The 121,896-nt window shown below is 35.4% G+C and overlaps 2 protein-coding genes across 26 annotated transcripts; both read right to left on the minus strand.

Annotated features, from left to right (window-relative positions):
• Positions 1-29,660: 29,660 nt before the first annotated feature.
• Positions 29,661-36,743, minus strand: LOC128174062 (uncharacterized). The gene is made up of 2 exons (XM_052839699.1): positions 36,447-36,743; positions 29,661-29,903 (listed from the first exon to the last, which is right to left on the minus strand). The coding sequence occupies exons 1-2, from the start codon at positions 36,741-36,743 to the stop codon at positions 29,661-29,663; spliced, it is 540 nt and encodes a 179-aa protein (XP_052695659.1).
• A 10,509-nt stretch (positions 36,744-47,252) lies between these two features.
• On the minus strand, positions 47,253-120,388 carry LOC128172558 (uncharacterized). Of its 25 annotated transcripts, none has more exons than XM_052838321.1 (12): positions 119,401-120,388; positions 67,716-67,793; positions 65,107-65,160; positions 63,445-63,507; positions 62,834-62,972; positions 61,700-61,821; positions 59,839-59,865; positions 59,189-59,209; positions 56,290-56,558; positions 53,370-53,439; positions 52,874-52,984; positions 47,253-51,327 (listed from the first exon to the last, which is right to left on the minus strand). In XM_052838321.1, exons 1-12 carry the CDS (start codon positions 119,497-119,499, stop codon positions 51,268-51,270), a joined length of 1,113 nt encoding a protein of 370 aa, XP_052694281.1. In that variant the 5' UTR covers positions 119,500-120,388; the 3' UTR covers positions 47,253-51,267. The 25 variants fall into 25 exon arrangements, 24 of the variants coding, with proteins under 24 accessions (XP_052694281.1, XP_052694282.1, XP_052694274.1 ...); XM_052838322.1 differs by having other exon boundaries at positions 61,706-61,821; positions 119,401-120,379; XM_052838314.1 differs by having other exon boundaries at positions 61,700-61,848; positions 119,401-120,279.
• Positions 120,389-121,896: the final 1,508 nt, after the last annotated feature.

Raw genomic sequence — 121,896 nt, forward strand, 5'->3', positions numbered from 1 at the left:
ACATGTGCATGCAGTTATATCATGACATGACATGCAACACATGTTAGATACCGTCGACGCTTGGTGCAGAAAATGGCGATTACGAATTAATTTGCAAAAATCCAAGGTTGTTCACTTTCGGAAGAAGAGATCAAAACGAAGCAAGTTTAACTTTCATCTAGGGGAAATGATCTGGACTACAAGGCATCTTACAAATATCTAGGGATGATTTTCAACGAAAATACGTAATTTTAAAGTGAATGATGAAAACCGAGCCAAGTCCGGAGGACGTGCCCTGGGATCGGTCTTCTAAAAAATCAACGCAATAAAATCGGTTGGATTCCGAACCTTCGAAAAATTATTTAATAATTTTGTCGCCCCCGTCCTTGATTATAGCAGTGGGAATGAGGACACAAGAAGCATCATTGTATTGAAATTGTACAAAATCGAGCCCTCCGGTATTTTCTCGGTGTTCATCGGTTTACTCTGTTAATAGGGAAAGCGGGTGATAAAGTTTAAAAGCCGCCACGAAATGAACATGTTGCATCTTTTGAATCGACTAGTAAACATGGAAAATGAACGCAATACCAAGTTGGCACCGTGCGCAAAACAATTGTTCTCACTGGAGCTCTGAAGTTAAAAATATCGTGGAATCTCTAAACATGGGAAGTACTTATACCAATTTTTTACCTTGTAATTTAAACTACGCAGAGGAAAATTAACGTACTAACTTCGAAACAGAATGTTTCAAAAATATTCAAGATGTACCAAAACTTCGAACATATATCCTATTTAAATCCAGCTATTCCGTCGAAGAATACGTCACGCTAGATCTCGCAAAACCCATCAGATCAAAATTGGCAATGTTTAGATGTGGTGCACTTCCTCTAAGGATTGAAACATGTCGCTATACAGAAGAGAACACGTAGAGGACAGAATATGTAACTTGTGTGACTTGAATGCAATTGAAACTGAAAAGTTTTCTTTGTTACATTGTCCATTCAAAATATTACCAATTACATTACTATGTTTACTGATCTAATATGTAACTATCCCTGAATTGCTTATTTTATTTATTAATTATACAACAGAAACATTTGACAAAACCAACTAACTCCTAAAACATGCAAATTTTATTCACTGTGTAACAGTTTTAAAGTGACTTATAGGTCCATTGTGCCGGGTGTATTGACATTATATCGGTAAAATGCATTTTGTAATTAATTATATACATTTACACATGTCACTATAATAAACTGTTTACTTACTTACTATATATTCTGCTTCGTAACGACTCACAGGATGCTTTGTTTCTTGGGTTGTATATGTTTTATACCCTATGGAAGGGAATTACCGCCAAAATTCTATGTATCTTGCTTTTATTCTTATTATGCTTACTTCTTTATTCTTCAGTACATTTACACTTGCATGTCACTTTATTGTTTTCATATTCATGCTAATCTTATTTCACTTTGATTCTCTTTGATTCTTTATTGTTTTCTTATTTCTATGTTGCAATATTCTCTTCTTATTCGTGTAAATTCTTTCTTCTATCTCTGTTACAAACGTGAATTCAAACGCGCAAACCATAAGGCACTTTCAATAAAGACGAATACAAGTTGCATGAATTTAATGCTGCATTATGACGCCAGGCGGCAGTGTGTGCGCTACAATTGCTGCTCCCGAAGATTTATTAAAACGAAACTAACAAATGGCATAAATTTAATAAATTCGTGAAAACATCTTACAAAGTTCACAGCATTTTTTAAAATCTACTATATAACATCAAGTTATTTTATAATTCAGTTGTGAATTTTGACATGATTATGCCCTTGCAATATTGAATTTTTTAAATGACCCCAAACCCACAAATACATCCGCTTGTACCATGCGACTGCCATAGCACGTGACCACTATGAACATAAGATATTGTACTATTATATATATATTTCAGAAATATATTGCATTTGAGCGACTGTTATTGATTTTAAAAAGGACATGTCCGATGCACTAAAGTATACGTGTTTTCATTACAAAAATTCGCCGATATTTTTATTGGCCGCCTTAACTGTACTGCGTATTATAGGAGGACATATATCTTTTAAAGTAGAAGTTATATCAACACGATATTTTGTGCAGTGTTAGACCACTTGCTGATGACCCTATTAATTTTAGATCCGGGGTGGAGTGTTTCGATATTTCCAAGCCCCATTTTGTAATTGAGTTTTGATATTATTGAGAAATTACAGTAAGGACTGGTTCTTTTAAAGTTGAGATTGTATCTTCGCTGTATTTTAATGTTTCAGTGCTAACAACTACAGGATGACCCTGAATAGTTCAGTTCTTAAAATAGGGGCTTTCCATGTTTCCGATTCTGATGTTTTAAAATCCCATCATTTTATGGAGGTAAGTTACAAAAGGGCCTCGATCTTTTGAACTAGACATGTAACCTTAACCATAGTTTTTACAATGGATTCTATCTGCCACTAGTAGGTGCCACGATAACATGTGCCAGGGGGTAAGAGTCTCCGATGTTTTCGAGTCAGAAGTTCATTTACTCTATTTAACATACATAAAAACAACACAGTAAAAAGTCGACACCGCTTGATAAACACAGCACTAATGTCGACACGAAAGATATATACGTCGGTTTATTTCATTTTTAATTTCATTGGTGTACAGTAGGGTCTGATTCTGTTAAAATAGATAGGGTACATGTACTTTCAGCTTAACTTAACAGTGGTAGTGCTAGACTGTTGGTTACTTACACTAAAAAATTCAGTCCCCACAGAACAGAATTTAGTGTTTCCGAGTCCGATGTTTATAATTATATTTATGTTAAATAGATGTATTAAAGGAGGACCTATTTCTTTTTAAAAAGAAGTTGTATTAACACAATATTTTGACAATGTCAGACCACTTGAAGGTGTACTTAACAATATCTTACCTCCTGCTAAAATCTAGCAAAATTATTGGCTAACAGGAGTCACGTGAAGACCATGTATATTCCATACATAGTCAGTAGAAAATATTACTCCCTTTGAGCATTATGACGTCATTCTTAGAGTATTATGACGTCATGCTTTTTATACCCAAATTAAAATTTATAAAACCTAACTTTTTATTGTTATTATTTATTTTTTGTCATTTATACAAAGGCAGTCGGTAAGATATAATCGTTAAATGTTTTGTAGTTGACCTAATATGGTTTATACGTGGTCAGTAAATTCCATATGGGGCTCGAGCTCCGCTCTCGGCCCATATGGAATTTACTGACCACGTATTAATCATATTCGATCAACTACAAACCATGTAACTAATAATGTCATCTCCAGTGTAGGGTGTTTCGATGTTTCGGAACCGTGATGTTTTTATTCCTTTTCCCTTAATTATAATTTTTACAATGGTAGCTGTCCACCACTAGTAGGTGCCATAACAATTTTCAGCTCACGGGGTAACAGCCTGCATTGTTTTCGAGTACAATGTTTTTTTTTTACGTTTTTTTTAATTACATAAAAATAACACTGTAAAACGTCGACACCACTTGATAAACACAGCACTAATGTCGACACAGAAGATGTATACGTCGGTTTATTTCATTTTTAATTCAATTGTTGTACAGTAGGGTCTGATTCTGCTAAACTAGATTGGGTACATGTACATTCAGCGTAACCTAACAGTGAATGTGCTAGACTATTGAATATTAACACTGAAAATTTCAGTCCCTACAGAACAAAATTCAATTTTTCCCAGCCTGATGTTCATAATTGTATTTATGTTAAATAGATGTATTACAGGAAGGCCTATATCTTTTAAAAAATAAGTTGTATCAACACAATATGTTGACAGTGTCAGATCACTTGCGGGTGAACCTAACAATCTAAGCTCCGGGGAAGGGTGTTTCGATGTTTCGGAGCCCGATGTTTTTATCGTTTTTTCCATAATCCATAATATTTACATCGGTAGCTGTCAACTACTAGTAGGTGCTATGAAAACTTCAGACCAAGGGGTAATTAAGCGCCTCTGTTGTTTTCGAGTACAATAATATTTTACCTTTTTTAACATACATAAAAATAACACTGTTAAAGGTCGAAACCTCTTGATAAACACAGCACTAATTTCGACACGAAAGATATATATACGTCGGTTTACTTCATTTTTTATTCCCTTGGTTTACCGTAGGGTCTGATTCTCTTAAACTAGATAGGGTAAATGTACTTTCAGCTAAACTTAAAAGTGATAGTGCTAGACTATAGGTAAGTTCAGTCCCCAAAGAACGGTTATTTAATTGTTTATAATTCGAGTTATGTTAAATAGATGTATTATATGATGACCTATATCTTTTAAAAAAGAACTTGTATTAACACAAGATGTTGACAGTGTCAGACCACTTTCGGGTAAACTTAAGAGAATCATCTCCGGGATAGGGTGTTTCGATGTTATGGAGCCCGATGTTTTTATTGTTATTTTTCCTAACTATAATTTTTACAATGGTAGCTGTCCACCACTACTAGGTAAGATGAAAACTTCAGCCCAAGGGGTAAAAGTCTCTGATGTTTTCGAGTTTAATGATCTCTTTCCCTTTTTTTAACGTGTTTTAAAACAACACTGTAAAAGGTCGACAACGTTTGACCTTTACACAGCACTAATGTCGACACGAAAGATATATACGTCGGTTTATTTCATTTTTAATTTCCTGGGTGTACAGTAGGGGCTGTTTCTGTTAAACCTGATAAGGTACATGTACTTTTAGGTAAACCTAACAATGATAGTGTTAGACTATTGGTTACTATCGCTGAAAATGTTAGTACCCACAGAACGGACATTCAATATTTCCGAGCCCAATGCTCATAATTGTATTTTTGTTAAATAAATGTATTACATGGGGGCCTATATTCTATAAAAAGAAGTTGTATCAACACAATTTGTTGACAGAGCCAGACCACTTGCGGGTGAACATAAGAGTATCATCTCCGGGGTATGGGGTTTCAATGTTTCGGACCCCACGTTTTTATTGTTTTTCTCCCAAACCATAATATTTTCACCGGTAGGTGTCCACCACTAAAAGGTTCAATGAAAACTTTAGCCCACGGGGTAAGAGCATCCGTTGTTTTTCGAGTTCTTTTACCTTTTTTAACATTTATAAAAATAACATTGTAAAAAGTCGACACCGCTTGATAAACACAGCACTAATGACGACACGAAAGATATATACGTCGGTTTATTTCATTTTTAATTTCATTGGTGTACAGTAGGGTCTGATTCTGCTAAACTAGATAGGGTACATGCACGTTTAGGTTTACCTAACAGTGATAGTGTTAGATTATTGGTTACTAACACTGACAATTTCAGTCCCTGCAGAACGGATATTCAATGTTTCTGAGCCCGATGTTCATAATTGTATTTATGTTAAATAGATGTATTACAGGAGGGCCTATATCTTTTATAAAATAAGTTGTATCAACACAATATCTTCACAGTGTCAGACCACTTGCGGGTGAACCTAACAATCTCAGCTCCGGGGTAGGGTGTTTCGATGTTTCGGAGCCCTATGTTTTTATTGTTTTTTTCCCAAACCATAATATTTACATCGGTAGAAGGCCACCACTAGTAGTTGCCATAAAAACTTCAGCCCAAGGGTAAAAGCCTCTGTTGTTTTCGAGTACAATTTTCTATGACCTTTTCTTACATATATAAAAATAACACTGTTAAAGGTCGACACATCTTAATAAACACAGCACTGATGTCGACATAAAAGATATATACGTCGGTTTATTTCATTTTTTATTCCCTATGTTTACATTAGGGTCTGATTCTCTTACACTAGATATGGTACATGTACTTTCAGCTTAACCTAACAGTGATAGTGCTAGACTATAGGTAAGTAACCCTTAATTTTCAGTCCCCGCAGAACGGTTATTCAATGTTTCTGATCCTGATGTTAATAATTCGATTTAGGTTAAATTGATGTATTATATGATGACCTATATCTTTTAAAAAAGAAGTTGCATTAACACAGTATGTTGACAGTCTCAGACCACTTGCGGTTTAATCTAAGAGTATCATCTCCGGGGTATGGTGTGTCGATATTTTGGAGACCCATGTTTTAATCGTTTTTTTCCCCTTACTATAATCTTTACAATGGTAGCTGTCCACCACTCGTAGGTGCTATGAGAACTTCAGCCCACGGGGTAAGAGCCTCTATTGTTTTCAACTACAATGTTCTCTTACCCTTTTTTAACGTATATAAAAAAAGCACTTTAAAAGGTCAACACTGCATGATGAACACAGCACTAATGTTGACGGGAAAGATATATACGTCGGTGTATTTCATTTTTAATTCCTTTGGTGTATAGTAGGGTCTGATTCTGTTAATCTAGGTAGGGTAAATGTAATTGTAGGTTAACATAACAGTGATAGTGTTAGACTATTGGTTAGTCACACTGAAAATTGCAGTCCTCACAGAACGGACATTCAATGTTTCCGAGCCCAATGTTTATAATTCAATTTATATTAAGAAGATGCATTACAGAAGGGCTTATATCTTTAAAAAAAGAAGTTGAATCAACATAATATGTTGACAGTTTCAGACCACTTGCGGGTGAATCTAACAATATTATCTCCGGGTATAGTGTTTCGATCCTTTTGAGACTGATGATCTTATTCTTTTTTTTACTGAACCATAATTTTTACAATGGAAGATGTCCACCACTAGTCGGTGCCATGAAAACTTCAGCCCACGGGGTAAGAGCCTCTGTTGTTTTCGACTACAACGTTCTTTTACCTTTTTTAACATATATAAAAACACAGTAAAACACTGTAAAAAGTCGATACCACTTGATAAACACAGCTCTAATGTCGACACGAAAGATATATACGTCGGTGTACTTCATTTTTAATTGCCTTTGTACAGTAGGGTCTAATTCTGTTAAACTACATAGAGTACTGGTACTTTCAGCTTAACTTAACAGTAATAGTGCTAGACTATCGATTAATACACTGAAAATTTCAGTCCCCACAGAACGGTTATTCAATGTTTCTAAGCCCGATGTTTAAAATTCGATTGATGTTAAAAAGATGAATTACAGGAGGGCCTGTTTCTTTTAAAAAAGAAGTTGCATCAACATAATATGATGACAGTTTCACACCACTTGCGGGAGAACCTAGCAATATTACCTCCGGGGATAGAGTTTCGATGTTTTGGAGCCCGATCTTTTTATTGATTTTTTCCCGAACTATAATTTTTACAATGGTAGCTGTCCACCACTAGTAGGTGGCATGAAAAAATCAGCCCAAGGGGTAAGAGCCTCCGTTCTTTTCGAGTACAATGTTCTTTTGCCTTTTTTAGACATATATAAAAATAACACTGTAAAAGGTCGACACCGCTTGATAAACACAGCACTAATGTCGACACGTAAGAACTTAATAAGTCGGTGTATTTCATTTTTAATTCCCTAATGGTACTGTAGAGTCTGATTCTCTTAAACTAGATAGGGTATATGTACTTCAGCTTAACTTAACAGTAATAGTGCTAGACTATAGGTAATTAACACTGAAAATTTCAGTCCCCACAGAATGGTTATTCACTGTTTCCGATTTCGATGTTTATGATTCGATTTATATTAAATAGATGTGTTACAGGAGGGACTATATCTTTGAAAGTAGAAGTTGTATCAACAAAATATGTTGACAGTGTCAGACCATTTGCTGGTGAACCTAATAATATCAGCTCCGTGGTAGGGTGTTTCGATGTTTCGGACCCTAATGTTTTTATTGTTTTTTTTCCCGAACCATAAGATTTACAATGGTAGCTGTCAACCACTAGTAGGTGCGATGAAAACTTCAGCCCACAGGGTAAGAGCCTCCGTTGTTTTCGAGTACAATGTTCCTTTACCTTTTTTGAACATATATAAAACATATATAAAAATAACACTGTAAAACGTCGACACCGCTTGATAAACACAGCACTAATGTCAACACAAAAGATATATACGTCGGTTTATTCCCTTGGTTTACAGTAGAGTCTGATTCTGCTCAACTAGATAGGGTATATGTACTTTCAGCTTAAATTAACAGTGATAGTGCTAGACTATAGGTAAGTAACTCTGAAAATTTCAGACCCACAGAACGGCTATTCAATGTTTCCGAGCCCGATGTTTATAGGTCGACTTATGTTAAATAGATGTATTATAGGATAACCTATATCTTTTAAAAAAGAAGTATCAACACAATATGTTGACATTGTCAGATCACTTGCGGATGAACCTAAGAGTACCATCTTCCGGGTGTGGTGTTTCGATGTTTCAGAGCCCCATGTTTCTATTGTTTTTTTCCCAAACCATAATATTTACAATGGTAGCTGTCCAGTTCTAGTATGTACCATGAAAACTTCAGCCCAAAGGGTAAGAGCATCCGTTGTTTTCGAGTACATTGTTCTTTTATCTTTTTTTTAACATATATAAAAATAAAACTATAAAATGTCAACACCGCTTGATAAACAGCACTAATGTCAACACAAAAGATAATTATACGTTGGTTTATTTCAGTTTTAATTGCCTTTGGTGTACAGTAGGGTCTGATTTTCTTAAACTACATTGGGTACAGACACTTTAAGGTAAACCTAACAGTGATTTCAGTTACTAACACTGACAATTTCAGTCCCCACAGAACGGACATTCAATGTTTCTTAGCCCGATGTTCATAATTGTATTTATGTTAAATAGATGTATTACAGGAGGGCCTATATTTTTAAAAAAAGAAGTTGTATCAACATAATATGTTGACAGTGTCAGACCACTTGTGGGTGTAAGGGGTAAGAGCCTCTGTTGTTTTCGAGTTCAATGTTCTTTTGCCTGTTTTAGACATATATAAAAATAACACTGTAAAAGGTCGACACCGCTTGATAAACACAGCACTAATGTCGACACGTAAGAACTAAGTCGATTTCGATGTTTATAATTCGATTTATATTAAATAGATGTGTTACAGGAGGGACTATATCTTTGAAAGTAGAAGTTGTATCAACACAACATGTTGATAGTGTCAGACCATTTGCTGGTGAACCTAATAATATCAGCTCCGGGGTAGGGTGTTTCAATGTTTCGGACCCTATTGTTTTTATTGTTTTCTTTCCCGAACCATAAGATTTACAATGGTAGCTGTCAACCACTAGTAGGTGCGATGAAAACTTCAGCCCACAGGGTAAGAGCCTCCGTTGTTTTCGAGTATAATGTTCCTTTACCTTTTTTCAACATATATAAAACATATATAAAAATAACACTGTAAAACGTCGACACCGCTTGATAAACACAGCACTAATGTCAACACAAAAGATATATACGTCGGTTTATTCCCTTGGTTTACGGTAGGGTCTGATTCTGCTCAATTAGATAGGGAATATGTACTTTCAGCTTAAATTAACAGTGATAGTGCTAGACTATAAGTAAGTAACTCTGAAAATTTGAGACCCACAGAACGGCTATTCAATGTTTCCGAGCCCGATGTTTATAATTCGACTTATGTTAAATAGATGTATTATAGGATAACCTATATCTTTTAAAAAAGAAGTATCAACACAATATGTTGACATTGTCAGATCACTTGCGGATGAACCTAAGAGTACCATCTTCTGGGTATGGTGTTTCGATGTTTCAGAGCCCCATGTTTCTATTGTTTTTTTCCCAAACCATAATATTTACAATGGTAGCTGTCCAGTTCTAGTATGTACCATGAAAACTTCAGCACAAAGGGTAAGAGCATCCGTTGTTTTCGAGTACATTGTTCTTTTATCTTTTTTTTAACATATATAAAAATAAAACTATGAAATGTCAAAACCGCTTGATAAACAGCACTAATGTCAACACGAAAGATAATTATACGTTGGTTTATTTCAGTTTTAATTGCCTTTGGTGTACAGTAGGGTCTGATTTTCTTAAACTACATTGGGTACAGACACTTTAAGGTAAACCTAACAGTGATAGTGTTAGACTACTGGTTACTAACACTGACAATTTCAGTCCCCACAGAACGGACATTCAATGTTTCTTAGCCCGATGTTCATAATTGTATTTATGTTAAATAGATGTATTACAGGAGGGCCTATATTTTTAAAAAAAGAAGTTGTATCAACATAATATGTTGACAGTGTCAGACCACTTGTGGGTGTAAGGGGTAAGAGCCTCTGTTGTTTTCGAGTACAATATTTTCTTACCTTTCTTTAATATAAATAAAAAACAACACTGTAAAAGGTCGACAACGCTTGATAAACACAGCACTAATGTCGACACGAAAGATATATATGTCGGTGTATTTCATTTTTAATTCCCCGGGTGTACAGTAGGGTCTTATTCTGTTAAAGTAGATGTACATGGGTAGAGGTACATGTATTATTAGGTTAATTTAACAGTGGTAGTGTTAGACTATAGGTAATTAACACTGAAAACTGCAGTCCCTACAGAACGGACATTCAATGTTTATAATTCGATTTATGTTAAATAGATGTAGTAGTATTATAGGAGGGTCTATATCTTTTCAAAAAGAAGTTATATCAACACAATATGTTGACAATGTCAGACCACTTGCGGGTGAACCTAAGAGTATCATCTCCGGGATATGGTGTTTCGATTTTTTTGAGCCCGATGTTTTTATTGTTATTTTCCCTAACTATAATTTTTAAAATGGTAGCTGTCCACCACTAGTAGGTGCCATGAAATTTTAGCCCACATAGTATGCGCCTGAGATGTTTTCGAGTATGATGTTCCTTTACCTTTTTTTAACCTATATAAAACAACACTGTAAAAGGTCGACACCACTTGATAAACAAAGCACTAATGTCGACACGAATTATATTTACACGTCGGTTTATTTCATTTGTAATTCCCTTGGTGTACAGTCGGGTCTCTATCTGTTAAACTTGATTGGGTACGTGAACTTTTAGGTTTACTTAACAGTGATATTGCTAATGAAAATTTCAGTCCCCATAGAACGGACATTCAATGTTTCCGGGCCAAATGTTTATAATTCTATTTATGTTAAATAGATGTATTATAGGAAGGCATTTATCTTTTAAAGTAGAAGTTGTATCAACACGATATTTTGTGCAGTGTTAGACCACTTGCGGGTGACCCTATTAATTTTAGATCCGGGGTGGAGTGTTTCGATATTTCCGAGCCCCATTTTTAATTGATTTTTGATATTATTGAGAAATTACAGTAAGGACTGGTTCTTTTAAAGTTGAGATTGTATCTTCGCTGTATTTTAATGTTTCAGTGCTAACAACAACAGGATGACCCTAAATAGTTCAGTCCTTAAGGTAGGGCCTTTCCATGTTTCCGATTCTGATGTTTTAAAATCCCATCATTTTATGGAGGTAAGTTACAAAAGGGCCCCTATCTTTTGAACTAGACATGTAACCTTAACCATAGTTTTTACAATGGTATCTATCTGCCACTAGTAGGTGCCACGATAACATGTGCCAGGGGGTAAGAGTCTCCGATGTTTTCGAGTCAGATGTTCATTTACTCTATTTATTATACATAAAAACAACACTGTAAAAAGTCGACACCACTTGATAAACACAGCACTTAGGTCGACACGAAAGATATATACGTCGGTTTATTTCATTTTTAATTTCATTGGTGTACAGTAGGGTCTGATTCTGTTAAACTAGATAGGGTACTTTCAGCTTAACTTAACAGTGATAGTGCTAGACTGTTGGTAACTTACACTGAAAAATTCAGTCCCCACAGAACAGAATTTAGTGTTTCCGAGTCCGATGTTTATTATTATATTTATGTTAAATAGATGTATTATAGGAGGACCTATATCTTTTTAAAAAAAAAGTTGTATCAACACAATATTTTGACAATGTCAGACCACTTGAAGGTGTACTTAACAATAACTTACCTCCTGCTAAAATCTAGCAAAATTATTGGCTAACAGGAGTCACGTGAAGACAATGTATATTCCATACATAGTCAGTAGAAAATATTACTCCCTTTGAGCATTATGACGTCATTCTTAGAGTATTATGACGTCATGTTTTTTATACCCAAATTAAAACTTATAAAACCTAACTTTTTATTGTTATTATTTATTTTTTGCCATGTATACAAAGGCAGTCGGTAAGATATAATCGTTAAATGGTTTGTAGTTGACCTAATATGGTTTAAACGTGGTCAGTAAATTCAATATGGGGCTCGAGTTCATAATTGTATTTATTTTAAATAGATGTATTACAGGAAGGCCTATATCTTGTAAAATAAAATAAGTTGTATCAACACAATATGTTGACAGTGTCAGATCACTTGATAGTAAACCTAACAATCTCAGCTCCGGGGAAGGGTGTTTCGATGTTTCGGAGCCCGATGTTTTTATTGTTTTTCCCCGAACCATAATATTTACAACAGAAGTTGTCCACCACTCTTAGGTGCCATGAAAACTTCAGCCCAAGGGGTAAGAGCCTCCGTTGTTTTCGAGTACAATGTTCTTTGACCTTTTTTTAACATATATAAAAATAACACAGTTAAAGGTCAACGCCTCTTTATAAACAGAGCACTAATGTCGACATAAAAGATATATACGTCTGTTTATTTCATTTTTTATTCCCTGGTTTTACAGTAGGGTCTGATTCTCTTAATAAAGATAGGGTACATGTACTTTCAGCTTAACTGAACAGTAATAGTGCTAGACTATAGGTAAGTAACCCTGAAAATTTCGGTCCCCACAGAACGGTTATTCAATGTTTTTGATCCCGATGTTAATAATTCGATTAAGGTTAAATAGATGTATTATATGATGACCTATATCTTTAAAAAAAGTTGTATTAACACAATATGTTGACAGTGTCAAACCACTTGCGGTTCAATCTAAGAGTATCATCTGCGGGGTATGGTGTATCGATGTTTTGAAGACCCATGTTTTAATCGGGTTTTTTTCCTAACTATAATTTTTTCAATGGTAGCTGTCTACCACTCGTAGGTGCCATGAAAACTTCAGCCCACGGGGTAGGAGCCTCTATTGTTTTCGACTACAATGTTCTCTTACCTTTTTTTAACGTACAATAGGGTCTGATTCTGTTAAACTAGATAGGGTACATGTACTTTTAGGTTAACTTAACAGTGATAGTGTTAGACTATTGGTTACTAACACTGACAATTTCAGTCCCCACACAACGTACATTCAATGTTTTCGAGCCCGATGTACATAATTGTATTTATATTAAATAGAATAGAAGGTTGTATCGACACAATATGTTGACAGTGTCAGACCACTTGCGGGTGAACCTAATACTTTCAGCTCCGGGCTATGGTGTTTTGATGTTTTTCGGAGCCCGATGTTTTTATTGTTTTTTCCCGAACCATAATATTTACAATGGTAGCTGTCCAGTACTAGTAGGTGCCATGAAAATTTCAGTCCACGGGGTAAGAGCCTCTGTTGTTTTCGAGTACAATGTTCTTTTACTTTTTTTTAACCTATATAAAAACAAGATTTTTTTTATTTTTAATTCCCTTGGAGTACAGTAGGGTCTGGTTCTGTTAAACTAGATAGGGTACATGTACTTTTAGCTTAACTTAACAGTGAAAGTGCTTGGCTATAGGTAAGTAACACTGAAAATTTCAGTCCCCACAAAAAGGTTATTCAATGTTTCCGAGTCCGATGTTTATAATTCGATTTATGTTAAATAGATATGTAACAGGAGGGCACATATCTTTTAAAAAAAAGTTGTATCAACACAATATGTTGACAGTGTCAGACCACTTGCAGGTGAACCTAAGAGTATCATCTCCGGGGTATGATGTTTCGATGTTTTGGAGCCCGGGTTTTTTTTTCTAACTATAATTTTTACAATGGTAGCTGTGCACCACTAGTACGTGCACTGAAAACTTCAGCCCACAGGGTAAGAGCCTCCGATGTTTTCGAGTACAATGTTCTCTTGCCTCTTTTTAACATATATGAAATATATATAAAAATAACACTGTAAAACGGTCGCCACCGCTTGATAAACACAGCAGTAATGTCGACACGAAAGATATATACGTCGGTGTTTTTCTTTTTTAATTCCCTTGGTGAGCAGTAGGGGCTGATTCTGTTAAACTAGATAGGATACATGTACTTTTAGTTTAACCTAACAGTGATAGTGTTAGACTATTGGTTACTAACACTGACAATTTCAGTCCCCACAGAACGGACATTCAATGCTTCTTAGCCCGATGTCTAAGGCCTATATCTTTTCAAAAGTAAGTTGTATCAACACAGTATGTTGACAGTGTCAACATACTGGGTGAATCTAATAATTTCAGCTCCGGGGTAGGGTGTTTCGATGTTTCGGAGCCGTATGTTTTCTTTGTTTTTTTCGCGAATCTTAATATTTACAATGGTAGCTGTTCATCACTAAGTAGGTGCCTTTAAAACGTCATCCAACGGGTTAAGAGCCTCTGTTGTTTTCGAGTACAATGTTCTCTTACCTTTTTTTAACATATATAAAAACAACAATGTAAAAGGTCGACATCGCTTGATAAACACAGCACTAATGTCGAAACGAAAAATATTAATACCTCGGTGTATATCATTTTTAATTCCCTTGGTGTACAGAAGGGTCTGATTCTGTTAAAGTAGAGAAGGAACCTATAGTTTATTAACAGTGATAGTGTTATACTATTGGTTAATAACACTGAAAATTTCATTCCCCACAGAACGGAATTCAATGTTTATAATTCGATTTATGTTAAATAGATGTATTATAGGATGACCTATATCTTTTAAAAAAGAAGTTGTGAACCTAACAATATCATATCAAGGGTATGGTGTTTCGATGTTTTGGAGCCCGATGTTTTTTATTGTTTTCTCCCTAACTATAATTTTTACAATGGTAGCTGTAGAGAGGTTTCGATGTTTCAGTGCCTGATGTTTAAATTGTCTTTTAGCATTATTTATAAATTGAAAAATTACAGTACGGATTTGTTCTTTTAAAGTTGAGATTGTATCATTATGTAATTTAAATGTGGTAGTGTTTACAACCAGTAGATGACCCTGATTATTTCAGGCCTTAAGGTAGGGGCTTTCCATGTTTCCGATTCTGATGTTTCAAAATCCCATCATTTTATGTAGATAAATTACAAAAGGGCCTGGATCTTTTGAACTAGACATGTGACCCTTATCATAATTTTTACAATGGTAACTATCCACCATTAGTAGGTGCCACGAGAACTTCAGCACCAGTGAAAGAGACTCTGATGTTTTCGAGTCAGATGTTAATTAACTCTATTTAACATATATAAAAACAACACTGTAAAAGGTCGACATCGCTTAATATATACCTCGGTTTATTTTATTTTTAATTCTCCTAGTGTACAGTATACAAATAAAGTATACCATTGAGGAAGTCAGCAAGATTCCAGGTCCCCGAGAGAAGGTCTATATTCCGAGGCGAAGCCGAGGGAAAAAGGCTTGCTTGAAGGGAACTGGAATCTTACCGACTCCCTAAATGGTATAATTTAGCTGTTTTATTATACCGATACAAACAATCATTCAGAAAAGGTTCAAATTATTATAATTTTCCGTGCATCCGACAAGTTATAACGTCAAAAAATAAATAAAATAAAATTGCACGCGCGTCGAATTGTGAGGTAGGCAAGCTGTGTTATACGATAAATATGAATACGTATAGCCGATCAAAAAGGACGTTTTTAAACTATAAATATCATATGGTTATGAATATTCATAATTATATTCGGAATATTTCGAAACTTTTCCTTTGGTGAACAGAATTAACTAAGTGTTCCGAATAGTGTATCAGTTCATCGTACTGCAGGGAATCAGTTTGTTTTGCAGGAAATCATCTGCTTACGGCGATTTTCAGGGAATCGGCGAAATATATCGAATTACTTTTATGTAGTGAGAAATAAGGAAAGGTATATTAATAGGGTCTAATTCAGCCTATCTGTTAAACTAGATAGGGTACGTGTACTTTCAGCTTAACTTGACTTTTGAAGTGCTAGACTATTGGTTAGTAACACTGAAAATTTCAATCCCAATAGACAAGACATTCAGTGTTTCCGAGTCCGATGTTTAAATAGATATATTATAGGAGGGCATATATCTTTTAAACAAGAGGTTGTATCAACACAATATTTTGACAGTGTCAGACCACTTGCGGGTAACCCTAACAATTTCAGCTGTGGTATAGAGTGTTTCAATGTTTCGGGGCTCGATGTTTTTATTGTCTTTTTCCCTAACCTTACATTTACAATGGTAGCTGTCAACCACTAGTAGTTGCCATGAAAACTTTAGCTCATGTGGTAACAGCCTCCGATGTTTTCGAGTCAAATGATCTTTTACTATTTTCAACTTACCTAAATATAACACTGCTTGATTAAAACAATACTAATGACGACACTAAAAATATATATACGTCGGTTTATTTCATTTTTAATTTCCTTGTTGTAAGGTAGGGTCTGGTTCTGTTAGACTAGATAGGGTACATTTGCTTTCAGCTTAATTTAACAGTGGTAGTGCTTGACTATTAGTTAGTAACATTGAAAATGTCAGTCCCCATAGATAAGACATTCAGAGTTTCCGAGCCCGATGTTTACAATTCTATTTATGTCAAATATATGTATTACAGGAGGTCCTATATCTTTTAAACAAGAGGTTGTATCAGCACAATATGTTGACAGTGTCAGACCACTTGCAGGTGACCCTACCAATTTCAGCTCCGGGGTTAGGTGTTTCGGAGCCCGATGTTTTATTTCTTTTTCCCTAACCATAGTTTTTACAATGGCAGCTATCCACAATTAGTAGGTGCCACGAGAACTTCAGTCCACGGGGTAAAAGCCTCCGATGTTTTCAAGTCAAATGTTCTTTTACTTTTTTTAACATACTAGATAATACACCGCGCAAGCGCGGGAATTTACACTTTAAACATTTTTAAAAAATGATACAATGCTTCATGTATATGGCATCTATTGTTTTTATTGCAGTTACTGGAAACAAAACTGTAAACTTTTTCATTTTATTTCCAACAAGGGCTTTACAGTGCGTCGTTTCTCTTTTCTAAATTTTTATGTTTATCTCTTTAAGCCAAGTTTCACTATAACTATTATCAATGTCCCAAAAATAAATTTCAGCTTAAAGACTGTAACCTTACCCGACCCTATTCAAATTCCTCGTTTTATGCTTACATCGTCTATTCATATAGACGTAGAGTTGTTTACACGATTAGTTTTTGGGAGTTGATTTTAATCAACTCTCCTATGCAATTACTCAGGCAAACCGAAAGTGAAACAGTGTTTGGACCTAAGCACAAATTAACACCGCTGACAACATTTAGTTCTTGAAAATAATCGATAAATTTGATATAAGGTATTCTAAAGCATAGTTTTTCAAGGACATTTATTTATAGATACCTTGTAAATAGTCAGATTTTAATGGTATGAACAATATAGATATTTTTTTTCTATTCGTACATTGTATGTATTCCTACGCTAGAGTTCAATATAGTTTCGTTCAACCAGACGCTCGGCTGTCTCCGTTAATCTCCGCTTGTCGGAGATTAACGGAGACAGACGAGCGTCTGGTTGAACGAGACTAGAGTTCTATAGTGCTTGGATCCATACAATTTCTCAGAAATATTTCGATTACTGATACGTAGTTTGATGGAATTAATTATTTGAATATTACATATGATTCATATTGGGTTTTCACGAAATTCCTGTCGAAGAATTCATATTATAAAAAATGTGTATAATTCAAATACATATAGGAAACGGGGTCTATAAAACTACTTGCCATGCAAAAAAACCTTACATATCGTTGATTTAAAAATAAATAATAGTCGATAAAATCAACTCCCGTCAGTACTTCAGTACTTTGATTAATGTATATGGTTTACTACCTATCTGCAGTGGTATAAAAATGTTTGTAATTTAAAAACGCTAGATAAGTATAAACATTTTTATGCATCTTAAAGTAAAGTTGCCAGATCCAAGGTAACTGTCCGATGATTAACTCGCCCTACACTTTCCGTCTTGACGTTGATTAGTCAACCTGCGTTCTTGGTTACCCCGTTCTGGAAAGTTCTATCCATCAAAACTAAAATCGCGCATTCAAGAAACGAATTGGCTCAATTTATTTATGCAACACTTGTCGTGTCTTAATTTCTATGTTTACCCTAAATATGTTCCCAGTAAAAATACCCACTCTGTACGTAATCATTCAATTTTATTTATCTTGATGCAAATTTCCATTGACTTGGATTCGCCAAAGCGTATCCACCACCTTACTCTCATTTTCGCTATTTCGGGCTGGTTTATTGAAAATGAAAGTATGTTATGAATTCATTTCTCAATAATTACTAATTCGGTAAAATTCAATTATAGCTTACGGACTTCAACTCACATGTAATGAAATACTAAAGCTGTAAGCAATTACTCTGGTGCAGACATTTCGTAGTTTATTAGCAAAATTTTTTAGTGGGCGATATTAGTTTTGATACTCAGTCGCTTGCGAAGCACGGCCTCTGGTGAGAGAATGGGATAGAACTTTCCAGAAAGGGGTAACCAAGAACGCGGATTGACTAATTAATGAAAAGTGTAGGACGAGTTCATCAGGCACCGCAGGCAGATACCTTGGATCGAAGTTAAATAAATAAATTGGAACAATTATTGCGACTATAGTATTAATGGAAAGAACTTTCTAGAGCGGGGTGCCCAGAAACGGGTTGACTAATTGATATCATGGCGGAAAGTGTAGGATGAGTTCACCATAGGGCAGATACTTTGAATCTGACAACTTTGGTTTAAAATATGCATGCAAATTGATAATATTGCATAAACTAGGGTGTTTAAATTTCATACATGTTCATACCACGACAGATTGGTTGTAAACCTTAATTAGACATTAATTTGTAAACATTAATAAACATATTACATGTATTGTATTATTCGTCTATATGGATAAATGATGTATGCATAAAACGGGGAAGTTTTATGCCCCCCTCCAGATTGTTTTTAATCTGAATTTTTTTATTTGGGACAGTAAAAGAAATTATATTGAAAATTGACCTAAAGAACAAAATTTAGAGAGAGATACACTAATACCTATTATTATACTTTCATGTTAAATACTGAAATCTGATTGGTTTAGACGCAGTTGACAATCCGTTCCCATACCCTCAGCGTTAGCAACACACTTAGCAACGGGCCGATAGAACAAACTGTTACATGCGCGTTAATTATGCGCGTACGGTTCGCCGTAGAACTCACGTCTTTTCTATATAAAAACAGTAAAATTTGCTATAAAATTAAGACATTCAGTATAATAAAATAAATAGTGCCTGTTTGGTTGGGTACCAGTTGAAATTGACACCCCTCGAAAACCATTGTCAACCTCCGCGAAGCGGAGGTTGACAATGGTTTTCGAGGGGTGTCAATTTCAACTGGTACCAATTTCAACTGGTACCCTCCCAAGCAGGCACTATTTATATATTATTCACTGGTTTGAAATAAATACAATAAAAAACAGTGTTTTTAATTTTAATTTTAAAACATAAGATAAAAAATCGGACAAAGTATATACAAAAATGAACAAAAAAATATGGTTCAACATATTTAGCATTATATCATAATTAATGTGTAAAGGGTTAAAACCCACGCTTGCGCGGGTTATCATCTAGTTGTATATATATGCATCAATTATTTTGTGAATACCAATGAATTTATCTTAAATTAGATTTATTATGTTTATCTAATGAAGTTTTTAAACTGAAAAAAAGAATTTATGCTCATTTTTAAGTTAGTGAAATTTTAAGCAGAATTTAACTTTTTAGGTAGTTTTTGTACATTCTGTGCAAATGGCATTCGAAGCCTTTTTTCACAGCTTTTGCAGATCAATATTTTTCTTGGGGGGGGGGGGGGTGGGTGGGTGATTGGTTCCGAGGGATAATTGTATTTGTTGGGGTGGATAATGATATTAAAAATTCCAGAGTGGGTGGGTCCGGACCTCCTCTCCCTTTTACTGCGTGGTATTATAATATTGAATTTTCCGAGGGGGAGAGGGGGTCCGGACACCCCTCCCCTTTATATCGGTGCATGAGAAAGGAATGTTGCATATTGAAATTAAAATGTTACTGTATTTGAACCACAGTATTGATTTAAGGTTAACAGACAGCTGGTGAGTGACAGGAATCTGGAAGTGCATGTGTACACATTTTGGCGGACATTACATTTTATATTGAGTGTATATAAATGATAAGGAATATATATCCACCTCTGGTAAACATATATGTAACATAACACAGTAAAAGTTTAATAAAAATTCATAGTAAGTACGATGGCCCAGCACATGCGTATAAACAATACCTAAGATAAATCGGTAAACTTTATGCGAGTAGGTTGCCTGCATCAAATTATATGTACTCGACCGAGACTTGCTCAATGCAATCAAAAAGGCGAAGGCGAAATTGCAAAGTGGCGAGGGCAAGAGTGCAAGGCGTTACAGCGATAGTAGTATCGTTCCTTCGCCTTCGCACCTTCACACTCTCGCTTTCGCAACTTTGTGCATCGCCGTCACATCTTCGCACTTTCGCCACTTCGCTTCGCAACTTCGCACTCTCGCATCTTCGTGCAAAGTCGAAGTTGCCCAATCGGAACACCATACAGAGGTTTAGAAATAGTGAATTTCTTCGTAAGTTTTAACATATTATGGCTTATATAGTCAGTTCCAATAGCTTTTTTAACCGACATCATAGAAATTGGGATAACTCTTGAACAAGTTTCACTAGTGTTCGAGTTGAAATACAGAGATAGTACAAACAACTGACAAATATATATACTTACCATGAAATAGAAATCTGGCTACGACGGTATATACTGAATTTTGACGTCAATGCGGTGCAGTGAATAGATAATCTCAAAAGATTAACTTTTAAGGCCAATCAAAAATTGCTTAAACAAAAATCGAAAGGGGTCAAGAGCTTCAGTCTATCATTTTAGCTCACCTGAGCTTTTCTGATCACATTTTGTCTGTCGTCCGTCCGTCTGTCTGTTTGTCTGTAAACTTTGATATTTAACTTACAATTTCCACTTCTTCTCCAGAACCATTGGAATAATTTCAATCAAACTTGGTACAAAGCATTTTTGGGTAAAGGGGACTCAAATTTGTTAAAATAAAGGGCCACAGCCTCTTTCAATGTAATTAAATATTATTGAACAGGAACACTTGAATATAACAAAAAGACTTGACCTATAGGTCAAGTAAATGTATTATTATACTTTCATGTTAAATACTGAAATCTGATTGGTTTAGACGCAGTTGACAATCTGTTCTCTTACCCTCAGCGTTAGCAACACGCTTAGCAACGGGCCGACAGAACGAATTGTTACATGCGCGTAAACTATGCGCGTACGGTTCGCCGTTAAATTCACGTCATATCTATATAAATGCAGTAGATGTTTTTATAAAATTAAGGCATTCAGTATAATAAAATAAATTTATTTTATTATACTGAATGTCTTAATTTTATAATTAAGTTGACAATGGTTTTCTCGGGGTGTCAATTTCAACTCTTACCCTCCCAAACAGGCACTATTTATATATTGGTTTCTGTCTTTACAAAAAGCATATCGATTTCCGTTCCACTTCTTGAATTTAGGCTATACACATTAAACTCTTTGGTTCTAGTTCTCATATAAATGTATAGTGATTGAAAAAAAAATTCACAGTCGTTGTCCGAGCATTATGAGTTATGGAGGCTTTTCTTACTTTATTATCTTTAAATTTTATTTTCAGTTTACTTTTTATAATACGATACGTGTACTTCATATGCTTTTATTCACAACCAGGGACATATTAGCAATTATCGAAAGTCTCGTTTGACGCGATTTCAAAGGTCGTTTTATGCATCAATTTCTTTTATTCTATTGAAAACATTAAAACAATATCTTTTAAAAAATATTAAGGAATGTGTTATTTTACTTCATTCCCGTATAGGATCACAATTATAATGATTAAATTTTCACATATGCCGTGTTCACATCGGGTATTTATTTTCCTTTTATCTCATTCAGTTTTGAACATGATAATTCAAAATTTATGAAACAGATCCGCATCAACAGCTTTAATCAGATGCAATGTCTTTACAGCTTCATCCTTTGTATAAGGGGACGTACCTGATGCCGGGATGGCAAGAGGACGGAAAACTCTAACTGACCCAAGGAAGTTTCACAGTCGTTGTCCGAGCAGAATGAGTTATGAACCTTTTTTTAAATTTGTTTTCAGTTTACATTCTATAATACAATACATGTTCTTTATTTACAACCAGGGACATATCAGCAACTATCAAAAGACTCGCGTGACGCGATTTAAAAGCTAGCAAACCCTTTGACTCTTTGTGACAAATAATGACATCGCCTTTCTTTTTTCCAACAGAAATAACAGGAAGAGTGATGTTTGTAGATGCAGTAGGATTTTTACGAGACGTTTGAACACTATCATCATCCACTGTACATTCAACTGAACTCTTTTCCATATTTACAGCTGCATCCTTTGTATAAGGGGACGTATCTGATGCCGGAAGGGCAAGGGGGCGGAAAACTCTAACTGACCCCTCCTCCCTTTTTTTTAAATCTATAAACCTTCCTCCTGTATTTTTGGTTTAAAATGTCACCAATGCACACTTTCTTTGCAAAGAATGAACTGCATCTACCGGCGTCCTGATGGCGACGGAGGCGTTTTTACGGAACCCACACGGCGTGTAGAGTTCTACTCGGCGATTGACTGCGCTCTTGCTGAGTATCCGCCTAGCGCTCATGGCGTGCTAAAAGATTTTACCGCGCGTCAACGGCGTGCTCTGCGCGCTGACTGTGTGTAAAAGACGTTTTAAAAACCCCTGTCAAACCGGAACTGCGTCCTCACGGCGATCCCGCTGCGTCCTTAATTAATATAAAACGCCATGGTAAACGCAGTAGAGTCTCCTTCATTCGTCGCGGAGTGATTGCCTAGAACACTTTAGAACGCCTTGCGACGGCGCGCACTTTGAACATGCACAAAATACGCGCCGTTGCTCTGCGTTCTGATAAACACGCCGTAGAAGCGGAGGGAGGTCGCCGTGACAGCGCCGTACGATCTCCAACAGCGCCATGAGAGCTTCGTTGGCGCGCTCAAGAAATGCAGCTTATTGCAGTGTAGACGCATTGATAAGTCAATTGCGCTTGCAAGGAGACCTCTTGGAGTCCTTTGGAATCTCACTGCGTCTTAATCGCGCTCTCACTGCGCACCCACAGCGTTTGAACGAGTGTTTTTCATTTGGCTGCGTTCACACAGCGACCCCAGAGAGCTGTTGCTGCGATCATCGCGCTCTCTTGGCGTTTCTTCTGCGTTTGTTAGCGTTTGAACCGCGCTCCCACGTCGTTTCTAGTGCGTTGTCAGCCAGTCAGGTGTGACAGGGGTTTAACACAACACAGCGACGTCAGTATATGTATCGGACATAAAGGATATAAATGTACATTAAACCGTGTTGAACAATTTCAAGTTCCAGTTAAAAGACAGTTCAAAACTCAGTTATTGGAGTTAATTTTGAACAAGGTCAATTTTTGATGCGTTGAAGTCATCAGAGTTTAGAAAACTATTTTCAAGCTGTTGAAAAATGACCCCGGGTTTAAATATCACGACTTTTGGTCTCAATTTTCAACTTTGAAAAAGTACCTCCGGATCAATAAATGATGAGGGTAACATTTTCACACAAAGACTTTTCGGACATAGGCCCCATTTAATTAAATAATTAAAGATCAATCAAAATAACTGATAGGAAAAGTCGAATAATATAAAATATTGATATATAACGTAATAGTTTTTAGATTATATTGACAATACAAAAGATGCCAATGTTACTATGAATTTATAACGTTACATTAATTTTGTCAAAATTGAAAATCAAAAGTGTTATATATTCAACATGTAATGTGTATATATGTCATTAATGTTAAAAAAAGAGTCATACACTGATTTGGGCACAAACTTATAAATTGGAGAGAATAAGGGGAATGGGTATAAAACATATACAACCCAAGAAACAAAGCATCCTGTGAGTCGTTACGAAGCAGAATATATAGTAAATAAGTAAACAGTTTATTATAGTGACATGTGTACATGTATATAATTAATTACAAAATTCATTTTACCGATATAATGTCAATACACCCGGCACAATGGACCTATAAGTCACTTTAAAACTGTTACAAAGTGAATAAAATCTGCATGTTTTAGGAGTTAGTTGGTTTTGTCAAATGTTTTTGTTGTATAATTAATAAATAAAATAAGCAATTCGGGGATAGTTACATATTAGATCAGTGAACATAGTAATGTAATTGGTAATATTTTGAATGGACAATGTAACAAAGAAAACTTTTCAGTTTCAATTTCATTCAAGTCACACAAGTTACATATTCTGTCCTCTACGTGTTCTCTTCTGTATAGCGACATGTTTCAATCCTTAGAGGAAGTGCACCACATCTAAACATTGCCAATTTTGATCTGATGGGTTTTACGAGATCTAGCGTAACGTATTCTTCGACGGAATAGCTGGATTTAAATAGGATATAAGTTTTGGTACATCTTGAATATTTTTGAAACATTCTGTTTCGAAGTTAGTACGTTAATTTTCCTCTGCGTAGTTTAAATTACAAGGTAAAAAATTGGTATAAGTACTTCCCATGTTTAGAGATTCCACGATATTTTTAACTTCAGAGCTCCAGTGAGAACAATTGTTTTGCGCACGGTGCCAACTTGGTATTGCGTTCATTTTCCATGTTTACTAGTCGATTCAAAAGATGCAACATGTTCATTTCGTGGCGGCTTTTAAACTTTATCACCCGCTTTCCCTATTAACGGAGTAAACCGATGAACACCGAGAAAATATCGGAGGGCTCGATTTTGTACAATTTCAATACAATGATGGTTCTTGTGTCCTCATACCCCACTGCTATAATCAAGGACGGGGGCGACAAAATTATTAAATAATTTTTCGAAGGTTCGGAATCCAACCGATTTTATTGCGCTGATTTTTTAGAAGACGGATCCCAGGGCACGTCCTCCGGACTTGGCTCGGTTTTCATCATTCACTTTAAAATTACGTATTTTCGTTGAAAATCATCCCTAGATATTTGTAAGATGCCTTGTAGTCCAGATCATTTCCCCTAGATGAAAGTTAAACTTGCTTCGTTTTGATCTCTTCTTCCGAAAGTGAACAACCTTGGATTTTTGCAAATTAATTCGTAATCGTTATTTTCTACACCAAGCGTCGACAGTATCTAACATGTGTTGCATGTCATGTCATGATATAACTGCATGCACATGTATTTAAATTCAAGACATAACAAAAAATGTTAATATATGATGACGCTCTCAAAAAGAAAAAGAAAAAAAAGACGCGACCAGATAAATACTCTTACCGGAAGAGGGGGGGGGGGGGGGCACGCTGTTTATTCCAACAATCATATTCTCAACAAAGGGAAGAATTCCCGGGAAAAGAGTTTTCTTTGGGGTAGAATATATTTAAAATGGGGCTTAGAATATTTTAGGTGTGGTAAATTAAAGAATTTATTATTAACATTGTGTGAGATTTAATGAATAAGAACATTAGGTTGGTACTTTTTCGCACAGGTGCGAATAACAGGTGAAAATACCCTGTTACAATAAGTTTCGAAATAATATATACATGTATTTCAAGTGACAATATATTATTATGAATATTTGGCTTGTACTTATTCTCTCCGGAGCGAGTAGCAAGAGTATATAAATAAAAACAGACGTTGTTTATTTTTACAATCTTATTTTCTCCATAAAGGGAAACATTTCCGGGAAAACGGGGGTTTTTTTTTTTGGGGGGGGGGGGGGGGAGATTATATATATAAATTGTCGACACTCGATATACATAGCATTAATGTCGACACGTAGGAAAATTTAATTTAAAAGCTTTTTTCCAATTACAATTCCCAATTTTTTACAATAATAAAACTATGTATTTGTTTCTTTCAAAAGAAAATGACAATCTAGAAACAAGAAATGCCGCAATGAATAAAGAATTCATAATGTAAATATACGCGAGTAAGTTGAAAAACGAAAGTAGACGGGACTTTCCGCATCACTGTCATGCGGGACAACTCTCTGTCTATTTTTAGAAAATCTGAGATGATACATCGATTTATGACAAAATTTGCAAATTCCGTTCGAAAACTAACTGCAGTTTACGACAAAAAAAGAAGAAACTGAATATTTGTAGCGTTATGATAAATAAAATCTCCATTTATGTAAAAACTATTTTTCTTTTCAAAACACTAAATAAGACGTGAACAGTAACTCCCCTTTCAAACACATATACATTTTTGCATGTCGACATTCTGCAGAAAAACAAAATGTCGACACGTATATATTGCGAAAGTCGACACGATTCTTAGATCTCTTGTTTTCTTAAATTTTTTTTTATAAAACGATAAGATATGTATTAATTACGGCAAACAAATCTCATCAAAGTCATTCCTTGTCAAATTACAACGATAAAACGCTTATAAACTCAATTTTCCTACGTGTCGACATTAATGCTATGTATATCGAGGGTCGACATTGACCCTGATTTTCGAGTATATATATATATATATATATATATATATATATATATATATATATATATATATATATATATATATATATATATATATATATATATTTTCTTTTTCTTTTTACTAACATTAACTCCTTAAGATCTTTTATAATATCTTATTGTATTTAGAAAAATTCATTCATTTATATATATATATATATATATATATATATATATATATATATATATATATATATATATATATATATATATATATATATAAACACACACAATTTACTGATATTTCGTAAACTACTATCAGTATAACAAGATCAAAATATTATAGTGTGGGTACTCATAACCTGTATAAAGGGAAATATTTGCCCCCGTTTTATTTTCGGCCCTATCGCCCTCGTTCTCGCCCTCTGTTAACACAACTGTGTCATTGCGAATTCAAGACGGGGGGCTGATTGCAAGTGTAAAAGGGCGAAAAATAACCCTCTGCACAGTTTCATTATAGCTCTACAATTCACAAATAGTATACTCATGTTAGTATTCAAATACATGTTTATAGTCTGATATGTATACAATACTATATATTTTATAGAATTTATGTTACTTGACCTATTACACCAGGAGATGATATTCATAGGTTATGCCTGTTGAATTTATTCAATGAAATATGTTTTAATTCATGGTATTTTGAAGAAAAAAAAATATGTTTTTCAAACCAATCAAACTTCCATTATATTTTAAACGCAAATGCCGATTAAATTATTTTTTCTATATATCTTTTGTAATTTGCCTTATTACTTTTTTTATGTTGAAGGTAGCTGCAGGACTGTAGCTCCCGGTCTGAAAAAATTCGGATGGACGACCTGGGAGCTACAGTGCCTCCCATAGTAAAAAACTGCAATTTACGGCGCACAAAAAATTGCGCTAGTTTTGGACCTATTAACCTTATTTTCACACAAATTCTGTAAAAATAATTAGTACCATTCAATTCTTCAGCAAATTTACTACTGACATCGTCACTTAACTTGTCTCAGATTTTCTCTTAACATGATAACCGACCTCGGAAAATGAAGTATGTTAATTTACGTCGAGATCGAGAGTCGCCATTTTTAAATGTAAACAAACTTGCACCACTTCAATTCACAGGGCTGGTGATGGTGTTCAAAAGACTATCAGAAGTAAGTGAAGTGACGATATCTGTAGTAAAATGTCCGAGGAATTTTTTGGGATCAAATATGTGTACAGAATGTGTTTGCAAATGAGATTAATCAGTCCAAAACTAGCGCAATTTTTTGTGCGCCGCAAATTGCAGTTTTTTACTATGGGAGGCACTGTAGCTCCCAGGTCGTCCATCCGAATTTTTTCAGACCGGGAGCTACAGTCCTGCAGCTATGTTGAAGGTTGATTAATTTTAGTTTGAAAAAAAAATTGATTTTAATTGAATAAATGATTGATACAATGTCATTAAGAAATTAAATATCCGATTCTTCTTTCGAGCGTTCAAGACATTTTTAAATTATTTTTTGTTACTTTATATGGGATCATAAGAACCAATTTCTATTGAAAAAAAAGCAATGACATTAGAAAACTTTTTCTGTATTTCTATATATGAATAATATAATCTTGTTTAAAAATTGTGTTTGTTTCAAACTTTGGCAGGAAAACCTTTTATGCGATTAATTAAATACAATTTGGGAAAACTACATAGAAAATTGGTTAAGTGGGTTTAAGCGTTTTATTGAATTAAACGTTTTATCTGGTTCCAGTGTAATAGTGAATAATTTACATGGAAAGCATACACTGGGCATAAATATAGTCGTAACCGACCATTCAAACAAACAATATTGTTTTTGTTGCCATTTTCAGAACTGTTGTGTTCTTAGTAATAGTATTTGTCTTATGATAGGTGTGTACAAGTTGGTTTGTATCTATTGTATCGATGTAATTTATCTAATAGAGATAAATGGAGATCTTGGCCATATTTGGACCATATGAATATCCGAAAGAAGACGAGAGATCTCTATACAGACATAGATAATTACATTTTTAGCTAACAATAACAAAGCGTTTTTATCAAATATTAGTATTTGTCTAAACAAATCATTCCTGAAAATTGAAGGAAGATCTGATTTCCTTACTTAATTATTTCCCACAGGTAAAAAATATTTCTGGTTGTTTTACTAAGAAAAACATTTTAATAAAGGAATGATTAATCCACGGGTATTTTTTCATTCTTTTTCCGAATAGATAGATAGATAGATAATATATATATATATATATATATATATATATATATATATATATATATATATATATATATATATATATATATATAAAAGATCCGGCACATATAAAAAATGACATTGATAATTTAATATTTTTTTCAAACTCACACATTTTTCTAGGGCAATGAAGATTATTAAGTATTTTTTTTTTAGATGGAACGGATTAATATTGTTTTAAAAGCTGTAAGGTTTTTTGCTATTTGCATTGGATGTAGCTTTATAACCATCAACAGTGCTCACTAGGTATTCAAAGTGACTTCTTTTGGCTATTTTATTTTTATATTTTACTGACCAAATCGATTAAATTGAGCAAGTTATGTTTAGGCACCACATTAACCTTTGCTGTTGTATAAAAACTACAGAGCAAGTCGTTAATCAGTTATAATGTCTAACTGAGTTTTGCATTACATATTATGCATGATATGACCATTTAAAAAGCTCGACGATCAAAGGAATAAATAGTATTGCCATCACTAGGTCACCGTGCTCTAATGATGTGTAACAGTTCATTTATCTGTTTGATAACTGTTGAAACATCCTAAATATAATTATCAATTGATATTGGATACACGTAAATACAATCTTATTTGCATGCATTTTTATTATGGTAAATGCAAACGGACATTTTTATGTTTACATGTTTCAAAGACATATCTTTACCAAAAATGCACATACATTTGATGAAAAATCACAACAAAGAAAAACGAATCATGTCTATGCAAAATAGTAATATATTTTCCGAAACATTTGGCATGGTCCACCCGTCCAAAAGGGCACAACAATCAGTTTCATTGTCTCGAATCACTCGAATTAATGTTATAAGAAGCAAAAAAACTGTTCCTCTCACTCTCCAGTTTCTTAAGTTTTTCTGCATTCCAGAAGAACAGGAGCTTCTTCAACTGATATCTGGATTCAGTGAACCTCCAGACGTACAGAACAGGATTAATAGCACTGTTCAGAAACATCACACCGGCCGTTACAGCCATCAATAATCTCATGGCTTTACTGGTGTAGTCGACGTTGGGAATCGCCTTCAACAGGAAGTACGGCGTGCAACATACAAGAAAGAACCCGGTGATGACGGCTAATTTCTTCACGACTTGTATTTGATGCTTCGCCGACTGACCGTACTTTGTAGAATGTACTTTGCTTTTTTGATTTGTCAAAGGTACATTCAAGGATATGCTTTTGATTGGAGTTTTTTCTTTGTTATCACGTGGTTTGTACGATACAGAATTGGATTTTTCGAATAAAATCAATGACATGTATATGTACATGAATAAATTGGATAAGATGGTTAGAAGTTGAAAAACTCGAGTTGGCAAGCTCCAGTTGTTGTTTGGTGCCATATACATAATCCCACAAAATATACCATAAGTATTGGACGGATCGTAAAACATTAGATAAGATATCAATAAGCCTGTCACCCATGATCCAATGCATGCAATTTTTAAAAACTTTGGGGTGACAAATTCGTAATATCGTAGAGCAAATTTGAGTGAAAAGCATCGGTCCATGTTGAACATTGTTACAGTAATAAGAGATACGTTGATAAAAGGTGCAGTGAAGTACTTCTTCAAAAGACAGCCTCCGAAAACATCATCCGGGATACTCAGGATCAGTCCGCTAAGGCAATCCGTTATAGCGAGGTTAATGGAAAGGATTCGGACTTGATAGATAAGGCGAGAACTTTTTAAGAGCACCACAATTGCGAGAAAATTCTCCAGACAGATAGGTATTCCAAAAGGAATGACTAAATTGTTGGTCAAAATTTTCTTTGATTCTTCGGTTGCATTCAAATTTCTGAACACATCTGTCCATACAAAGGTTTCATTTTCCATCATTCTGATCCTTGATTAAAACAGCAATATATAGATCTTTGAAAAAAGAAAAAAAATGTTTCTGTAAGGTGTGCCTCCAAAGGATGTGACGGATATGTTTTAAATCAAAACATCAGGAATGCTTTTATACACTCATCATTATTGACGTCATCACTCTCCTTTTCTTATCAATAGCAACCCTTGACAAAAGTATTTGTCGTTTTAGCTAACCTCTTTCGCCTAGATGTTTCCTAATTACATGTGTGGTGTGAAGTAAAGGTCAATGTTTTCATTGTATTTCCTACGCATTATTGCTCATTACAACTGACGATGGCTGAAGAAAATAATTAAATGCAAGTACATCTATACAATGAATATATATTCAGGTCGTCATACTTGATAATGATGACGAATTTCGTAACATATTTCGCTCAATACACCATCAACGGCTAGAGAATGGTCCAAAATCAGCTAATATTCTAGTTTGTTATAAATATTCATAAAATATAATAAATATAATAAAAAATAAAAATTTTCGAAAACATATACTTTGTCCACTTAACTTTAAAAAAAAAACATTGATTATTTTATGGGTGAAATCAAATCAGCGTACTCTGATTTTTTTAAAGTGAAGTACAAAATATATAATAGCATATTCCTTTACATATTAACCGGTCAATAGTTTTTGGCTTTGATTGTTGCATGGTTTACAATGTATTTTATACTAGTCTTACAAAAACACGTGTTTGATTTGTAAAATCTGTTTACATATAACTTGAAATTTCCTGTGTGTTTTTTGATTCTGTAATTTATTTTATAATATCCGGGCTTTTTTTTAATGCAAAAACTTGACACGAATGTTGATTTTTAAGCTGTGATTTTGAAATGGTGTAAAACAATAAGAACGAATTTGCCCGGATAATACTGGATATTTTATCATATGTACTCATATACCAATGCATTAATTGCCTTTCGTAAAACAAAAATATACGGCAATTCCCATGATCAATTGTTGCTCCTGATCAATATATAAGGATTTCTATAACAGCAAACATAGCACTACTTTTACAAAGTTCATACTCTTCTTGTTCAAATTCAAATCCATGCAATTTTGTCCAAAGAGATGAAATGCAGTGGTTATTGGATACATGTGATCAAGCAGATCTTTTTGCAATGTGTTAAATAAGATCAATTATGGAAAGGAAAGGAATAGATTAACGATTTTTATTACCATTGTTACATTTATGTACTTGAGATTTAATCAAAGTTAATCTTAATGCACCATCTTAAAAAATAGTTCCTTAAGCACATAAAGAGTTAAATTCTGTAAAAATATTAAGGGGAATTCAATTATAAACGTTTTAAAACAAAACAATAACCGTTTAAGGTGGAAGGCTACATCGTCACAACATGTCTGACATCCGTTCGAAACGCCATTTTGTTCCGGATTGATAATTTTTTGTCGTGGTTTTAATAGCTAATTTAATAGCTATACACCGTTAAATTGAACTCTTCTAACGGGGGAGATGATATAGGAATAAAGTCACCAAAACGCTTATAAGTATGTCAATTTTCTTCCTGTATAAAGCTTTCCACTAACATTGATTATTAGCTGTTTTGTACGAAAAACGTGGAATTTAAATAATTTACTGTTTCACCACTATTGGCAATGCATTTTAGTCATATCATCTGCAACAGACGATCTGTAAATCATGTAAAAGGCAATTTCACCACTAGTATTCTGTTTTGAATAGTTGAATATATATAATGCGTTCATCAAAAATATAACTTTTCATCTTCAAATATTATCATAAGCACTACAAATCTTATATATACATATTTAGCATAGACTTGTTCCTTTTTTCAATTTTCTTCGTGAATTTTATTAATTAAAAAATGGTCCCAAGATATTTGAAACCATGTAAAATAAAGAAAGACAACTCTTAAACATGATCTTTCATACCAAGATTTTTGCAATAATTCAGCATTTTCTTTAATTTTTCAATTTCATTCAATTTCTTTTTTTCATCCTATTAACCAACAAATATTGTTTATATTTTCAGATTTTTGTGGGATTTTGTCCAGCAGTTTGCCTTAAAAGAATTTTTTTATATTTAAGTTTCATATTTACGTGGATTCCAATAAAGATCATACAAATTTCATTCATGATGATTTTGTCTTTTATTTCTAAGGTTAATGACATTTCACTTTCATAAGAATTTTAAAACAGAAATGTTTAAAAACTTGACAAATAAGGGGTTATCTGGAACCAGACTGATATTTTAAAAATTCTCTAAAAAATAGAGTACTGTATTTTGAGGTCTATTATTGTTGAATATTGTGCCGAGTATTAGTAACAAATGCATGCAACAAAAATCTCCTACACTTATTTGGTGTAGAGATCCACCTTGAGAGAATCTATGATGCCTCTATTTCTCCAAAAGTGTAGGCACTTGTGAATAAATAACAGTGCAGTTTTACATATGAAATAACTGCATATTGTTAGAACAAAAGTATAATAACAACATTTCATGTCAACATATTTAACACAAACAAACTCTTTTTTAAACCATAGGACAATTAATTACATAATATTGAATAAAAACCTTATAATGAACAATATTCCAACTTAAATGTCACTAGTCTACAGCAACGTGACAATAAATATAACCGATCTGGAGACCGTGAGGTTTGGCCAAATTTTCACGGACAAATTGTCGTCGCATATAATGATATATAGGTATAGGTTTTAGGAACTGCACATTTACATGTAATCACAACACCTTCTCAATTTCTGTTTCCCATGTGTATTTACCTAAATAACTAGTCGCAGGAACCTACATCCAAGCAAACACGGTCCTCTATAATAATTAGGGGTAGGATCAAGTGCCATGGGGGAGTGAACATTCTCTGCTGACCAATCACACCCGCCGTGTGCTCTATGTCGTTATCGGGAAAACGGGAAAATCAGATGACAATGCAATGGAAAATAATGGCCTAACAATAAGAATAAAAACCGCCAGTCAGCATTTGACTTAGCAAAAGATGTATTTGCTGACAAGGTCGTTGCTTAGGTCATAGAACTTGCGAAATTTGTATAAATAGCAAGAGTAATAGAGGCTTGTTTAATAATTTTGTTTAGAACTTTGGCGGGTTTCTTTTTGTTTTGGCGATATGATAGATAGGATTTAACTATTATTTTGCAAAAGTAAGAAAAAAATTAGGGAAGTCTGAACGTTTATTCAAATAAATATACGCTGTTATCAGGTAGGAAGTGTGATACTGAATATTAGACATAACAGATGTCCAATGCAAACATAAAGGGGGGAGGGGGATATGCATTGAATATAGATGGTGAAGTCACACTTCATTCAAACAAGAAACACTTTGTTAATGGTCTTCTTCAGAACTATTGTGTCTATAGTATAAATATTGTTAATCCTACATGAATTCCAACTCCTTATATGCTGCAACAACATGCTTCATATTTATTATGAACTTATATCAAATACCTAGTATACGTGTATAATTAAAATGTAATTGAAATATCAGTAGTAATTTTGATCCTTGGGGAGAGGAATAAATTAGGCACAGCCTGATGTCCAATTCTATTATGTACTTATTGGCAAAATAAAATATTTGTTTGATTAAATATAGTTATAAATATTTTTTCTGCAGTCGGGTAAGTATAAGAGATAAGTTTTTGTCCATTGTACCGATCTAACTAATTTAATCAAATGCTTCCTACATGAATATCGCACCTCCGATGTTTTCATTAAAGAAGATCGTTTTACTATGGAATGATGACGAGACATTTTTAGTTTTCAGCAAAATTGTTGTGGTCATAGTACCTTTTAAGCCGATCATGTGTAGTTATTTAATACTCAAGACTTGATTCGTCTTATCTTAATCTCCGGGTATTGATTCATACATGTTTCGTAAAACTTAAAAACGACAAATTTACAAACAAAAAATACATCTATAAAATGACTGCATGATTATTTTTAATTTCTTTTTAAAAATGTCCACGGTTTCTAAAGCCAAAAAGTTTACTTTTGAGAAATACTGGTTGAATATTGTTTTTAAAATTTGATTCAACGTTGTTTTGTGTTTTTGCTGTTTGCTTTCAGTGCTGCTTTAGCACAATCGGTTTTGCATAATAGTTTTTTTATACTCGTCTGACTTATTTTGTTAGGTAAAGTTTTAGCAATATTTTTCCCTTGTTGTTAAGTTATTTAGAAAATTATCACTAAAATTGAATGGAACATTAATTAACAAAACTTTCCAGAAATTTAAAATTGAGAAATAGTCACCTAATTAGACGTACAGAAGGATAATTGTAACGCTATAATTAGTGCATTTTCCGGTGATGTTCTTTAAACTGAGCAATATATACCAATTTTTTAGTAGTCTTTGAATAGAAAACTGTGTCCACAGCCATCGTTTACGATTAAACTCGTTGTTACTTTGTCATGTGATGTCACATAAAATGCTTAAGTCGTTATTTTTTATTCATTATTTGTACAGGATAGAAGTGTATAACTTTGGTATTTCATAAACACATGTGATAAGAATATTATATATGTGTATTTTGAAAAGCACTGTACCTTCTTCTTAAATGTTGATAATAACAAATTAGACAAATTGAGCACATTATGTTTAGTCTTCATAGAAACTTTGTTTTTTTTGCATACAAAAAACTACTATGCAAATCGTTATTTAGTTCAACTTAATCACGTGAATGTCTGAGTTTCGCATACGATGTTATGCATGATATGAAGATTCATAAAGTTAGACAATCAAATGTACTAGGTTTATTGTATTCTCCAAATCATCGTACCCTGAAGATAACAACAGTTCATTCATACTGTTTGACGCCCTTAATAAAATTATAATGAAGCAAGTAAATGACATCACACAAAGAAAACGAAGGGGTTCCAGATTAATACAGAATATTTCCTGTGTGGAAAAAATGTTTTTAACGGTAATTCAATATCATTGTCTCGAATCTCTAGAGTTGATCTTATAAGAGGCAAAAAAACTGTTCCTCTCATTTTCCAGTTTCTTGAGTTTTTCTGCATTCCAGAAGAACAGGAACTTCTTCAACTGATATCTGGATTCTGTAAATCTCCAGACATACAATACAGGATTAATGGCACTATTCAGAAACATCACACCGGCCGTAACAGCCATCAATATTCTCATGGCCTTATTGGTATAATCAATGTTAGGAATCGCATTCAACAGGAGGTAGGGCGTGCAACACAAAAGAAAGAACCCGGTGATGACGGCTAATTTCTGAACGACCCGGATTTGATATTTCGCCGACCGACCGTATTTTGTAGAGCAGGGTTGGCTATTTTGATTGCCCGAGGAAACATTCAGAGACATGTTTTGGACCGGAGCTTTATTTTTGCTATCTTGTGGATTGAACGATACGGCATTGGATCTTTTGACTAAAATCATTGACATGTATATGTACATGAATAAGTTAGATAAGATGGTTAGCAGTTGAAAAATTCGAGTTGCCATGCTCCAGTTGTTGTTTGGCGCCATATGCATAATCCCACAAAATATACCGTAAGTATTGGACGGGTCGTAAAACATCAGATAGGATATCACTAAGCCTGCCACCCATGATCCTATACATGCAATTTTTAATAAATTCGGGGTGACAAATTCGTAATATCTTAGAGCAAATTTGAGCGAAAAGCAACGGTCCATGTTAAACATTGTTACAGTGATTAAAGATACGTTGATGAAAGGTGCAGTGAAGTACTTCTTCAGAAGACAACCTCCGAAAACATCATCCGGAATACTCAGTAACAATCCGCTGAGGCAATCCGTTATAGCGAGGTTAATGGAGAGAATTCGGACTTGGTCGATCAGACGGGAACTCTTTAGGAGCACCACAATGGCGAGAAAATTCTCCAGACATATGGGTATTCCGAACGAAATGAGAATAGTGTTGGTCAAAATCTTTTTTGATTCTTTGGATCCATTCACAGCTTTGTAAGCATCCGTCCATAAAAAGGTTACATTTTGCTCCATACTGATTCTTCATAACAATAACATGAAATGTTTTCACAAAGAGTTCTTCTGTAAGATGAGTCTTGTTTAACAGGGGTGGGAGAATTTATAACGTCAGAGAAGTCGAGGTGTTAAAATTCACGACGTTCGTTTTTACACCCATGTAATGTTATGCTTGTCACCTTTCTCATAACATATTTTGAACAGTGACATACATTGGCATTGGGAAATTGATCATTCGTGCTAAGGTGTGTGTCACACTTAATGTAATACTTCCTAATCAAAACTCCTTAATATTGTTTTGGATTATATTGTAATCTGTACATTGCTTTTTTTTACTTTATTGCAGTTTACTAAAGGATGAAAAATAGACGAATGTACATTTGATATACATGTCATTTCAGGTTGTTAATGTTGGTATTGACATATTCTCCGAAAGGTTTTCTTAAACTCATCGGCTGTTTTCGATTAATTTCATTCATTCATTCATACTTTATTTCCCTCATATGAGGATTATTTCAGAACATATGCAATTATACATACATGCAACACATATAATTATAAGACAAAGCATAAGTATTTACATTGATACACCCGAAACCCCCCCCCCCCCCCAAAAATATCCAAAAAACAAACAAAACCAAAAAAGGGGAGGTCCTACACGGGGGAGGGGGCACGCACATACACAGGTTATGCTGCTAACATTCGGTTAGGTTGAGCTTTGAGGGTCCGATTGTAGTGTGCAGCAGTGTCTCGGATGTAACTTAAGTTAAATATACGAACTGCACCAAGGTCTTTTTCTGACAACCATGTGAAATATTTCCCACCTAGAAGGAAGAAAAAGATATCATCATCAGTCATGGCACACAGGTCCGCGGAGAGGTGAATATCGGAAGAGTTTGTGATCTGATCCCACCAGTATGTAAGTAAGTCATTAGTAGAGGGACAGGAATAAGCGATATGTTGAAAAATGTCTACAAACACGGTGTCGCATAGTCTGTAGATAAAGAAGGTCTGTTCCGGAGGGCAAGCTATAAACTTGCAGATAAATTTACAAAAAGAGATTTCATATGAGTTGGACGGAATAGACCAGATGAAGCTTGGGTTTTGGTTTTGGATAATGGATTTGAAACGGTAAAAATCATTGTAATTTCTCATTCTTATGTTACGATTCGATACAGCAGTTCTCACTATCTTTTTCAAGTCTGTTTCGGTGGAAATGAGCAATCAAGGAGCCACGTTTGTAGGCATTCAGTAAGACTGTAAGTGGACAAAATATTGATGACATCCGGAATAAATCCTCGCTGTTTATTGGAAATGTTCTCCAGGAATGAAAATAAGCGTGTTGAGAATATTTTCTTTGAAAGAGACTTGTGATCCACGAGACAGAATCTCTAGACAAATCTCAGACCTTCAAGATGGAAATGCGCAGTGAAAATAAAAACCACGGCTCTTGATACGTCTTCATTGGTGACGCATCGCAATTTATAATGTACAAACTTCTCTTTCTCGTTATCTATCTATCTATCTATCTATCTATCTATCTATCTATCCATTCATCTATTTATATCTATAGATCTATCTATCTACTAGTATATATCTATCTATCTATCTATCTATCTATCTATCTATCTATCTATCTATCTATCTATTCATCAAACCCTATATATCTATCATTTCATCCATCAATCTATCAATTCTTCATCAATGAAAAATGACAATAACAAATTGTCAACCATCTCAAAAATTTATAAAACGAATTAGAAATTCAAAGCAGAGCAAAACGAACCCCTAAAAAGATAGAGGTAGGATCAGTTGTCTTAGAGGAGTGGGCATCCTCTGCTAACCGGACGCACCCGCCGTGCTCTTCTTGTCACAAGCATGTTATGATCGAAGTAAAGGCCAAAATTGGGAAAATGTCGTAGTAGGGAAAAAAGAAACATTGATGATTAAGTTTCTTTGTGATGGTCAAAATACAAACCTTGAGCCAACACGGACCTCCATTACATTGCAGGAAGGAACAGGTGCCTAGGAGGAGTGAGCATCCTCTGCTGACCGGTCACACCCGCCGTGTGTTCTTTGTCGTAATCGGGAAAAACGGAAATGTCCGTAGACAAATAGGTAATTAATCAAATTTAATTAGTTTAATATGTTATCAATCAATTCATCCATCATTTGATCAATTCATTCATCAATCTACCACATAGCATGATCTTATCATTATCATGCTTCAACAGCATTTTTATTAACGCTTACATCAATCGAATATTTGTGGATTTTGTGACGGGCATAAGTAACATTTATAAGAGTCCTTTAATTAATTACAGTTTGGAGTAAATAAACCAATTAAGGTATCCGACCTATAGTGCGAAATTTGGGAAACCTTCTACATCCATTGGTGTCACGTGGTCTTTGTATTTAAAACATATAAAAAGATATTTCAAATTAGTGTATTTCAAGGGTCTTGAGCATATAGTTATCGAGTCGAAACTATAATTGTATGCAAGAGAATAGAAAATAAAATCTTAGGCTGAGGCAGTTGTCGACATATGCCCATTTAATAAATTTATGTCAGCGATAAAAAACATAAAAGTTGACATAGTTTGACACATAAAATCCCACATGTTTAAAATAAAAGAAAAAGCTGTCAATGTACCAGCTTTTAATCTTCTTTTGTATGAACAGTATTGTAACAATTGCCACTTTACCTGGAAAGAAGAGTGAAGATAGAAATAGATTCGTTTATTTGGTTGGGTACCAGATACTGACTTCTAATGTAAACAGTACTTACATAAGAGTAACTACGGTAATTCACAACTCAACATTTAAGTATCCTGTGGCTTATAAGGGTAAATACGGTAATTTCCCAAAAATCATTTCTACAGCATTTTAGGTATGTAACAATCTCATGAACATGAATGAATATATAAAGAATGTTATTATCTATTTGACAGATAAGTAATAAGTCTAAATTCCAGTTGAAAATGATAAAAACACCAAAAATACCAATGGCGGGAACATGCGCCGCACATGTGCTTGGCCAAACCCAATAACATCCCAATTAAACAATATTATTGTGTGATACCACAAAAGATGAATATAAACATTATACGCTGGATCTTAGATATACTTCTGCAACATTACAAATACATTACAAGTCTCAAAATATGTAATAATTACCTGGAAAGAAGAGTGAAGATAGAAATAGATTCGTTTATTTGGTTGGGTACCAGATACTGACTTCTAATGTAAAAGAGTTCCAATAACAGAGGACCAGTCAAAGCGTAACCATAAATTGGAGTTACCTCTCTTTGCTTGTACATAAAAAATGGTACCCCCCTTATCCTATACTAACACTCTCCCCCTGAACGACAAATGTCGACCCGACATTTTACAAAAACAAAAAAAATACAACTTGACTAGATAAGAAAAACCAGGATGTCAATACCAATGTATGACATTAAAGTAAGTATACATGATTAAACCTATTGGTTTCGAACAACATTGATAACCACTTGACCGTACTCGACTATATGTTTGTCTATACTTTAAGTATAGTTATGATCCAAAAACCTACATATATTTCAAAATGAAGCAACAATTTTCACACACAGCTGGCCAAGCATTAGTGTTCCTTAACAAAATGTTAAGTAGTAGATACTAGGATTTTCATACAGTGGTTCCAACGTTAAAAAAAAATGACTAGCATTTGACTACAGTCATACCACACATTTATCCAACTTGTCAAACAACCATACATTTACATATAAACTACTGGTGCACATGATACCTTACTGTAACCATGACTGAACTTAGTGGCATAACTGGCTATATATATACATGTGTTGTAACTTTACATGTGTAAGAACATGAACACCATCACAAGTGTCTGTAAGGAGAGTACATTGGCAACACATGTATTATAAACATCAATGCATTCTAAAGAAAAGTCCTTGGTCACAATTTACACAAACACTGGGTCAAACGACACTAGGCGTAGATATGCATTGACACTGTTCTGTACTGCACGGAATGTTGGTTGACCTGGCTTGTCGTAGGTTAGCAGTCTTGGAGGCCGGATGGTACGAGTAGGGCGAGCTGTAGGGGTGTCCTCATCATCTTCTGAATCATCATCCTCTGAAATGGAGACGAACTCTTCACTGGAAGGTCCTTGTAAATTTCCAGTCAATACGGACGTCTGTGAGGAATCCTCTGTAACATCTGCGGGTGCCTCCTGCTGTGTGTTTGGTACAAACTCTTTGGCTCTAGGATCAAGCCTTGGGTCACTGCTTGTGGTTTCAGATTGATACCCCCAGCACACTTCTTCTGTATCTGAGGAGTCACTGGAAAACTCTTTCTTAAACTGTTGTGTTGCCCTCCGTTTAGGTTTAGACTTTGGTTTTGGTTGTTGCTTTGCAGGTAAAGGTAGGTCATTACACGGTAGTAGCAGGTTACGGTGAAGTCGACGTAGCCGTCCTCCGTTTCCCTCCGTTTTGACTTCATAGACTGGCGAATCTCCTAGTCGTCGCACAACTATGTGAACTTCAGGTTCCCAATATGATCTCAGCTTCCCTGGACCACCACGTTCCAGCAGATTCCTCACGAGGACACGGTCCCCCTTAACTAAGGCAGCACTTTGGAGCTTCCGGTCATATCGGTCCTTTGCACGATTTCCAGCCTTTCCTGCTGATTTAGCTGCTATTCGATAAGCTTCCTCTAAACCCTTTTTCCACTCAGTAACATAGTCGCACTTCTTTCCTGACATCTGATTGTCAAGTCCGAAGATAAGGTCTATTGGTAATCTTGGATGACGACCAAAGATGAGGTAGAAAGGTGAGTATCCTGTGCTAGTGTTTCTTGTACAGTTGTAAGCATGAGTCATCTTGCTGAGATGTTTCTTCCAATTCCGCTTGTGATCTTTGGGTAGGGTTCTCAACATCCCAAGAAGTGTACGGTTCATCCTCTCCGTTTGGCCATTCCCCTGTGGATGGTATGGGGTGGTTCGAGAATGTTTAACACCTGTTAGTGCCTGCAGTCTCGAGAAGAAGCTATTCTCGAATTCCCGCCCTTGATCATGATGCAATTTATCAGGAAATCCGAACCACATAAAGAAATCGTTGAACATTTTCTCTGCGGCAGTGCGCCCAGATTTATTTTTGGTGGGGTAGGCAGCGGCAAACCGTGTGAAATGGTCAACCACGACCAGGATATACTCGTAACCACCACTGCACGGTTCTAAATGCAAAAAGTCAATCGACACCATCTCAAAAGGGTAAGTTGTTACTATGGGGTAAAGGGGTGCAACAGGCTTAATGTTTGGCCGTCTATCCTTGATACATGGACACTTCTTCTGAATAAATTCCCCGATGTCCCATGCCATCCTCGGCCAATAAAATCTCTCTTGAGCCAGTGCCAGAACTCGGTCAGACCCTAAATGTCCCATCTTGGCATGCAGTTCATTATAAACATAATCTCTGAGTTCAGGTGGTAGAACAATTTGATATCTGGTCTCACCGGTCGACAGCTTCACAAGGCGTTTAAGTATCCCCTGCTCGTCTACCAAAAGCTTTTTCCAGCTACGTAAAAGTTGTCTAACTTGCAGAGGGTAAAGTTTCTTTTTCTTGGCACTGGGTTGGTTCCCCTTCTTCACCAGCTTGATTACCAATGATATAGTTTCATCCTCCTCCTGCGCTGTCCGCAGAGCTTCACGGCTGACCTTGTCCCCCTCCGGTACATTCGTAACACTTTCAACAGAATCTGGTGTGGGACAAACTGGTGAAACAAATCCTTGCAGTTTATTACCGGTGCGAGCCTCCACCATTCTGACGGTAGCCTCTACCTCGTCTTTCGTTGATTCCATAGTGCACTCTGTCTGGAGAGTTGCAAAATCTAATGACATACGGCTCAGACCATCAGCATCTCTATTCTTAGGTCCTGGCTTATACTTTACAGAAAAATTGAAGTCGGCCAATTCACTTATCCACCGAAGTCGAGTGGCATCTAGTCTAGGCGTAGTAAGAACATAACATAAAGGGTTGTTGTCGCTGTATACCGTAAAGTGTGGTGCATAATACAAGTAGTCTCGGAAACGATCGGCTATCGCCCACTTCATGGCTAGAAACTCCAACTTCCCTGAGTGCATGTGGTAGTTCTTCTCTGCCGGTGAAAGCGTTCTGGATGCATATGCAACCACCCGTGGTACCCCTAAATCATCCCTCTGGTAAAGTATGGCTCCCAGTCCTTCCCCGGATGCATCCACATGCAGATCATATGGTTTATCAAAAAGTGGATAAGCCATGACTGGTGGATTCGTGAGGGCATCTACAAGGTCACTTAACACATCCTGGTGGGCCTTAGTCCAATTTATCCTTACTTGAGAAGATATTTGCCCATTCTTCTTAACTTTAGCCTGTGTCTTGTTCTTTGGATGCTTAACCAAGTCATACAAAATTCGTGCACGGCGTGCAAAATCTGGGATATACTTTCTGTAGAACCCTAAGAATCCAAGCAGTTTTCTTATTTCTCCAATTGAGGCAGGTCTCCTCTCCTTTAGTTCCAAGACTGCTCTTTTGTCTTCAGGATCCATCGTATACCCATTGCCCGTGGCCAAATGTCCCAAGTATCTCACTTCCTGTTTAAACAGGTGACATTTCGACGGCTTCAGTTTAACCCCCTTCTCCCGGAAACGTTGGAAAACCTGTTGTAAATGGGACAAATGATCCGTGACAGTTGCCGAGTAAACCAAGGTGTCGTCCAGATAAGGCAAGCAGAACCGATCCCTTATGCCTTCCAAACAGTCGTTCATAAAGGTTTGAAAAGCTGCTGGAGCTCCCGACAGACCGAACGGAATTCGCTCCCATTCATACAGCCCCCAAGGAGTTATGAAAGCTGTAAACTTCTTGCTGTCTTCCGACATCACCCCCTGATGGTAAGCCTTCCCTTGGTCAAGTAGAGAGAACCATTTGCTGCCCCCAAGGCTGTCAAGTGCATCCTGGATTTTTGGGAGGGGCCGACTATCAGCTACTGACTTTTGGTTTATCTTCCTGTAGTCCACACAGAGACGTAGACTACCGTCCTTCTTCCTCACACATACCAACGGACTGGCAAAGGCGGACTTCGACTTCCGGATGAATCCTTTTGACAATAGATTATGAATATAGTCTTTCACCTCACTATACAAAGCATTCGGAATAGATCGGTAGGTTTGTCGCACTGGGGTAGGGTCTTGCATACTTATGTCCATCCTCAAATCTGGTGCAAATCCGATGTCAGCCTCATCACGTGAAAATATATCGGAATACTCAAAAAGCAGCTGCTTCACTTTTTGCTGATCTTCAGTATTTAACTTGTCTGTGGGTAAAGGTACAGGTGGATCCCACTTCCCATTGTTTGTACTTTGTGTGTCCATGGTCTCCGCACTCAACATATTGACAGAATTTACGTTCACAGATGAAGACACCGCTTCTAGAGTGCCCAAGTAAGTATTTTTCTTTAAAATCACAACAGAGTTTGTCTGGTTCTTTACTGGGACGCTAACAAAAATCATTGACCGATTATGATTGCCATTCACAGTAAGTAATGTTTCACTCATCACCAATCCACTGTCCTCTGAAACTGAAGGGGTGAACAATCCCTTCCACTGACCTCCGTGGTTCCTCTTGATTCTCACATAGGCACGTATAATCTGGGAACTTTTTGGCGGTATTTCCTGTGCTGATGACTTGCTGTATACATCATGTTCTGTCTTCGTCTCTCGTAGCATCTGTGTTATTAGGTTGACTGTCCTAGGACTCACCTCCAGCAGTGCCTCTGTCAGGGCCTGGTTTACACCTTCATTTGAACTGACGTAATGACAGATAACATTATAGCCAATGATTGGTCGGACTAAAGCTGTAGAGCTGGACACAAGGAATGGAACTCTTAGGGAAGTAGAACTTTGACCTAATTGGAACTCCAGGTCCGTCCATCCTTCAAAGGGAATCTCATTGTTGCTAGCCGAGGTGAGTATCAAGTCACTGGACACTAAATCACTAACAGGGCGCACATCGGAGTCTGGACACCGAGTCCGGAGGAATTGACTAGACACAATGGAAACTTGTGCCCCGGTGTCCCACAAGGCTTGTACAGGTACTTTGTCTAAGTAACAAGTCACAATACATTTACTACCGATCAGATTAATTAGTTTTGATTTCACATGAGGATAAATAGTTTCTATTGCACTTTCTGGTCTCGCAAAGTCAGAGTGAGAAATACTCGAAACACACTGGGAGCTTTCTAACTTCGGAGTCACTGTCTGCTCCCTCGGCGTGACCCCCTCCCGTTTCCCGACCTCCTCCTTTGCTTGCAGCCTGCTTTGTAGTGGTCTTCACTCCCACAGACCCAGCAATGGGTGCAGGAGAACCCAGTGTTGGACTGACGACATGCCTCACAACCCATCTGAAATCTGTCATCTGATTCTGAGGAACTCTTGGATGCTCTCGGACTCTGCCTCTTGATCTCTGCAATCTCCGCACGTAGCTCCTGAAGTTCTGCCCAAAGAATGCCCTCTTTCACATCTGACTTCTGCTTTGATTCTTTCTTGGGTGAATTTGGGACTGCCTCTGTAACTGCGTTCACCTTGGCTTTAACTAATCGCCCCTTCCTCTCTTTCTCCCTGGCCACAATGGTACTGAACTGTTGGATTAATTCGTCGTCTTCAACCTTGGAGTCTAGGATGGGTTTTACTTCCCGCCGAAGTGTTTCGTCATGCAGCCCCAAATACAAGGTATGCTGGAACACAGGTACCACTAATTTTTCATCATACTGCGCATCTGCACCCTCCTCCTTGGAAATGAACAGTACTTTCTGCTTCAGGCTTAACAGCTTCAGTAGGAAGTCTTGCGGTTCATCCCTGCCCTGTGTTGAGTTAGTCAACTGCGTATAAAGTTCTGTGGCGGACTTCTCCTCATAGTGGGACCTAAGGATCTTTCTTAATGATGAAAGCGACAGGTTCTCACGCCCTTCGAGGTAGCTTCTTAAAGGTAAACTTGGAGAAATTGCTCTGGTGACCCCATCAATAATGTCTGCTTCACTGTAGGACTTGCGGAGCCCTGCTTCGATCTGTCTCACTAAACTTACAAACGAAAGTCTGGTTGGCCTGTCTGATATTTCACCACTAATCTTAAAGTCCTTGGTACATAACGGTGGGTGCTTGTGTTTGGGCTCTACTGTTGGTGAGGCTCCTGATTTGGTACCGGCAGTCTGTGTCTTTTCTGGAATATTCTCCGCCTTGATCTTCCTAGGTGTCAAAGAGTCATTTAACAACAGCAACACGGTGAAATTTCCATCGGTGGTCTGTTCGGCCTCATCTAACCACGCCAGTATGGCCTTGACTGCCCCCATTTTGTCTAGCTTCTCTGGTTCGCGAACAACTTTGTTGTCTTTCAGAATTCCTTGCAGGGTTTCTGTAGATGCCTGGTACAACTTGGCCAGGACCTCAAACTCCATCTCCTGCTTCTCTCCCATGGCTATGGATATATTATCCCGGACGAGCCCCCAAATGTAACAATTGCCACTTTACCTGGAAAGAAGAGTGAAGATAGAAATAGATTCGTTTATTTGGTTGGGTACCAGATACTGACTTCTAATGTAAACAGTACTTACATAAGAGTAACTACGGTAATTCACAACTCAACATTTAAGTATCCTGTGGCTTATAAGGGTAAATACGGTAATTTCCCAAAAATCATTTCTACAGCATTTTAGGTATGTAACAATCTCATGAACATGAATGAATATATAAAGAATGTTATTATCTATTTGACAGATAAGTAATAAGTCTAAATTCCAGTTGAAAATGATAAAAACACCAAAAATACCAATGGCGGGAACATGCGCCGCACATGTGCTTGGCCAAACCCAATAACATCCCAATTAAACAATATTATTGTGTGATACCACAAAAGATGAATATAAACATTATACGCTGGATCTTAGATATACTTCTGCAACATTACAAATACATTACAAGTCTCAAAATATGTAATAATTACCTGGAAAGAAGAGTGAAGATAGAAATAGATTCGTTTATTTGGTTGGGTACCAGATACTGACTTCTAATGTAAAAGAGTTCCAATAACAGAGGACCAGTCAAAGCGTAACCATAAATTGGAGTTACCTCTCTTTGCTTGTACATAAAAAATGGTACCCCCCTTATCCTATACTAACACTATATTCACAATCCATCCGTCAATCCTGAATCAATGAACACTACATAAACAGAAAAATGTGGTACATGCACAATTTTTTGCGAAAATGACTAAGCTCAACAGCTGGTATTTTTTTTCATAGTTATCAGAAATCTAGATCCTAGCGATATGCACACCTCTGATATATGTAAAACAGCATCTTTCTATCTTGAAAACTGTAGGAGAGTTTTATCCGTACAATAAGAGTATCTTTTTGGCAGCCGCCCGCCTGCCTGGCAGCCATTTTCATCATTTCAATAACCGGATATTTTTCCTTTGGAAAACCCGGTTAAAAAGACAAGACTTTATTGACGTTGGTCATTTATTCCATGTAAAGACATGTATGATATAATTTACATAACGGGGCCACAGGTGACCCAAAAAAACTACAATGTACATAAATGGCAAAACACTAATACTTCGAAAAAACTTCCGGTTCATTGCAATGTGGGAAGTCAATGCATGACGGGAAAATAGAACATGACTATTTCGATGTCAAGTTGGCATTTTAATGCCCTTTTTTCGTGTTTCTACCAGTTAGAGAGTAAACAGTTCATACTACAATGAATCCCACATATCAATGCTAAGTCGCTAACATAAAGTACTGAATAAAAAGAACAGATTTGAGCAAAAATTAGACATTGCACGGCGCACTGTGGCTAAAATAGAGAAAAAATACCTTATTTTACTCCTTCCAAAAACCAAAAATTAAAAAGAAACAAAATTGTTCCATGATTGACCAAATGCGGTGGATACGAATCCTAAAGAGTTTTCTAATGAAAAAAACCAGTCAGTATTTAATCTGACATTTTAGAGTCCATAAGACAAGAAATATAACTCGCACAAAAGATAAGTAGCCCTCTACCACGTGACAAAAACAACCAATCGATGATCAATACTGACCACAATGACAGAATACTACAACAGATTTTTTTTAAAAAGAGTAAACAAGTACGAAAAACAAAGCTAGTGAAAAAACAGTTTGCATAATTTATATATATTTTAAAATACATAAACATACTTATCTATGAGACGCATTTCTCTTACGAAAAGGACGTGTAGAAAAAGGTGATTTAAAACCAAGCTATTTTTACTTTCAGAAATCTTTCACTCGATTTCCAAATGTAAACAATAACAAAGTGTCACTTGATTGACAAATTGCATGAGTGATCTGTAAGCAGTCCCTAGTTAATATACTATATCCTCTGAGCGTTTTATTTTACAGAGATTGTCAACTAACAAGAAAGAACAAATAGAGAGCTACCCTGTTAACGATTAAAATCAACAATGTTAAACCTAATATTCCATAGTACCGCTACACACGACCAAAATTTATTAACAAAGAACTTTCAAAATGCAATTGTATCTTTAGAAGAGGCCTAGACGGCCATGCCCAAGTTTAAACTATATCAATTTCCTTCAGAAGATTAGCTTTGTAAAACGTTAAGGAAACATTTCTAAAAGTAAAATACTAGTAATTGGATATTCATCGACCCAAAAATAATTTATAGTTTTAAAATCATAGGTACATTTTTAGCTAGATCTGATGGGTAATCTGTTGAATATTGAGCCTTCCTACGGGAAAGTACAAATTTCTATCTCTAAAGGTTCGATGAAAACTGAAAAACCATTAACCATTGCAGCAGAAGGTTGAGTATCGATTTACAGACAAAAGCAATCACTACTAGTAGATATTTGATCTCTGAAGCTAAGTTTGATCCTCCTATGTTTTGTTTTGTTATTTTTCGTGATGATATTTCATACCCTGTGTCATCGTAATTTTGTTCTATACGCTACATTATGATTATGCTACAAGTATTTCTAGCCCTGTTTGTAAAGTTTAATTCGATTGGTCAACCAAACGCGTCGCATTTCACACGAATCATTTGATTGACCGCTCAACTCGTATGTTCAATTTGATTGGTCAATCACAATATCCTCAATGATTATTCACTGGATTTCGTAGTAACACAATAATATGAGACAGACAATCAAGATGTAAGCAAATATATAAAATCAATAATAAGCATAAGTTTGTAACAAGTGATCGTATTGGTCTATACATCCATTGATACACACATGTAGTACAGTAAATACACTTTCACGCCACATTCACCAGCAAACCTACAGCACTAATACCAAATCAACAATAGTTATATAAACAGTTGCATATTTGTTGACATTTTGCGAACGATGAATATCATTTTGATAAAAACCTATCCTACTTGAGACTATTTTACAATAAATAAATAAAAACATAAATAATTGATCAATTTCTACTCTCCAGATTTAAATTCAATAACGTGTACTAAATGATATTCGTGTTCTGTGAATGCAAAACTTTTCGGATGACGCAAGAATCGCATAACGTCAGTATAAAAGTGACCAATCATCTGGAAGGGATTTTTTAGTGTCATGGAGTATGTAGGAACATTTTCATAGAGGAAAAAATGGAATGTTTTATTATCTGTACAACATCGTTGGAGAGTGAAACCTTTGAATGAGGTGAATTAGAAAGAAAATGAACCATTCAAAATAAGAAGGGAAAAAAGACATTTCTAGTGCAAAAGTGCTTATCGAATTTTTGTTGCATATTAGCCTAAGGTGTGACAAGTGAATCTAATGACCGACTCTTTAACTCATCTAAAAACACAACCTTGTTTTATCATCTAACAAGTGCGATGGTGCATTTTAGCAGTGTTTTTATATTGCTTTAAAAAAAGGGTAACGGTGCCTTCGCATTACTTTTCAGAGTAGACAAAATCACTACTGGTTTACATGTGTATTACCCCTGAAAAAGTTTACCGAAGCCTTCTTTATACGATTTTAAAAACTCCAAATAAACAAAACATTACAAAGAGATCTGCCGTTTTGAACACTTCATTAAATCCCATAAAAAAGTGCAGAAAATTTCGAACTGGAGTGATTAAAAAATAACACTATTACGTTTTAGCAAAGAATCATCATCATTCCTATTTCTTTTTAAAATTGAAGTAAGTAAAATGAAAAAAAAACTGTGAATCTCAAAAACTGAAAATTCTACATGTCCTGTTTGTTTAATATCTGTGAGTTTGTGCTTCTATAAATCCATCTTGTCATCCGATATGTTAGAACAGTGGACGGATAACCTTGGGAAATCTATTCCGATATAGCGCACTATCGATATAGCGCCGTATCGATATTTCGCTTCATGCTTCCTGTTGCCGAAAGCTGTCTGCTTACACACCCTAATACCAGATTACTTCCCCATCACAGTAAATAATTATTTCATTTTTTTTAATCTTTTTTTTCAAAACTGACCTTTTTGATAAATATTTAAATGCTAATGTTCATGCATCTCTTGCTCTTCCTTTAAAATTAGTGTTTCCTACAAAATTGCAAGGCTATTTTAATTAAATACAAATGTTAATGTAAATTTCGCTCAAGACATACATTATTTTTGAACAGTTGTAAAACCAGTTGCTTCTTTCAAAATATTTAAACAGCAAAATACAAAAGAAACAAATTGCTTATTCAGGATAGCAAATCTAGGAATCGTACATTCATGATTTGTCAACAAACGTCTCGAATTATCTTGGACAAAAAATAAATAAATCTTAAAAGTCCCTGGGAAACATTTGTCATACCTATCAAATAACACACGCTTTTCATCACAGCAAAAATGAAGAACAAAAAAAATCGTATATACCAAATCACAATGATTTTGTAGGCATCAAAAGTCGATGACGTCACAATGGAGTGCACTATTTCATTTCCTTTGCAAAATAATTGATATTCATATTAGATTCTCAACAATTATTCGAACGTGATAAAAATTCACACAGTTTCTGAGATCTTCTAGGTCTCTTTGCTTGAACTCTAAAGACCTTCTTATTTGCATATCACTTAGTGACGACAATGTCAGGTGACTTCATCAACCAATCAAAATCTTTCATATACATGTAATGTATGCATGACTTATATAATATCAAATACACGATAAACATTAAGTAACATGGATTATCTACAATGAGAATCAATCAACATATTGTATACAGATATATATGTATAATATCTTATAGAATAACAATGTCTTCACCACAAAAACCAAAAAAGTCCTCCTTATTCAAATATATAATATATCATATAAATAAATTTAAAAGTAACACTCGCTAGCGATATGAGACCATAAGTTTTATTAATAGCAATCACTCAAAAGGATGAAACAAAAAAGCTTCACTGATGATTATTTTTATCCAATCACAGCGAGCCTCCTCGACAGATGCAGACAACAGGAAGGGGGAAAAGCCGTTCCTATGGAAACACAACCTTTTGAATATTTATGAGAAAATCGTTGTGGTGCTTACTGGGGATAGACCAGAGGTTTCTTCCTTCTTTCCCTGCAAAATAAAAATAATTCAAAAGATTAATTTCAATTAAATACGTATAAATCATAAATGACTTTTGGGAAACCGTTATAAATAATGTAAAATAGTTCTAAGTTGTAAAAGTCAACAACAAAACTTTTAATTTGTGGGTTTTTTTTAATTTTTTTATTTAACTTTTATTTTAACTATTTGTAAATAATAAGTAAAAGTGCTTCAAATAAATGATTTATTGCCTAAGATAACAATGTTCAATATTTGTTGAGCAAATTCTTTCATTTAATCATTTTTTTTTTTATTAAATATCGCATTAAAGAAGGAAATTCTCCATAAAGAAATATTTGAACATTTCTGATGATCCAGTGCTTGCAGTGAAGTGAGTATATAAGCTTAGATAAGAAACTGAACATCTACATGCGTCCTTAACTGTCAATAGTCAGGGGGCATGTTTTAAGTTCAAACAATGAAAATTTCGCACTTAAAATTATATTTTTTAAAAGGTAAAAAGGTTAAAGTTTTTAAAAATTCTGAAAAGCAACTTTTATTCGTGTGCGAGAAATTTGTACGGGGTTTGTAAAAGCCTCATTGTCGTAAATATTTCTCGCAGCGTACCAGCATTTGCCATATAGTTGTAAAAAAATAAAAACAGGTGTGGATAAGGCTTGAAAATTAATCACCCCGAAGCAGTTTATCTCAGGTAAATCTTGAAATAAAGTTGTCGTGAAAAATAACATAGTATTATCCAAATGTACGTTTTGAAAAGCAAAACTGCTGGAAACAATAGAGAAACTAAGAGATTAAACGTAGCTACGTAAACGTTTCTTTCTTAAAAATGAACATAGTCTTTGTCCTTTGTTGTTGATTCAGGAAATCAATTTTAAAAATATACTCTATTGTTAAATTTAATTTCAAATTGATTGTTCGATTCAAGAACACAAAAAGATACCACGAAAATGTCTGATGATGGCTTTCAAGGCCATATGTTAGGTCAACAAACGTGCCCTTTATTTGAGCCTTACGCACGTTTGAGTATTACTCACCGTAAAGTCATGCAGATTATATCACTCCTACAAATCACCACACAAGAGAAGGAAGTTTCCATTATTTAATTGATGTTAATTTCAAAACATCCAATAACTACTACCCCTCCCTAAATCTGATTCTGTTTGTTTCATTTGTTCCTTTTTTGTAATTTGATTTCTTTTAATTTTTACATTTTTAAATCTTGGAACGAGTAACAATCATATCCTACTGAAATCTCACAGGCATAAAACATAATTCTTTTTATTAGAAGGATAATTTCCTGTCTTAAAATATTAACGTTATATTATAATATTACAGGAAATAATCTATATATTACTATTATAAAAAGATATTTTTTTAACCTCGGATCCCTTTGGTAAAAATCGAAATGCATTAAAAACACGAGTTCCTTCCCTTGTCTGGCAGATGGTGCAACAAGCGGTGAAAATATGCTATGGCTGAATACAGGAAAATACGTAATGAACCTTACTTGCATAAAGTTGGTTGGTTGTAGCGGGTAACATTAAATTCCACTCACCACCTCTCCCATCTTATTTTTAGCATACTCGATGCGGATTCCGCCTCGATCTGAGGAAAGAAGGACGAAGCCCTGAAGTCGCCCCATGGCCTCCGACGCTTGTCTCACATCCTGTCAATCAATCCCATCATGCAACGTTAGATGAAGCTTTTTTCAAACAGTTATTGACGAGATATTAAATTTTCCTTTTCAAAAAATTACTTACACAAATTGTAGATTTGACATAAAATTTTGTTTCCCATAAGTGTTTTTAAAAATTCTACACAGTTTTAGGAAAACCAAAAATTCAATTTGAATATTCTTATAAAAATTAAATTTGTAAAGCCTCCGGCTGATTTCAAAGACAACATAAATATAGTTGACGCTTATCGAATTGCGCAAGATTGTGATAAGAATCAAACACATTGGGTTTTTGGTCTAATTTCGAGAGACAGTTTGTTCATCCATAGATGGGCGTGTCCCATGTACATGTGTCATATTGACACGAAGCACTCACCTGAAACTCTACAAATGCTACGGGTGATCCTCCTTTGTTATGCATTCTTAGCCGGCTGAAACCCTGGAAACTAAAAACAGAAAGCAGACATGTTGTTTAACAAAATTGCTGATAAGTTGAACATTCATTGACAAGTGCTTTTAACACTCAAAAGTTGAAGCAATGTTCAAATTTACTCTTTTGTCATTGAATCACAGAAAACTATATTTGCAGAAAATTGACACCGGAAGTAAATGTTGTATGATTTGTCATATAGAAAGTCTTCCTTCAAGTAGTACGAGTTTTAGAAAAATGAATAAGCATATTTTCATTGCTAACATTGTTCTGATTTTTTTAATGTATGTCAAATTTGACACAGAAAAAATTAATACGCCAAAAGTAGTTCAGAAGATATAGGTGAATGGATCGCCAACCCTGGGACAGTGTCATAAGATAGAACTGCAAGGGGGCGTGTCGTGATCACAACGAGGCTGCATGCAAACTAGAAAATGGCGGCGATCGAAAAAAGCAAATTTAAACTGGGGTTTAATGTAACAGTTTGTGTTTTTCTTTGGTTTTTGTGTTGACACGATTGTGAGATATCCTACATTGTAAGTGTTGAAATACATGTTTACATTCATACACAACGATAACTGACCAAAATACTTATTTTAACAATTTAAATGCTGTACAACTGTTGACTGATAAGTGCAAGTGTATTTTGAAAATAATAAAGATAACAAATCAAGCTTTTTGCACAGATATTTTCAGTGGACAGCGTGAAAGTTCAAAATCTAATAAAACATTTTACTTTATAGTAAACTTTCGTGTTTCACCCCTTCCTTAAAGGAGTTGTTCTCTCCTCACTATCTATACGTGGCTTGACATCTACTGACACATAGTCTATGTCGTGTGGTATATAGTGTTGTGTTGCTCAATTCTGCATTGGCTTTGTGATGAAAGCGAAGAACACTATATGACAATAGTATTCCGTACAATTGCAAACTACCCCTTGCTGTATTTGCTAAACCTTTTAGGGTGTGATCATATTAGTGCCTAAACAGCTTGACCAAGGAAACAAAAATAGATTATATATTGCACGTGACACCAACACTTGATGGATATAATAAAGTAGTGACCAAAAATTGGTATAGTACGTTGCAAAGCTCTATACATTGTATGAATATATACGTAAACAAGAGGAGAACAGACAAGTTGGTTAAAAAACTGAACATGTTAAAAAAGTATATCATGAAAATAACCTCATTCCATTCACGATGCATGGGGAATAACTCATTGTGGTCTAAATAGAACAAGGGAGGTAATTTGTGATTCTTTCAGAGGAGAGTAATAAAAAATGGTATTAACCTTGCAACTCTGTTCTGAAATATGGACTTCAGTTGATATTATCAGCAAGGATAACAAAGGAAAAGCACCAAGGCTCTCTGTTGTTTTGTTTTCCATCTTGATAACGCAACTGAAAGGGTTTGTCTCTTGGTGAATTTTCAATATTAAATACCCAAGAGACATTTCAATCTAATACAGCAGCATCCATCTTTTACGAGGTCAGTTCTTCAAAAGACGATTGGCTTTCATGTTTAGTGTTAACCCCTTTGAGTCATCGTATGTGCATATGTTCTGCATGTATATTTGACCTCGGTAAAGAGTTCTGCTGCTTCAGAATGTCAAGGTCATTTGCAAGTTCCGGTGAGCTGATCTCAATCGATGAATTTAAAGAAAGAGACAAATTCCAAAATAAATTAAATTTTACAAGAATAAATATTATATAATAGATTGTTCATGTTCCATTAAGTGAACAAATATTTCTAATACTTATTTTTTCCAACCAAAAAAAAAAAAAAATCTTTATCGCCATTCTGAAAATTGAGATTAGCAAGAGGATTCATTGCAGATTTTGCAAAAAAAAAAGTAAACCAGCCAGAAATCAATAATAATATTATTATTATATAATAGCCTTGGTGGTTTTTTGACAGACAAAAGAGTGAATGGTCTCTGTATTCCTTCCAAGCGCTGAGTGCGTCAAATATAGCTACGGTGTAATCAGTGTCTACCAAACTCTTGTTGTGAACTATAAATGATGGTAAAGATGTCAAACGTTCGTGTGATCTATAAAATGGAGATTAAACTGGTCCGCTTACCTTCATGACTTAACGTTATATCTACAATAACATTTTAACGTTTCACTTTCACTGACATGATACATATCAATGACATCAAATTAAGAGAAAATACTGAGTATTTTTTGTATCAAGTTAGCATGGTAATAGACGGGGTGGGGTGTTCTATAAAAGAAATATATGTAGTCCAAGACAGGGTAACATTTTATTATTAAGAGGACAAGACCATAAGTAGATTTATGTTTCCGTTTGTCGTTTTACACGAACACGGAACTAAAGTGTTATAGTAGAATTATAATCATACAAAATCCTATATCAATCCATGCAATCGAAAACGAATCATCCAAACATTTTGCAGATGCAATCACGTCTTGTGGTGCATTATGGAAAATTTGTTTTAATTCTGAAAAGGTGACCGACAGATTTAAAAATAATAAGACTTAGTTTCCATTCAATCACTTTTTTTTATGTTTTCCATACACATAACTCCTTTTTTATGAATACGTGTATTATGAGTCCTCACCTACCTTCTCCGAAAAAGTCAAGTAATGCATCAAAAATGGTTCAATCTGCTCTCTGCTGTTAACCAAAGACCACAGACATAGTCTCTGCTGATACAGAATTATCTTGCCCCAAAATATCATGATTTAATCACGATCCCCTCTGCTGTGAACAGGAGAGCAAACACACCCACCTGTTGAACAAGCCCTCTTGCTCGAGTTCACACCCACCTGTTGAACAAGCCCTCTTGCTCCAGTTCTTCGGAGAAGTGTGTAATAACAAGAGACAGATCACACACTTACCTGTTGAACAAGTCTTTAAGCTCCTGCTCGGAGGAGAACTGTCCCAAATTGGCCACAAACAGGGTGGAGCAGGGCGAGTTACTGGTGTGGGCCGCCATGGACACCCCCGGGCTCTGGGAGGACGTCTGCTGGACCTGTAGCGTGCCGGCGCCCGCCGTGCTGACGCTCGTGCTCAGGGGGCTCGTAAGAATGGGCGTGGCCGCTATAGGGGGGTGTGGCAGGGCGGCCGACACAGCCTGGGGGGAGGCTACCATGGTGGGGTGGTGAATCTGTGGAATGGACAAACCCATGACGTCACAAAGCCGTGACGTCACTGTCACGGGTCTCCCCCAGCATACGGGTGTGGTCTTCGCAATTTTTTTCTATTTCCCAGACACTGACTAGCCGCAGGCTACTCTTCCTAAACCCCCAACCCTGCCTTTGTTATTAATAACATTAACAAATGGATTCAAGGTAGTGCCTCGCAAATGGAACGATATGCGGTTTATATACACATCCTTTAATAGACAGATCCAGTCTCGACAATTTAAGACGTTAGATCACCTGATACTATTAAAATATACATATGATCACTCTTGTTGGATAGAACCACCAATGAAAACTATCAGTCCATAACCTGGTCTGATTTTTTGTGAAGAGGAAGAAGAGCTTTCTTGCACACCCATCATTCATTGCTTGTTCGTAACATTCCCTGCATTTCATCGCCACCTACCTGCTACTTTCGACTTTAATACTGCTTGAACCTGCTGGGTTTACTTAAATTATGCTTGATTTCTACTTGACTTCTTCTTAAACATGTTCAAATGACATAAATCTAAATTTCTACTTGAATTCTGCTTGAACCTTCTCGATCATCTAAAAATAATGCTTATATCTTTACTTGAATTTTGCTTAAATCTACTTGGTCAGCTTACTCTTTGCTAATTTCTTATTTTCTTATGTTGGTATTCTGTTTACAAAATTACAGAATACATAGAGTCCAGTGCAAAGTTTGTTAGTAGCAACGTTTGCTTTCTACAACTTGTATATTAAGTCCTTTCCTGAATAGTTAACATTTGAATGAAGTGTCCTTTTGTGCATGGGATTCTTTGGAAAAAACACTTATACACTGTACAAAGAAAAAAAGGGGTTCACATAAATTTTGCTGTAGTGACTACTCAAAAATACAAGGGATACTTTGGTTTCGTTTTTCTTTTTCTATATTAAAATCAATTGCATTGAAAGAAGATAGAAAAAGTGCCACACAGATAAAAAGCACATCTAAATATATGTCACAACTGGTAAATCTACTACCACTCAGAAGGGTTGAAATGTATCGGACGATAATCTACTAAGATGAGAATAGACCGCACTTTTTGAAATTTGAAAACCCACAATTTTGAGATACTATTTTTCTTTATGATTTCATTGAGAATTTTCATATTAAAATTCACTTTGAAAAGACAACCAAAATGAGCAGAGCATTAAAAAAAATGCATGATGAATTTTTTTCCATTTATTTTTTAGATTGAAGTTTTTTGCTCCCAACCCATTGCCAAAAGATTAATAAGTGAAATATGCATAAAAAAACCCCTGAAATCTTGTATAAAAAAAAAAAAAAAAAAAAAAAAAGTCCAGAAAAAATTATAAAAAAATAAATAAATAAATGAAGCGGCAGAGCTATACGTTTTGTTTTAGTGATTGTTAGCAATGAATGAGAGTGGTGCCAAAAGCCCTCCTTGCATGCGACCCCGGCTAGGTGTGTGTCTGAGGTTTGCTGGGAAAGACGCCGTACTTTGTGCTCTATACAGAGAAAATTCGGGTGCTGAAAAAGACATAGGCAGTTTTCTATCAGTGCAGAATCTCTACATCACAGCTTTATAATGGGGTTTAGGTTTTGTTTCTATATCGTTGCTTTGTGTACTCAGTATCGATGCTGTCAAATCAAAAACGTATCAGCAATGCTGATTTAATTGTGGCGTTTGTAAATTATCATGATCTTTTACATATCTAACATAGTCAGGCATTAATCAAACGGCATGGTTAAATTTGAGTAAAAGATCACGCAACTTTGCCTATGTCCATCAAAATATTTTGCTTAAACATTACATTTTGCCCACAGATTTCAATTATGCTCTAAAATAAAAAGTGTAGGGGTATGAAATTTTAACTTCTTAATGCATGGTATAATAAGTACATTCTCCCATTATTTGACAAGAAATTGGAATTCATCCTCAACCATTATTAAGAACAATGGTTTGTTTTGTTTTGTTTTATTTTCTCATATACTGGTGTACATTGCAGAAGACTGTGATGCCGAGAACTCCATGAAAATAAAATATAACATGTCATGCATATAACGAAGCTTCTACATAAACACGTGAGGATGAACGATATTACTAATTAAAATTGGCTTTTATATTAGTGAACCCTCTGAAAGGAACACTGTCCTTCACTCAATTATCTCCCTTTGACAATGTGGTTCAACAAGAAAATTGGTTGGACACCGTTTGAAAACAGGGCATTTTCAAAACACAAATATGGTTGTAGTTAACTTGTCATTTTTTTTCTTTTCAGGTAGGTGCTTGTTCTGCAATGGTTAGATTGTAGAAGAAAAAAAGCTTAGACCAAAAACACATGCGTAATTTGATCATGCCATATTCTGAAATCACACATTTGACAAGTCTCTTTCGTAAGACATTTCAGTGAGAGCAAGAACCATGAGTGTGCCAGCTATAAGGGTTTTTTGGATTAATGTGCGGGTTTCAGAGAAATAATTACCAAGCCAACAAATTTGCTTTTCCTATTAATTCAGAAAACCCACCCCCATACAAACTCAATCAAGCCTATAAAACTGATCGAGTTTAACTTAAGTTTCACTTATGTTTTCTCCTGAAAACTAATAAAATGTTTTTATTACCTGCAGATGAGGAATCCATTCCTATAACAATATAGATTAAAAGTTTTCTGTTAAATAATGTCTCATGTGAATTTTGTAAAACAAAATAAGTATTTTGTCCTTTAAGTCTCAAGATTCAAGTTACAGTCTTAAGAATTTTCAAGTTACAGTATGCAGGAGAGAAGGTGTGCTGTAACTATAAGAGTGTAACTAGTTGTGCATTCAGTTGCTGCCGTGCTGTAACAGTTTGGAATCCATGTCTGGTTTTTAATCTTACATGAACCATTTAGGTAATTTTCAAATTTTGCAAGCTTTTGTCTCAAAGTTAAAACATTCATTAGCATTGTTTGTGACGTGATGACCTTATTAATGTAGAAACTCTGAAAATGCGTAATTACTACATGTATTTTTGCTTTCTATTTTTTTCTCCCAAGACCCTTGTGCAAAACAAATGTGCACATGATTTTATTACAGCCCTAACAAGCAGATGCAGTATGGCAAAGATATGGAGGTAATTGCATGTATATTGAAGAGGGGCAGTATTTATTTTTTTTTTTTTGCTAATAGGTACTCTTTTTGAAGGAAGAAGGAAGAGCATATTTGTTGCCTTGGTAACTGGTTGATTGCGTGCCTGGTAAGTGTAAGAAAATAATGGTATTTTTTTCTCATACCTGAGGAAGGGTGTGAAATGTCCATTCCTAGAATTTTACAAAGAGGACAAAGGTCAAAAACAAGGTCAAAAGGTTAAAACATAACTGAATAAGATTACCTAGTACATAGCAAGACACAAAGACTCTAGCTTTTTGTTGTAGAAGATAGGGGTGTTCTGTTTTCATATATTTTTCATTTTCTTTTCCAAATTTTTTTTTCAGTAGTGCCATACAGTCTTATTTCTTCTTTTTTTTTTTGGTATATAAATTAACTATAGAGGAAAATAGAAAACCCACACACATTAAGATCAAGAAATCAATTTGGAGGGAAGGTAACAAATATCATTAGTGGATGAACTTGTTAATATAACTACACTGGTATGCAACAGGGAGAGTCTCTAAGTCTGCATCTCTTATATGTAATCAATTCAACAAACACTTTATTTACTCAACAGCCAAAATAAATAAATTTTTAGATCAAAATTTTGCTTTTTATTTTTTCAATCAAATTCCAAGGTCTTTAAATTTATTAAATATTAGTTGGAGATAGCTGTTGAGTAAAAATCACATTTTATCAAAATTTCATAAAATATTCAACATTTAAGAGGGCCTTTTAATTTATAGCTATCACTTTATACAGATGCCCTCTTCTTATACCAATTACAACACCGTGCAAAACAACATTCAACAGGAAACAACAGGAAGATAGATTTTTCTCCCACAATTCCTCTAGTCAAAGATACCTAGAAAAGGGGTGGTTTCAAAACCATATGGAATTTGAAGGACTATTTTTTTTACTTAATTGCACAACAGAAAGATACCACATCATAATTTACAACATAAGCCCCCTCCCCCCCCCCCCCCCTTACCATTTTTATGTGCAATTGTTACATCTATATATCAGGAGGGGGTAGGGGAGTTGCATTTATTATTTTTTAAAGAAGAAAATCAATAATCATTTTGAGTTTATGTATGCTGATTAGGGACTTTTTGTCACATTAATGAAAATTCATACGCAAATTATTGACGGATACCCCTTTCTCCCATGGCATGTAGCTAAATCTTCCTAGTCACTTAATCTCTATCCTTCTGTGTGCTTGTTGTTTTATCTCTTGTCACACTGAACATAATGTTTAATATATTGTTTTGGTATTTTATGATGTTAACTAGCTTATCTAGGGATAATAATATAATGAATATTACAACATAATGCACCCATGTGGTTATATCTATGTTATTTTATTGTTGTCTTTGTTTTATTTTGTTTATTTTTTTCTCTTTGATGTTTAACAGACATGGTCCAATTATGTGAAGGTGTACAAAAACTAAATGCCTAGTATTTCCCATACTATAAAATGAAAATAAGGTAGTTGCTGTTTCAATAGTTCTTTTTAAAAATACTGACTAAAATATAGATAAAATTTGTTGCAAAATTCGTTGTCATTTTTGTAAATTATATATTAGCTAGTGCTCTCTACATATATGCATTGGTAATGCATGTACATATAATTAGTCAGTGAAATTAATCTTTAAACTCAATTTAATGCTTATTTACTACCCTACTCTGTTCAATAACAAACAAACACACATTCTAAGAATAGTAGTGAAAATTTTAGTGAAAGTGTGAACTTTTTATACCCAAGTGAAACCATCAAACCCCCAAAAACACAGTGGTTGCTATGCAACACTCTCATGTAATGAACAAGTTACCATGGTGATAGTGTTGCTATGCAACAATCCCATGTGAAATAACAAGTTGCCATGGTGATTGTGGTTGATATGCAACACTTCCACACAAGTTACCACAGTGACTGCTGTTGTGTTCCTTTTAACAAGTGTTTTGCACATGTGCGGTAATAGGTATAATAAAATGACGACTAACCCGTACCGGGACTTGAGCCAGAGCTGGGTGCTGTATGAGAGCGTGGTGGTGGAGGGCGGCTGTTGGTGCGGCTAATTCTGGGTACGCCGCAAGGGGATGTGGTGCCCATGTCTCTGTGGCTCCTGGGAAAAAGGCTGCACTAAGTTCCTCTGAAAGGCAAAGGGAGATAATCCACACGTGTGCATGAAAACAAAGCATTGTGTTTTTTATGGTTGTTACTATGCTGGTTATATATTCATAAACCAAGAATCCACCATAATGTAATGTAATGCTTTGCAATGACCTACTTCCCTTCATATTTTTTACATAAAAAGAGAAATTGTGTTAATGTGATAAATATATTAAATTGCTCTGCAACAGACTTACATTAAATACAAGTACTCTGATTCAAGTAAAAGCTTAAATTTGTGTGCTGTCTCTTTTGCTCTTGATTTCATTATTAGTCTGATTCACACTTTACTCCAACCACCAGAAAAACAAATTCCAAAGAAAAAAGACACCTCCATAACCAAAATATTGTTTAGTGGCCTGAAGATTGCTGGTGCTCAAAATTAATCTCCCTTGGCATTTCTAACATCCAAATACAAGATACTTCTTGAACTGAACTTTATGCTTTTAAATACTTCAATAATCTTTTAATTTATATTCTGCACATTTTCCTTTATAGTTACAAAAGCATAATAATGTTTCAACACTAGCTTAATCTTAACAAATAGTGAAAATATTGGAGAAAGATTTGCGACTGATTCATTTGTGTAAATCTTAAATTATTGCAGGTCCCAATTTGGTGTGCTATTTTTTTCTTTTTATCTCTTGCTGGAAAAGTCATATAATTCATGATACATCTCCTCAAAGTAAACATTGTTTGTCTTTTTGGTGTGATATAAGGATACTGAATGTGATGTAATGAAATATTGCACTGTGATATCTGATATGTGATCAATGATTGGTTGAATATCTCATCTGTGATATCTGTGATTGGTTGATTTTAATGTATGTGAAATCAGATGTGATTGGTTGTTGGTTTTTCTGATCAGTGATTGGTTGGTTTAAAGGATGTGATGTAAACCTTTGCCCTGTGATTGGCTGATTTCAGAATGTGACATGGAACCTGCAATGTGATTGGCTACTTACGCCCTGTGATTGGGTGGATAAGTGTTGGGTGGGTGGCAGCCGGTTGTGGACTTTGCTGTTTAGGTTTGGTGACTTTTGTATTGCTTTTTGCAAACTCCAACCTTAATGTCTGTGGCAAGTCAGGGTCAAATCTTACTCCCTGTAAAACATCACACAAAAATCTAATTCAAAAATACATTTTCTACATTGCAAACTCATTGTATTCAATGCTTAACTATTACTAACAGTAGTAAATACTTGTATTGCATAAAAAAAAGTCAATTTCAAAAGTTTATATTCTTTTTATTGATCCTTGCGCTTCATTAAAATATAACTTGAAGCTTTTAATATGTGTTTCACTACTAAACAAATACACCTAAATATATATATTTTGCATTAGAGTTATCTTTCTTTCAATTCAGAATAAAAATTTTCTTCCACATTGAAATATATGATTAATGCTGGGATATTTTCCTTCATAATTTTTTTTCCAATTAAAGAGGCAAGAGACTAATTCAAACTTAATTAACATGGAACTAAATCAGAGGAAAATGGTTTACCTTTCCAGGTTGAAAACTTACACACTTACCTGTAAATCTTAAAAAATCATTAAAAAAAAATTAATAAATTACCTGTAAATCTTGTTTGGCAGCCTCAGCGGCACTCCTAGAACTAAAGGTCACGAACCCTACCGGCTGTAAGCACAAAGATGATTGGTCAGTCTGAATCATCACAGAATCATCAGAACTTTAAGTCACAGAAATTCAGTTCATTCTTTACATGTATAATCAAATATCTCTTCATTAATATTGAAATAGAAAAATTGTTAGTATGAAATTCTTCTCTGCAAATGATTAAGTGCTGTTTGTATAATAGCAAATAAGAAAATAATTATATCACTGAATCAAAAATAAATTGTCTTGACTGTAATTGTAATGTTTAATTAAAATCAGTGTAAAATTCTGAATATTTCTTTACAGTAATAGTTAAATGATCAATAAAAAAGTAAGGAGAGAGAGAGAGAGAGAGAGAGAGAGAGAGAGAGAGAGAGAGAGAGAGAGAGAGAGAGAGAGAGAGAGAGAGATGAGGCTCTGAGAGAATGAATGAATGAAGATCAGGAATACTGGAAACTGGATTTAGGGGAGGAAAATCTCTGCATGTATATCAGATTCAGGACTTCTTAACTTTGGAGGGGTTTATAAACTGACAGCTGTTGGGTTAACAGACAAAATCAAGGTCTATGAATATAAGATAAAAGATAGAGATTTTAAACACCACTATCAATATCTGTTCAACAAGAAAAGAAATTGAAAAAGTAATTTAAAGACTTCTTGTCATACATCTGTATTAATTGTGTGGCCAAATAGATTTCAAGTTTTATTAATTTTGCTTATCAATGGTAAAGGTCGCTATTGACTATTAATGTTTACTGTAAACAGACATGCAAAAGTTTGTTGCAATCATGCATATACAAAATATATTGACAAAACTTTATTCAAAACAAATTCTTTTCAAAATTATTTCTATCATATTATCATTTATGCTAGATAAAGTAACAAATAAAGTTACACAGGAATTAAAACTACTGTCAAATACATTCTATTTTTAGACAGCCAATCAACAACTTTGAAATCTAATATTGGGTAACCAGAAAGCAGATATATAATGTACAAGTCAGTATAAAAGGGCATTTTATGATGGATACACAACAGGAGAGACATTTCAAGGCATCAAAAACAGAGGATTTAGGATAAGGTAAATGAAGGAGAGAATCCTATTAATATCTAACATCACATAACAGAGGGATTGAGGAGTAGGAAAGGGTTTCATAATGGAGGGAACAGAAGAACAGAAAAAAAGACAGATAAATGCCATATAAGATGAAGGAGGGCATCTGGTATTGCTAGAAAAGAAGACATGGCGTACATTTCATTTTCTTGAATAATATACCACCACCTACAGTCATGCACAGTCAGACTGCCATGCAGATTTTTTCACCAATCGCATTACAGAATAAACTTCTTACAAGATCAGCTGACCAATATACAGTCTAATCAAATCACACAATATATAAATTTGGTACATTTTCTTTCTCATAAGTTTACTAGTGATCATGATTGTCATAAAATGGACAATATTGTGTATAACATTTTGATTAGTCAGCTAAAATTGTATCCTGATCACCCCTTCAGCACACACATGGACTAGTCCAAATCTCTGTGACAATGACCCCACACATATAATGAGGGGTGGCAGGATGCTCTGTAACGGATTGGCGAGTGATGAGTACTTACGGAGGTATTTTTGCCGTTTTTATTTGTGACTTTTAACAGAGAACCTTCATATCCCTGTAAAATAAACATGTGATCATTCGCAACATGAGTGCCTGGTGAGTTACAATGTGACATCAGACATTACGCCTCAGACCTGCTGTTGTTCAACTACAACACTGGAAGCATACACACATCTCTACCCCATTACAACGAAAACCTGTTTATATCGAAACACTCTTCGTTCAAACAGGTTTCATTACAAATAAAATTTAAGCCTTTCTTTACATAAGAAACAAATTAGATATTTTATATAAATTCACTCTTTGAGGTCATTCGAAATATGTCCATCTTCAAATTACGTGTCATTCATCTTTGATGTCAATTGATTTGCAAACCTGAAAGGATCTGAGATTGGGATGTCCAGTGTTAAGTAGAACTCATTATGAATTAGCATCAAGCTGATAGCTTCAGACCTAAAGTTCAGAAAAAGATCACAAAGCCAGTCATTGCTTCTTAAAATGACATTGCATCTTTTATCTGAACCCATAATCTGAAACATCAGACGACACTTGTAAACATGTACATATAAAAAACAATATTAGTGAGTTAATCAAACGCATTCAAACCTAACGGGTTAGCAAAAAGAAACTAAGTTAGTCTTGCACATAATTAGCATGCTACATTATCTTTTTTTAATTCAGTTAAAAATGGCCATAACCCTTTGTACATGTAAAAACCATTAGACAAGTGAATGCTGCCAGCCAGAACGCAATGTGATTGTTACTTTGGTGACGGTGCTGTTATGACGACGGTGACCTTTGAACTTACACTGTTATTTTTGCCAGGTTTTCCCATCACCTTTAATAAAGCGTTTTCATAACCCTGGAAGCAGAACTTTTGTGGTCAGATATTTACAGACACACAGACAGACACAGTGAGAGATTTTATGAGGATGTTGTTGCAATTCTTATTCAAATTGTGAATTATAAAAAAAACGGTATGTTTTGTTATTTCAAAAAGGAACTGTGACTAAAATTAAAACATACTGTTACACTAATTTGAAAGTGTATTATTTAGCCTAGATCATCCAAAAATTTTATGATTTATTTGTGTAACAATGATAATTCTCAAATTTTGTTGGTGGTATATAGATCATGACTTTTTAAAAAAAGTGCTTTCATTGACTGTACAAAAAATGAATTGTAAAGAGTAAGAAATTTGGTGGAAAAAATATTAATACAGAGAAAATAAAAGGAAAAAAATGTTTTATTTTGGTGTTATTTGCATATGAGAGTATAAAAGTATTTCAGAATTGCATGAAAATAGGGAACTAATTAATTGCAATGCATCATCCACAGTAAACAAAAAAGGGGGAGGGAAAAAATTACAAAAGCAGCAAATAATTCTGAGTAATTTTCTACATGTAACATAACAGCTGAGGAGGGGAGCACTCATTATTAATAAGTTATAAGTTTTATTGGGGGAGGGAGCAGTTAATATTTGGGATTATTTTTGGGATCACACACTCACACACATGGTAGCACACATTGACACAGCACCCAAGCTAACCCTTTTCCACATCCATTTATATAATTGATCCCAGCACAAAAAGGGTTAATTAAGTGTTCACATACAGAAACAAATACCAATACACCAGTAGCTCTTGTTAATTGATCAGTCAAGGCATGTTGTTTGTCCCTGCATGTTATCACACTGTAAACAGCTTTGTTTATTCAACTCTCAGTATCATAATAAAGGGCACCTGCCTTTGTCAAAATGAGTGATGATTCTGCCTGTTATTCATATCATTATATTTGTCAGATCTCCCTTATTTGTACATGTGTTTTATACTATATACCGGTATGTTCTCTGGAAGTTGTAGTAAGCAGTTTGCAAAAATGCAGCATTATCAATGAATGAGATATCTTAATTTCCAGGATGTTGATTACATAAAGGGTAGATCAATAAACCAATGCTAGGTTTATATACATTTATTGCAGAGTGTTGAATTTTTGTCAAAAGAACTAGTCAATAAATACTCAATGAATTATCTATTAAATCAATACACTGTAGATACAACAAGTTGATAATGACCTTTTTACTATGACTTAACTTATGCCCTGAAATTCATACATCCTGTGTTATGTGGCATATTAAGTTTAGTTTATTTGCTCTAAACCATTGTACATGGATGATTTATAGGTAAAAGTATTAACTTAAAGGTCGACGCCTGACATTTGCTACTATGTACTAATACTAATAAGAACCCCGCACCTGTCCACCCTATACCCCAGAAATCTGTTATTTAGGAAGGCTTAATTAGAAAGCTTCCAGACAAAGTCATAATTATCACTGTCTGCCTATTGAGATCAGTCGTGAGAGCTCTTTATATATCAAAATCCAGACTTTGTATTTTACATCTAGAAACGAGTAGGCTGAATGAGACTTTGAAGCGTGTTTGATACAGAAAATTAAAAACAAGTTTACTAAGATTTCACCTTAAAATCAACAATATCAACAAGAAATAATTATGAATTTTAAAGTTTCAGGGAAAAAAAAGGGAAGTAACTGGTTAACGTCAATTTTTTAGGGGAATTTTAAGGTTACTATGGTTATGACCTTGACCTTACCTTGTAAGCTCTGAATAGGAGGTAGAGTTCCCGGGGTTTGGCGTCCATAGGCAGCCCGCTCACAAACAGGGTGCGGACCTGGAAAACACAACAAAATCATACATAAGACAGAGGTACTAAATAGCTGACAATAAAATAAATGTCAAATTTGATTAAAATGGATGTGATATAATTGTGGATGCACAGCCAAAATTCTTTGATATTAATTGAACAGCTGCATAAGCACCATTGATAGATTGAAATGGGTTAATTGTGCTGTTCATTTTATTTTCAATCTCGATCTCACTAACTTAATTAAACTCAAAATAAAAAGAAGCATCTTTTCAGGCAAGATCTTCAGATACTAAAGTTTTTTACAAATTATTTACTCTTCATTATCATATAAAGAGATTCAGTTTTCTAAAAGTACTTTTTTCATTGAAAATTGTCAATCAACATTCAGTCTGAATATCAATGCACAACTAATTGATATATTGTTGAACACAGTTCATAAGAACAACACATTTTTTCTAATTCTACTGTCCATTTTTGGACGAAAATTGCTAACTGCAATAATTATTTTCCCTGTTTATTGTCATATTAAAAATTTCATAGCTGGAGAGCCCAGCTAATTTTCTTGGAGAGATTGGAAGATCTTGGCGTGAGAAAGTTAATAAGGGGATTCCCGCAGTTCACCTCCCATAAATCTGCCCTTCTGATCACAGAGGAACTTTTTGAGACAGTCCCCAAAGAATCTCTCTCTTTCCCTCTTTCCCTCTTCTCTCTCTCTCTCACCCTTACACTGGGTACACAACTAATTATTAATAAGATATTTTGTAAGTCACCACAGGTTTAGGGTTGGTTGTTTGCGATGATATTCATGAGATAATATTGAGCTTGAATACAGTGAAAGAGAGGTTCCTTCATCAAATAATGATACTCTAATTCAAAACAACTAATTAACAGATCATATGTCACCACAAATTAAGTACATGGGTAGGGAGGTTGCATTATTTGCCTATTCTATAAAGAGATTATTGAACCAAGGGGTTGCTTCTTCATTAATTAATGATAGCCTAATTCCTCTCAGATAGTTCATAGTAATTGAAAGTTATTGATCTCCAGAACAGAGCAGCCATAAAGAGACCCATTATTTCCTCATTTACTCTCTGAGCCCTGTGTCCAACTCGATCTATTTTTCACAGGGGCAATACAAAAGTGACCACCAAGGGAGAGCATTCAGTAAAAAATAAACTCTTAATTTAGATCAAGGGGGGTTACCTCCCTTATTCTATCTTAATATTCCCTTAAATTTTTCTTTTAAATAAGATTTGCTAGCCATTCAAACTTCTGTTAGAAAAAAATTATCTAGATGCTCTAAAAAAATAGCTTTCCATCCATTTGTCCATTAATGGAGGAAAATTATAAGCTCAGATAAACCAAAACTCTGCATTAAAATCAAAGAGTGACACCTCAATCGTCTCTCTCTCAGCAATTAATTGTAAATTCTGCTTATTTGCAACCAAATAGACATGCATAGATGAGTGGGGAGGGGTAGGTAGGATAATGGGTGGATGGTAAAGTTCTTTTAATCTATCCGTTTTATCACTACTGAATTTAAATCTACCTTGACAGGAATAAAACATTCTTTCACATTGCATAATGTCTGCATGACATGTTATTAAATTGTGCTAGCGTCAACTCGCCCCTTCAAAGTGTACTTTTTTCTCTCTCTGTGGGCTTATGGTTTTCCAATTATGCAACTCACCGATACACAAATTTCATATTCATATAAATGATTGGAAGGAGCCATCAATTAACCAAATGCCTGATCAAAACCACATGAAAATAAAATATGAATTTCAAATTTCGACCTGTCTCTGCAGAAATTAGCATATACGTGTACCGGTATTATGATTGTACACATCACAACATTATATTTGTGCATTTGTACTCCAAAAACAAGAAATAGTGGGATTAAGAAGTTGATCAATTTTTCAACATTTAGAAGATTATAGCTAGTGCTGATTTCATTGTCGATATTATCTGTGTCCCAAATGCATTTAAAAATCAACCAAGTGCTAATTATGAAGAAAAAAACCATAACATGTTTAACAACGAGATTGATTTCTCCTTAAAAGTCGGTAGAAAAAAAGAAGGAAATTACAGGAAAACGGTGAGAGAGAAAAAAAACAACAGCCATTGACTCCAGAATCTCGTACCTGGAATTTCAGCATCATGCTGCACTCGCTGTGCTCGTTATATAATGCAGTATTGATCCGAGTGTCATCAGCGTAAATAATTAAATCACGACAGTGTCACAATATTGTCTTAAAATCTATGAAGAACTCTTGTCTCTTCAAAGACTCTCCAAAGAAAATTTCCTCAACACAAGTTTCAAGGGTTGTTAACAATACTCAAATATATATAATCCATGAGAAGACTCAAATTTCTGTCAAATCACAGACTTTTGGTTCAACACTTCAGAGAGAGAAACATCAACATCTAAATATTGTCGGATGCTTGACAAACAAAGAAAACAGCTTTCCAAAATCCATACAAATAGGATGCTATATTTGTGCCATAAAATCCAATTTATAGAGCCAGATATTGTAAACTTCTAAGATCCTCACAAAAAGTATTCCAACACAAAACAGATAAACGTAAATATGCCACCTTTTCCTGAAAAATTCTTTAGAACGATGTATGAATATCAACTGTTAGTGTCCTGTAAGCATATTAAAGTTGCACACATTAATACCTCCATCCAGTGGGTTCAATATCAAACGTACACCATAGAACCTTTCCTGCATTAAATAACACTGCTCTCCCCAAGAGCATATCCTTGATTTAATATATATGGCACACACAGGATCTCCCTCCAAAGACTAATATTTATTTCCTCCCACATTAAACCACTAGGGTTCCTACTTCAACAGAATCTGACAAAAAAAATCTTCAAACTCCGAATGATAAGGCGTTTTGGATCTTTTTTTTTGGATTCAAAGTCACATACGCTACCACAGAGTTACAAATTGTTGTCTCTGTGGCGACAGGTGCGTCCGTATTTTTCTCTACCCCCTTAAAATCCTCTCCTTCCCTGGAGTCGTAACAGAGCATGAGCAACGGCAGATCTCTTAATAGAGAGAGGATCCTTTTATTACAATGGGTCTCCCAAGTCCCAATCCACTAAAACATGAAGACTTGAGACTCACATATATATCCATCCTGGAGGAATATACAGCTAGTATACAAAGCACAAACTCCTAATTAATGAAAAAAAAATAGGTTTCTCTTATCACTTTGTGTCTCAAACTACTAAAACTTTAAGACCTGAAAACCGTGATTGTGCACTTATTACATATTCCTCCTCTCATAATAGATTCTGAGCCTTGATATGAACATGTGTTGCAGGAACGTTTTTTTGATGTAGGTGATAATACCACATGATGAAACCACAGGATGACAATTTAATTGCGGAACACCAACCACTGGTTTCAAAGAGCCATGACAAAGACGGGACCTAACTATAGCTTTTATTTTGTTAGTTTGGCCTGATCAAGGCGCTATTGAACATAGGTTCCACACAGTAGTTAGTGTGTCATGCATTGGTCCCCAAACACTGGAAAATCAGCTTGGTTCTGGTCATCGGGAGTTCATATAGGACCAAGTGTGATGATTAAACTGAGAATGTGTAATATGCAGGCAGCAATTTTCACCTCCGAAGGACCAAAATATCTCACCTTATATCAATCAAACTGATCATTTCATTATAGAAATGATAACATTCTGTAATACAGTAATTACACTTTCATTAATAATTCCCCTGTACTATTATCTAATCATGATAAATCAATTCAGTTTCCATTAACTTGAGATAAAACTCACTGCTATTATTAAACTATTCTAGGATTTATATACAATAAGTCACCCTGTATCTCCGTCACAATCCATTCAACTATACAGTCATGCAGTTTCCCCATTTTCTTTCTTCTAGCTCTTATCATCAATGAAATTCTTGTGCCAAGATCAAATTTCACAGCACTCTAATATTTTCCCCAACAGACCGCCTGACTAATCCATAATTCTAGCCCCTGGGACACATTTTCCTGATGCCTTAATTTGACCAACTCTTATCCCCCCCTCCCCCACTGAAACCATTTCTCTTCCAAATACAGGCCATGAGTTCTTGGATGCAATATCAATAGCTCTGAGTTTGCTATGCCCTGCAGTAGCACATATGAGTATGACAGTGAGTTAAGATTGAACAGTTCCATCATCTGCCTAAAAGATTGCATTGACTGGAGTTAAGTTGCCCTAAAAACATGCCTTCATCAATTTCCCCCTGTTTTCATTCATTTCAACATCATCCATTACATAAATTGCATGAAACCCTACACACTTCATAATACAGGCTATAATGGATCAGTCATCCATGCTGTTTCTTTCAAAAATAAGATACGAGCATATTGTATATCAACTGCGAAATTGGATCCCACTGTTTATTTTGTGTGACAAATTCATTTCACTCGCAGATGGATTCTATCTTACAAATCTGTAGCAGTATTTACTATCAGTCTGTGCTCTGAATATGTTAAAACAGACATGAAAATATTTACACAAAGATGTCAGCTCTTTATCAATTAAAGATACAAAGGGAAGATAACTCATGGTCCATTTCCTGATCAAGGGAGGTAATTCATGTCAGGGAAACCTACTATTTCTTCATTGATTTCAGGAACTCTTCCTGATGGAATTGATGCCATAAATACTTCTTCTGTCACACTAAATTGATTTAATAATCAGGTTCCTTTGACAATAATTCCTAACCACTTCTGCTAATTATCAAGTTTTCTCACACAATATCATACATTACAACTGCGATGCTTCTTCAAGAATTCCGCTTGAGAGCTATTGAATTGTCACATCTTAAAGAACAACCATGCTGGCGATAAATCACATTTTAGATGTTGGAAGATTAAGACCTGATTAAAGTTTACTTTTGATGTCAGAAAATCCACGACAATCTTATTCAAGGCCCAGACTTGTTTACTTCGTTCACCCAGTACTGATTCTACCCACCTTAATGCCATCCAACATCTTACAAAAGTCAAGCAGACACCAGACAACATATTCTCTACAAACCATCATCCCTTTTGGGACTAACCGACATTTAAGTAAGGCATGGAAGAACATGAGACTAAAAGCTGAACTGAATGTAAATGTGGCTCTGTTATTACAGCTTCAAGTGTTCACACCTTTCATGAGGGCCAGACTATCAAATCTCTGAGTATTCTCTTCCATCAGCTTCTATGCAAGTTCATTGATCCTCATAATAACCCTACTGTTATGCAACACATCAAACGAAAAACCTAACTGCTTTTCCTACATTTTATTTTATGCAGCTGAGCCTTTTGGGATGTAATGGTCCCACTCTTTGTCAATGAATTCCAGGGATTACGAGAATTTTTGCAACTTTTGTGACAGCTATGAAGTAAACATGATTAATCGAGTTCATAAGAGATTCATGAAAAGGATTCTGATGGGTTATCTCCCTTGAACAAGCACCTGTTCAATTGATATTGGATTGCCTCCCTTGAAAAATGGTTGGCAGAAATTCATAAAGCAGTAGGAACTCCTGGCAATCTCTCCTTATTATCTAACTTTGATAACTGTTTCATCCTTCCTTAACACATACATAAAAAAATATATATATCATATTGAGGGCATTATAACTCAAAAGATTATCAAAGCTAACTCAAAAAATATGTTGTCAGTTTTGCAACTTGAATCAGTCTGGTGGTTTCAGAAAACATGTTTGTGATCTGGGCAAAAAGTTCTAACTCCGCTGAACAAGCACGTAAAAATCAGAACGCACATCCTTGAATCAGGATTAGAGAACACAAATTTGATTTACCAATGTCTTAAGCTTTATATTTTAAGAATCTAGAATGAGAATTTAAGACTGAACTGCATCCAAAATGATCGACAACTGATATCAACTTGCCCTAAATAACCCTGAAAATATCTAAATACGACAATCAACAATAACTCATCATCAAAGCTCTCCTTTGTTTACAATATGGTCAGTTCCATCCTATCACCATTTCCCCTCATTTTCATCCATATGGTTTTCTTTTATAATAAACAAAACTTCACTTCAGTCTTTCTGCTACATCTCAATTAATCTTTATCACCTTGTATTTCATGTCAAGGTCGTTAACCTTTGGTAAATGATTTTCTTTGATAACACTGATTTCAAGGTTCTTTTTTTTTTCTTTTTTTTTTTGGAGGGGGGGGGGAGGGGGGGAGTGGGGGCAAGGGAAATTGAAGGTTGGGGTTGGGGCAGAAGGGGTGTCTTTTTTTCCTTAAAAACCTGGGGGAGGTAAGGGTTTTAAATCGGCTGTAGATGTTGAAATCCTTTACTACAGATCAAAGCCCTCTATAGAAAAGTTAATGTATTATTTTCTCCGTGTCATTGGTTTATATAATTACATTCACATCAATAAATTACGACGATCGATATATTCTCCTTGTTTTCAGCTGACGCCTCGGAGTACAGAAATATTCAGTCAAGCTTCAGTGATACATAAAACAAAAAAAAACCTTGTCATGATCACACGAACGTTTAAACCTATACAACAGAACTGCATGGCTAATATCAAACAAAAAATTCAATTTCTAATGGCTGTCAATTTCCTTCCATTATTTATACTGCCTGGCAGACATCAATGGACAGACATTGAACTAAGACATCACTAATACACTATCAGCATTCATAACCAATTCGTGCGGAAACGGCTCCCTTTTGAACTGTACGTGGAAGTCAACAGAATATGGATGGGGCCTCAGAGGTACAATAGAATCTGCTGTATTCATTGAAACATTTGTCTCATTAATTTCATTAAAACTGCAAGAATGATTATACATTATGATATAAATAATAAAATGCAAGCTGACAGATGGACAAAGAATGGAAAAAAAGACACAGAAAAAAACAGAAAAATTTTGTCCATATTCAACAGTACAAGTAGCTTCACTTTTCCCCATTCTTTTTTGATAGGTTAAAACACATGATTGTGGATATATTTATGAATATCAAGTTATATCAATGGAAGTCAAAGATTATGAAATATTTAAGAGACATTATTGACACAATTTATAACACTGCCATATAGGAGCAATGACAAACCAACAACTATTAGTACACAAATTCTGAGAGAGGATGTCATGCTCATAGAACCCAAGATAAATTCTACAGAATAGACCACTGCCGAATTTACAAAATAACCCTTGGGAATTTTTTTTCAGTACTCAATTCTGGGCAAAAGAGTGTTTTGATCGAGGGGATCAAAAGAATGTGTAATACAACAATAACTCTAAAATTTGGCCGTAAATAAAGACCGATTTTCCGTATGCGATCGATACAATTTTTTTAACCACGTTTCGGAATTAATTGATTGAATTAAGCTCACAATACAGTAGCCATTTTCTATGGCGTAAGAGCAGAAACAGAGACCAATACACAGGAACAATCAAATTTAATTTCTCTTTATACAGACGCGAAACAAAACCCTCTGACAAGACCAAGATATTCCTCCATATCCCATTAGTAGCATCCTCTGAGGCTTTGAAGAATAAAACTGGAGCGGGAATATTCTACTTTTCATTGCGAAACGATTCTTTCGTTTATTTTGTGCTGTAATTCATCAAACAACCACCTCATTGTACAAAGATAGATGCGCGCTGCACTCCGTGAAAGGAACAGATATACAGACAGAACTCTCCGTAGTCATCCATAATGTAACAACCCTCGGTTTGATGTTAGAAACGACCACCTCTCATGCATGTTTTATTTTATTTCTTTCTCTCCTTTTTTTCTGTTTTTTTTACATTTTTTCTCCCTTCACTTTAAAAGATCGATGAAACAATCTTCAAAGGTTTTTTTGTTTTTTTTAAGAGCTTTAGTGTCGGTGAGAGACACACCGAGAGAAAGAGAGAACATATTTTTCCGTAAGGTGAAATTTACAGCTCTACTGTTTAAAATTTGCATATCGCCAATGCTGCTAATTTACGTAACTAATGGAAACAGGAAAAACAAATGGGCCCCAGTCCTTGACATTAACATTATAAGATTTGCAGACAGCGCAGGTATAATGATGAGTCTATACCAGGCATCAAAACAATATCCCAATTAGGACAATTATTCTCCATCTCCAGGTGAAAATCAATTACTAAATACTCTCACACGATGTTTATTCAGGTTTCAGAGTCATTTCAAGAACAAGATCTGTACTAAGTTATACAATAAATTCAAAGGGAAATTCATCCATTTTACATCTTCAAATTTTAAGATACTTAGTTCAAGATTAATATTATTTTGAAGGTAGAATTTGTATTTCTTGAAAAAAAAAATGCATTGCTCTGAGAGAGTTGTATTTCTTAAAAAAAATGCATTGCTGAGAGAGAGAGAGAGAGAGAGAGAGAGAGAGAGAGAGATGTAATTTAGTTGACACAACACAATAGATCTGTTACACTCATCCTAATCTAGATCAATAACAACTGGCAGGGGGCATAACTCTTGTAGGAGACTTCTTCCATAAATATCCATCTTCTATCTCCATCTTTATTTCTTTTTCCAGCAGTCGAGTGAGAACATGTCGCTTATTTTAGGACTGCTATATTTCTTTATTTGGGAATCGACTTAACAATGCCACCTGCGAACTGAGGGAAAACTATTAACCCTCTTCCCTACTCCGTAGCTATATATTATTCATTGACTGGCCAGCACTGTTAAGTTCATTTGTTGCCTGAAACCACATGCAAGCTTAGCATTAATTACCAATGCCTAAATGTATTTTGGTGCTTTTTTAAAGGCCAAAAAAAAAAAGAAAGCACCAAGTATATTTAAGTGGAATTAGATTCCGATGTTCTAAATTAATATTCCTAAATTTGAGATACAGGAAATCAAATTCTGGGTCATCAAAAAATTATCCCTAAAACACTCCTTGTCAATGTAAACATTTTGGAGTATAGCAAGTTCAGACTGAGTTTCCTTTAATGCTGATGTTGTATAATTGTAGCTACTGAGCCTACATCCTTGATAAAAGCACTATCTGAGGTTTCCCTGGGGAAAGTTGACTTATAAGGGAACACGTTTTTTTTTTAATCCAAATTATACTTTCACATGCAACCCTCCATTGTCTGGGCTGTTTCTCTCACCTTGCTGACTCCATTACACAATATAGGATGTTTTAATTTCTGACTAAAAGCAAGCAGCTTAAACACTCCTGCAAAGCCTTTATGTCAATGGATTAGACTCCTTTTGAAATTATTTTGTTTCCATTTCGTTTCTTTTTTATTTTACTACAGCACTTTGACATAAAAGAGAGTAAAATTCTAATTAGACACAAAGAAGGAAAATTGTGCTAAAAACCATTTACTTAGAAAGCTTTTTTGTTCAGTTAATTTCATTTCTTCAAGCTCCTTTTACCCAACCATCTGTTAAACTTTTTTTGTATTTTCATTCTTCAAATTTCCCCTGAAAATACGCAAGTTGAAAAGAGGACTGGAAAACCCCCTCTAATTAGTAGAACCCTTTTTAGACTTCCCTGCCATCATTTGATGGGTGTTTTTTTTATTTGTACACAGATTTTCTGTATCTTTTTTTTTTTTACTCTTTTGACTGGATCTCATTCAATGGATGATCAAAATGTCAAAACACTCTAGATTAACAAGAATTAAGGGTCAAAATATGCCAGGGTCTTTATCACAACCCAATTAACTCCCATCAGAAACAGAACACATCTAGCTCTGATTACACCCCAGCCTTCCTATCCCAAAAACTGCACTATACTGTTTGCTAATAAGTCAATTAGGAGGGCTGATGTGGATGGGTGTTCTGGGGTTCTGTAATTAACTCCAAGTTTAAGGACCCCCCTCCAAGAATAGCCCAGAATCCCCTGGGTGTAATTAACCATGAACTAGGACCCAAATTTGCATGCCTGAAACTAATTCCATTTGAATTAAAAATTAATTGATATTATCTTGTCTTGTAGACAAAATTAATTATCCTAGGGCCCTTTTGATGATGCTGACTATCATGGATCACTCCAGCGTTTGACTTGCTTGTGCAACACACAGTTAGGCTCCAAGAGTCTAGGCAGCCTGGATTATATCATAGGATCTGTTGAGGGTTAATTTAAAAAGCTGATTTTGACATCAAAGAGAGAAAATTGACTGAACATAATCCTTGTGGTTTTTCCTATTCTGAACAAATTCCCATGGAAATATTGTCACTCTGTGTTTGGTTGGACGATAAAATGTATAAAAAAAAATTAAAAGATTCTATAAATCCCATAGGAAATGCACATCTTTGGTTCTCTAAAGTTAATGGAACAAACAAAATGGCCCCTAGAAAACTTTAATTAAAAAAAGGGCGAACATTAAATTTCAGCGCAACAAATTCAAAACGGAGAGCTGAACCATGGGAAGAAACAATTATCCAAAAACATGTACTACAGTAATGCACCAGAAGCTCTATGGGTTTTATTTAGGCGGTCAGTTCGAAGTGATAAAGTTTGCACTGCTAACATGTTTACATATCACTCTACTTCACTGATCCCACACATCACTGACATTGAAAAAAATAACAGAAACCACAGCCTTATCTTCTGACAAGGAACTTCAAGCCAGCACTGACAAGAACTCAAATCTACAGGGGTCTGGGGGGTTAAACAGGTTCTACCTTGAGATCTCAGTAAGTCTGAACTCTATATAGAGGAATATAGCACCTCAGAGAGGATGATCACAACTTGGGAACCACTATGTATGAACTTAGAGAGGAATATAGTATCTCGAGGGGGGGGGGGGGGATCTTGAACAATCTCACATCTCAAGACCACCTCAATTTGTTCGAACCTGAGAGAGAAGCGCAGCACCTCAGAGGAGATGATCCTGTATATTTTACATCTCAGAACAATTTCACGTCTCAGAATCATCTCACATCTCAGAAGCATCTCATGATATCTCAGATGTAACCTGAGTTTGCATGCACTTACTTTGTTAGAATGCATTTCAGTTTTGTAGTTTTAAGATCAACATCTCAGATACATGTATATCTCGCATCCCAATAACATGTCATATTAATGATTTGTATTATTTATCTTAAATCTCAAAAGCATCTCAACTCTCATTAGCAGTGATGGCTTTATTTATTTACCTTCTAGAACTGTAATTCCAATTACAAAATAGACATATTAACAGTAGTAAAATATTGATTTCATATACATGTACATTGGAATGGATGCAGTCTAGAGCATGACCTACAACTAAGGTCTGTAGTGTAACATGAATCCCAATTCATCTTTATAATGCGTATATATAGAGGTAAACTTTTGACTTTATTTCATTTATTAAGCAACAGAATTGTCTGGTCTGTGTAAGAGTCCCATAATGAAATTCAGAGCTTTTAATTTTTATCAATGTCTTTATAAAACGTGACACTTAATGTAAAATACCAAAGTTTTCAAACATTTTTTTCTCTAAATTAAGTTAAGACTGTTTTGAGTTTAGGGAGCTTTTATTATAATCGTTGAAGCAAAATTCCTTTTAATAACTTCCTATTTTTTTTACTTAATAAATAAGTCTCAAAAATGTATACCGTGACGTCTTAAAAGCATGGAAGTCTATAACTTAATAATACCCATACATTATCATTTCATAAAACACTCTTTATTAAAATAACCGGATCTTTCAGAAACTCTTTGATTCTCTTGCTTTCACATTCATTACCCTATTTTTCTTGAACTTAAAAGCATTAGCCAATAAGACTTTGGATGAGTGCAGAACACTTACTTAAAGCAATAATTCTAATGTCACCAGCACATGAAGTCAAGCATCAGATTAAAAGCCTATACAACTTATTGCAAGTAAACATTCAATCAAAAACAACAAAACGTATACCCCATCAAATAAAGAAAAAAAATTCTATAGACAAATTTTCATGCTCAAATGAACCATATAAAAACAGGTTAATTTGCAGCCAATGTATAACAAATTTCTTCAGAAAATTTGTCATTTAAATGTTAAAATGCTTTTTCAACTGCACTTTTTATCAAAACAGGAATAAACAAAACTACTTCCAGTATGAATAAGCAGAGTTACCTAAAAGTGCCTTGGATCAGCAAGTGCTTGTTCATGCTAATTTACATATTTATAAACAGCATTTCATTTAAACCATAAATATCAATCTGTCAAAGGGAGATCACCCACTCGATCAAAGTTGTCTCCCCTGTGATCTGTCATATTTATTGCAGATTTCATGGATTTACAAGCATCAAACCAGTTTTGCAACTTCTATAACCCCTGAGAAATATTTTGCATACATTTCACACATTCTGACACTGAAAATCCCTCTTTGCTACAATTAGGTGATTCATTATCTGGGGGCCTCAAAATCTATAATTTTTCAAAAACTTTCATAATAATAAGTCAGACATTAATATGATTCATTTTTGAGTCCTTGTCTTTTCAATCTTGACCCCCTCCCCCTCCTCTTATGCTTTGAGGAAGCATAAGTGGGGAGTGGGCGTGGGGACTACAGTTTATATAAAAGATAATAAACCTTATTTATTCACCATTTTATAATAGATCTATACATGTATAACATACTAAGCATGTACTAAGGTACTTCCTTGTACCATGTATCTCAATCTTTTGTAATGAAAAGAGGGAACTGCACAGCTGACACTATATATTGTACATTAGTGAGTTATATCTCATTCAACTATCAACATAAAAATGCAAATAAAGTTGGAGAAACAGCAGTTTGGTTTTCATCAGATAGAGAGAAAAGAGACACCATAAGAGTCTAAAGGTACAGGGCTTTACCAATATAATACAAATGGAAACCTCTATTCAATGTTATTTCATTTCCATGTAAATTTTGCATGTACTTCAAATGCAATAATGACCAACAAAACAAGGGGGCCATATCAAAGTTCAGAAAAAACCAGTTGATGGAATTCCTATGCAGACCCTGAGTCTCTTCAAGTAAACATGGATGTGGCATTTTAATTCATTTTTCATATGAACTTTTTCTGCTCTTTAATATGTCAAACCTAATTTTAAAAAGTTCATGTCTGCTAGCTAATTAGTTGAGCAGTCACACAGGACATTTGGTATTGCAATCATTTTTTATTGTTTTTGTATTTGCGATGCATATAGTGCCATCATTCCACAATGATCTATGACTACTAGTTCATTAATTATGTTAATTAAAATAACAATTAAATAGTACTTCTCATCTTCACTTAAAAGAAGTTTCTTTCTCTGAACCCATTCTAGGTCTCAAAAAAGCTTGAAATTTTGGAATTTGTGAAATTTCACTTATAAATACCATGATTAAAGATCACTCTTCCCAAAAGGAAAGAAAAGGATAATTAGCATGGGATAATTAACAATAAAATTGTTAATCAAGCAATATATTAATCAATAGGCAAAATGTTTCACATGGAGGCCAAACATGTATTTACAAAGCATAAAAATGGACACTTACAAAAAAGTTCCTTACCCGAAGATTAACTATATCATAGGGGGGATAACTCATGGCGAACAGTAAATATGTACCATCAGAATTCACACACGTAAGTAACAAAAAAAGGAAATTTTAAAACGAACTGTCGCTAAATCTGATCCATCATCAAAGCGAGTCCATCGTCTCCGATTTCAAATACATGTTTAAAAATCCACGTAAATAACAACAAACAGTAATCATTTTTCAGCAGCCTCCATGGAACACGATGTTGTTTTCCATAACAGTTCAGTTATAATCACACGGAAAAACGAAGTGATAATTTCTAACTAATAAGTTGTCAATCTCCGTGTCGTGGCGGTATTATTCTTCGCCAATTGAAACAATAGCTTTTTTCACCTGCCTTTTGCTATAGGTAACTCTACAGAGTGGTAAGCTTCCCTCATCCATTTACCGTACAAACACGTTTGTTTCACCTTCATGATTTTATGATCGGAAAAAAGTAAAAGGAGGCGAATTTGACAAGTAAAAATTTAAAACGTCACACTAGGCCGAGCAAAGTACCTGCATCATTTATGCGAGGATTTTTTTTTTCTTTTCTGTGTGTGATTTTCAAACGATAATGGTTTTGTCGGTTGATCATGTATAGTATGCAGTTCATCTCTTCTGGTCACACCTGGATGAACACACAAAGTTCCATTATGGAAAGTCGGAGTCCCTGTCTATAAATTTCATAAATGTTTAAAACGGTCTCGCTTTGTCGACCATATATTGATAGGGAATGATGACTAGGACATTTATTCATCATTCTTCGGATGACATTCTCCAGAATAAAAAAAAAAAAAAATGATAAAAACAGGTTTGAGAGTTTAACAAGATTTTATACAGGATACTGTGTGAGGATAATTTGATGCAAAAGAAATTAGCACCTCCCTGTGGTGTGAAATGTTTTCAATGACAGAAAATAGTGGAGAGATGTGATGAATCTAAAACAAAGAGCAGCAGCCATCTTGTTCTGCGTTCAGCCTCAGCGGTTGTTTGACGATTTACCTGGGGTTAAACCTGTCCAGGTAAAACAAAGGTAAATCCATGCACACCTGATCAATTTTCACCTGAATATCAGATATCTATATATATAATATACAGAATATGTATAATAAACCTCCTACAGCAGCTTTTGAATTCTGAATATTTAACAATGTCTGCTGGCCATCCTGATGCTACGTGCACACTTGCATATTAATAATTCACAGCTCTATATTATCAAATGGGCCCTTACATGATTCAGTTCTTAATTAACTTGAGTATAGATTGTATAAGCCTATATACCTGTGACAGACTCAGTTATTAAACGAAGAAAAATGTCTGCCGCACAACCGTAAAATACCCTGGGCCGACAGTACTTCTGCAGCTGTATTCAGATATTAATTAAAATAAGTCCTGGTTGATGACTTCATTAATTAATAAGGAGACAGTGATTATGTTCTCTCCTCCATGGGATTTCAGGCTTCAGAGAAAGTTTAAGTTTCAGAAGGAATAATTCATTTCCTTGCTTTCAAGCATTCAAAAGTCATGTTCCATTGAAAGACAGTGGGAAGAAAAAAAGGAACCTTTTATTTTTTACAACAGTAATAAAAAATTCCTTTTGAATTTTTTCAATAATTTTCTTTTGGCGATTGTTGATGATTATTCAAACTAATTTCTGGCACTGTCAATTTTATTTCATCCTATCTAACCATAAAGAAATACATTAAAGTCATTGTAAACATCTGTAGGTGGAAAGAAATCAATGTTGAATTATATCAACTTTTGTATAAAAACTTCTTTATACATGAATGTGATACATTGTTCTGTAACAGTCTATCTTCATATACTATTACCTCCAGTTTTCTCCCTTGTTTGAGAGCATTTTTTAACTAAATTATGTGGCCATGCTTTGTACTATGTAAATGAGGCCATCAGATCTATGATCCACTTTTATTAATGAGATGTATAGATCATTATCAAAAGTACTTTAATTAATCAAATCAACTGATTGTTTCCTCTCTCTCTCTCTCTCTCTCTCTCTCTCTCTCTCTCTCTCTTTCTTTCTCTCTCTCTTTACTCTCTCTCTCTCTCTCTCTCTCTCTCTCTCTCTCTCATGTACTTTAACACTCTCTCTCTCTCATGTACTTTAACAGTTACATGTGGTAAAGGTTTCCTCAAAACAAAATTCCACAGATTAATGAGTTATTGGAGGCGAGAGGTCTCCCATTGTTAGTATATAAGCTGTTTATCAGAACTATTTGACTATATGATGGTTTGGCTGTCCTATAAATACATGAACGTGTGGGGAATATTGAAAATCAATGTCAATGAGAAGTTTGAATCCCTCTGTAAGTAATTAACAGTCATTAAGAATTCAGCTCACCAAGAGTTTAACAATAATCACCTGTTTACTATAGTGAAAGGACTGGTAATAAACAATGAACACAATGATAATTAAAATGATCTCCCTCGACACATTATCTATCAATTTTAGGAAATGAAATTTTCATCAAGTTAATTCCCCAAACAGTTATTTAATATTTTCAAATGTTGAATTAGTTGATGCCATTGAGAGAATGCACAATTTCATGTTCAGCGTCCACATTTCAATTTTTATGGGTAATAATATTCCTTAGAATTCACTCGTGAATTCTTGAATATCACATTGATACAGTTAAGTAGCTTTTAAGTAAAACATCCATCATTTAATTATTGAAGTCATCCATATCTGGGTTCGAAAATTCTTAACATAGCAGAAATCACCATTGTTCACATGATGAACATTTAATTCTGTAATTTCATTTTTTCCAATGAAAATTGTGACTTATGAAAAATGCTTACCAAAAATATTATATAATACTGCCCAGAAAAAAACTTTTATTTGTAAATGCCTGCCTCTATAAACACAACATCTGTCTATCAGCATAATTTAATACAAATATATATCTGTCAGTTTTCCATTTATTTCGTTCTTTATCTTTCTTCTCCCCAGTAGCCTTTATCCCTTCAGTTAGAGGCCGCCCCTCTGATCCACCATTGAGGGGTGATAATTAGATACCTGCTCAGGTATTCAGGTGTCAATCGTCAGTCAAGTAAGTCTGGTCTGTGCTGATCACTGACCGCCCCTGAGTGACAGATGGACAGATTATGGTAATCAGAGACAGCTAGCTGCTGCTGCACACAAATCACTGCCGATCACACCTCTACTGCCAGGTGATAGGAAAGGTAATTCTCTCTTTCTCTCTCAGGTAAAAATCAGAACAACACACCTGTCCTCTAGTATTGATTAATGTGTCTCTTCAGACATGCAAACCTGAGTTTTCTCCCTTCGCATGTAGAGAGACATTTTGAAATCTTATATTTTAGGCTTATGAGAGAGAGAGAGAGAGAGATTATTCCTTGTACTTTCAAAAAGTATAACGATATAGCTATCTGTATAGTATAATTGCTACAACAGTCTCTTTTGTACTGCAGAATGATTCATAAAAACCATGCACTAGCCTATTACAGGGCTACACAGAATGGTTGTGTGTCCAGGGAAAATATTTGCAGACAGGATGGTAAACCAGAGCATATCTAATAACAATATGGATACACAGAGGCCACTGTCAAAACAACCTGGCCCCAACAACAGTTTTTATGCAAGGAGTAAATGAGAGATTAAAGAAAGAAAGAGCACAGAGATAGAGAGAGAGAGAGAGAGAGAGAGAGAGATGTGACAATTCATATCAGAAAGCATTCTTCTAGGAACACTGAATTCTATCCTCCTTATCTCATGTGGATATTTGACTCATCACTACGTTTATGTGTACACATGGAGATCCATGCAAATTTATCTTTTATAATTAAAAGAAAATCCTATCCTGCATTGAAGAAGCCAATGGACAAGGTATTGTTTTTACAATTCACCAACCTTTGACAATTGATTATTTCTATAAACACAATGACAGTACATGTAAGTGTCTAGAGATGATCAAATCAGGCACTATATGGATTCACCAATACTATAGGTACATAGAGATATGTGCTAGACCCTCCTTACAGTTGGAAAAAACCTACTCCGAATTCAATAAAGCAATGGTGTTGGTACTGTTTTCACACCTTGACATGCTTAGACATTGATTATTGCTGGAAGAACTGAAGATGGTCAATCAGCCAGCACTGGTATCACAGACACATGGTGTGTGTAGAGAAAAATTATATCTCCTAAAACAAACCCTCTTAATGATTAAAAAAAACTCAACCCTACAAACCAATGGTGAGGATACATTGTTACACCTGGTCATGCTAATTTAGACATTGATCACCTGACAGGTATGACCTAAGATGGTCAGCCACAAGGAATCACCAACACAGATACAAGTACACATTGTGCAAACCCTTCTGATCATTAAAACAACACTACCCTGCATTCACCTGTTTTAATACCTGGTCATGTTAAAGACATTTTTTTTTCACCTGACAGGTATTTCCTAAGATGGTCAGCCACCAAGAACTTACCTGAACACCCAGCATGTCCAGATCAGCGGACGTCGATCCAGCAGAATCCGATGACATCACAGCGGTCGTTAATAATCAACACACAGGTTCATTATATCGATAAAACATAGGGAACCATGAAAAATGTCACAATAGGGAATCACAGTACAAAATTACTCTCCCCCTAAATTCTCAGGTCTATCCAATGTCTAATGCCAAATAGTCTCTCCCTCTGTGTAAACCACGTCTAAACACACACAGTGTGAATGAGAGAGAGTGAGAGAGTTGTTCACAATTCAAACCAGGAGTTACCTGCCCTTGGGTGAATGGGTATGTATATGTATAAGAGGCTTTTGTTGAAAATACCTGTGTTTAGAAAACACAGAGAGAGGGAAAATCTATATGGCTGTCGACTGGTTTGACTGGATGCAAACGGACGCTTAATGGATTTCTGAGCGCTATATCCCTTTAAAAAGGTTTCCCTCTTTTGTTTGCTTTTTTTCAAAAGTCCATACAAACAACTCAACACTAATATTTACTTTACAGACAAATATGGAGTGACCGACCTGCATTTTTCAAAGTCTGGGGTCATTACATCACGTTAAAGCTTTTCTTTTTTATTCTTCCTTCTTTTATTGAAAAAAAAAATCACTGGCACATATATTTTTTTTTTCATATTTGTCGATCTCCCTATAGAATTTATTAATAAAACCGAAAAGACTTTGACGCCGCGTAAGTAAACAATAGCTTATGAGAGGAACATATCGAGAGAGAGAGAGAAAAAAGCCTCACTTATGACATTGATTAGCCTGGGCGCTATATTAAAAACCGTGTCTGAAAATACCCGAGACTTAGAAAATCAACTTGACAAGTCCTAATAACGGGGCAATATTTACCTAACTTAGCAGCCCCGCTATGTGGAGAGAGATCTGGTGTGTCAAGAAAACTAATCTGCTTTAAAACATTGAGGACTCGGAGAGACGTGTCAACTTTCAATATCTGATCGCGCTTGACTTTCTCTGAACTCCACAGGTAAAAGGGGGGGGGGGGAGGGAGTCATGATGGAGAGAAGAACAAAAACCCATAGAGTTACAAGCTCTCGAATTCAAGGACTCCCTGATTTATAATGCTTCCTACCAAACTCAGAGTTGTTCAAACTTTGTTTAAAAATACAATACCATTGTTATTCACAGTGTTTTGAGAATGTAACATTAATATGAAAATAAAATCATCATCATTTCCAAAACATGGCTTATGATTCATTTGACATGCTCTTTATCAAAACAGACACCATGCAGTTTCCAAAAATCTAGTTATTCCGGACCTGTGAAATGTTTGCACTGCAAAGAATGGAAGTACACTTTTCATTATTTACACAAATTCCAGGATTACTCGACAAGTTTTAAATCCAATGTCGCGAGATATTTATTATTTACATGCCTGTCGCGTAATCGTAACTGAGAGGTACACCCTGTGACGTAACGGTCATACAATTCCATATTGATAAATACGTGACAGAAGACCACCTTAATTTCTCGGATGACTGGTCGCAGCTAATTCAAATAAGTAAAAGTACAAAATACTGGACCAATGGCGGAGTCAAATGTTTGAGCTCTGTGAAAACTCAGACAAAAGATTCAACCTGCCCTCACAAGGCGGGGATATATTACCGAATCTCTATACTATTGAGCTTCTCTAAAAGAAGCCATTAACCTTCACAAAGGAAGCAATTCAATTAGAAAGTCACAAGGTATGAATGTCATAGGACAAAAGACGCAGCATTTTAAATGGCATTTGATGACAATCGACCCTAACTGTCGCTTATACAATAAATCGGAACAAAATATTGAAAACCGTCTGAGGCTCACTGATTTCTAAATAATATTTTCACTAACGAACCACAAAATGACCACGAGAGATTCAATCTAAAAACCTTACCCTCCACATTCAATATGAGGCAAACAAAGGAATATTAGCTGTTTGATGTCTTATGTTGGCTGTTTTCATTTTTAACTTAATCTTCAGTTTGATTGTCTGTCTGTTAATTTTTTGCATTTTGCTACATACCAATCTGTCCAATATTTTGAATTTGTAGTATATTGCTATGATACCATTTTCTCTGATCATATCGATCAATCAATGCTAAAATGATTAAATCACTATAATTGATCATTCAACCTATCATTAGAATAACAGAAGAAATCTACAACCCTTTTTTAATAATTGACATGCTCAATTAAATAGAATCTCCTTTTTTAATATTCACTTTCTACATGCATAATGCATTTTAATCTCTGTGACAGACATATTGAAAATTCCTGTGTTACATCAAAGCTATCATGAAAGCGATCGTTGCTTGAATCATCAATGAATGAACCTGCACGACTGTACTAATTCTGCCAAGGAAATCGTGATTATCAATCACAATATGGTGGAATATCAAGTTTTACCACTTATTAACCTGGATCTCTTATTGAATTGGGGATTTTTTATCTTTATTTCATGACACCATTAAAACTTCAGAACCAGTCATTAAATCAGTGCAGACTCTGCGCTATATTATAGCTTAATTCCGAGGTGGGTATTAAAAAAATCTTGCACGTCGAGATGTTGTACAAATTTTCTCACCAGTATCTCTGATCATACAACAGAAAATTCAAATAAAAGGAGGTTTGTTTTAATAAGTCGTTTGAAAAACCCAGACAATTTTCTTTTTGCTCTAATTCTATATACAGGACTGAGAGAATCTTAATGTCTTTGATTCAAGAGGAAGAAACAAAAGTAATAATGTAAAGAAAGGGGTTGATAGGGAGGCTGGGTCAAGGTCAGTAGATACCAGCTAAGTGTCAAGGTCAGTAGGTCAGTAGATACCAGCTTGTTTTGTTTTGGGTTTTTTTGAAGAGATTGAAATTCAGTTCTAAGGGAAGATCAATTTATACCACTTTAACTGTGTAGGGGTGGGGGAATGTGATTAAGTTAACATTTTTTGGGGGGGGGGGGTGGAAGGTGATTGTCTCAAGCATCACTGAGGAGGGTGCAGGGGGCTAGGGTGAATACCAGTTTGCCAACCAGTACCTTGGCTCCACATAATTTTGTTACATAAGATAGCTGTCATATTACTTTACTGACAGATATTGAATCATATCAAACACATTATCCACACTAACCAATACAGCCTCTCCAAGAGACTATTGTGCCAGGTTCTAGGACTCTTTAACATTCATGTCTCTCCCATTCAGCTTGTCTAGCATTGTGCAAACCGAAAAGAAAACTCATCAATTCATTTCAACATAAGATTTTGAACATGCAAATTTACACATGCCGTAAGTGCTATTTGTTTTATGGGGGACTCATCAGCGAACTATTGTCCATATTATGTAATGTGTAATGAAACCCCACACGCATTTTCCTACACATGCCATGAATTTATTGTTCCTAACAGTAGATATATGTACCCCTTGTGTCTGATCAGCAAATACTTCATCACTCCCGCAAATGAAAACCAGTTAACCTTGCAAATCTTACACAGCGTTTTTGACATTGTAAGGGAGACAGTTAAAAAAAAAATTTTAATATACAGTCCCAGGTTTTCCCCTCCTCTTCTCTTGTCCTGTTGTGGATCTAAACACAGTTAATCTGTTTTAGAATTTAATCGCAACACAAACGCTCTGTCGACCATCATGATGAAGGACTCTGTTTAAGGGATTAAGATGTATTATAACCGCTAAAGCCTGGAGTTTCTTAGGTTCACTGGATACACACACTGGATACACACACTGTGTGGACACAGGCTACAGTAATTCTGGGGGAAAACATTGCTCAACTCCAAACTAAACCTTATACTACACTAGACAATTCAAATAAGACAGCTGGTTTTAGGGTGGGTGAAAAATGAGATGGGGGTGGGGTGGAGGGGCAGGGCAGGGCAGGACATGGTGGGTCATTAAGATTCAATACTCTAGCTGTTAGAAGGGGGGGGGGTTTAAATTGGGAGGCTGGGTAAATAAGACATCATTCAGTTACACCTTTCCTTCCTATTACCATCAATAACTCGATGACATTATCTAGCTTCACTTTGCCATCAAACTCAAGATTATAGACTGATATATAGTCATGAGGCGGTAATTGTAGACCGATTGTTTGTCGTCTTTTAGCTGACAGAGCCAGTCAATGATAAACCTTAGTCCAAACATTCGTGTTACCTGGAATATAAACACTGGCTTCACCTGAGTCTGTGGTCGGTCCCAGAGGTCGTGACCCCGGAGTCGGCCCTGGACATCTTGACCACAAGACTTATACGTCAAGACAAAATAAGAGAAAAGACCCCATGTTAGAATGCTGAAAGAGAAACCACTGATTTTTACTGCATAATTACATTACTACAATAATTCAGTGTTTTATAATTTATGGATTATTCATTTATTGCCATCATTTTTCGCCTCCATTAGTCAATGTCCTCAAAGAAACTACTGATTTTTAACAATTTGTTAGTCTTATAAGTAAAACAGTTTACTTGATAAATTCACCTCAATATGTGAAAGGAAGCAACTGATTTTTTACTGATCCCTATCAGTGGTAATAGTAATTTAGGAATATTTCCATTCTTTTCACCTAACTGTCCTAAATGGATCCCATAGAAAGACTTGATGTTTATTGGTTATTACCATACGTTAGTATTATATTGTAATATATAAAAATCGCCATATATTTCACCTCAATGTCCGAAACCAAACTGTTGAAGCATGTTTACTGATCAATATCACATTGGGACAGTTAAATCATCCACAACTTCAATTGACACTGATTATATTTCCAATACAAACTGCTTGACTTCACACAAATGTGGAAAAACTATCACCATTTATAAACTTTCAAGGTTTTTCATCTATTGAGGTGGCTTATTGTGATAGAATATGATAGAGTCAGCTTTATGGCTTACCGCTTCAATGTTTACATAGATTCGATAGGTATTTTATCATTATTTCTTGGATTTGATGAAATAAGCAAGAACAATTGGAGAACGTGATGAACGGATGGCTTTCGATTTATTCTGACATTCATGATATGGATAATAATTTAAAGTTTCTATTCAGGATTGAATGTCTGCAGTAACAGTTATCTGCCTTAGTTAAGGGGAGCACCGGTGTAAGTTGATGGATTTAAAGCTCAACTTAACACGACATTAATTGCACTCAATCCATAATTAAACTGAATGAAAACTCTCTTGTACGGTGCTTAAGAGTCGGTAATATCAACACACTCCAGCGAGCTAGCTCAATGCCCAGAGTACACAAAAACCGTCCACTTTTGAAATTCATACGCGAGTCTATACAAAGGCGTCCCCTCCACTGCCCTGCTAGTGAATACATTACGTTGAAAGAAATTAATCTCGATATTCATTGCTTCTAAATGACTCGCTCATAATATTTTTCAAGTTTTGGAAATGATTTTTTTTTCTCATTATAAAATTGGAATTAATATCGTCATTTCTTAACAGCTTGTGGTTCTCAAATGGTTTGCTGTACAATATATAAGTACGCACTTTTGAGAGAAGATATGCTTGGATATAGTAGAGGCCTTAGAAAAATGGAACAATGCTTTTAGAAAGAGTGAAAATTCCCTTGCGTCTCATTTATATTTACAGAAAATGGTCGGAAAAAAATGATTAATAATAAAATTTCTTTCATTAGATAGGTGGAGCATCTATTTGACATTTTCACATTTATTACAAGTTGTATTGTTCCTTTATGGCGAGTGTGAAAAGAAACCCTTTTTGAGACATTTGACAAATAAAGCCGCATCAATAACCAAAATGTCAAATCACTTTTTGAGTAATTCCAGACTTAATAATTTCAGGCATTTATTCTTTGCCCGTTCACGCACACAAAATGTTATACCCACTGAAATAATCCATGTCTGTGTTTGGATTGGGTTTTTTGGGTGTCTTTGGTAACTTAGTTTATTGGAGAAAAGAAAACCTGACTTCCAAAACTGCTAAAATGTTGTCCACACATCAAAAAAAATGTTTTCCACGGTTTCAGAAAACAAATCAATCAAGAGCATGAGACAGTTGACAGATCACTTAATAATGATGTTTTAATGAAAATTCATTATTCCTAATTCCTCATTAAATGATTTACAATCATTTTCAAGTACTCATATTTTGACTGCAGAGTTAATATTACAAGCGTCTTTGTTTTTTCCATAATGTACGGACCCAGAAAATCTTTCGGGGGAGGGGGGGGGGGGGGGGGGGGGGGGGAAGAGTCTGAGTTAAGAATATTTAAGTTTGCCAGGAGAGGTCAAAAGCATACTGGTATTTTGTAAATCTAAGAATTTAAGAAATTTGAATTTTCAGAGGGGGTGTGGGGGAAGAAGGTTCCAGACCCCCTGTCCCAACCACCCTCTAGATCTGCATTTTCCCATATATTTCAGTCAACAGTTTCTCAATGCATACCTGTCTTTAGCTCTAGTGTTCCCCCTTTTCTTATACCTTAAATAACAGGTATACTTCTTTTATACATGTTACAATAAATCTTACAACTATCATATAAATCAATCAAAATACCTGCCTTAATAGGAACATTATATCAATCATTATAACAAAGAGTTATCTCCCCTCTCACTTTAAGTCAATACTCCATAGAATGACCTCCCCTTGTAAACATAAATCAACCTTTCAAACTCTTAGCAGCTATACAGGAGAGCTCCTGTCAATCAAACGCTTCAGACACCTTGACTCTTATCATTTTCTCCAGTGAACAAACTTTACATGCCTCATGTACATAGGGTCATTTTCTGCTTAGTTAAATGCAGCAAAGTTATTTTCCTCTCCCTCTTTGCTATACGATAGCCGTAACGTCTTTATCGCAGTCTCCCATCTCTCTATTCTCTTCACTCAAAAAAAAAAAGAAAATAAATAGAGGGCATAAACTTTACAACAACAAAAAACCCTTTAAAAATCATAGATAAGGATGAAACATCTTCATTTATTTCCTTTTTTTCCGCCTGCTGCAATCCTTGAGAAATAAATTAAAAGCTGCTCCACCTCTGAAGAAGAAGGAGCTCGGTTTAATTCCATGTTAACCTGGGAGAGGCTGGGAAAAGGTGGGCGTATCTCAAAATCTAGAACTAAAAGCAACCATCAAATGGCGTATTAACTTCTTCTCTGGCCATTCTTTGAGGGTCAAGGAATAAATGGAGATGCAAGGCTTATAACTTGTTTACCAACAGAGGGAGTAATGTTTTTATCAGGGCTCAAGTCTTCACAGCGAGTGATATATGATATCTTCTAATTTAAATTTCCTGAATACAGGGTTTTATTTTTCAACATCTTTCTCCTTGAAAATCTTCCTAGATATACCAGATAGGCAGCACCCTAACTTCTGTTATATATGTGTGTATATATATATGTACTAATGGTTTTCATGTTCAGCTCTCTTAAAATACAAGAAATCAATTTTCTTTTATTCTGAGAAAGATCTAGGGGTGTTAAAAAGACAGAGGGAAGAACAAACACATAAAAATCAAGACAGACAAAGAAATAGAAAGTCTGCCAAACTTTGAGACCAAAAAATATTATTTAATTAACACATACTTATAATAACCCATTAAGTAGTCAAATAAATTAAATACCTCTTTAATGTATTTCTGAGCTAATATCACCCAACATAATAATGCTGGGCAGTGGGTACCCAGTATATAAAATATGTTCAATTATTAGTTAAATTATTAATAATCACCCTGAATAAACATTTGGATATCATTTCAAAACTGTTGTAGTAGATGAGATCATGGGATCACATTTCCGTGTATCATAACAAAGAGAATATTATAGGCGGCATTGTCCGAGCTGTCATCTATTTAGATGACACAATGAAATTCCTGATGATCTCACTCAAAAATTCGCGTCAAATTAATATCCATGATCTTATTACAACAAAGGAAGTCTTAAAGCGCTCCAAATGAGGATTAAATGGGCACAAGTTCGAAGATCTTTTGTTCCGTTGGAACAAAAACGGAAAAAGCAAATGGAAATAAATAAAATTTTATATTTTATTTCTTATGCGGACTCAATAGAGGGTATTAATGGTGCTAACATTTAAAAAGCTTTGTTTAAACAATGGCTAGACCCTGGCGGCTAAGAATTTAGTGAAATTTAGTGACCCATATTATAAATATTTAAACACCTGAGTATAAGAGCGTGTATACAACATAGCATCATGTTTCAAAGGGATCTTCTTTCGTCAAGGCAGATCAGAATCGCTGATCAAGGTCTATAGAAAGTTTTGACCGAGACGTTCAGGTATTTAATTGTTGAAAACAGAGATAAACTTGTCAGACGCAACAATGGTCATGCTCTTGTGTCCAAAATAAGGCCCTCATCATTTCTAAACAACCTGAGGATTTTGGATTCTTCATTAAGAATGCAATGCATTCCCTTCCTACCATTACAAAATTCCATTTAATTTGCTATCATAATTTGTTTTTATTTCATTGTATTTTTTGTTCATTTGTTGTAAAATGCTTATTACAAATTTTGTTTCACAAAATTTGTCCGTTTTTTTATAAATAAAAATGAAAATTAATCATATTAAATGCACTTAAAATAAACCATTCAAAAATTAATCTCTACAACTGTAAAGCGCAAAATTCGATGAATCAAATAAATGCAATTTGATTAAGTAAAACATAGCACCCTTAATGCAATTTTAAGCAGTTTTCAAATTCATTCATAACATTAATTAAGCATGAATTCAGCGGAAGTCTTGAATAATTGTCATTTTTTTCCCCGCCTGAAAACACTTAGGATCAATTTCTGTTATTAGTTTCAAAAACACATCTGCCGATAAATTGAATGAAATCAAATGATTTCAACAATAATCCTCTCCAATGTCCTTCTCTCCTTATAAACTGTCAATAATCCGCAAACATACTCCTAGCATGAACCAACATCTTTTTGGCACACGAAAGAAAAGAAAAAACATTCGGATGATTGCCATACAAAGCTATGCGGGAATAACTAGCTCGGAGAGTCTATTCGACAGAAATTACCGACAAATAGTTTTTCGGGGGCTTATTTGATTCCGGTAATAAAACAATTGATTATTCTTTATACCAATTGTTTCCATATCAGTGGTTTAAAGATTTTTTTTCCCCTGCATTAATGGGAGGTCTGGGAATTTCCTACACATCCTGACACGGAACAGAGGCGAATCCATTGATAAAACTACACTCTGGTTCTACACGTTCTCCGCAAAAATATAGAATTTATTGACACGATCGCTCCGTGAATTAAGAGGAGAACATCTTCTTGAACCTCTTTTCAGTATACATATGTTCTCTATGCAGCAGTGCTGAGGCATCAAATCTTTAAAAACTGTTCATTTTTATTTGCAGACTCTGATCTCAAATGCTTCATAAACTCAGATTTCATTCCAGGACCTATGGCCCTCAGCAATTAATCATGCAACCAGTATATGTTCTTCACATCAAGAAACTTTGAACCCAAATGCAGTGCATGCTACATCAGTTCAGAGATTGCAGTATCTACATGTAGACCATGCACGCAAGTTCACACAAGTTCAAGCAATGCAGCCCAGAACCATGTGCATTTTAAGATGTCGGAATCATGCCCCTGCTTGTGTAGGAGGTGTCAATAACAAAGTTGTTCATCATTTGATAAGAATTGTCTTCTAACAGTGTCTTAATTCATACAAATGAACAGTCCAATGTCTGTGATTTCTCTTTATCATCCGAGGGAGCATTCATTGTTTACAGTTGTTGTTGTGTCAACACTCACTGCTCCCTCACCTCCCTTATGTGGTCAAAGATTAATGGAGTTATCAGCAGGTATGTCACAAGATCTCTTGTTTGCAAATTTTTGTTTTGCTCTAATCTGCTAAATTCAGTCAGATGTCAGTTAAATACTGGGGGAATGTACAATCAGAGTTAACCCCCTTGGCAAGTAAATTCTCTCTCTCTCTCTCTCTCTCTCTCTCTCTCTCTCTCTCTCTCTGTGCCCCAATCAACCCATCCCCACCCCCAACAAAGCAGAGTGGTGTTCTGTTAATGGAAAACAATTTGTAAAACATCACTGACGACAAAAAGTTCAGATTAAACATGACATATTTTATGTATTTATGTATTTTCAAGGCAGGGCCGCCACAACATTCTCAACACATACACTCATCTCCTAGTCCCCAATCTATTATCATTCTAACACTCTCGCCTAACTTCAGCCAATACAACTGGGAGGATCATTGAAGTACCCCCATAGTTGCCTTGGCTTGTAGTTTTGTATAGATTTGTACTGTGCAACCGTTCCTAGGGGAAAGGTCCGCTGAATTAAAGCAGCTAGCCAATCAGAAGAGAGAGCTGCGGTCCTGTTGGAGATAACACTGAACAGATAGAGTACAGGGAAAGCAACATTGATACATAACAAGCCTTGCAGCAACAAAAGCCTCAAAAACTGCACCACGGCCAGTTATATATACCGATCATTACCGTAATGTACAGCAGCAATATAAAAGCAAGACTGTTTGATGCCCAGCTGCCAATACAAATTTCATGTATCCCGGTTCATGTTAAAGATAGCCAGAACACTTTAGATGTCTCGCTGTTCTATCATACACATTTCGTATCAATAAAAATTGACAATTTAATCTTCCGCAATGTGATTTTTTTTTTCCCCCAAAGAATAATAGAAACTCAAAGCCTAAATTTATATCCTGCAGTGACTGAAGAAGCTTGCAAGGTTCCTTATATCTTGTTAAAAATTCAAGGTGGCCCCCTTATACCATCACTAATCAGCTCCATTACAATAAACAGGTGCTTGTTTTAAAATGAAGTGTCCCAGTTGGAAACACCGAGCTAATACACACGAACATTGCAATCATAACGTTGTTTTGGTTGTTTTTCTTAATTTTTTTCGTTTTGCTGAAAATTTTCAAACTGTATAGTCAGCAAGCCGCTTATCTTGAAGTTTTATCCAACATCTGACTTTATTTACATGCAGCGGAATGTGCAGCGTAATTCTGTTCTATTTTACATGATTACTTTATGCGATTATTTTTTATTCTTCATTACGTCCTGTATCTAAATGAAGTGGATATCAGGAGTAAGACTTGATGATTGAGACACTGGGTTCCTGACCTTTTTGCACTGGAAGTGGAGAAATAAGCTGAAAATCATGCATACTTCACACGCACAACACTTTGCAAACACTGTACCCCCCTTTCGACAGATTTACTTTCCATTACTCAGTTTAATTGCGCCCGTTAATTTAAATCTCTTGTAATGTTTTACCATACTCAAAAGATCCATTTCTCATGTACTTTCTTGTCTGTGTGTACCCACAGACAATCAATAATACCTTTACATGCAAAATCATGATGAGGGTGATTAGAGGTTAATGGCTGTCTGGTGTCTTAGAGATCACAACAGAATTTAATACAATGATGATTTATCCGTCTTGTAATTTGTGTGTGTGATAAGGGAGAAAGAGTGGGTGTCACACATAAGTGTATGTGTATTATAAGTAATTAAATCAAAGTTTTTATTAGCACTCCTATCCATAAATATTAATCATAACTTTTTTTAAAACTTAGTGTGACAAGAAAATATAGCAAGAACCACAGACACAGAGAGGTTAAGGTGGGTAGGGTGTGAACAATGTGCCTTAGATTAATGTACTTACAGACAAACAAACAAATACATGTATACAGATAGACAGATAGATGTATATGTAATTCATTGAGAGAGGGGGGTGAGAAATAGAAATAATATACTATAATACTCTGTCACCATGAAGGTACAAAAACATGCATATCAGAGAGAGAGAGAGAGAGAGAGAGAATGTCAAGAGGTACCGAAGTATATGTACACACAGACAATTGATTGAGGCAGGCACCTTGATTCTCTTAATACCTAGCTTTTAATGAGACTTAATGTTCGGCCCTATGTCAATATTTACAGAAATACAATTAACACCTCAGCTGTCCCCGACCAATCAATGGGTCTAATTCACTCCTTCCCTGACCAATCAATGATAGTGTTAATGAACTCTCTCACTAACACTAGAAATATTTTTTAAAAAATTTCACTATGTAAAATTGATATCATTATTAGCCAAACAATATTATCCTGATTCCCACATGATCCCATTCCAATGAAACTTCGACTTACACAAGCATAATGATGGATCCTTTTTTCAATTAATTTTCATTAAATTGATCAGAAAATTAATTAAGGGAAGGCATAATGAATATGTGCACACACATAATTGCCCTTTTTTTGCCGTAAAAGCTCAACTTGGGAATTATTCTCAGCTAATCAAGAGAATGACATCATATTAACATGTATCTAGATCACTTCAGATTTCGGACAGACATAATTAATATCTATAAATAAATAAGCTGATAGAACAATGTGTACCAAAGGAATTACTTTCCTCTACACAAACACCAATATCCCTACACAACACATGTATGTCAGGCAGTTTATGGTTCATTACTCTTTTATCTATTTGTTTAAATGATCCTCAACTCCATCCAGAGGAAGGTGTTTTACACAACAGTGCATCAAAACAAGGGAAGATAACTAGGTAGATCAAGGGGAGATAACTAAATAGATCAGGGGAGATAACTAGATAGATCAGGGGAGATAATTAGGTATATAAAGGGAGGTAATTGGGTAGATAAATGTCCTATGGACCCTCAATGTCTAATACCTAAAGAGTGTTTAATCTGGCCATTTTCACCATACAATACCTCAACACTGCAAATATTTAATATTTTTCGTGACAGAGTTTGGTCTGGCCTATTACATAATAACATCAATTGTTTATGCAAGAGTGAAAGGATTACTCATTTAATAGACTATTGGTAAGACACTCTGCAAACATAAATCAGACAAAATTTAAAACCAGAGTGACTGAGTACTGTAAACATAAACTTTGCAGTACAACCTTGTTTCTCTAGTACATGTGCTAAGAACTGGAAATTTTCTTGTATTGTTAAAATTGCTTCAGTTATATGGATTCAGAACACCAGAACTTGAATCCATCTTGCAAGATGTATGCAGGTGACTATCCTAACCTTTCTACGGCAGAGATTTTTTTTTTTTTGTTGGGGGGGGGGGGGGGGAGGGGGGCTTCTGAAATACCAGTCAGGTTGATTAGCTCTGCAATGTTGCAATAATTGGATAGGTGCATGTTTGTGCTATATTTGGCTTGAGATGAAGCTGGGCCTTTTAGACTATGTCTGCAGTTTATGGAAATTGAATGGTCTGGATCATGGTAGATGCAGATACGTGTATAAACAACATACTGCATTGATTAAGCTGCACTGGTTAATTGCCAGGACATAAGTCATACATAATGATTGGTCAACACACAATTAGCGAAGATCAGGTTACAGAAGGAGGCACCGTGTGAGCCAGCAGGGTTATCAATAAGCAGTGTACCTATACAAAACTAAACTCCTCTGAAGGCATGGGGCAATGTTGAAACTCCATTTGCCCAACAGTAAAGAAGACAGAGTAAATTCAGTCTAGGCAACGTGCTGCAGGCATTTGCAAACAAATCATCCCCTTCAATTAGAACCTTCAGTGGCCAATCAGAGAGGACAAACATTGCCAGTCGTCGTCTCCCACTTGTCTGTCACAATCTGTTTCCCCTCCATATTTTTTTTTCTTGCTGCATCATGTAACAACAGCTGTGCAATAACTGTGTATTAGCTATCAATACCCACACAATACACCCCCTTACTGTGTCATCAATACCTCCATTCATTCCCTTACATAAACAAACTCAAAAGCCACAGCATTCACAACAAATTATTTCATCTCCAGCTTCGCATGATAATTGTTATCCTAGATTGAAGCTAACTATTCTTTCTAAAAATCTAACACTCGATGCCCTCCCCCCATAATAATTCTAAGCTATACCTCATCTTAAGGAAAGCTTTACTTACCCACCTCACCACCCCCTTTAAAACAGCTACCGGTACTTGCCCTCCCAACCCCACCCACCTGGCCTTCTCTTGAGGAAAGCTAAGTATGTGCCCCCCCCCCCCTCTTCAGTAAAGCTACATCTCCCCTTTTGTCCCCTCCCCTACTACTTCATTAATCTTACTAACCAGAGCCCCCCCCCCCCCCAAATCTTACTAAAATATAAGAAAACGGGATCACACTTTGCACCCCCCTTTGCATTCCCTCTCACCTCACACACAGTGACTGACACCCTTGGTGTGTAGAGACTGCTGTTAAACAACGCTGTTATTTGTAACTGACATGTGTTTTTGGTTAATGGAGATGTACACCTATTTGTCAGGTGATGGCCTGATGAATTAGCCTGATTGATGCTTCACACTGTCTCTCTCTCTGTCTCTCTATCACTCTCCATTTCTTCTCCCAGTTTCTTTCACACGGTTACTAATGAGGCAGTCATCTTGGTAATGTCTATCTCCCATTATAACAATTTACTTCCTCGCAAGCACAACATATGCATGTCTCAGTTCAGCCAGACAACCGCTAAGGAAAGTGGAAGAATGAATGAACGAACGGCAACTGGTTCTCGTTTACTGGGTTTCTGCCCTGATTATGTGATCCCAGTGGGGTCTGGAGATAGTTACTTCATGTGCTCAACAAATATGTTACAGCTGACATTATTAATCTATCATCACTACTGAATGTCAACCCTCCATCCCCCATCCCCGAAAAAATTGTAATCAAGGTTGGTTCCTTTTGGACAAACTCACAGTGCTGACACTGTCAATGTGTACTCAATAATTTCAATTTGATGTTCCGAGGTCAAGGTCATTGTACTGTACTAGCATGGACTTGACATTTACAAAATTATACTACACCTCAATTGAGTTTTCTCTCTCTCTCTCTCTCTCTCTCTCTCTCTCTCTCTCTCTCTCTCTCTCTCTCTCTCTCTCTCTCTCTCTCTCTCTCTCTCTCTCTTCCATCCAAGCTCCGAAATGTCAAATCCCTGGAAAAAAGATAAGAGTCTGTCTGTTCCAGATTGAAATGTCTCTTTTATCACAGTCAATCTGATTACTGACTGTAACACACACCCATGAAGCAGTGATATAATGTCACACACAAATAGTCTACAGTATTCATTGATGTGATAATCAAATTATATTAATTAGAAAACAATAGTCTGTTATCATAAGGAACAGACAGACTTGTGTCCACATCAGGAGCATACTTTGACTACTGTTATTAAGGGAATCAACATTAGAGTACCGAATTCTTGTCTCTTACCTCCGATATACAGTTCGTGTCTATCTGACTAAAGATTTCCATCCCAGATGATTTAATTTTATCACACAATCAAATCTTTCCTCTTCCAAATTGAATTGAACAATGTGGGTTTTATGCCGAGATAATTTTTCCTTTTCTCCACTGTTTTTGGTTTTTGAGTCTCAAAACTGAATATCATCTGAATTTCTCAATAAATCACTCCTGCCAATCAGGTTCCCTTTGAAATGTCTTCACCGTCGTCAAAAGAAGAAACGTACGGTAAGTGTCAGTAATATTCATGTTTTTTCCCCACGTAATTATATTCCTGTTTTAAACTTTTTACCGACTTGTTTGTATTAATTATGAATTCATAAATTTTCACTCTTTTATCTTTTCCAGCCTCGTAATTTACTTCCATTTCACACCTGTAATGGCATATATCCCTACAACTAGATCCCCACTAGCTCATTTTACATCTCAACAAGCATGAAGTAAAATAAAAATACGAAAAAAATAAACATCAACACGATTTTTTTTTTATTCAGTGAATCTCTTTACGTTAATGCACCTTTAAATGTCGTAAAGAAATTCATAAAACATAAAAAACAACTTGTCATAAATTAAACGCACGAGTAGAGAATAACGGCTTTTATGGCGGAACACATTAGCCTCTCAAGTTCAAAGTAACTTAACAAGCTTTTTTTTTATGATGGAGGGAGATCTAAGAGTGTGATGGACCAGGTTGAGTATTATTTGTATTGGCTGTTTTCATTGGTTGCGTAGTACAATGTAAAATTCTCCCTTACCCACTTGTGTATAAGGACTCTATGTCAATCATGTAGATAATCATTTGTCCCAATTTTCAGGTTGGTAGACCCAGTTACCATGGAGAAAGAAGAAAACATCACCATTTTAATTTTAATTTTAGATATTTTCAAGAAATGAAAAACACAATTAATTTTTCATAAAACGTCAACCTAGATTTTTCAACAATTCTTCTTCAGTTAGGAATTTCGTATACATGTACCATATTTAGGGCTAAACTTGAAAATTTTTAAATTTAAAAAGCCTTGAAAAATAGTTGTGCTGCAGGGTTTTAACATTCAAATTTAATGCAATCAAACACGCAAACAATAAATTATCTCCCTACGTTAAAAACTTCAATTCACTTTCACTGCCTTCCACAAGCTGTGTTTCCAACACAAAACCCTCTGACTTGTGCATGAAGACAATTAATTTTCAGAATTGATAATTGGCTTATTAAGTGCAGCAATCAAATGAAGACATTGTCATTCGATAATGATTGCAATCTTTTAACCGGGAAATGGTCTGCCCGCAAATTCGCCTCTGTTCAAAAGAGACATTGACGTAAGTCAGTACGAAAATTCGACACGTAATCCATCAAAGAGAGAAAGTCTATTCCATTTACATTGCAATTTATTCATATTTCACGCCCTGGTTGAATTATGCTGCACTTTTAATAAGTCTTATGGGAAATATTAAAAGACCATGCAGACATCTTGAATTTACATATAAACTGGCCAGAAGAAGTGTTTGTTTAAAAATTCATATTGCTGAGAAGTATGAAATAATTTAAAGCCTAAATTCATTAAAGGACTTGAAAATGTGTTAATTGGTACATAATTTTGGTGTAAAAATTAATCCTTCAGCTAAAGTAAAACCCATAACAAAGAAATGTAGCAATGGTGACAAATAAATAATCACTTTTCTGATTAATTGTGCAGTAATTTCTGCAAAAATTCATGGATTAATAATCATGACTCTCAAGTGCAGGACTGGTAACTGTGCAATGATCATGAACCCTTGAGAGATTAACATAACGGCACTGATTTCTGTGTCCCTGTCACTGAGGATGATATGAGTGTAGGTGCATGAGGCCCTTAAAATAGAACTAGCAAATTTCATTCTGTCATCACAACTTTCACCAATATGACAGTCCACCCAGAGAATGTGTCATAATAACAGTTCATCACCACTAATTTTTGACATTGATTGGCCCTAACCATACACTAACACCACCACCCTCTTTCAAACCCCCCCCCCCTCATTCTCCATTACATCACCTCTATCCCCCACACAATGTTTTTGATATATCTGAATTTATGTTATAATAACTGTTATAACCACTATTTTTTGACACTTGTGAGTGCCCTGTCCTTACAATAACACCAATTAACCCCCCCCCCCCAACTCCCCCCTTCCTCACCCCCTCCCCTTTGATCCCTATCATGTCACCCCCACCCCCATCCCCCAAGCCAACGTTTTTGAAATTTCAGAATTCATGTTGGTACAATTAACGTACAGGAATGGTCATGAAATGCCGAATTTTATGTGAAAAACATTTAATTTCAATAACGAGATTGCACATTAAAAGCCTTGTTCCAGCCATTAAACGGTTTTACATCCATCGATAACTTTGTTGAAAGGACATGAAAATTCAACAAAAGTTCAGACCTAATGCCTGGTTATAGAAAAATTGGTCTCTCATTCAAACGCTGGAAATTTAAACCGAGTGAGAATGGTTTTATTCAATAGGTTAATTTCAATGTATTATATTGTTGTCGGGGTATATATGCATGGTCACTGCACACTGAAATTCAACAAAGGTATGGACTGTTAGCGAAAAACACGAATCCATTTGTTTAGCTAACACAAAGCTGTATTTTCATTTTTTTTTTTTCATTTTTTGGGGGCAAATTTTTGTTCCCCTGTGATCTCTACATAAAAAAAACCTGCCCCGACATCATAAATCAAGAAAGGTATCAAACATGCGAATGAACAACATGCTCTTCATAATGCCCAAGTAAAAAACAAAGCACAAAGAAAAAAGGTAGGTTTTCCCTTAAGTTTAGGTTTATGAGTACCCTTTAAGCCTTTAATGAACACAATATTTCTTTGTTCTTAGGCAACGATCCCAACATTTTTCATCGTTCATTTTGATCACGACTTAAAAAATGTTTCGGCATGGAGAGAGAGAGTGTGTTTACCCCAGATACCCTAGGGTTGACTCGATTTCGGTATTTTGACTAAAATGATTACAAGTAATTTGTATACATCAATATAAGATTCCGTCCCTAGCGCATTTAGAATGGAGACAGGCAGAAAGTCTGTCTTTATTAAAAATCTGGCCGTGTTTGTATATTACATAGATCAACAGCTAAATCCTAGGGGGGATTAAATCGCAAATCCTTCTAATATGAAACTTTACAAACCAGAGGTCTCCTATGAACTGACAGAAATGAAATATCTGGAGGATTTGTTTTTTCAAATCATATTGAAATCAATTTAATCACAAAATACATGGCTAATTCAGAATTAAAATGAAAGGGATCAACTTTTTGGGAAACGTGTCGAGAGGCCCCCGGTGGTGAAGGCCCCGCCGACTCTCGTTTTTCTTGTCGGGGAGTCACCTCTGCGTTTGAATTCCTGGGGAGCACAGGATTCTCCACAAGATCATGTTTGCACAGAGATTCCTGTATTATCTAAGCTTTATCCAGTGGTTCGTTAGAACTACACCAAAACTCTACTCGAAGTATTCCAATTAATGGACCCCTTCGACTCTCCACTGGCTTATAACACATACTTCAGTCCTAATCTAACAACCCCTGTCTCCCAAATTCCCCTCACCCTTGCCTAGTTTTGACCATGCCATGACTGAATAGACAATCTTCTCTATTACGAAGCACAAAACCCAAATTCTATCATTTATTCTTTGGTATATTCCCTCAATTTTTTTTCAATCTTCAACTATATTTTCTAACTTCTCCAGTACATTTACATTTACATCATGAACTTGGGAGGAAAAGCGAAAAGTACGCTACACTCATAAAGACAAAACCTTCACAAGTACTGGGTCCTATATTGGTTCGTTTAATTACACGTCAGAGTTTTCCTTTTTGCACCTTTAATATTATAAAGGTACTCTTAACGGATGTCCATGCAAGCGACATAGAAAGCCACTACCCATTTTGTCAACACTGCTGCAAGATCTTGCGCCATCAATAACATGTCAACACCTGGGTTTTATTTTTAATGCCTAAAATGGTTTTTTAAATTCTGTCAACATTGACTTAAAGAATTAAGAGATAAGGGCTGGGAGGGTTGAGGCGTACTCTATTGAAATGTGTTCCTTCCTAGCTATGACTGAAATAAGATTTCTTATTAAACTAAAATTTGTTCCAAAAATGTTCCATATTGTTGTATATCAAACATGTTCCCCATTCTATACTCTATATTTCATGTCTTTTCGAAACATGTCTCCTAACACTTTTTTGGAATTGACTGTTCCTTATATAGTTATCTTGAGATAAGTTTTTCTTGACCTGAAATATGTTCCGAAAATGTTCCACGCATATCATATATAGACTGAAATATTTTTAAGCTTAAACTGAAAGAATTGTTCTCGAACTGGTTTGTTCCTTAACTTTAAATATGTACCCTCAATGAAATTTGTTTCTTATCCAGTCACTTATTGAAATCTGTCCCCATTTGAATGAACTTTTTTATAAACTAATTTAATGAGAAGAACCTTTAGTCCGACTATAAAGGATTAAGGCAATCTCTACTTGTAACATGGCCGTTTGACCTGCATGTCTTTTTCATTTTTTCCACCCTTTCCATTGAAAATTTATTGCTGACTGTTGATTTTATTCTTTTGTAATCTTAATGAACTGAGAAATTTGCCCTAATCTGTTTAAGCGACTATACGTCTTAATCCTGTATCCCATGATTACAGTCTTAATCATTTAATCTCTTAATCCATCTGCATTCTGTACAGAATACACCCCAATTTTGGTCAAACTTTTTGAAAAACCCAATCGCGAAAGCGAAAGAATTAGAAAAAAAGTACATTCATTGTTTGGCTGCTTAGTGACTTTTGTTGATTGAAGAATAGCAAATTTATTTATTCATAACCAATCTGTTATAAACCAAAAGTAACTACAGAGAAGACCCCCCCCCCCCCCAAAGTACATCAATAAAGACATTATAAACAATGAACTGAGAAAAATGACAGAAATTGTAATTAAACATTAATGCCCTTTCCGTGGCACTTTTCGCCTGCACCACTGAGAAGAAACATTGTGGAACTAGCAAGCTTTGGAATTCTTGCAGCAAAAGTTCCTGAATAATTTACAGCTTCCTCTAAAGACCAGAAAGAAAGCCATAAAAAGGCTTCAACAGAGTGTAGAAATTGTGTAAGTAAAAGAGTAAAAAACATCTATAGCATCAATTTTATATTACATTGATAGAGGGGTTTTTTTTGCCAAGAATTGGTCCAGATGTCAAAAAAAAAGTCAAAGGCATCCATTCTGAAAATATTTTAAAAGATAACATTAAGGTGTTTAAATATTAATATTTTGCCTTAGCCCAGATATTACAGTGAATGAATTTCAAAGCTTATCTCAGGAAGTCTTGATAAAACAGACCAAAGTCCCATTGAGAACAACTGATAATTCTTGGAACATAATCTAAGCATCCATAATGAAGTGTGATTGATTTAACATGACAATGCAGATGAGCTTTTGAGTTTCTGACTTGGGATCATGTTCAATTACTCGGATCAACCATTGGGTTTTTTTTTGGGGGGGGGGGGGGGGGGTGATTTTTTTTTATATCCCTTTTCCTTTTTCTTTAATCCCAGAGTGTCCAGTTGCTGAAATCCATCTTGCATGCGATATATTTGTAGAGTGAGTGTAGCTCCATTATGGAATCATACCTCAGGGGCAAATTTAGGGTGCATTATAGCCTCATTGTGACTCAAAAAACCCCAAATGACCTCCCAAATGACACTGCAGATATATAAAAGTATATCTATCTTAATAGTCTCCGGAAATTCACTTTTTATATATACATATATAATGTCAGTAATGGTTGTAGCAAGACCATCATTTGGAGCTAGCATGCAAACTTAAAGCCCACTTAAGTGGATTGAACTCCAAATGTTATAATGGATTGCTTCCAGTCATCTGGTCCATTTAGTTTGTGAGTAAGTTGTACTACAGTGTAACTGTCCCACTATGTACGTGGGTATATACAAAGTTAAGTCAAGATTGATTCATCTCTATACAGTGGCTAAAGTGTTCATCTACTCCTGATCATCTCTTACAGGCAAACCATGAATCAATAATTTATTAAAGTGTCAAAAAAAGGAATTGATCCCTGCAAAGTTTTTTGTTGTGTACTTAAGGTTAAAAAAAATGATTTTTAAACAGACTTAACTTCAGACCAATATATAAACTTTCTAAGCAAGGTCTTAAGACCCCATACAAATAAATATTGACTGTCTTTACAAACAATGGGAAAATAACCACTGTATGATTTTTTTCCCTTCCAAATTCAGGTCATCTTTTCGACTCCAAAGTAAAGTAATGTTTTATCAATTTCACGCTGTAAAGAATTCAATGAATGCATTGATCCTACCCAGTGCAAGGTCACAGGAAAAAGCTTTTATTCAGAAATTAATTGATTCTAAAATCGGGGATAAGTCTGTCGTAAAATGAGAGCTTTTTCGATTAATGTTACGTCAGTCATGGGTATAGGCTTCTTATACGACATCAGATGCTTGGTAATTAAGGTTTCGTAGGTACGCAACTCAGGAGACTTAGTGAGCTCTTAACAAGGACTAGTCTACCAAGTTTTTTTTCATAAGGTAGATTAGGTAATAGAACAAAACCAGTCTAGTCTCATTACCTAACATCAGAATGTTAGACAGGAAAAGCCAAGAACAATTCTGACCATCTAAAACAACAATATATGTATCATTTAAGTCAATTCTTTAATATACTGAAAACTGCTAAGAGGACACGCAGACTGATAGACAAAATGATTGACAGATAGACATGTATTTGGATGGATGGATGGATGTATGGATGCTGTGGACTTCATTTTGACCATCTATATAATCTGTTTTGATTGCCTTGAGCATAGCTCACATGACACCCATGAGAGCCTTATTTATTACGTATCGTTAAATTGCATCATGATGTATATCCTATACAACACTGCAAGCAATGTAGACCTTATTTTTGGATAAAACTGGGCAGGAGATTGAAACCAAATGGCAGAAATTATGTAATCTCCTGCACCTTGGCCAATGTAAACATCCTTGTAAACAGATCAGTTTTCGTATATATACGCTCCCCCCCCCCCTCTACTCCCCCCTCCTTTCTCCTTACCCCCCACCCCTTCACTTCTCCCTACTACAAGACCAGGGTAAGTGGTCCAAAACATTTTAGACAGTGAAGAACTGAGGTTAGGAGTGAAGTTGTCACATTCTACCAAATAACTCAAGAGGGGGTTGGGGTGGGGGGTAGGGTTGGGGGTGGTGAGGGGGGTTAAAACCTTAATATTTTTAATGGTTAAGAAGAATCTTCAGATCATAAATACTGATACAGACAAATTGATAAGTGGATAAATTCCAGTGGAGAACTATATATATAGAATATAAATATTACATAGGGTCTATTTTTTGTGTGATTATTACATCGATGAGGAGCACAGGCAGACATCCCGATCAATGCATAATGTGGTAGATTTGATAGGAATCAACATCATAATAATACCACAGCAGCAAACTCAATTGATGCAAGCGCTCTATATGAAAATGCATTTGCATCGATTCGAAAAATTAAGGAAAAAAAAAACATAAATGCATCAAGCCATTTTGCCTGCATTATTGGCATGCAATGTTTTATCTATGGATGTATATAGGAGATCGAGGACGGTAGTATACTTAAATGCTGACATACATGAGGGAAGGGAGAGAGGCATCAATGTATACATCTTACTCAAGACTGACATTTTAACAAGCGCGTTCAGGCATTGATGTTCCATTTACAAGTGGTGCGCAGAAATTGAGGTGTGAAACAAAGAGTTTCTACACACCTACAGCTACGCCAAATATCTCCCGTCAAATTCCGTTGTTTCGCTGGGGGAGATTTTGTTGAAATTAAAGGATTTAAGTAAGAGGATGTTGGAATTTTATTTTTTTTTTTGCTGTAAACTTGAGCCTCTCTCTCAAAGCTGCAGCTTCTTAAATGATCGTTTACAGTTAATTTTCCCTCAGATTACTGACACATCTTTGCTTTGATTGGATCGGATGATTTTTTTGAAAGATTTCTCACTGAAATTTCTTGCAACCAAAACCATGGGAACACGGGATCTTATAAAAAGATTGTTTTTTTATTTGAGAGTTCAGAGTCTGCATGAACTCACAGAATCTCAATCCACATCACAGTACACGCTTCTTTTGGGCCCAACCCCAGCCGAGAGTTTTATATAGGTCTTATCACAATCTCCCTGGAACTCTTGCTTCAATCATTTAGGTACCTAATGAAAACTCTGAATATTCATCAAAATTCACATTCATGATCAAAGTGTTAATTAAACACAAAGAACTCATTCCAACTTCCCTATAATCCTCCCCCCCCCTGCCTGCCTCTCTCTCTCTCTCTCTCTCTCTCTCTCTCTCTCTCTCTCTCTCTCTCTCTCTCTCTCTCAGAGAGATGATCAGTTTTCTCTCTTTGGTGCAGGTGAACTCTTTCAACAGTTAAGATAATAGCCATACATCTATAAAGTTTGTAAATTCATGTCACTTATATTCAAACACACATGTGGCAAAAGAAACAAAAGAGCAGCCACTATTCTACATACCAAAACACAACACTGAAATGGATAGCAAAGCCATATGGTTCAAATCTGGAATAATGCATTCTAAATGAAAGAAAACCACAATTTGAAATATATCATTTTGCCTGTTTCTGCCAAGAAAAAAAAATTATAATGGAATGAGACAAGCAGTGAAAACTGCATTGCAATTCAGACAGATTTATAGATAATCTTGTCTGGGACAATCAATTATATATATGATATTGTATAATCAATTTGAGGGGGAGGGATATAAAGTATGTTGCAATTTATCCTATACACAAACTTGACACATTTTCTTTCTTTTGTTTTTTTTCAAAACATCTATCATCAACATCAGTAAATTGACAGAATCCTGAAATTACAGACCCGGTTCAGATATTTCAATCTCCCTCAAGCATCTGGCAACCAAATACCTTTGAAAAACGATAATGAATTTTTCAAATGCTGGAGGAAAGTTGAAAATTGAAACCGGCTAAAATCTACCCACTCAGGGTCTGACTATGTGTGTGGGTCATCAATATTGTATTGTGTACGATACCTATAACCTAGTTCTGTTGTCTATGGTATTTACCACTTGATCTATAATGCGCCATTTACAGTCCTACTGTTTTATCTAATATTTCTCCAGTAGCAGGCAACAGCTATCACCACTTTATCACACAGCGATCGAGGCTGGGTAGACCTTCTATCTCGAGATAATTCAACTATGAGACATTGTACTCACTCACTCGAGATTATACCTATATATAGGTGCTAAGATCACTGTCGTTTCTACTGCATTGTAACACACATATAATAGGATTTAGTTCTGTCATAGACAGATCTAGATCTGTGAAAAGCAAACATTTAGGCGTACATTGATAATTTTCACACTCCGTTTGGAGAGCTGAAGAGACGTGGGTTCAGAGTACAATAAAGTGTGACAATACTCTTTAAGTGTTTCTTTTCTCTAAGAATCTTTGAACTACTTTGAACAGAAAAATAGTCCTATGGTAGCATATTATTGTATTACACTTGCATTCCCTAAGAAGGCTTCTGATGACAGCTGATAGAAGTCTGGGTGCTGGTCCAGTAAAGCTCAAAGTGTCCTTGACACAGGAACCCAACAACTTAGGGTCAGTTAGGTTTAAAATTACCTTGACCTACATTGGTCAAGGTCGTTCCTCAAAACAAATAAATAGGTGTTTTCAGTGTGACTACTCTCATGCAAACAATTTGTTTATATTCACAATGTTAGCCTGACTCTGACTATATAGATTTATTTGCTCTAATAATAAGGATATTGTTCTTTTGCCCAAACCGTTCATAATTCAATTATACGCATCTTATTCCATCCATTCTCTCTCTCTCTCTCTCTCTCTCTCTCTCTCTCTCTCTCCGATCAATAGGTCAGGTCTGCCGTGACATGGATCCCGGTTAACACATGCTACCCCTATCCTCCGGTTACCCTGGGCGGTTACTAAACTGATACACATATCACATGACAATCACTAACGGGGGAGATTCCGTTACACCAACGATCCATTCCATCACAGTGAGCGATGGGCAAATTGTGTCAACTCTATATTACCCACACCATTGACTGTACCTAAGTGCATTTAAGAATCAAAGAATGAAAAAGACCTGAGTAACAATTTATGTTCACCCTTTTATCATTTGAGTGGAAGAGATATAAAGTAACTCTATGCTGGTTTGGGTTATGTTTAATTTTTTCTGAATAACTTGTGTTATTATGTTGTGTATACATAATCATGCCTTATCTTTCGTATTGACTGTAATAATAAATTTCCACATTGGTACTAATTCCTCAGCAATTACAGACTTTAAATTCATAATTTCAAAACTTTACTCTCTTCTTTTTTTTTTTTTTTTTGGGGGGGGGGGGTGAAGCTTAGCTGGTTATTGAATTTCCCTGTTATTGGCTCAACATCCCATCTAGCATTTCACCCTGATACCAAAATTAATGTCTTTTTTGCATGATGGCAAGATAATATCTTGCATAAATCATAAGCTTCATGCTTAAAAAAAAAGTTTTGCTTGCTGGATTCTCAGCAGCTAAGCCTAGCTGATATTGCCTTGAAGCTAGCCCTGTCTACTGTTTTGAAACTCTGTATGTACTTGTATTAGCTAGCTCAAATTTTTCAATAAATGAAAACAATATGTTTTCCGCACTTTCTGATTATTGTGGTTATTTAAGTCTGTTAAATTTTTTTCTACGATCATCATATAAAAACAATTATGGGAAAGGTGTCTGTCTTAATTCATATCAATGTACCAGCAATTAGAGAGAGAGAAAAAAGGGGATAGTCAAGCATATAATTCCTCATAAATTACGCAAACTTCCCTTCAACTAAACAAATGAAACAAAATAGATAGCTAAGTCATTTCTCTTTCAATATATCTTTTTTTTCAATCATCATACTTTGAAATATTGATTTTATATCAAGAAGAAATAGTAAATTCATCAGTTTCACCAACAATGAAAGTTTTTCTCTCTTTTTAATCCGATAAAATAAGTTAAAATTATAGCCTTTAAATAAAATTCCACAGAATCAACTCCAAGCTATATCTCTCCCTTCTTCAACTCAGTATCAAATATTCATCAATTCCGTGTTCCAAATTCCATTAGATTAATTAACCAGCAAGGCTAATCAGTCATTCTCCCTGGGCTTAATTGCCACAGAGTCGTAGCATTAAGGGGGAGCACACACATCCAGGGCTCTCCATGGTAGACTCCCAAAGGAAATGGTTAGACTAACCCCTTCATTGTCTTGTACAATAACAATAAATACTCGCAGGAAGCTATAATTTCAGAATCAATACTTTGATCCCTTATAAAACTCCAAAGATCCCCCGACATTGCGCGTATCTTGTGTTAATCGGGGATCTATATAGTTTCTAGAGGACACCGTAAGTCGGCAAAAGTCGACATTAAACGGGTAAATTGTTCCGGGATGTTCATTTCGGAGCCGATAATCAGAAGGTTGGAAGGCTCTTTAATGGAATATATATTGTATGTTTGGCTTGATCGAAGATTAGAGACAGTGGCCATGAGACACGAACTTTGTCCCTGCGGAGCGGGAAATAAAACCGATTAATGAAAGTCCATGCAGAAATCAACGCTCATACAGGAATTAACGTTCAGCGATATGTAGCTTTTCTATCCTCCTAGATTAACATTGAAAGTACTACAAGCATCAGTACCGGTATTTAATATAGATATCCACTGACAGCTACCCTTCACTTGCTTATGTTGATGTCATCGGATCAGATCATTTATACAACCAGAATATCAAGACATCAAATCCTTACAAACTTATACTGTACAATATTTACATTTTTCAGTGTCTTTGTCTTTGATATCACTATTAATCGATTTTTTACAATACAGTGCAATAAATTCAAATGACGTTTGTTTAGGCGCAAGCGGGGTTCGCATAATTAATTTTCAAATATTTAATCACACAATTGCTGAAAATTATATACAAATAAGTAATCAGGAATCATTCTTTGAATATTATGAGGTTATATTTTCGGTCCAGGCATAACCAAATCTATCATAAAGCCCTTCAGGCTTTATTGAATTTGACCAAAATTATCACCTCATAATACTCAAAGAATGATTCCTTATTCCTTAAATATCATCTTACTGAAGTATTTACATTCATAATTTATTTTTGTGCACCAGTTATTTCAAATAACATCATATGTAAGGGGTAATTGATCTAAGAGACACAATCTATAATCAATAATTGTGCACTGATCAACATTTCTTGTCAGTGAAATTCTTCGAAATTCTTAGATCTTATTAACAAATATTTTATAGCTTCTGTTACAAATGATCAGAATGAATTATGAATAAAAGATTGCATTGAAAGTGCAACGCTAAAAGGAAATTGTCAGAAATTAAAACCTACATTAATTAGTAATTAGAAAACAATTAATTAAAAGCATCTTCCTTGAAGGTGAGGTTAAGCTAAAGGAATGAATGCTAAACACAACTCTAGTTTTAGTTTTTCTTTTTTTTTGAATTTTACTTATTTTTGACACACAATCTATAAAATTAAAAATGCTTTTGAATTTTCTGTCTGTTTTTCTAATTGTATTCAAAATTTATTCATTGAAAATTGTCTTACTCTTTTGGTATACCAGTAAACTTTTTTATTCAAATATTATCTAATATTCCACTGGTTTTTTTTTTAGTTAAATTGAATTAATTAATTTGGCATTTTCATTTTATTGTACATTAATTACAATATACTTATTAAATGAATTCATGTGCAGCGAACTGTTTTTCCCACCTGACTTATCATTTCCTTATATCTGATGGTGTGGATGAACTTTGAATTAAAACTGCACTAATTACAATGAAAACAAATAAGATTGATATCATTCAATAGCAGAAAATGTCGAATAGGCCAGACCAGAAGGAAAAATGTAAAAAAGGGATGAGATGCTCATAATTAAGAGGGACGGATGATTAGGCAGTGTGCTAATTAAAGCCATATCCCATGACAATGTCAGGAATATAGATGCCTCCTTCTTTTGTTCTGGACACCCAGACAGACTCCCTAAGTACCTCACATGCTCAATATGTGTTACAACAGATGTTTACATGTGTACGTACTGCGTGTATCTTGTATTGGCCACTATTTGTGAAGTGAGCCAATGGGCAGAGAGATGGTCGACAACAAACGCCACATCCTATAGTCACAACTGTTATCTACCAGAGTCCAAAACTGTTGCCCTTTAAACACCCTGACCATCAACCTTTGGACAACTTCAACAATTGCATCAAAACAAAAATATCATAATTTCAAATGACCTCACCCCCACCCTTCTTTGACCCCCCCCCCCCCCCACCTCGACCAACAAAAGTCCTCCACCCCTTTTCTTTTAACCAATGTGTGTATTACATGTTCTATGATATATCATATGTGACTGTAAGATTTATTATCTGTATAATGTCCCAAGATTTTACACAGCCCCAATCGGTATCAGATATAGCCTTTGTTGATTCGTATATGCACTAGTTATGGAGACTGAATTGTCTTTTTATCTTTTTGAGTGACATGTGTAAGAAAACAGGTCATTCATGAAACTGGCCAATTTATTATATTACAAACCACAACAATATCCCAACCATTGCTATCAAATCAAATAGGAAAGCAATTAGGTGAGAAATTCTTTCTGGATATGATCCATGCCAACAGAAAAACATGTTGACATTAGGGCAGGAGGTTGATCAAACCCAAGCATCGATAACCACCACATCACCGCCACCCCCTTTCCATAAAGAGAAGTCCCTTAATTCACTTGGATTCACCCCAATTAAGGTCCGATTTCCCTGTCCCCTACCCTTTGAAGTGCATCCCTCCATAAACAAGACCTATGCAGTAATAACCCCCCCCCCAAGCTATGCAACTACTCTGATTACCGGGGATTAGAGGGTCCCCTACTTCTTTAGATCCACCCCTAAAGAAGTTCTGACCCCCCCCCCCCCCAAACCATCTGTGTTGTGTATCACCAACACATAGTTTGATGCTCCTCCAATACGAGACATTGTACCGTACAGTTTGTAACTGTTGGACCCGTCAAATCACTGTATACACAGAAGATTGTCTTATCACTGTACCCTGATAAAAGCTGACAAAACTCCAGATAAGCTCAACAAGGCCTGTCCTAATCACTAACATAACAGGTTGTTCTGGCCAAAATTCACATCTCATCATTTTGTGTGTGTGTGTGGGGGGGGGGGGGGGGGGGAGGGAGGTGGGTTCTATTCAAATTGCTATTTTTAAACTTTTCCAAAACACTCTGCCTTTCTTTTTTTTCAAATTGCAATTTTCCCTGTTCCGGGACAAAATTCTACCTTTCTTTTTCTCAAATTGCTATTTTTTCCCCTGGTAAAAATTTTATGGTACAGGAAAATCATCATTAATTGATTATGATTAAGCTATATTACATTGCAAGGAAGGTTGATTTCAAAAGAAGGAAAGGGGCCAATCTCAGATTTATTTTCTTACTCAAATCATTGCTGGATCATGTGCCTCATTATTCTAAAGATATCCCCACATTTTTGGATTGGTGATTATATATGCTTAGCTCGCACATTATGCAGGTTGAATATTATTTCATAACCATAAGACTCAGATCTATACACTAATTGAATTTCTCTTTCCTGCGAGTGAGAGACACAGAGAGTTTTATATATGTATAGCTAAGATTTCAGTGGTCTAAAGATTCATTTTCTATACTACATGTCAAATGAATACAAGAGAAAATTGGAACTTTGCGTCAGACAAGAATCCCTTGCCGTTGAAACTCATGTAGAGGACCTTTAATAGAAAAAACCTCATTCAAATTCCCCATCGCCGATTTAATTTCACGTTATTTATACAAAAGCTACATAATCAGCCTTATACACATATTTGTCGTACAATATGAAAAAACATATTCATACACTGCCAAAAATTTCTTTTTCCCTCTTAAGTTTGCAATGCATTTTAATACTTTTCGCATTGGGCTGTCTTGAAGTGACATTCTATAAGTGAAATGAAAAGAGAGAAAGAGAGAGAGAAAAAGAGAGAGCTGAGTTAGGGCGAGAGAGAAAAAAGAGAATAGCTTTAAATGAAATGCTGTTATTATACAAGTATTAAACCGGTTTTTTGATATAAGGCTGGGGTATATCGTTATAACCCAAGCTGGTGTTGAGTAGATCGAAAGAAAAATCCCCCCTCATTAGCGCTAAAAGCCCATTGTAGGCATTAACAATGGAGTCCTACTGCTCCGAATCTCCCAAACTTGTTCCGAAATATGTACAAATTAGACACCCTGCCCTTTTTCCTTCTGGGTCTCTTTAGAAAAAACTGTTCGTTCTCTACTGGTTAACATATTTCTATTGGGTGGTGGGAAAACTAGCTTAGCTAAAGTACACCGAGTTTTGACAACTCTTCATTTGGAAAGGGAGGGGGTGGGTTATGTTAAAGACAAAGTAAAATATAGGTTTTACATGCACATGAATAAGGTTTCCCTGTTCAGTGAATGAAAATCATACTAGATAAATTTTCACTGGTCTGAAGATTCATAATGACAATTTAAGAATACAAGGGAAATTTGGACCTTGCATCTTTGCACTTTGTTGCAAGTTGATTAAAAAATTGAAATCTATGCTTTTTTCAGTCTGAAACATGAATATACATGTACCTGGTATATACTAGTAGGCAAACTTCTTTAATTCTAAATGGGTCCAATATTAACCTGCGTTAAAGCACTATTGCAAATTTAAGCCCCCTCCCTCCCCCTCCTTAAACAAAATATCCATTACAAAAGTTTCTTTCCCTTTTATTCACCCACACCAAAAGACTTATCAAACTTTTCAAACTTTAAGACATACGGTCGATAAAAGAGGAGCACAGAGAAGAAACAACCCTTAATCCTCAGATTTATCAAGACACAGTCGATTTTGCATCACACAAATTAATGAAGAGATTCAAGGGCTGCAGTTCCTCGGCTGGTACCAGAATCCAGTAAAAAAAATCAGAATAAAATCCCCGAATTTGCTGTTGCTTGAAACGTTTTGGAGATTATCAGAATCGCTATCATGATAAGACAAGGGGATCACAAGGCAAAGTTGGTTCTGCGGGACCCCAGACTTTGCTCAGAGGATGTTTTTGATTTGCTTGACTTGCATTTCATGTACTCCAGAGGCATACGTTCTCTTCTTTGGAGCTTTTTTTTTATCGTCTTTAATTTAATACAGTAATCAAAGAACTTGAAGCAAAAATTGGGGGTCGCGGGATAAGACAAGCCTGAGGGCTTATGGGAAGAGAACGAAGCAGTTTTATGTAAGACTTATTAGCTTGATTAATTCTTTATCATCATTAAGTGAACGAGGTTCTCTTCTAGCAACTCTTTCCCTTCCAATTGCGTTTGATTTTATGAAATTCTTTCGAGGGAAAATTAAGAGATTTTACAACATAAGTTTTCTTCTTTTTCTTAGAAAAAATAGACTCATTAGGCTTTGGGTGAGACCTGCTTCAGATAAAACTTGGCTGGAATTAAAAAAAAAATGCAGGCTTTTTTTCTGCCAAACTTTTTTTCTCTCTTACTTCACATATGATAGACTTATTGCATGACCAACAAACAAAATTAATTAGTGACTTGGTAATTTGATAATTAAGTCTGCCATTACTGCGCACTGATCATTGATTTATCTTATGAAGACAACGTACAGATGTTGTGAATTTTCAATTCATTATTGATTACAGACAGGGCACCCTGACTATAATCTTATATCCTTGTGTGTGCTGTCCTGTCCGTGGGGTCAGGCTACATATGTGTGTGAAAGTGGTTCAGATGTGGTTCCCACCCAGAAGAAAAGTATCCGGGGCCATAAAACTTAGACAACTCACTTTTGGTCTCAGAAGCCCCCCCCCCCCCCCCCCCCCCCCCCTTAGACAGAATGAGATCAAAAGTGAGCTCTTTTAAGAATAATGGCCCCAGATCCTCAGTCCCTAACCAATAATTTTTTTGGGGGGGGGGTAGAAAAAAATTTTAAGGGCTCTTTAACTTTACATTATCACTTTTCAGATCAAATCATGGAAATTTGGGAAGTGGTGGGTTTCTAATTCTACATGAAATGTCCTTTCCCTTTTATTTTATTAAAGGGGAGGGGGGAGATTTTAAAAAAGCAATTAAATTGCAGACCAGCTTAATAAATATATAAAACACAATAGAAAACACTGAGCCGCTTAGCCGAATGCTCTGGGTCAAATTTAACACAAGGAGAGAAAACAATGAAATGCTCTCTAAAGTTTAGAAGATTGTAGGGAGATTACATTATCCACGGACACTAATAAAACAGTTTCACCTTCGCTAACCACTGTTGTGAACCACTGCATACTGACAAAAGCCCCCAGGGGCTCCCTTAGTTCAACTATAACAGTTTCAGTATAACAGCAGAATATTATGGAAATGAAACACATTGCCCACACATTTGCATGTACAGTGTACATGTAACGTCATGCAGGAAAAAGAGCACTCTTGAAGAATTTTTTAGGAAACCTGGGAGGGGAAGGGGGGTAGGATTATAATATGATAAAGGGCCTTGTACTAAAGTCGCAGTAAACTATACCCTAAAAGCCTGACTCGTCAGTTTTATGAAGTTTTCTTTCATAAAAAAAAGCCACAGATTTGCGTGCTAGACGCTATATGCACCGAGTTTAAAGTTTCGATTAAAAGTTGTGACATGTTTACTTTTTTTGTGTAATTTTGTCTTCATACAATATTCCATTGTGCTACAGTGGCTGCATCACAGTACAGTCTGTTGTTATGTCTGCTTCACATGGAACTCTATAGCTGGTATTTAAAAATTACAGACTGTTTAAAAATTCCAAACTGTAAAATCAATTTCTTTCTTAGTCATTCAATTTTACAGATATAATATATATACAGTTTCCCCAACTTTTTTTTCAGGGGAGGGGAGTTATTGTACAGCATGGATGAGGGGATTGGGGAGGGGGGGGGGTAGGGAGGGAGGGGTCAGGTGGGTGAAACTGACAATAAGAAGGGAGGGGGGTGTTTTACTCCTCATTTTTTTTTGGGAGGGGGTAATTATGGTAGGGATGAGGCATCCGTATTTTTTTTGTTTTTTGTTTGGGGATGGGGGGAAAGGGGGCAGGTGCGCAAAATTATGAAGAAGGGGAGGGGGGTCTGAAATATATAAAGTTGACAAGCACTTACCTCTTCCTCAGGATTAGTGTTGACCGAGTCCATTGACTGACTCAGGGCGATAGTTGTTTCTGTTTTCAAACTCGATGTAGCCATCTCCATCTGTCGCATTGTATTTTCCACACGAAAATAGAGAGAAGAAATTGGTTGCACACTTTTTTCTTTCTGTCTCTCTCGATTTCTCTGTCAAGTTTCACACACAAAAGTTGCGGTGAGTTGAATCAGTTTTCGTTGTGCGATAATAAATATAGGGTGTCCTCTTATAATACACAACAGGTGCGATTTTCAGTCGATGTACAAAGTTCCACAAATAAATAAATAAAAACAAGATAAATATTCTCTTTTCTTTCTCCCTCACTTTAAAACTTCGTTGAATAGTAGAGGGGGTGATAAACACACACAACGGTAGAGAGAGAAAAAAATACCTGCTTATATATCAACACACTGCAGAATTGTACAGATTGGAATGCATATCGAAGTCCATCCAAAATGAAATAACGGCAAAAATTAATGGGACTGCGTGTCGTTGAAGTATCACAAATATTCGTGCAACGGGGCTAAAAAAACTCACGTGGAGTATACAGTGCGGTCCGTCTATATCAGTGAGAATAGAGTAACAATTGCTGTGCAGCTAAAGTACAGAAAGGGGTAACGTGCCAGGCCAGTGATTAAACGAGGGGTAGATAAAAGCGTCCGTTTGTATCCTCCACGAAATCACTACTGGGCCTTCATAGTTCTCTAATTTTCACCTGGAATGAAAACATGGCACCTTTTAGTTTTCCCTTTCGCCGTGACTATTTTGTTATTCAAATGTGCGCTCAATGCATTGTGACGTCACCGCATTTGATGTGCGAACATTCAATGGAAAAACAGCTTGCTTGGTTTTAACTCCGCCCACTATTTGCAAACTCCACGTGCTTTTTGTTGTGGGTATTTTTCCTCGTTCACTCGCATAGCATTGTAGTCGATTTCGTTTGTGTTGAAAAAAAAATTCAGATTAACTATTTAAATCCATCAAACCTGATCGCAATATTTTAAACAAATACGTTTATTAAATAACGGTCCTCGCAATCGATCTATTTCTCTAATCCGTCCGCCGGCGAGAGTGTAAGTAATTCTTTTCAGACACAAAAGAACCAGCCAATCGGAACCGGTGCGAAAAAAAGTCTTTCAAACAAAAGATTTTTTTTATTCAAAGGTTGAGGGAGAGTTTAGGTTTTCTAGTAGACTTTACAAAGCGCGACCCAGTGTATATACACATTTTGACAAGTTCTACAATTGCGCCATATAATCGGTTTTCCTTTGTACTTAAACAGCAAAGCCCCAAATTCGTCATAACTATTCATTTAATTTTCACCGGTTGTAATCGCATTAGGTCAACTTTTAAAAATAAATATGTATTTCGTTATTTTACAGATAAACGATTTATAAAGTGTACCTTGGTACACGCGCGATATATATATTATACGTAATTTTAATTAAACGATGTATTTTATTAATAAGCTAATTACCATTCTTTAGTTTTTGGGGGTTTTTTTTCAGTCTTCCATTTCTTAACTTTGACACGTTTTTTTCCCTTAATTTCTTTTTTTTTTATCAAATGTTGTAATTTAACTGTTATACATAAGATAAACACAACGCAAGTTATTGAAAATGTTCATATCAAATACATTTCAATGTTTGTATATGGCATGTTTAATTGTTTGGGATTTTTTGTTTGTTTTAGTTTTTCTCGGTGTTTGCTTTCTTTTGTTTTTAAGAATTAAGTTTTAATATTGGCAATATTCTGTATATATACTTACATGTATGTTTCCTTTTTATTGTTATATATTTTTATGAAATAAAGTTACAATATACTTAAGACAGCATTCATTGCTAACCGATTACTTTAACCTATAAACAAACAGGTACATGTATTAACACTCTTTACTAAAGATATAAAGATGTCTATGTTTTAACAAGTGTGTATATATTTACTTACGCTTATTTCATGATCTTTTAAAAAGAACTAAGAGAGGGTGGGCGATGATTGAGGGGGGGGGGGGGGGTCTTTTTTCACGAATTTGCTCATAAAGAATTATTGCAATAAAATTATTATAGAAATTATTATATTGTAGCGAAAATGTCGTATCAATTTAATGGTAAATTGTGGTAAAAGATCGATGGAACATTATCCTTTTCCCGATACAGAAATTTTTAATTTATCTAGTGCTAAATTAAGGTAGATTCAATAGAAAAAGGGGGAGGGTAAAAACAATGTATCACCATGCAATATAATGTAACCTAATTCCATTCTTAATCAAAGCTGCTGTGGTGGAAAGTAGCACGTGGTTTGATGTGTCTCTACGGAATATAAATCAAAAGTGAAAAGAAAATCCGTGTAGGAAATCGCGGATTCCACTAGGAATCTAGAGGACCTCACAGGGATTCATCAACTATTCCTATTGCTGGTCCGAATCTTACTGCCGTCTGATGTTTTTTCCCCTTCCCTCTCGCATGTTATATAGA

Source organism: Crassostrea angulata, chromosome 2, assembly GCF_025612915.1.
Source record: "Crassostrea angulata isolate pt1a10 chromosome 2, ASM2561291v2, whole genome shotgun sequence".
NCBI classification, from domain to species: Eukaryota; Metazoa; Mollusca; class Bivalvia; order Ostreida; family Ostreidae; genus Magallana; species Magallana angulata.

What these genes read in the sequence shown, in the direction of transcription:
- LOC128172558 (XM_052838314.1), bottom strand. Translation starts at nt 119,499, where the DNA reads ATGCGACAGATGGAGATGGCTACATCGAGTTTGAAAACAGAAACAACT. An exon ending in ACACTAATCCTGAGGAAGAG is followed by an intron (nt 67,794 to 119,400) that starts GTAAGTGCTTGT and finishes TGTGTTTTCCAG; the next exon opens with GTCCGCACCCTGTTTGTGAG. An exon ending in AAAATAAGATGGGAGAGGTG is followed by an intron (nt 51,328 to 52,873) that starts GTGAGTGGAATT and finishes TTTATTTTGCAG; the next exon opens with GGAAAGAAGGAAGAAACCTC.
- LOC128174062 (XM_052839699.1), bottom strand. Translation starts at nt 36,743, where the DNA reads ATGGAGCAAAATGTAACCTTTTTATGGACGGATGCTTACAAAGCTGTG. An exon ending in TCACTGCACCTTTCATCAAC is followed by an intron (nt 29,904 to 36,446) that starts GTATCTTTAATC and finishes TTCCTGTTGAAG; the next exon opens with GCGATTCCCAACGTCGACTA.